Source organism: Artibeus jamaicensis, unplaced genomic scaffold, assembly GCF_021234435.1.
Source record: "Artibeus jamaicensis isolate MK-2021 breed Jamaican fruit bat unplaced genomic scaffold, CSHL_Jam_final contig_519, whole genome shotgun sequence".
Taxonomy (NCBI): Eukaryota; Metazoa; Chordata; class Mammalia; order Chiroptera; family Phyllostomidae; genus Artibeus; species Artibeus jamaicensis.
This window is the reverse complement of record NW_026521871.1, coordinates 52978342-53113252: the sequence shown is the minus strand read 5'-3', so window position 1 is coordinate 53113252 and position 134911 is coordinate 52978342. Positions and strand designations below refer to the sequence as shown.

The window sequence follows — 134911 nt, the reverse complement described above, 5'->3', positions numbered from 1 at the left end:
CCTGAGCCCCAGAGCGGGCGTGGGGGGGGGTTAGCTTTTAGGTGGGGAAATTGAGGCACAGGCTGGGAAGTCGTGCAGGAGGCTGGTCTTAGGCTGTGGCCAGTGGCCCCGAGAGCCCTTCTGCAGCTGTCTAAACTTGGAGGACCGGCCTGACTCCCACCTGTGGCATTTGCATAGCAGCACGCACCCTGCATCCTGCCCGTTCCCCGTTCTTGGCTGGCCCCCAGCCACAGCGGCCGGCTGCCTGCCGGCTGAGGCGGAGCCCTCCCAGCCCCTCGGGGCTCCCACGGGCCCAGCGGGACCTGCAGCCCTCTGCACAGATTGAACTCCCATTTGAGAGCCTTTCCTGGAGGTCCTCGCCTTGTCCCTCCAGACATGGGTTCGAATCCCTTCCCTGCTCAGAGGCTCCGTTTTCTCGGCTGTGGAATGGGGCAGCCGCCCTCCTAGAAGGCTGTTATGAAATGTTCACATCTACTGCTCCCTGGAGTGGGCTTCCTGAACTCCGGCTGCCCCTCAGGCCTCAGGCTTGTGTCCCACCACGTCCCCTGGTGAGGGTCCGACCACCCTGGATTCATGGTGGCATTGTCCAGTCTCACTGGGTCTGAGGTTGGCACTCACTCCCTTCTAAGAGGAGGGGATAGTGAGGCCCCTCAGGTGTCCTCCCAACCCCCCAGGTGGCTGGTGAAGAGCAGAGGGCTCTGCCAGGAGCCCGGGAAACCTGATGTCAGCGGGCTTCCTGGTTGGGGAGAGCTCTCGGGGCCCAGGGGACGCTCCAGGGCAGGGTGGCAGGGGCAGGGTGTCCCTCTCGCTGCTGTGTACTATGGAGGTTGGCAGGACCCCAAGACAGCAGAAGCGGGAGAGGTGCCAGTAACGTCGCCCTGTGCCAAGCTCCTTTCTCTCCTACAACCTTGACCTTGGGGCAAGTGACTGGAGTGATAAAAATAGATCTGGTATCTGATGAGGAGGGGGAGACCGGGAGGGACCAGGTCCCAGGAGGCCTCCCGACCTCAGGTGTCCCCGGTGTGACTTCAGCAGCACGGCCCTGGCTCCCTGCCCCATGGATGGAGGTGTGCACAACCCAGGTGTGGGCAGGGCCCTGTGAGGGACAGTGCCCAGCCTCCAGGGCTCTGTGAGGGTGGACATGTGCACACACGTGTTGGTACATACACTCACATGCGCATATCACACACACACGCACCTTGTCGAGATGAGCTCTCCCCTCTTGCTCATGCGGCCGGTCCTGTCCACTGGGCCCCAGCCAGGCGGGGTAGCCAAGCCAGTCTGGTCAGATCTGTGGCTTCAGGCACCTCTGTCCGGGACCAGAGGCCTCAGGTAAGGCCCACCCTGAGCTGCAGACTCAGGGCACCAGGCCTTCCTCCTCACCGCTTCCTACCAGGTGTCAGGGTTTGGGCGCTGTCAGATGCAAGGCCTCAGGGCAGGCGGGTGAGGGAGCAGGAGGGTGTCGAGGTGGACGGCAGGAGGTCCTGGGCGATGCAAGCTGGGGTGCTCGATGGAGACAGGTGGGACGGCTGAGGAGCTGAGGGCTGGGCTGGCCTCCAAGTGACCAGGAGGGTGCCTGGCCCTTCCCTCCGAGCCAGGCACTCAGGGTCTTTGGGGTCTCCTTTCAGATCGAGTTTACACCGGATCAGATTGAAGGTGAGTGGGGTCTTGACCCTCGGGGCTGCAGGGTTGGGCCTGGGGCCCCAGTCTGAGAGTCGGTCGGCAGTGTGGCCGAGTGTGGGGGCTCCCGCTGGGGGTGTCCACAGCTCCACCCTTTCCCGGCAGAGTTCAAGGAAGCCTTCATGCTGTTTGACCGCACGCCCGGTGGCGAGATGAAGATCACGTATGGACAGTGTGGGGACGTCCTGCGGGCCCTGGGCCAGAACCCCACACAGGCTGAAGTGCTCCGAGTCCTGGGGAAGCCAAAGCCGGAAGGTTGGTACATCTAACCTGAGAGCTCCCCACTAGTGCCAGTTCCCCAGGAGACCACCAGGGGGCGGTGCCATCTGCAGTGGGACAACCCAGGACCCTCCCTGCTGTGCACTGCCCTCCCGTTGCCTGGATGAGGACATTGAGGCTGGTGTCAGGGGATGCTGACGAGGTGACGAGCAGTGCTGCTTTGCTGTCCCCCCTGGCCCCGTGACGATGCACCAGGCCTCCTGGTCAGAAGGGACTGACAACAGTGCAGCCTGGCTTCGGTGGCTGGTGTGAGCGGGACCAGGGGCCCCACTGCCCCTTCTTGCCCCCTCGGTATCCCTCTGTGGGTCAGGGCCAGCTTCCCTCGCCACACTGGCCAGAGAGGGTGTGGTTCAAAATTCAAAAGGGAAGATTCCAAAGTCCCGGGGGAGGCTTCTATTGGCTCAGCAGCTCCAGACCAACCACAAGTGGCAGGAGGGCGGGGCCTATGAAAGGTGGAGGTGAGCAAGGACTGTTTTCCAAAAGGAGAAGGGAGGTGCTGGACACAGCCCTGGTTCTCCCTGAGAATGGCGGAGGCTGTGTGAGAGCCCACTTCTCGGGTGACCGTGAAGCGCCCCATGGGGGTGGAGCGCTTTGGGAACCGTGTGAAGGGGAAGGTCTGCCTGGGCCTCAGGACGCTCTCTCCACAGAGCTCAACACTAAGATGATGGACTTCAACACGTTCCTGCCCATGCTCCAGCACATTGCCAAGAGCAAGGACACGGGCACCTTCGAGGACTTCGTGGAGGGGCTGCGGGTCTTCGACAAGGAGGGCAACGGCACGGTCATGGGCGCCGAGCTCCGCCATGTCCTGGCCACACTGGGTGAGGGCGGCCTCACCTGGCCCCACTGCTCCGTGGGGGGTGGGGCATCCTGGGAGGAGCTACTCTCTCGGCCCCCCTGAGGCCCGTGTCTCATCTGAAATGGAGGGTGACACAGTCAAGGAGCCTCTGGCAGGTGACAGAAACGCAGGAGATTTAGAAACTTAGGTGGCGAACAGAGGAACTATGTCAGCGCAGCTCACAGAACGAAGTGAGAGAGGAACAGCCTGGGCCCAGGGTGGGGCAAAGCGGCGCATCCAGGGGGATCAGCTGAGTCCTGGGGTTCACTGCCTCATGGTCAAGGTCCAGGGCCCTGTCACAGAGCGGCCGAGTAGGTCACGTGCCTGCCTCTTGAGCGTCCTGACCCTCACTGTCAGGTGCCCCCTGCTCTAAGATACTTCTTTCTGCAGCAAATATTTACTGAGCACCTGCTGGGCACTCAGACCTGTGCTGGTCCGTGTGTGTGTGTGTGTGTGTGTGTGTGTGTGGCGGGGGTGGGGGGAGAAACTACAGTTGCCCTTCCAGTGGAGGTCCAGCACAGCTCGCACGCAAAAACACAGACAAGAAAGTGCCCGCCTTGCCTGGGGAGCAGTGGTCCCTCCGTAGTCCCCCCCGCCCTGGTTCCTAGCTCACCCCCACCAGCCTGTGGTGGACAGAGCAGAGGTGCGCTGCTAACTTGAAGGCCAGCATGGCACCGTTAGGACGGGGCCCAGGCTCGGAGCGGGCACCCCAGGCCCTGCCCTTCCTGGCCTGTCGCTGATGCTCCTGATCTCAGAAAGGAGGGTTATGGCCAAGGCCCTGTGGGCCACGGTGGCCGTGCCAACACGAGGCGAGGGGCTGCTGGAGAGGCGAGGCCGCTGTGTCCAGCCCTTCGCTGCTCCGGACAGTGCTGACTGGGCCTCCTGCTCGTCAGGTGAGAGGCTGACGGAAGAAGAGGTGGACAAGCTGATGGCCGGGCAAGAGGACCCCAACGGCTGCATCAACTATGAAGGTGGGCTCAGGGGGGCAGGAGGCCTTCGGGGGCGGGGCCCAGGAACCCAGGCTGGACCCGCCACTCACTCGCCCCTTCTCTCCAGCGTTCGTGAAGCACATCATGGCCAGCTGAACCTCCCCCCGCAGGTGAGACCCCGCTTCCTCCCGAGCCTGCTGCCACCTCTGCCGATTTCTGCCTTGTCCCCGCCCCGGCCTCTGTCGTACGGATCCCTCTTTCCACCTCCCCAACTTCACCCACTCCAGCGCTCAGTTGACATCCTGCTGCCTCACTTGACCCCCTGACTGTAACCTGTGACCCCTTTGCTCTTAGGGATCCCAGGGCGGCCACGCGGGGGATAGTAGGGGACGCTGACGTCAGTGGCCCGGAGCGGCGGGAAGGAGGGGGCACATCTGCAGCAGCTCCCTCCATGCACCCCCAGACCCGTCTGTGTGGCTGTCACCTCCTGCACCCCTCCCCCACGCCGCGCAGGCTGCGTCCGCCTGTGCCTGCCTCTCTGCCCCTGAGCCATGGGCCCTGTGAATAAATGCCTTCTCTCCTTCCTCCTCTCCTCGCCTCTCTTCCTCTCCTCCCTCCTCCCTCCTGCCCTTCACTTCCTCTCCTCTCCGTGGCCCTTTGGTTGACTTCTGTAGATGCTACGGGCCAGTGAGCCCTGGACAAAACCGAGGCCTCTCGGGATGCTGCTCACCTGCTGGAACCGGCCCCATCTGGTGTGCCAACCCTGTGAGCCTGGTCCCCAAGACCCTGGGGTAGGAACAGGGCTGAATGCGAAGGGGCCTGGGGGTCCCCCATGCTCTGCTTGCCCCTCTTACCCTTGAGGTGGCAGCGGGCTGTGGCCCCTAATACGGAGATGCCACCGGAGCTGGAGAGCACAGGCTGAGTGGTCTCAGCCCATGACCAGCAACCAGGGGCTCGTGACACAGGTGGGAAGAATGAGGCCCAGGGTAGAGGACAGCCTCTCTCGAATCACAGCGGGAGTGGGCGGCAGGGCAGGGGCCAGCTTTGTCCCCAGCCTGTCGGGGCTGAAGAGGCCTGAGACGCCTGCCTGACTCAGACGGGGAAACCGAGGCGCTCTGCCCGAGCTGTGGCTGTCGCCCGAGGAGAAGGCCGCGCTGGGGCAGCACCCAGGGTCTGCCGGCGAGTTCCTCAGCCCTGGGCTTCTCAGCAGAAGACAAGCGTGCAGACCCCAAGCGTGTGGCGACACTGGAGATACAGGCTGAGGAGGAACCCAGAGTCGGGAAGGGGCTGCGCGTGCACGCCGGCGTGTGTGCGTGTGCATGTGTGTGAGAGGCGGGAGGCGTTGACATGTTAGATGGCGAGGCTAGTGATGATCTGAGAAGGTTACGGTTGGGTAAAGATTTAAAGAAGTGTATGTAATATCCAGAATATGTAACGAATTTCTGCCCGGTCTGGTGTGGCTCAGCGGGGGGTGGGGGTGGGGCGTCATCCTGCCACCTGAAAGGTCGCTGGTTTGACCCCAGTCAGGACGCAGGCCTGGGTTGCGGGCTGGGTCCCTGGTCAGGGGCGTTCGAGAGGCAACTGGTCGATGTTTCTCTCCCTCACCCACGTCTCTCTCCCTCCCTTCCCTCAAACAATTCCTACAATTCAACAACAACAAAATGAACAACCCAGTGAAAAAATGGGCCAAGGGTCTGAACAGACATTCTCCACAGAAGATGCACATGTAGCCAAAAAGCACATGACCTGACGCTTAACGACCCTCATCCTTGGGGAAATGCAAATTAAAACTATCGTGCCCATTAGGATGGGTATTATCCCAAACCCAGAAAACAGCAAGTGTCGACTGTAATGCAGAGAGATTGGGCCCCTTGGGCACCGCTGCAAGATGGTGCCGCTGCTATGGAAACGGTGTGGCGCTCCTCAGAAACGAAAAACGCAGCCACCGCGTGACCCAGCAGTCCCACTTCTAAGCACACACCCAGGGGAACTGAAGGCAGGGACTGGAAGAGACACCCACACGCCCCTGCCCACGGCGGCATCGCCCGCAGCAGCCAGGGGTGGAGACAGCCCAGGTGCCCATCGCAGACGGGCAGGCCAGCACGGTGGGGGGTATGCGTGCAGTGGATGGCGTTCGGCGTGAGGGGAGGACATTGCTGACACATGCTGCGACACGGGTGAACTTCCAGGGTATTGTGCCAAGGGAACTAAGCCAGCCGCAGACGGACAAATATTCTATGTGATGCCCCTTATACGAGAGACCTGGAGTAGTCAAATTCACAGAGATGGAAAGCAGAAGAGTGGTTGTCAGGGGCTGGGGAGAGGGGGGATGGGGAGTTTTGTTAAAGAAAAGAGAAACAAAAATGAGAGGAGAGATGGGGTGTCCTGGTCTGGGCCTCCCCAGGAGCGGCGCCCCTGGGAGGCGTGGCAGCGTGGCTGGGGGGGAGGGGGAGCGTGTGGGGGAGCGGACGGCTCTGTGGGCAGTAGGGGCGCAGCCTCCCTGGGGACCTCTAGGAGATGGCAGAGTGGTCCCACCGAGGGATGCGGCGACCAGACCACTGATTCCTGACCCCCCATCGGCACAAGTGGGTGCAGGGCCCCACAAAAGCTCCATCTCTCAGCAGAGGCTCTGGGGTGCCACCCGGGGCTGCCCAGGGGACACAGAGGGTCCTGAGGTGGAAGAAGGGAGGTGACAAAGGACCTGTGGCCGGGGAAGAGCTTCGAGGTGTGTTCTCGGATGGTGGCTTATCGGCCTCTCTCTGGCTGCTGGGTGGGGAACGGGCTGGGGACACTGGCAGGGACCGTGGGCAGGCCCCGTGGAGGTGGGGGGAGTGGTCTGATTGCAGGTCGTCGTAGTGGATGGCCGCAGCAGTCTCAGCAGCAGCTCAGGCAAATTCTGAGGTTTCCCAGTTCCTTCCCGCACCTCCGTGTAGTCCACTCCGGCCCCAGGCGCAGCTGCGGTCTGCCCTCTCATGCTGCCGCCTCTGACTGGCCGGGGGGACAGGGAACAGAGGCACCTGTGGCCTCCCCGTGGCGGCTCAGCTGGAGGGGGTGTCTCCGTGTGGCCTTGCTGGACCCCGGCTGGCCTCCCTGGCCAGAGCGGTGGCAGACCCCTGCAGAGGGAGCAGGGCCTCGATTTGGTCCTAATCAGGGCAGGGAGCCACCTGATGTGGCCACTACTCTGCGTAGCCCCAGCTCCTGCTTGTCCTGTGGACCTTGCTCCTGGACCCCCAGCCCAGAACTGCCAAGCTCCCTTCCGAAAGTCTCCAGGGGCTGCAGGGGACTGAGTGGTCTCAGGCTTTTCTTTCAGGGCACGTCCTGGGCTAGGGTCCTGCGGGCAGGGCCGCCCCTGTTCTCAGCCGTCTCCAGGTCAGAGTGGGTGGGGCACAGGCACCTGGAGGGGGGCTCAGCTGCTGGGGTGAGGGTCCGCCTCCCTCGCACCCCCGCCCCAGTCGGCTGGTGGTGTGTGTGTATTTCTTTGTGTTTCTGTGTGTGTGAGTGTGCTGTGTTTGCAGCATGTCTGTGGGCGTGAGTGTCCGCATGTGCACACTTGTGCGTGCCTGTGCTCACTGGCCTGCGTGCTATCTCGCTGTGTGTCTGTGTCTGTCTGCTTGTGCGAGTGTCTGGTGTGTATGTGCTAGGGACTCTGCCGAGTCAGCGCTGGTGCCGAGCGGGCGGCACTGCCAGCCAGGCTGTGGCCTCCCCACAGTTGCGTAAACACTGGTCCCGGCCTCCCCCTCGAGCAGGGTGGTCCAGCTTGTGGCCCCGTGGGCTGGCGGAAAGCCGTGGGAGGGGTCAAGGGCTTTGCCCCCCTCAGCCTGGTCCCCTCCATACCAAAAGCGCCATGTCACGTGCCCCAGGAGTCGGTCTGGGGTCTCTCTGTGTCCCTTTTCCCCCGTCCGGCCTGAGGCCGGGTCTCTGAAGTCTCTCTGGGGTGGCAGGAGAATCCGCCCCCTGGTCCTGGACCGGCCCGAACCAGGGGGTCCGTGGGGCAGCCAGGAAACTGGGGACCAATGCCCCGGGCTCCTGGCAACCTGTCACGCCCTGTGTCCTCTCTCCGGACACCATCCACAGGGACGGCAGGTCACCACTGGGACGTGGGTCAGAGAGCACTGAGTGGGGGCCCAGACAGCCAGAAATTCAGGCCCAGGTAGAAGGAAGTCAGGCAGAGCCTTGAGGAAATCGAGAATCGGAGGAAGACCTTATGTGGTCACCGGAAGGAAAGAAATCCGACTGTGGGGCTCAAACACCCTGCTGCCGAGGGGCAGGCAGAAGGCTGACGAAGATCTTAAGAGAAATCAGGGTTAGAATGGAAGGGTCCAAGCAATGCGGTGTGTGAAATCGGAGGGGCGTGCAGGGGAGGCGGGAGGGGGCAGGGAGGAGCAGGAGAAATTGGGCCACCGTGGGACAGGCAGCCCTCCTGTTGCATAAGCGGTGCTGAGGGGGCCAGGATGGAGTGCTCTGCTGTTGGTCCTGAGGCCTGGGGCGGTGGGGAGGGTGGGAGGGAGGGGTGGGGATGAGCCTGCCTGGGTATAGGGCCAGCCACACCCCAGGGTATGCTGACCCGGGCACCCCAGACAACAGCAGGAAAACCCCAGACCTTGAACCCGCTGACCCAGCTCAGAAGTGTCTCCCTGGGGTTCTCCCGAGTCTCTTCAACAAGCCCCAGGCCTGCCCTCACCCAGCTTTGGGGGTTATTTGTTCCCGCCCTCCCAAAGCCACACAATCCTGGTTTGCCCAGATGCTGACAGAGCACAGCTGGAATGTGGAGCGCGTGTGAGTGTGAGTGTGTGCGCGTGTGAGGCCTCCAGGGCTGGCTGCCCAACGAGCCCCTCCAGTCTCAGCAGCCAGGGCCCCCTGGACAGGGCAGGACCTAGAAGGTCAGGGCTCCTCCCTAGCCTGGCTGAGGATGCTCGAGGTTCCACCGTTCTCTTCCAATCCTTGCTCCCTTCTCTGGCCCGTGCATCCAGGTACCATCCAAAGCCACCGAGGGCTTGATGAGAAGGGCTGTGTCACAGGTCTTTCCAGAGAGTAAGGGAGCTGGAGGACTCTGGAACTCCGGAGATGGGAGACAGTGTCCCTTGAAAAGCCTCAGGTTTTGGCCAACTTCCTGATTTTTATACTTTGGTTCAGCCAAACACGGTCGCTGCTTTCCCCGCCATGATTCTTGTGCCACAGGTCTGGAGGCGTCTGTTTTCTCTCGCCTCTGCCCCTCTTCCATCTCACTCCCCTCCCGGTCTCTTTCTTACCTCCCCATGGTGCTTGGAAGCCACTTAAAGGTGCTCTGGAATAACACGCCCAGCTACCAGCTAACTGGGGTAGGTAGTGAGGACCCTGTTCCAAGGGGTGTGCAAATAGGGGCGGACCAATTCCAGTAGGGAGGCTGCAGAATGGGTCCTCGCTCCGGCAGAGACTGGAAGCACATGGACGCCCCCAGGCCTGGGCCCAACCTGGGAGTGTTCACAGAGGAGAGTGAGGTCACGTTGGGCCTTTCCAGGAAGCTCCTTTGTTCTGCACCTTCTGAGGCCTGTCTTCTGAAATCATGTCCTGCCCCCCCCCTTTTTTTTTTGGCCTTGAGATTTTCCTTTTGTTTTCAAAACAATAGTGGGGGTAGCTGGTGCCTCTTGTTTTCCATGTTTTTGGCAAAATTAGACCTTACGAGTCAATTTTTAAGTTTTGAAGCAATTTCCATTTTTTCCAGTCAACATCTTCCCAAGGCCCTGGACACAGACCCTTGAATGGGGTAGACCCTTTCCAGGCCCAAGAGACATTTGAATCAACTCATCCATCCATCTGTCTGTCTGTCCGCCTGCCTGCTCACACCCCCCCCCCCCATCCAGCCATTATGTAACTGTCAGGTGCCAGCTGTGCTCCATCTGTGCTGATGGACAGAGGCCTGGCCCTGCCCATCGGGATGGTGTGGGGGGTGGCAGGGGCCATGCGGATGAGCCCCTGGGGCTGGCGGCTACAGGCGAGGTCAGCGCTGGGGGTGGGGCACACAGGTGAAGGTACCCCAGCTCCCTTTGCTGGAGTGCCTGCAACCCTGAGATTCTAAGTGTCCCCAACCCCCCCCCCCCCCCCGCCGTCTCCACCTCTGGAGCCTGCAGTGGGAGGTGGGAAGCCAGCGGCAGCGCCTCCTGGTGTTGAGGGACAGCACAGGGGGTGGGGTGGTGCTGCTCTGGCAGGAAGGCAAACCTTCAGTGGTTGTTCCTTGTCTGGGAAGAGAAGCAGAGCTCAGGGCTGAGGGATGGGAGGGGAAGCTGGGCCCATTTCGGGAGCTTCAGGGGTGCCCTCTGCGTGGCCTGGCCAGACTGGAGGGGCCTGGGCTGGAAGCCCCCAGGAGGGTTCTGCATCTCCCGGCAGAGACAGCTTCGGTCAGCTAGGAGCGGCCCCTCTCTCAGGACCCCAGGCTCTGTGCACCCATGTCCCATGGGGTGCCTTCCTTGTGCCAAGGGGGATTCCTGGGGGTAGACCTGGAGGTGTGGGCAGGCCCTGGGCCCCCAGGTTTGCTGTGGATGGTGAGGACCCTCCAGGGCCACATCATGGGACACCGCCCACCCTCCTGGGCACCAAGAGCCCAGCAATCAAGCCCCCTTACCCAGAGTGGACATGCCTGGCTGTGGGGTCAGCAGTGGCAAGATGGCCACAGGGTATCAAGTGTGACCTCCAAACTCAATTCCCAGCACTGCCAGCTTGCCTTCCCCACCTGGGCTCCTGCCTCAGTTTCCCCTGTGGTCAGAGTCCCTCCCGGAGGTGGAGGCCCTGACTCCTGCAGGCTGCTTTCTGCCCCTGCCCCTCGAAATAGGACCTGGGTCAGACCCCACAGAACTCATCAGTCCGAAGAGATCTCGCATCTACTGCGCTTCCAGCGCTTCACCAGGTGCCAGGGCCTTACAGTGACCCAACCAGGAAAATGCCTAGACCAGGTCCTGCTCCGGCCTCAGGCCAGCTCCCAGGCCTTCTGTCCTTGGGCCGTGGCCTTCATGCTCAGACCTGCCTAACTGCTCCCGAGCAAGCGAGGAGGGCTCCCACACCCCACTCCTCGGCAGTGCGGGCTGTGCCTCCTGACCCCAGACTCTGACCTCAAAGTTGGGCAGAAAGGGGCCTCAGACACCTGGGCCGACCTCTTTTCCAGGCCGAGTCTGATGAGCTGCTACTGGCTCGAAGACCCCCAGCGATGGGGAGCTCTCCCCGTGTTTTGCTGGACGGGGCGGCTCTCTGACATCGGGCAAAACTCTGTCAAGGGCCTGTCTAGTCTCCTCTCTAGTCTCCTCTCTAGTTTCCCAGATTCTAGAACTAGAGCCTTAGACCTGACCCTCCCCTTGCCTGGCCCCTCGGTGGTCTGCTGGGCAGACCTAGCCCTCCTAGTTTCTAGGTGGGCCTTGCCTTCTGTAAAACTCTGACGCAGTGAGGAACTCAAGTTGTTAGGGCCCTGAGCAGGCCAGAGGCCTGGGAACTGTCTGCACACTTGCTTCAGTGGGAGGTGGGGGTGACGGGAGACATGGGCTCCCTGTGCCTGGTAGAGGGGACCCCTGAGGTCACCTGTGTAGAAGGTGGCCCACAGGGTCAAGCAAGACAGTGTTATGTATGGGAGGGTGATAGGGGTGCACGTGAGGATCCAAGCTTGAGGGGAGGTAAGTTCGGGTGTAGCCCGTGAGAGGAGGTCCCTGCAGGGGCCCTGAGGCTGTCTCGCAGCCTCAGTTTGCCTTCTGTGCTGGGCTGCAGCCGTGGGACCCTCTGGTGTTCTGAGCCCTGGAGAGGCCCCTTCTGGATTCTGAGCGTGGGGCTCCGGGTGGTTGGGGGAGGTGACAGCTGCTTTGAAATGTGGAGAATAATAAAGCTAGGAATGTCTGAGCTCAGGGGAAAAATAGCCCCCGCGGGCCTCCCACCCAGGAGGAGTGTAATGAATTAAGTACAGGGAGGCACGTTTCATGTAGGGTGGGGGAGGCTAGAAGGCCCCTAATGAGAAACAGGGTCTCGGGCGGGGCTGCTGAGAGCTGGGGGTTTGGAGCCTCCAGACTCGACCGCTGTGGGGTGCCCTTACTCTCCAGAGGCTTCCTCTCAAGCTCCCTTTGCCTGTATGGGCAAGAGAGTGGGGTGCTGACCTCTGACCCCAGTGCTGGCCCAAAAAGGTCAGAAAGAGGAGAAGCTATGGCTGACTCGGAGGGACAGCTCCTCATTCTCACTCTTCCTCTAGCATTTGCTGAGCACCCACTGGGTGGGTGCTCCTGCTAGCGGGACGATGGGGCCAACGCTGCCCCCTGCTGGACTGATCAGACCTGCAGCTCTGGCCAACAGCCTCTTGCCAGTAAGCCCCCCAGGCCCGAGGCTGCCTGCTGCCTCCAGCCTCCACTGCCCCTCTGCCAATCCCTCCCTTCCACTCCTGTGATCCCAGCCCCAGCTCAACTGCCCTCCCCTCCCCCACTGTCTCCCTGAGGATTGGACATCTGGTCCTCGGGTCTGGGGGATCTGGCTTTTCTACTGGTCATTCCCCCCCCACCTCTTGTACCTCTCTCCCCGGTAAACTTAATGTTCCCCCAATAAGACCCCCACTCTCAGGTCTCCCCTCATGCTGTTCCCTCTTTCTTCTCTGCCTGGTGGACCCCCATCATTTACCCTAAAGACTGCTTTCTAAAAGCCCACCCCTTCCCAGAGGGGACCAGGGAACAATGGGTAAGGGGGTAGTCAAACTGTCATGAAAAGGGAGAATTCTCCGAGAGGGCGCTGGAGCGGGGTGAAGCAGGTGCGGTTGTTGCTCGGGCTCCTCAAGGGTGCTGACCCCAGCCTCTGCCGGCTTGGGGCTAGGCTCTCACTTTATTTTTAGGAAGTGTGGGCCCCAACTCGGAGCGCCTTGGCCTGTTCTCCCCCACCCACTTTAATTAAAACCATTGTTTTTCAAGCACATGTTAATTAAAAAGCAAACATGTTTTGCTAAGTAATTTGGAGGCTCTGGTTATGTAAACCAGAGTTATTCCAGTTGACAAATCCCTCACCCAGCTCGCCCCAGTACCCAGGGGGCTGAGGATCCTGGTGGTTACGGTAGGTGCACATCCCTCTGGAGTGAACACTCCCTGGAGAGGTCTAGCTGGGGCATGCGCTCCTCTGCATCTCACAGGTGGGGACACCGTGGAGACATGGAGGTCTAGATTCCTTGCAAGCTCTGCCAACATGTGCTTTGGGCCCTGGCAGTAAGAGCTGGTAAGGAAGGGCGATGGGCCCATATGCCGCACCCTGCAGGGACGATGCTTGTCTCAGAGCCACCACCCAGCTGTGGGGTGAAGGGAGGAGGGTGGGGGCATGCCATTGCGAGCCCAGCCAGGAAGACAGGTGGGTTCTGAGTGGCCAGCGTCACCTTCCTGAGGTCTCCAGTGTGGCTGCAGCTATGGTTCCCGAAGCTGGGACAGGAGGTTCCTGAGGTGAAGGTCCAAAGTGAGGACGGGCCCAATGGGTGGGGGGAGCCCTAGTGCTCAGAGGCGCCTGCTCCAGCCCCAGCTTCCTGCTTTGAGCCTGGATATGCCCGCAATGCCATGTCCCGACCCTGGCTCCTGGCTCTGGTTGTCCCGGGGTCTCTGGGGCCTTTCATGCCCTGGGCAGCACCCTCAGGGTCTATTTCAGGGATCCAGAACCTTGCAGATTCTGGGGTCAGTGATCTCCAGGCCCTCCTGCTCCCCAGCCCTGGCAAGGGTGCTGGCCTCTCACCAAGAGGTCTCCCCAGGCCTTACCACTATCTGGTGACCCGCCTGCTGGCCCCCCAGGCTCGGAGTCCCGCTAATAGGAGAGTGTCCCCTTATGTGTGCCTCCATGTGTGAATCTGTATCCAGGCATGTGTCCGTGTCTTCCTATGTGGTCTGTGTGTATCACTGTTAGCCATGACCCCGGTGTGAAGGGGTCCTTTCTTCCCTTCTAAAGGAGAAGTGCCCAAGGTCCTGAGGAAGGAGGGTATGGGTGTGCGTGTGGGGGGACAGTGACCAGGGAGCTGGGTTTGTGTATAGGGGGAGGGGGAGTGAGCCCCAAACACTGACCCCAGCACCGTGGAACATGTGGGCTGGCTCGGAGCGTTTGCCCACACACGGGGGCACAGGCTCGGGGTTAAGGCAGCCAGGAGCCCAGCCTCGTGCCACCGCCCTGGCCGTCCTCCTCTGCACTCGGCCTTCTTTTCTGTAAAATGAGAAGTATGTGCTGGGGTGTGTGCAACTTGTTACACGCAGTGTTTCCCCCACGGGGACATACACACCCTCACAAGCCACGGCACACGGTGACACGCAGCGACACATGTTGGTGGCCGGCTCCCAGGGCTCAGCCAGCCCTGGGCGATGCGCCAGTGACACACACGCTGCTGCCTCCCCGCTCACACCCACATCCCGGGAGGAGTCGCTGCTCCTGCCGCGCGCCCCCGGCCGGCCCGCGGCGGCGCTTCTGTGCTCCGTTCCCCTCGCCGCTCCGGGAAACCGCAGCGGGGCGGGCCGGGATGAGCTCACGCCGCCGCCCGCCAGGCCGCCCCGGCCTAACTCGCTCCAGATGCCGGGCGGCCCAACAGGCCGGGTCTGCGCCAGGGGATGGCACTCGGTCGCCCCCTGCGGGGCACTGCGCCTGGCCTCGGGGAGGTGGGGCGAGCGGCTCCGGAGGGACAGGGCTGGGGGCTGGGGGCCGCCGGCTGCCCACCCAGGAAGGAGGAACTTAGTCTCCTCCGGCTTTTTCTTAGGCCCCGCCCGCTGCCTTAGTGTGGTGCTGGGTGCGAGTCTCCGTGAAGGCTGCCCTGCCTGCCCCCGCGTGGCTTCCAGGCCACAGTCCGCGACCCCTCCCTGGTCGGCTCAGTTCCACGTGCTGTGTGGCCGTCCCCCACGCAGGTTGCCCTTGCCAGAACGTCTGGGTAACCCCGCCCGGTCTTTCCCGCCATCCCCGGTTCCCCCGGACGTCCTGATCCACAACCAGGTACTGCGGCTCAAGTCTCCCGCCTTCGCGGCCCTGGCCAGGCCCTGCTCACTCTTGTTCCTCTCGGAACAAACACCCTAGTTTCTACTGGGAAAGCAGCAGGGGCCTGACCACCGCCTGTTTTTAATCAGGAGCTGGTATTTCCCCGAAATCGCGGGCCCGTGGCTGACCTCACGGGGATGACGGCTGGCCCTGGGCCAGGGGGCGGAGCCGGCTCCCGAGTGAGCCCCTGCCGCCTGGCCTGGCGGAGAAGTCCGCAGGGAGGAGGGGTCTGGTCTGCAGTCCCAGCTCTGCTGCTGGCTCCTCCAGAAAGCTGTCCATCCGTCCGTCTGCTGTGTTGTGTGCCCTGGGCCCCTTCTCCCCAGCCCTGCCCCTGCCTCGTATGATTCCGGGAAACTTAGCCTCTCACCTCTCATTTCCTTGCCCGCGGGATGGTGCTGCGGTGGGATTAGAGAGGGGGCCAGTGCCGGGGAGCAGACAGACCCCAGGAACGGTGATTTCCAGAAGGCGGGAGGAGGGGGCTTTTGGGGAAGCTGAAGGGCCAGGCAGTGATCAGGCCCTGGGCTTCCTGGGGCAGGGTTCGGGAGGTAGGAGATGCAACAGGCAGGTAGGCAGATGGTGGGCACGTGCGGTGGCTGGAAGATTTTGTTCGTTAGCTCCGAAGCCTGCACTTTCCAGCTGCTGGGGGCCCCTTCTGAAAGTAACAATAACAGTGATGAATACTGATTGAGCACGGCGTGTGCCGGGCAATGCTCTAAGGACTTACAGGTATTAATGCATTCTGTCCTCATTACAGTTCCATCCATTCAGTCATCCATCCATCCATTCCTTCAACAGATATTTACTGAGTGCCTACTATGTGCCAGACATGTTCCAGATGCTGGGAATACAGCAGTGACATGACAGACAAAACCCCTGCCTGCATAAAGTTTACACGTGGAATATGCACACGAGTAGAAGACAGAGTTCGTCAGATTGTGAGAAGTGCCGCAGAGTATGGTAGAGGGGGTGAGAGGGATTGAGAGGGCGGAGTTGTGTGGCGGGACAGTTTTTGAGAGCGTGTCTCGGAGAGCCTCCATGCGGAGGTGACATTTGAGGATAGTTGGCCCACCATCTCTTAGCCGAGAATGATTTTCAGAGAAGGACATTTGCAATCAATTCCATGGTAGGAAACATTAACTTTGATGTTATGCCCCCCGAAATAATTTTATTCTTGTCCTTAGTTGACCTATGTTACCAAGAAAACAAAAACAAAAAGCAGTACTCAGTTCTTTTTTTTAAATATATTTCACGCCCTGACTGGTGTAGCTCAGTGGATTGAGCACGGGCCTGCAAATCAAAGGATCGCAGTTCTCTTCCCAGTCAGGGCACATGCCTGGGTTGCAGGCCAGTTCCCAGCAGGGGACGCACGAGAGGGAACCATACATTGATGTTTCTCTCCCTTTCTCCCCCCTTCCTCTCTAAAGAAAAATTATATTTCACATTTCATCAATAAACAAAATTGTGGACATTTGTTTTCTCTCTTATTATATATAAATACCTGCATAATAGTCTTGATTTTGTCTCTCAGGCAATGAGCTGTGTGGATATTTGGGGGCAGAGGGTCAGCCAGTGAGGTGTATCAAGAAGGCTCATGTGTCTGGGGCCCTGGGAGTCAGGAGGACAGTGATGAGAAAGGGTCACAGGAACCTGGGCACGGGGTATGACATCCTCTGCCAATTCCTAGGTATTTGCAAAAATGTGAGTGGCTATCATTAATAGAATATTTTTTCCTACTACATATTCTAATTTGTTATTGCTAAGGAATAGAAAGCTATTGATTTTGTATATTGATCTTTCCCCAGCCCTCTTAGGTTTTTTTCCTATTGTTTTATTAATTTTTCAATTGGTTCATTTGGATATGTTTTAGAAGGCAATTATATGTTTCACAAATGATGCATTTCAGATCTTCCTGCCCATGTATAACTCAGTTTCTTCCTCCCCTCTTGTCCCTCCCTCTCTCCCTTCTCTCTTTCCCCTTTCCTTCCAACCCCTCATAAAGTTTTTAAAAGAGTCTCAGTGAGAGGTGTCTCTGTTGTGTGATTTTGCTGACCTCCCTGGGTTAGGGGGCAGAAGGCTTGATCCTCCGACTGGGTCTGGATGTGGAGAGCAGGAGGGGCATACACAAAGTCCAAAAGGAGAAGTCAAATGAATGTCTGTGCTGATTGGATGATGCTCTGTGCCCAGGAAGAGAACACTGATGTCAAGCGGCTCTAAATGTAAACAAAAATAGTAGATGGCTGTCCCTTGAGAATGCATAGGTCAGGTGGCTTCAGTGCGTACGTCCACAGTCCCTGTCTCACTCCTCTGTGCTCTGCCATCCTCAGGATCAGTGACTTCAGAGGCTGATTCCCATGGCCTTTCAGGGCGCTCTGCACCAGCCCAGTGAGCCCACTTGTTTTCATTCACTGTCAGGGGATGGGAGCAAAGTCCCTGGTGGAAGGTTCTTGAGAAGAATGAGGAGGCCTCTTCTTAGGTTCCCCAAAACTTTTCCTGAAACTCACTGGCTGGCATCAGGTCACCTGCTATTCGGGACCCAGCAGTTACGACCTTAGATGGCATAATGGTGAATAGCTCTACAGTTGGGCAATGGGGTGGTTTCACCTCTCAGAGACCTGTGGGTACCCAATGGTGATGGGTAGTTACTGGGAAGGGGAATCTTTGTTGGAGCAGCAACCACCTTAAGACAGCTGTCATTTATTTGGCTTCCACATGTAGACACACAGCTATGAATATAGCAGGAACTTTCTGCTGCTATCCAAATGAGATCATACTGTGTACCTCAGTTTTTATTTTGCCTGGTTTACTTAATGGTATGCCTTCCAGAAGTCTGCAGGAAGACTTGGAAGGCTAAAATCACGGTGTCAGCAGCACCCATTCCTTCCAGAGGCCTAGAGAGGAATCTGTTTTCTTGCATTTTCTAGCTTTTGGATGTTACCTGCATTCCTTGGTTTATGGCCCCTCTTTCTCCACATTCAAAGTTAGCACTGTGGCATCTCTCTGACTACAGCCAAGAAAAGTTCTCCACTTGTAAGGATTCGTGTGATTATATTGGCCTCACCCAGATAGTTCAGGATTATATCTCCACTCAAAGTCCTTAAGGTTAATTACATCTGCAAAGTCCCTTTTACCATGTAAGGTAACATATTTACAGGTTTTGAGGATATGGACATGGGGGTACAAATATCTGTTTGAATCCCTGCTTTCAATTCTTTTGGGTACGTACCTAAGGAGTGGGATTTCTGGATCATATGGCAATTCTATGTTTAACTTCTTGAGGAATTGCCGTATTGCTTTCCACAGTGGTTGCACCATTTTAAATTCTCACCAGCAATGCACAGGGTTCCAATTTTCCTCCTCTTGACCAGTATTTGTTACTTTCTATAGTGTTGAGTTTTTGTTTGTTTTTTTTTGCCTACCATAATCGGTGTGAAGTGGTATCTTATTGTGATTTTGATTTTGTATTTCCCTAATGATTAGAAATGTTGGGCATCTTTTTATGTGTTTACTGGCCATTAGTGAATCTTCTTTGGAGAAATGTCTATTCAATTTTTTTGTCCATTAGATTTTCTTTGTTATTGTTGAGTTGTAGGAGTTCTTTATATATTATGGATATGAATCCTTCATCAGATGTAAGACTTGAAAATATTGTTTCCCATTCTGTGGGTTTTCTTTCACTCTCTGGATAATGTCCTTTATAGTACAAAAGTTATTAATTTTGGTGAAGTCCAGTTCATCTATTTTTTCTTTTTTTTTGTACTTTTGGGGTGATATCCAAGAAATCACTGCCAAATCTGATATTCTCCTTTGTTTTTTCCTAAGTTTCGTAGTTTTAGCTTTTACATTGAGGTCTTTGATCCATTTTGAGTTAATTTTTGTATGTTGTTTAAGGTAAGGGCACAACTTTATTCTTTTGCATGTGGGTATCCAGTCTTCCTGGCACACTTTGTTGAAAATACTGTTCTGCCCCCATTGAATGTTCTTGATACCCTTGTTTAAAATTATTTGACCATATATGTGAGGATTTTTTCTGGTTTCTTTATTCTATTCCATTGGTCTATATGTCTGTTATTATGCTAATATCACCATGTTTTGATTACTGTGGATTTGTAGTAAGTTCTGGAATCAGAAAGTATGAGTCCTCTAATTTTATTCTCTTTTTCAACACTATTTTGGCTATTTCAGATCCTCAAGATTACATTAGAATTTTAGAATGGTTTTTCTATTTCTGCAAAAGAAGTCAGTGAGATTTTGGTAGGGATTGCGTTGAATCTACAGATTGCTTTGATAATATTATTTTAACAAGATTAAGCCTTCTAGTCCATGAATATATGGTATTTTTCCATTTACTTAAGTCTTCTTTAATTTACTTAAGCAATGTTTTATAGTTTGTAGTATATGGGTCTTTCACCAACTTATTTAAATTTATTCCTAAGTATTTTATTTTTTTGATGCTACCGTAAATGAGATTTTTATTAATTTCCTATTTGATTGTTCACTGTTAGTGTACAGAAATGCAACAGATATTTGCATATTGACTTTGTATCTTGCAACTTTTTTGAATGTATTATCTGTAATAGGTGTTTTTGTGTGTGTGTAATCTTTAGCATTTTCTATATATAAAATCATGCTATCTGTGAACAGAGATAATTTGACTTCTTCCCTTCCAATTTGGGTGACTTTATTTCTTTTTCTTGTCTAATTGCTCTGGCTAGAACTTTCAGTAAGATGTTGCATAGAAGTGGTGAAAACAGGCATCCTTATTTTGTTCCTGCTTTTAGGGAAAAGCTTTTAGTCTTTCATTTGAGTATGGCATTCACTGTGGGTTTTTCATACATATATGGCCTTTGAGATATTGAGAAAATTTCTATTCCTAGTTCACTGATTTTTTTTTTTATCATGAAAGGGTGTTAAATTGTCAAATGCTTTCTTTCATCAATTGAGATGTGTGTGTAGATGCACACATATGTATACCATATAGATGTATGAGCATCATTATTTTTACTTCCTTGAACACATTGTATTTAAAATAGCTGTATTTGATGCGCTTGTGTAGTCTGTCCAGCACATGGGGCCCCTCAAAGACAGCTCCTGTCTCTGCTTCTTTTGCTGTGTACCAGTCCAGCTTTCCTGTTTCTTTGCATGACTCGCAAGTTTTTCATGGAAAAGCAGACATCTTAGATCGTACCATGTAGCAGGTCGGGACACCGGAAAGCTGGGTGTTCCTCGTCTCATTCCCAGATGGCTTCTCCTTACCAGCGCTGGGCCAGGTACCACACCGGAGAGGACAGGGGCGGCAGGAGGCGCCCGCCTTGGGAGCCTCCCCCCAAACTGGGAGGGCAGTTTCTCCCAGAGGAACCCGAGCCCCTCGGTACCCAGCAGGGCTCTGGCTGGACACAGTCTGGAGCGCGGATCTCAGTGAAACAGAGTGTGACATTTCCCGCTCGGGCAAGGAATCTTGCAATGCCAGGCCCCGCGGTTTCTGCCCCTTGGACAACCCCGCGGCCCCCCTGTTTGCCGCCAGGCCGCGAGGGGGCGCTCCTGGAGGGCCGAGGCTACCGGCGGTGCCATGGCGTCCTTGGGCCTCCTGGTCTGGCTTCTGCTCCTTCAGCCCCTGCTCTGGGAGGCCCGCGTGGGTGGGGAAGGGATGCAGGGCGGGACTGCGCTGCCCTCACCCTCTCCCACGCCCTCGGGGGGCGGCCGCCAGGACCCCTGGGCGAGCCCGTGGAAGCTGCCACCCGCAGGGGCTCGTGGACCCTCCGAGGCCCCCACTTCCCAAGAGGGCGCGGGAGACTTTAAGGTGGTGGAGTTCACCCCAGGTGACTCTTCGTGTTGGGAGTCACCAGGCGAGGGATGAGGCGCGGACTGGGACGCGGGGCTGCTTGGGGGCGGGGCGGGGCGGAACCAGGCTCTGCCCTCGGGGATCCGAGTGACCGCAGCCTTGCTCGTGGAGTCCAAGCGGGACACGGCTTGGCCTTGGGAGGTCAGAGGGACACACGGCCTGGGGACTCTGAAGCACGTCCCTGGAGCCTCAGAGGACGCGGCCTCCGTGGGTGTCTGAGGGAGGGGGCGCCCCGGGAGACAGGCCCTGTTTACTGAGGTCCTTCTGCCCACACTGTCTTCGCCACAGTGTGCGGCCACGTGCTCACGAAGATCGTGGGCGGCCAGGACGTGCAGGAAGGCGAGTGGCCGTGGCAGGTGAGCCTGCGGGTCAGCGGCAGGCACGTGTGCGGGGGCACCCTCATCGCGCAGCAGTGGGTGCTGACGGCCGGCCACTGCATCTTGAGGTGAGGCGCGCAGGCGGAGGCGCTGGGCCTGCCCTCCTCCGACACCCCCACCCAGGTCTGCGGCCCGGGCGAGGCTGTGCGAGGCAAACCGGAAGTGGAAGCCAAACCCAAACCGGAAGCCGAAGAAGCCCACGCCAGGAAGACGGGAGGGCTTCTGCCTTGGTGGCCTTGTGCTAGATTGGTGAACAGAGCAAAGATGTGGGCGAGCGGAGCAGCTCGGAGCGTCATTAGGAGGGGCCTGGGGAGAGGGCGGTGAGGGCGAGGCGAGGGGGCTGCGGCGCGGTGCGGGGCGGGCGGGTGGGAAGGGGGTGTTTCCTGGGGTCTCCGCTAGGGGCCTGCTCTCTCTTCCGCAGGCGACACCATTACAGCGTCAAGATGGGGGACCGGAGTGTCTTCCAGGAAATCACCAGCGTGGTGGTCCCGGTCAAAAGCATCACTGTGCACCCGCGGTACTCCACGATTGGAACCATTCACCATGATCTGGCCCTTCTCCAGCTTCACTACCCTGTGAATTTCACCGTCACCATCCACCCCATTTGCATTCCTGACGCGACTTTCAAAGTGGCAGCCGGGACCAGGTGCTGGGTGACCGGATGGGGCAGGACACAAGAATTCGGTGAGACTGGGTGGCAGCGCGCCAGCTGGGGTCGGGGGAGGCAGCCTTTTCCATGGACTGGGCAAGGAGGCCACAGGGAGGGACAGGATGGCGGAGGACCGCGGGCGGCGTGATTTCCGATCGCCTCTAGCCCAGAAATTGGGCCACTTGGAAAATGTACCTGTCCTGGGGACCAGAGTGGCTCTCAGGAGAAGAGATATCCTAGGGGGAGTTTCCTTCTGCAGATTTGTGGGGAAATGGCGCCTGGCTGCTTTGGGGGTATTTTTAGGTTCCCTGGAGACAGAGCCAGAGGCCATAGCATTCTGTGCGGGGTGGATTTCCACTGGGGGTGTGACACGCTGTCTGTTGGTCACACCTGTAACCTCACTGGAAGTACCCGTCTTGGTGGGCACCTGTTGCCCGGTCTGGGTGGAGCCGGGGAAGCTGCTGGGCCTCCTGTCTCTGGGGCAAGGCTGGATTTAGTGCCTTTGAGCCCCTTCCCCTCCCAGAGTCCAGGATCCCAGTCCCAGGCAAAGTCACTTCACTAGTGCACAGGACACCGGTCTCTATGACCCTTGATACTCAGAGTGGCAGGAGCTTGGTTGTCATTTCTCAACCAGTACGGCCTGTGCCTTTTTCTGTCTTGATCTATCCTTCCTTCTCTTGTCTTGGTTTTGGCTCTTACCTTCTCTTCTCTCCGTGTCAACGTGGGGCCTCAATTTCCTCTGGTGTCAAATGGGGACAGTGCCCACTGGTCCCGCCTTCTGCGGAGTGGAGTCTTAGGCGTTTGGGGGCTTGCTGTCCCCTGTGCAGGCCTACCCACTGCTGCATGTCTTTACTTGTAGGTGGCAAACTGGTTTCATTCACTCTCCAGAAGGTCGACCAATTCATCATCTACTATGAAAAGTGTAATGAGATGATGAAGAAGGCCACTCGAAAGACTAAGGATTTAGTACTGCCAGGGATGATCTGCGGCTACAAAGACGTAGGGAAGGATTCTTGCCAGGTGAGAGCACGGACCCTTTCTTGCCTTGGGATGGAGGCAGTTACCATGAAGCTCGCTCACTCTGTGTGGCAGGGCCTGGGCTGTTTACTCCCTCCTCCTTGCATCTCCTTACGTACGGAGATGCCTAAGGAGATGCGGGGGGAGAACTCCCCTGGTGGCTCCCCGAGCTGCCTCAGTGCCCGGGGGCCCTCCGGAGTCTGGGGAAGACGGGACAGGGAATGCTAATAACGCAGGTTCCCTTCATTGAGTTCCTCCTAGGTGGCACTTCCTGTGCTGGTGTGAGTGTTACCCACAGTACATAGCTCATGCAACCACATCACAGTCCCGCAGCGCAGACATCATCCCTACCTTACAGGTGTGGTGAGGGCTGAGGACAATAGTTCAAGGTCCCCACCCGCTGTGAGAGCCTGCAGGCCCCCGGGGCCCATAGTCTGCCCTGTGCACCAAGCTGCCCTCCTGGGGAGGGGCTGTTTGAGCTGGGTCTCAGAGAATGAGTATTTGGATTTCTGGGAGGAGGGAGGGGAAGAGCATGGACAGTGGCTCAGAGATCCAAAGGGACATGTCGCATTTAGGGAACATTTTACAGGTCTGGAGCAATGAGGTAGCAACTCTGGCCAGAGAAGGGGGTTAGAACCAGAATGTGTGTGGCCTGGAATGCTGTACCAAGTTTCTAGATGCCGTCCAGGCAGGACTGTAGGCTAGGGAAAGATGCTGAGTCCTGAGCAGGGCCCGGGTCAGTGGGGTGGGGGACAGAGGTGTGTTTAGTCATTCTTGGTGACTGCCTGACGGCCTGCCTGTGAGGATGGGGCTGAGGGGGAGGCTGTGTGTTTCTGGCTGAGCTGGTTAGTGGCGGGGCCACTGGAGTAGCTTTGGGGAAAGACAAGGGTGCCGCCTGAGCCGGGGAGCATGGTTATGGGGTGCCTGGGAGTGGAGCTCACACTGTGGAGGCAGCTGGCTCTCTGCGCTAGGACCTCTAGAGAAACGCTGGGCCAGATGAAAGGATCCGGGGGCTCTCATCAGAGGTGACAGAGTGTTTTACAACCACTGCGGTTTGGGAAATAACCAGTCATAATAGCCTTGGAGGATATTAAAGTTTTCCCATTAACTTCTCAATTCTTAGTTCTCACGTGCACAGGACCCGGGCCTGGCAGGAGTCTGGGGAAGGCCTGCCGAGCAGTGCCCCTGCCGCACCGAGCAGTGCGACCAGTATGCTCGGACCTGGGTGCCCTCCCAGTCCTGCAGTTTGTTTGTTTCTCTTTCTCCAGGGAGATTCCGGGGGCCCCCTGGTCTGTGACTATGATGACACGTGGGTCCAGATGGGGATCGTGAGCTGGGGCTTTGGCTGTGGTCGTAGGGAGGTGCCCGGAGTTTACACAGACGTTGCAGTCTATTCTAAGTGGATCGTCGGAGTGGTGAACCAGGTTACCGTTTTGTCCCCAGCGGTGCTCCTTATCATGCCCCTGTGTCTGGGGCTGCCCCTGGGCCTCCTGGTGACCCCGTGATCACCTATCACCGAGGCCCACTCCCCTCCTGTCTCTGAGGCTCCTACGAGCCCTCTCCTCCCACTCCTCAGCGCCCTCCCCTCACTTTCCTGTTGGGACCCACTGACCCTGCACAGAGCCACACAACACAGCAGAGGCGAGACTGGAGTCCTGAAAGCAAGCCTGCCTGGTGCCCAGGCCCCTGCCTCGGCCCCGCCTCCACCCTGCCTGTGCTCTGCCTGCCAGGAGGGAGGGGCGAAGCCATCCCAGCTCCAGGGCCAGCTGACCTGCCAGCTGGAGCAGGTGCTGCAAGGATGGCTCAGAGAACCGTCTACCAAGGAAGAGGCGGCATCCACGGTGGACACCTTAGACCTGACACTTGGTCAAGCCAGTTGGCTTGCTGACTGTCCAGAGAGAGTGAAGGAGGTGTCTGTCACCCTGTCCCTGCTGGGGTGTGGCTTGCACAGGACTCAGGTGTCTGGGGCGGGGGGAAGCTCCCCGCACCCCAGTGCAGATTGATCTGTGAGTGGCCAGCCTCTGCCACGCAAGCCCTCCTGGGTCATCTCTTCTCCTGGAACCCCCTTCCTCAGTGTCCTGGCGGCCACATCCAGGCTCAGCCCGAGTTGTGTTGAGGCACGAAGGAGTGCGGAGATTTCTGATGTCAGTTGAATAAATGTTTGGAGACTGGCTCATGTGTTCTGCATCTCTGCTTGTCTGGGGCGTGGGGCTCCTGAGGAGAACTTAGCTCACATTCATTGTGGGAAGATGTTTATGATGCTCTTTAAGCCCTGCAGTGAGAGGGGAGGGCCTGGCCTACCCTGATGGGTGCTCCACAGGTGGGTCTACAGGTGGGTCCCGCTGGTGCGCTGTGGCTGGCAGCATGTCTGCAGGGAGCTTTGTAGCCGAGTTTGCTGCCATTGCATCTGGGGAGAGGAGTGAGCCTGGGAGCAGGAGGAGTCAGGCAGCGCATCCAGACTGCAGCCCCCGTTTTCTGCCTGTTCCAGCAGCTCCCGTCTAGGTGTGGAGAGCCTTGAATGCCAGAGTGCCTCAACTAAGCTACGCAAAACAGGGTTGAAGCCCAGGGAGAGGATAGGTTGGGGTCACTGCCTCCATGCTGGCTTATTCCCCTCACTCCCCTTTGGCCCCAGAGGAGCTCTTTGTCATGAGGCAGAGCACCTCACTGCCCCCATTTTTTTCCTGTTCCTGCAAGTTTAAGGTGCTTTCTTTGAGGAGGGGATTCTGTGAGTTTTGGGGATGAAAAGAGGATGCATGTGAATATTTAGGTGGATGAAGAAGCGGGCTGGGGTAAAGATTGCTCATTGGCTCCCCTGGCACCTTTCCTCCCACTCTCTGGGCATGTGTTGCCCAGGAGCACGACTACTGTTGCGAGCCCCCCATATATCTAAATGTGACACTAAGTCCTGGCTGATAAAATACAAACAAACGTTGGGTATGGGTTTGGGGAGATATCCTTAGAGGGAGGAAAAGCCCTTCTTTATCACTTTCTTCTCTCCTGGCTGGAATGTGCACACGGTGATGGAGCTTGAGCAGCTATCTTGGGATGTGAGGGACACGTTTGGGGTAAGGAACAGGAATTTGGGAGAAAGTTGGCTCCCTGGAACCCATAGGGCTGCCCTTACAGCTCTTGATGCAAGAGAGAAATGGCCTCTTTTAATTAAGACACTGTCATCATTGCTCTCAGTTATGCATAGAAAAACCTCATCCTGACTGATTGAATAGGTATTCTCTGGGGTTTTATTTCCGGGTGGTTTTGAATATAAGTACTTAAAGTCATTTATTATTAAGACTCAATTCCTAAGCCCTGGCTGGCGTAGCTCAGTGGATTGAGCGTGGGCCTGCGAACCAGAGTATCGCGGTTCGATTCCCAGTCAGGGCACATGCCTGGGTTGCAGGCCAGTTCCCAGCAGGGGACACATCAGAGGCAACCATACACTGATATTTCTCTCCCACTCTTTCTCCTTCCCTTCCCCTCTCTCAAAAAATAAATAAATAAAATATTTATTATTAAGACTCAATTCCTTTTATTTCTACTTCGCTATATACCATTGCTTTCTTCTGTGTTCATTTTTTAAAAACTGAAGGTTAAAAGCTTATGTCAATGAATGACTATTATCTCTTAGTGAATTTTTATATTATTTATCAAGGTGTAATTTATATTTAGTAAAACATGCATATTGTAATGCATAATTTCACGAGTTTGAACAAATGTATCCTCCACGTTAATGTCACACAAATTACAATAGATACTATTTCCATCAATCCAGGACATTCCCATGTGTCCCTGTCTAATCACCCCTCCCAGAGGTACACACTGGTCTGATCGCTATCAGATTACATGTAATTGAATCACATGTTAATGCAATTATACAGTAATTGCTCTTTTGTGTCTGGCTTACCTTCCACTTCCACATACTGTTTTTTTTTTTAAAGATCTTATTTATGTCTTTTTAGAGGGAGGGGAAGGGAGAGAAACATCAGTATGCAAGAGATACATCAACCAGTTTCCTCTCCCAAGCCCCAAGTGGCACGCCCCCCACTGGGCACCTGGCCAGCAACCCAGGCAGGTTCCCTGACTAGGAATCTAACTGGTGACCTTTTGGTTTGCCTGCCGGCGCTCAATCCACTGAGCCACACCAGCTAGGACTGTTTTTGAGATTCATCCATGTGGTTATGTGTATCATTAGTTCATTCCTTTTAATTGCTGAATAGTAATCATTGCATGGCTTTTCCACCATTTGTTTTTGCTCCTGTTGTTGGACATTGGGCTGTTTCCAGTTTGGGGCTAATGAACATTTTAGCAGAAGACTTTTTGTGTCTATCTGCTTCCACTTCTTTCAGGAATAAACTTCGGAGAGGAACTGGTGGGTCACAGAATAGATGCATGGTTAAATATCCACCTTATGACAGGAGGCGCTGATCTCTTAGCCACTGAAGTTCCCTCGGTCTGGCATTCAGTGCAGTAGTGTGTCAGGGGTTGCATTCCAAAGAAATCACAGTTTCTTCACTGCAGACAGTGTGGTTTTGCTCCAGAACTATAGGCGACTATAATGTGACTCTACACAGGACCTAGTAGAGACACCTGACAGCATTTTCATTTTCCACTGCAAACTCTAGCTCCATAGGATTTGCTAGGTCATATACACTGAGTGACAAGGCCACTTGTTCCACCACCTAACTCCGTCTCTTAATAGGAGGAATGGCAAAGCACTGGGGCCACCTTTGTGCACGTAATCCAGGGTAACCTCGCCCCTCGAGACCTTTTATTTCATCACATCCCTTTTGCCATGTGAAGTAATATATTCACAGGTTCCAGGGATTAGAATGTGGACATCTTTGGGGGGCCGTTATTCTGTCCACTACAGGGCTGTTTCCAGATGTTGGCTACAGTAGTCCCCCCTTATCTGCAGGGAATATATTTCGGGACCCCCAGGGGATGCCAAAACCATGCACAGCACTGAATCCCGTACATGTAGTTGACCCTTGAACAGCATGGCTTTGCATGGCATGGGTCCGCTGAGAGATGGATTTTGTTCAATAAATATGTGCTGTAGAGTAAATGAATTTTCTCATAATTTTTCTTAAAAATGTTTTCTTCCCTGTAGTTTACTTTATTGGAAGAATACACTCTATAATGCATATAATATACAAAATATGCATTGGTCAACTGTTTATGTTATTGGTAAGGCCACCTGTCAGCACTAGGCTATGAGTAGCTAAGTTTTAGGCATCCAAAAGTTATATGTGGATTTTTCTTTTTCTTTTTCTTTTTAAAATTTTTCAATTTTGTGATTTATTTTGAAAGATTTTATTTACGTACTTTTATTTATTTTTTAAAGAGATTTATTTATTTATTTATATTGAGAGAGAAGAGAAGGGAGGAGAAAGACAGAGAGAGAAACCTCAGTGTGTGGTTGCCTCTCACATGCCTTCTACTGGGGACCTGGCCTGCAACCCAGGCATGTGCCCTGCCTGGGAATTGAACCTGTGACTCTTTGGTTCACACTCTGGTGCTCAGTCCACTGAGCCACAGCAGCAAGGGCTATTTATGTACTTTTAGAGAGAGAGGAAGGGAAGGGAAGGAGAAAGACAGGTAGAGAAACGTCAGTATGTGAGAGATACATCTATTGGTTGCTTCTCACACATCCCCAAGTAGGGACCTGGCCTACAACCCAGGCCCTACAACCCAGGCACATGCCCCGACTAGGAATTGAACCAGCCACACTTCTGTTCATAGCCTGGTGCTTAATCCACCAAGCCACACCAGCCAGGGCTATAGGTGGATTTTTTAACCACGAGGGGCATTGGCACCCCTAACCCCCATGTTGTTCAAGGGTAAATTGTGCTGTGTGTTCTCCTGTACATACATACCTATAATAAGTTCAATTTATAAATTCAGCACAGCAAGAAATGAACAACAACAACTAGTATTAAGAAAGAACAAGTATAACAAAACAATGTAATGAAAATTATGTGAATGCGGTCTCCAAATATCTTATAGTGTGCCTACCTTTTCACTTAAGGGAGGCACTTTACAGTTTCTCATTGGCACGTCCAAATCGCCAGTATCTATCACTACTGCGCTTTGAGGCCATAAGGGTTACTTGAACACAAGCCCTGTGATACCGAGACAGTCAGCCTGATGATGGAGGTAGCTACCTAGGGACTAGCGGGTGCGCAGGAGGATAGAGCGCGGAGGTGCAGCACGGAGGGATGACCCACATTCCTGGCAGGTCAGAGCAGGGCAGCGTGACATTTCATCACCCTGCTCAGAACGGAGGGGCCTTTAAAACTTATGAATTGTTTATTTCTGGAATTTTCCATTTAATATTTTTGGACTGCAGTTGACCAGGGGTAACTGAAACCACAGAAAGTGAAACCGTGGATAAGGGGGAACCACTGTATTATGAATTTAGCTACTATAAACATTTGAACAGTTATTTTTGTGTGTGAACATAAATCTTTATTTCTCTGGGATAAATGCCCAGGAGTGCAATTACTGGGTCGTATGGTAATTGCACATTTTATTTTTTAAGAAACCGCCAATCTGTTTTCCAGAGAGGCTGTAATATTTTACATTCCTACCACAATGTATGAATTACCCGGTATCTCCGTACCCTTGTCAGTGTGCGGCGGTGTCACTATTTTTAATTTTAGCCGGTCTGTTAGGTGTGTGGTGATACCTCATTGGGGTTTTGATGTGCATTTTGCTGATGGCTCTTTTCATGTGGGTGTTGATTTTTTTTAAGGGAGCACTATTATTTCTAACGCAGTGGTTAGTAAAGGGCAACGTTTATGTTGAGTTTAGATTTTTTATTGTAAACAAGTAGGAGAGGGACATGCTGAGAAGGGCCTAATCCAAGCGCAGCAGGGCCTTGCGGATGGATCTGTGTGAACATCAGACATCGGGGTGGCTTCCGCTCTCTGCGGCCAGGGACCTGGGCCAGGAGACGCTGAGTGCCGGGGAAGGGCCCCGTTACTGAGTCCACGCCGAGCTGGAGAGAGAGAAGACTCACCTGAGTCAAGTCCCAGGTCCTAACCCCGGATGACCTCACGGCGTTAGGGGAGAGGGGGCGGGCCCTTATTGCCCACAGGGCCCGGCTTCCCAGGCAGGGGCTGCAGCCGCCGCGAGGGGGCGCCACCAGAGGGCCGAGGTCGCCGGCGGTGCCATGGCATCCCTGGGCCTCCTGGTCTGGCTCCTGCTCCTTCAGCCCCTGCTCTGGGAGGCCCGCGCGGCTGAGGAGGGGGCGCAGGTCGGGACTGCGTTGCCCTCACGCTCTCCCACCCCCTCGGAAGGCGGCCGCCAGGACCCCGGGGTGAGCCCGTGGAAGCTGCCACCCGCAGGGGTTCAGGGACCCTCGGAGGCCCCGGAATTGCCTGTAGTTTCAGAGTCCCCCGGTTGGGTGGCGTTTACTCCGGGGGCCTCTGGTTCCCACGTGGCTGTGGCAGCTCCGCAGACATCACCCCCAGCAGCAGAAGCGGCAGGAAATCGGACCATTTCTTCAAGTGAGGTGTCTGGGCCCCGTCCGGCCACGGAGAACTGGCCAGGTCTGAGGGCCGTGGGCCCCGCCTTGGGCGGGAGGGTCTCAGGACACACGATTTTCCCCTCGAGGTTCGGACCAACCCTGCCCCTTGAGACCTGAGCGGCCAGGCCATTCTGGGACGAGTCTCAGGAAAAGCAGACCTGCTGGGGAAGGGAGGGGCCGTGGCCTTGCTGAGATTTCTGACGATTACCTGGTCCTGCTGGGGGTCATGTCAGTGGCTTTACTTTCTCCCTCCCCCCCCCCCGACCTGTTCCAGCATGCGGCCAGCGGACTATGAGGATAATCGGTGGGATGCCGGCTTCCGAGAAGAAGTGGCCCTGGCAGGTGAGCCTGCGGATCAATGACCAGCACGTGTGCGGAGGCTCCCTCATCGGCAATCGGTGGGTGCTGACGGCAGCCCACTGCGTGTTTGGGTGAGTGTTCCAGACCCCGGGCTTGGGCTCGGGTCAGGCCGTGGGCCCTGGGGCCAGTCCTGTCCTCTTCCCTGAGCTTTCTCTTTCTCATCTGAAAAGGGGGATCACAGTCCCTCCTCTTCAGGTTGGAGGTAATGCTCTGGCCCTGGGTAGGCTGGAAAGCCAAGATCCGAAGTCAGGTTCAAAGCCACTTCTTTGAAGCCAGTGTGGGCTAGCCTTCACCCAGTGGCAAGCAGGGGAGAGACAGTGCAGGGACAAAGCCGTGGGGCACAGTGCAAGGGCAGGGACTTGCAAGGGGAGTGGGCTGTGAGAGACCAGATCGGCTGGATCGGTGGTCTCAAACTTTAACAAGCCTAGAGACCCCTGCTCGTTAGAGCTCGGATTGCCTGTCCCCCTAGAATTTCTGACTCAGTAGGTCAGGAGAGGGTCCCGAGAATTTGCATTTCTGACAAGTTCCCACATGATATTAATGCTCATCTGAGGACCAAACTTGGAGAACCAATGGGGTGCAGGGAAGGGATGTGGTTCGGAGGGAGGGAAGTGGCTGATGGCTGGCATTGGAGGTAGGACCAGGCTGGGAAGGACCCAGAACATGCGGAAGGGGAAGGCAGACCCTCCAGGCTCTCTCTGCAGCCATGTGGAATACACGGTGAAGATAGGAGACACACACCTGAGGCAAACCTCCACGATGGCGGTCAAGGTCCCCGTTCGAGACATCGTTATCCACCAAGATTATACATCTTTTGGAATAATCGAAAATGACATTGCTCTGGCTCTGCTCGAGTTCCCTGTGAATTACTCCTCATACATCCAGCCCGTGTGCTTCCCCGAAAAGGCTTTCCTGGTGCAGACTGGTACGGAGTGCTGGGTGACTGGATGGGGAAAACTGCACGAAAAAGGTGAGGCTGTGAAGCAGGTCCCGCCCCGGAAGAGGCTGCCTGGTGCTCTGGGGGTCAGCGTTGGAGCTAAACGGAGACACTGGGAGGCAATTTTCTAGCAAGTGGCTAAGGCAGGGGGGTGGAGAAGATGCTGTGAGGGAGCGATTTGATGGTGTTGCAAATTTCTATTAGCATGTCAGGACCTGGGGGCTTGGGTAACGAGCAAGGGGGGCTTTAGCTCAGTGACGCTGATTTGTCTGCTAATCTGAGCTGCTTCATACGGGAAGTGCTTGGCTTGGTGTTCAGGGAGTTTTCTGTGAATGAGAAGAGGCCATTTCACTTAGCATAATGCTCTCCAGTTCCATCCATGCTGACAACTATAATTGAACAACGATAAAATAATTAAAAAAATAAAATAAAGTAAAAATAAGAAGTTTCGAGGCCAACAAAGAGAGAGAGAGAGAGAGAGAGAGAGAGAGAGCGAGCAGAGAACGCCTCAGGATGAAGTTGCAGGCCCCCCATCCCTGGGGTGAGGCTGGATTTGGTACCCTTAGGGCACTTCCTGTCTGAGAGTCTGTGATGGTGCTCCAAAGATAATTTACTGATGTATAGGACACCTGTCACTATTACTAAGAGTGACAGATCCTAGGTTTTGATTTCCCAGGCTTTTAAGGCCCTGCCTCTTCCTGTCCTGATTGCTTCTTCCTTCTCTCGTCTTATCTTGGTTTGGCTTCTTACCTCCTCCTCTCCCCATGTCAGCTCTGGGTCTCATTTCCTCCAGTGTCAAGAGGGGACAATACCCACTGCCTTAAGAGGGTGTGTGCATATGAGCACACCCTATCAGACCCAGGGCGGGTGCCGGGGGCTCCAGCACTGGCCCACCGAGCAGACCCACCCACTCCTACATCATTTTCACAGACTCCAAAGAGGACGCTCCCGAACTGCTGCAGGAGGCCCAGCAAAGCATCATTCGCTATAAGGAATGCAACGAAATATTAAAGCAGCTGTTACAAACTTCGGTGAACATACTGGAGAAAGGGGCTCTCTGTGCTTACAACGCCCTGGGAAAGGATTCCTGCCAGGTCAGTTCCTGGCCCTTGGCTGCCTCTGGATTTCGGTTGTGCCCTTGAAGATTCTTCATCCACAGGCAGTAGTGCCTGCATCACCGGCCAGCCCTCCATTCACCCTTCCTTCCAATTAAGGGGACTCGGGGGACCCATTTTCAGGAGGGAAGGGCTGATGCTGCCTGGAGGGGACAGGGCGGACGGGAGGTTCCGGCCGGAAACACCAGTGATAGAGTCAGATGCTCCGAATCCCGCCTTTGTGGTTAGCGATGTACTGAGGGAACATCATTCATCACTGTTATCGCAGAATGTGTACATTTTCTGCGTATAGTCAATATTTTCTGTGCAGTTTTTAAAAAAGGTTTTATTAATTTATTTTTTAGGGAAGGGAAGGGAGGGAGAAAGAGAGGAAAAGAAACATCACTATGTGGTTGCCTCTCTGTGTGCCCTACTGGGGACCTGGACCACAGCCCAGGCATGTGCCCTGACTGGGAATTGAACTGGCGACCCTTTGATTCCCAGGCTGGCGCTCAATCCACTGAACCACACCAGCCAGGGTTGTGTGGCTTTTTTAGTATATGTAATTTTGTTTGTTAAAAATTTTCAACTTTTTAAAACATTTTTTTCCCAACTTTTAAATCTTTCCCAGAACCCTGGGCCAGGCGGGTGCCTGGGGAAGCCCCCGCGTGCCCACCTGCCCAGTGCCGTGCAGGGCAGTCGGCCTGTTCTGATTGTTGGTTCTCTTCCATTGCTCTGTGTCTTCCTCTTTCTCCAGGGAGATTCCGGGGGCCCCCTGGTCTGTGAATTTAACGACACGTGGGTCCAGGTGGGAATCGTGAGCTGGGGCTTCGGCTGTGGTCGCAAAAACCATCCTGGAATTTACACAGAACTTAGCTTCTACAAGGACTGGGTCATTGATCAGATGAGTCGGGCTTTTGTTCTTGACTCAGCAGGACTCCTCATCCTGCCCCTGTGTCTGGGGCTGCCCCTGGGCCTCCTGGCGACCCCGTGATCACCTATCACCGAGGCCCACTCCCCTCCTGTCTCTGAGGCTCCTACGAGGCCTCTCCTCCCACTCCTCAGCGCCCTCCCCTCACTTTCCTGTTGGGACCCACTGACCCTGCACAGAGCCACACAACACAGCAGAGGCGAGACTGGAGTCCTGAAAGCAAGCCTGCCTGGTGCCCAGGCCCCTGCCTCGGCCCCGCCTCCACCCTGCCTGTGCTCTGCCTGCCAGGAGGGAGGGGCGAAGCCATCCCAGCTCCAGGGCCAGCTGACCTGCCAGCTGGAGCAGGTGCTGCAAGGATGGCTCAGAGAACCGTCTACCAAGGAAGAGGCGGCATCCACGGTGGACACCTTAGACCTGACACTTGGTCAAGCCAGTTGGCTTGCTGACTGTCCAGAGAGAGTGAAGGAGGTGTCTGTCACCCTGTCCCTGCTGGGGTGTGGCTTGCACAGGACTCAGGTGTCTGGGGCGGGGGAAAGCTCCCCGCACCCCAGTGCAGATTGATCTGTGAGTGGCCAGCCTCTGCCACGCAAGCCCTCCTGGGTCATCTCTTCTCCTGGAACCCCCTTCCTCAGTGTCCTGGTGGCCACATCCAGGCTCAGCCCGAGTTGTGTTGAGGCACGAAGGAGTGCGGAGATTTCCGATGTCATTGAATAAATGTTTGGAGACTGGCTCGTGTGTTCTGCACCCCTGCTGGTCTGGGTGTGCTGGGGTTGCATGTAACATTCCCTGTGGTGGCCGTTCCCCGTTTAGCGTAGGAACTACATAGGGTTCTTTTTAAGCCCCAGGAGTGTCCAACCCTTTGGCATCTCTGTACCACACTGGAAAAAGAAGACTTGTCTTGGGTCACACATTAGATATATTGTGACACATAATCATCACAAAAAAATCTCAATGTTTTCAGTAAATACAATTTCGTACTGGGTGCATTCACAGCCAGCCTGGGCTGCATGTTGTCCACGGGTCACGGGTTGGACACCCACGATACGAGGGAGTGGTGAGCCCCTAGCAGCTCAGATGTGAGTCCTAGGGATGGTTTCAGGCGGCTGGGCCCCACTCCCTATGTCCCTGTGGTAGTTGTCCGTGGGTCTGCAGGGGGCTTTGTAGCCTAATTTAACAGCTTCTACCGCTCAGAATAGAGGATCCAGAGAAACTGGACCTGGGATCAAGGGTAAAGCTGGGGCATGAGGAATATTCCTTCTCTTCCACTGCTCCTCCTTTCTTCTCACCCTGACACTGTTACCAAGATCAGCATTCATTTCCCCAGCGAGCAGGGCAAGAGGGTCACTGTATTGGGATGTAGTTCTTCATCCTCATTCCAGGGCCCAGGGTCCCGGAGTCTCTCTGCCTAGCTGCTGATCAACTCCCTCCAAATCATCTTTCCCCTGCTCTCCCAGGGGGTCAAGGTTTCCCCCCAGATATCTGGGGGTTTCAGAGTCCAGTCCATGTCAGCCAGCCCCGCGAGTTGTCCGAGGAAGGCTGGGCTGGAGAGACCGAGAGCTTGAATTGAACCCAGCCTCTTAGTATGCATCCAACCAGCTGCTTTAAGAAGCCACTTGAATATTCATGGTTAACAAAGCTGATTCTTGTTCCTATCACTTGGTCCGCAGGTAGCTTTGCTCTTTCTGATGGCTCCACTCAGCCCCGTGTGCATGCTTCGCCTGCATCGGCATTCCCAGGAGGGCTTGTTAAAATGCGACCACTAGTTCCAGTCATGTAGTCGTGGGTGGGACCTGGGAAGGTTCACCTCTCACGAGTTGCCAAGTGTGCTGCTGCTGCTGCTGCTGCTACTACTGCAGGGACGATGCTTTGAGAACCACTGTCCTGCGGTAACACAGGTACACAAGACCACCTCCTCTTGGCTGTCTTGGCCTGGAAGTGACACACAGCACCTGTATGTACCTCCTCTTTGTGGGAACACATGTGACCCCCTTAGATGCCAGGCTGGGGAATGTGGTCCCCAGAGCTGGACCCTTCACGCTGGACAAGAGACACAAGACAGGCATCTTCACGATCACCTCCCAACCTCTACCTCACCAGTGGATTCCAAGACGTCATCACTTTGCGGAACAACCCGTCAAAGCTTGAGGCCGGCATGTCTTTCAGTTGTACCCTCTGGTTGGTGGAAGAGGAGGAATATCGACTCCCCAAGACTCTGTCCCAATCTTAGGTCCAGCTCAAATGGTGCTTTTTCAAATACAGTGTCCCTGATCCCCTAGCCTTACTGTTCTCCTGTGCTTTCTACAGATTTCCAGATTTTCAAATCAATATAAATTGTGAAAGTCCAGTGCACCAAGGGTATAGTTAGAGTCTGGGTGCCGAGGCACCATCACGGGTCCAGGAATTTGTGTGCCTTCATTGGCTAGGTTCTGGGGCTCTGTCACCAATTTAAGGCACTTGCGGTGCTTTCATGGGGAGGGGAGCCAGGGAGGCACTCACAGATCCAGGGCTTTGAGGTCAACTTCCAGGAACCAGCGTGAGGTGGGGGTGCAGGGCAGAGTTCATGGCCCCTGCACGGCTCCAGGGCGCTGTCATATGTCGTCGTTATACGTGGTGGCCAGTCGGGCCGTCGGTCTCGCGCCGGAGGAGATCCGTAGGTGACGTGCTAGAGCCGCCATCGTGCACTAGCGGAGCCCTCACGCATCGAGGCGCCTTCGCGTCTTTGAAGTTGCCGGGTGACGCCTCCTGGGCCTCATGGCCCCTTTGCTGTCTGGGCCTGGAGGCCTGGCCTGCAGCCTCCTCCTCTTGCTGCTGCTGCTGCTGCTGCTGCCACGGCTGAAGTTGGGTGAGGCCATAACAGCTGTTTCCCTCCTTCTTCCCCAAGCCTCCGCCCCCTCCCCTCCCCAGCCCACCCCACTCTCTCCTCCTCCCACCCTTCCCCCTCCCCAACCCGCACTGGAGGCGGGGACAGGGGCTGGACCCACCCCAGAGTCGTCTCTCCTCCACCACCGCCTGGAAGATGCCAGGAATGCCAGCTCCTGCGCTCTCTGGCCTCCTCCCTCAGGCCCTGTAGCCTCCTGGGGACCCCCGGTTTTTCTCCTAGCCAGTCAGCCACTTCTTCCGCTATGAGCGTGGGCACCGGGGCTAAGACCCAACCACCTCTCACCAGCATCCTCGGGTCTCTCAGATGCTCCCCTCTATCCCCAGACTAGATTTTCTAGGCAGCAGGGCTCCCCTGCAGACCCCACTCAAGCTCGCAGTCTGGCCCGCATGGATTCATGGTGTCCAACTCCTTAAAGATCATTCCACAGTTCATCTCCTACCCAGACCCTCTGTTCCAGCCCACTGTGTCTCACCAGCGCAGCCTCATTCACCAGCGGGCGCAGGCCGCTGTCTCCCTGACCCCCTCCTGCCCCAGGGACCCCCGACTACACAACTCACTCTCACCCGTTTCTTGAGGAGTCAGAGACCAGCCTCCTGCTCAAGGTGGGCCCTCCTGCGCATGCTCCCTCCGTCAGCCTCACTTACAGACCTTGGGCCCTCCTGCGCATGCTCCCTCCATCAGCCTAGCTTACAGACCTTCATCCCTCTCATATGGTATTTGCTCTGTGTGGTCCCTGTCTCTTTCCGTCACTGCTGGAGTTCTCACCATTACAGCGTTCACTTTGTGCTTCCTCCCAGTGCCTCCCCCTTGATTCTCAGCCCATTCCTGGCAGGCGCATCGCCTCGCTGTTCCGACCTTTCTACGACTCCCTCCTAGGCGAGGTGAAGCCCATTCCAAGGGAGGTGGACTGACAACAAGAGGGAGGGAGAGGAGGAAGGGAGGGAGCTCCGCACACCAAGGGGGCCCCTACTAACGGCGAGCTCCAGCTGCTCTGGGGTCGGGCTGATACAGCTCTGGGTTCCTTCACGTGGGGGCACAGTGGGTCTCTCTCTTCCCCGGGTTCCTACTATGGGCTGGCATTGACTGGCGCAGATGCAGACACAGTGGTTTGGGGAGGGCCAAGAGAAGACAGTTTAATTTTATTTTTCCATTGCGGTCTCCATTCAGTATTATTCTGTATTCGTCTCAGATGTACAGCATAGTGGTTAGACAATCGCGTATTTTTCAGAGAGGCCCCCCCCCCCCGATGTTTCCAGCACCCACCTGGCCCCATACCTAGTTATCACGATATTATTGGCTGTATTCCCTACGCTGTACTTTACATCACTGTGACTGTTCTGTAACCACCAATCTGTACTTCTTCATCCCTTCATCTTTTTCACCAGAGAGAAACTTTAATCTTTTCTAGGAGAGGCTCAAAAAGTAACAGAAGGGACTTGCCATCATCCACCTGAGAGAGGCTCAGCCTGTCTCAGTTCTCCTCTCCCGCGGGGCGACTCCCCTGCCCCGCTGTGCCCCTCCCGGCCCCAGTGCGTGGTGCATCCCCGACGTACTGGTGCTCCCTCATGTGCTGCCCGGGTGAATTCACATGCCCTGGGCCCCGAGCTACCATCTATGCGATGCTGCCCCTCGTGTCCGGATGTGCATCCGCCTACCGGGCATCATCTGAAAGACCTGGAAACATCTCAGCTGCTTGGACTGGTTCTCTTACTCTGTTCTCTGACTCAGTGGATAGCAGCCACTCGTCTCTAAGATCGGAAATGGGGAGGGAGGTTTGGCCTGTGTGGCTCCGTTAGTTAGAGCATTGTCCTATGACCAGAAGATTGCGGGTTGGATTCCTGGTCAGGCACATACCTAGCTAGGTTGTGCGTCCAGGTGCATCTGGGAGGCAACCAATCGGTGCTTCTCTTTTGCATGGATGTTTCTCCTTCTCCCTTCCTTTCCCCCAAAAAGCCATGAAAACATGTCCTTGGGTGAGGATTAAAACAAATGGGGCAGAGGGACACCCTAGGCTCAGCCATCTCCCCAAATCCCATCTCTAGCTCTCGATGTCTGTTCTCACTGCCGCTTCCTCGTTCAGACCTCCGAGTTTCTTGCCCAGTTTCTGCAGCGCCTCCCGTGGGATCCCCCTGCCTTTGGTCTTGTCACCTTCCTGTCCATTCTCCTTGCTGCCTTCACAATACAAGCCTAACCATGTCACCTGTCCCCTGGCCACCCTTGTCTCTGACTCGGCTTTTCTGGCTTCATTTCTCGCCATCACAGGCCTTGCCCTTTATCCTGAAAGCCTCAGGCAGACACCGAGATGTTCCTTTCGTAAGGAATGCCACTGTCACATCTCATTTTTGTTGTGCCATCTCATCTCGAAGCCCTGGCACAATAACCCCTATTTCCATTACATCTTCTTTGCTCACCTGACCTCTGTGGCCTTGTCCCTGCACTGATCTCATGCTGGTGATTGTGTTGGCTTTGGTGTCCCGGGCTGGCCAGCACGTTCCTCCAGGGCACACACAACATGCATCTGTCCGATACCTCTGTCCTCACCAGCTCTGGGCTCCAGGCTGGGCCCAGAGCTGGAGATTAGAAAGTATTTGGTGAATGATGCTCTGGCTGATGTGGCTCACTGGACTGAATACCAACCTTTGAACCAAAGGGTGGCAGGTTCAATTCCCAGTCAGGGCACATGCCTGGGTTGCAGGCCATGTCCCCAGTAGGGGGTGTGCAAGAGGCAACCACACATTGATGTTTCTCTTCCTCTCTTTCCCCCTCCCATCCGCTCTCTCTAAAAATAAATAAATAAAGCCCTGGCTGGTATAACTTAGTGGATTGAGCACGAGCTGTGAACCAAAGGGTTGCCAGTTTGATTTCCAGTCAGGGTACATTCCTGAGTTGCGAGCCAGGTCCCCACTGGGGGCTACATGATAGGCAACCACACATTAATGTTTCTCTCTTTCTCCTTCCCCCTCTGTCTAAAAATAAATAAATAAATATTTTTAAAAAATAAAAATAAAAATAAATAATTTTTTAATTAAAAAAGGAAAGTATTCGGTGAATGAATAAATGAGCTAGTCAATGACAGTGCACCTCTTCACTGTCATCCTGTTGTGACCTCTCCCTTCATCTCAGTCCCCCTTTTCTCCTCCAGGTTTCGAGGAAGATGACATCAAGCCAGGTGGGTAGGGCGAGCCCCTGCTGCAGGGTCCCTCGGTTCCTGGGAGGGTACGCTCTGAAGAGGCTCCCCTGGTGGCGGTGCTCCTGGGTCTGCAGGGAGCAGGAATTTCGTGTAAAGCGTCTGCTTTCTGAACGAGAGCCCGTGGCTGCCAGGACGTGCAGACCCAACAGCGTGGGGGAGAGGGCAGCTGGGCCGCCCGTGGGATGTGGAGCCTCAGTGAACTCGGCCCAGGCTGTTCCCGTCAGGGGGTGTGACCCTTTTCTACGCAGAAACCTTTGGGCTCCAAACTGTTTCTTTGCAAAGGAGCACCTGCAGAGCCCGGCACTTCTGGGTCTTCCTGTCTTTACCCTTAGACCTCCAGGGTGCAGGGTGGGTTTGTTTTGCTTGTTCAGGGGCCTCCGTGGTCACGGGTGCTCCCTGATTTGTTGTGAACTGTTTGACTGATGGAGTCAGTCATCCCTGCTTACGTCCCTGCCCCACGGCTGTTCCCTCCCTCTGCCCTCTTTCCAGCCTTGCTCAATGCGCATCTTTCTCTTGGTGTGTTTTTGTGAAAATACGCACCGCGGTTTTGTGTGCACGTGTTTTTAGTGGACACAGATGGCATGTGCTCCGGGTCTCTTTCTGTTTCTCATGCTTTTCATTTAGCCCCGTTTAAAAAAAAACCAAACCAACAGTTTATTTGGCAATAATTTTAAGCTTACAAAACACTGAAAACACAAACAGTACAAAGAACATGTGTACACAAAACCTTTTCTCAGGGTCAGTTACGGGAACATGCGACACGGTTCTTTATCTCGATTATGTTGGTGTGTATTTTCTGAGGACTTTCTCTCAGAGAGCCACAGTGTGCTGACCAACTTCAAAAAGTGGCGTCGAGGCCACACCTCTGTTCGTTGTCCGGGCTTCAGCTTGGCCAGTCCCCGCATTCCGACCAGCGGTTTGTGGAGGTCTGTGCGTTGCTGCAGGTCTGCCAACCTTTGGTACAGTCCAGCTTTTGCACTTTTTTGCTAATGTAATAGGTTAAAACAAAAGGACTTCTTGGTTTAACTCATTGCGGATGAGTTTGAGCATGTGTTAATGTGCCATTATTGGCCTACTGAGTTTCTTCCTGTAATAAATTGCTTGGCCTTAGTTTTTCATATTGTCTGTTCTTTTTCCTTGTTGATCTTCTTGTATGTTCCTAATAAAAGTCTCGTACTGATCTGAGACGTTGCAAATATTGCCTTCTCACCTGTCATCTGTCTGCTTGCTGATGTTGCTCGTGGGGTCAGAAAGCCTTCGTTCTATGTCGCCCTAGGTTGAATGCTTTGTGGTGTGTGCCGTGAGGTTTTGTTTTAGGAGTCCTTTCCCACCCCACGTGGCGTGGGCTGCTGTGAACTCTACAGTTGGACCGTTTGTGATTAGGCCTTCCAGTGCTGGTAGAGAGGAATCCAGTTTTGTTGTTCTTATTTATTCTGGAGCAAGCTGACTTCCCAGGACCGTATACTCGGGGAGCTGGTCTCCACCCGCCGATGATGGTGGCTCCTGTCTTCACAATAAGTCCCTGTAGCCTGTGGAACAATCTCTTCCGTTCGCTATTCTCTTCCTTTGCCCATTAGTTCGTCCTGGTCAGTGTCACGCTATTTTTGCTAGTGTGGCTCTGATGGGTGCCTTAATAGCTTCTAGGATAATGGTCCCTTCTTTGATCTATTTTTTCAAAGTCTAATCTGTTCAGGAAACCTTGCTTTCTATTTAAATTTTAGAGTAAGTTTATCCAATTTCTTAACAATTCTAACTTGGAAAGTGACTTTATAGAATTAATTTGGGGAAAAATTGTCACCAGCAAAGGGGGTTTGCCCTTTTCCCCAAGATAGAAATCAAGAGCAGAGATGAAGACAGTTTGAAAGGAGGTTTATTGGAAATAAGGGGAAGGGAAGGAGGGAGGGAGCTCCATGCACCACGGGAGCCCCCACTAACAGTGAGCATGGCTCCCGAACGGCTGCTGGGGTCAGGCTGATGTGGGATGGGTTTCTTCACGCAGGCGCACAGTGGGCCTCTTTGTTCCCTAGGCTCCCAGCCAGGTTCCCCTTGTGCGCAGGCGCAGACAGACTGGCCTGGGGAGGGCCTGCAGAGAAACTAATACTATGGAGGAGAGGCTTAAAGAGTAACGGAAGAACTTCCCCATCCATTTTAAGAGAGGCTCAGCTTGTCTCAAAATTACATCTGAAATATTTAGTTGTTCTGATTAGAGCAATGGACGTCTCTGCGTTTATGCCAATCGTTTTCAGAGCCCTTTATTCGAGTTATAAACATAGCGCCGTAGAAATCTCGTGTAGTGTTGGATAAGTTAATTCCTTGGCACTTTATACATCTTTGCTATTGAAAAATGTTTCCTGCTTTTGAATATGTTTTCTGTTGGTTGTGCTGGGCTAGGGAAATATTACTGATGTTAAAAGCAAGCTGTCAAAGTATTATATATACACACACAAGAAGTGCACATGTTATAAATCACACAGCGAGCACACCCGTGTGGTCAGCAGCCGGGAGAGCGGAGCAGGAGCAGCACCCAGGGGTCCCTGGTGCCCTTCCCCCAAGGGGTCCCACTGTTCCCCACGTCCGGCATGTGAGCAGGTTCTTTCTGCCTCCTCCTCCGGGTTTCGTGATGTTCGAGGTGGCTTTGTGGCATATAACTTTTATAAAGTCGGTGACTTCTTTTCTCTCCTTAGTTTGCTAGGTAAGAGGTTTGTGTGTGTGTGTGTGTGTGTGTGTGTGTGTGTGTGTAGTTATAAATATGTTTGGAATTTTCCCAATGCCCTTTTTGGGGTGTATTGAGAAAAGCACAGGACCTTTCTGCAGAGAACCCACTGAGAGCTCCCCACTTGTGGGTCCACCTTGCACTCCTGAGACAATCTCTACGCTATCATAATGCATTATTTTATAAAAATATGATGCTGGTTAATATTTTATTTACAATACGTGCATCCATGTCCATTCATAGAGTCGTACAACTTGACTGTTGGAACTGTGTGCACACAGAGAGTGTAAGCTTGTGGGGGCCGGAAGGGGGGGCCCAGGCTGGGTTCTTTCTTGAATGGCCTGGGCAGGATCAGCCATCCAGAGCTTGTCTTCGCTCTCAGCAGAGTGGGCACCTGAGAGATGTGGCAGCCGCGGAGCCGTTCAGGAGCACGGCCTAGGAGCTTACACCAGACACAAGAAAGTGCGCTTCTCATCCTGGGGCTTCTCTGTGCCTCGCAGTTTTGAGATTCTGTGCTGATTGTGCCCGGCGTGTCTCGGGATCTCTTTTTCTTTCCTCCTTTGATGTCTCTGTCTTGGTGCATTTTGCTTCCTCCACTGTCATTTTCTGCCAAGCTCAGTGCCTTTGGCCAGGCCCCTGGCCTGAAACGCAAAGAGGTCCCAGTTCACAGCCTTGTGCAGGCTGCCCCAGGGGCACCTTGGTCTCATTCATTCTCATCCTCCTCTGTGTGGTCACTGTGTCTCCTTGGCACACTTGTCCCTGAAGCTTGTGGCAAACCCTGGTGGCCGAAGGATTTGGACGTGACCCGCCATTGGCCCTGGGAAGTGAGCCTCCGACTGGAAAGTGAGCACGTGTGTGGAGGGGCCCTCATTGGCCACGAGTGGGTGGTGACTGCAGCCCACTGCATCCAAGGGTGAGTGAGGCCCACGTCTCCAGGGCCTGGGACCCAGGGCTGGGACAGGTCCGGCCTAGCTTCCTTGTTTCCTCTGTGAGGCAACGTGGGAGTGGGGAGTGGATAGGGGTGCTTGGAACAGGGGAGGCAGGCCCAGGAGATACAGGGGCCAGGAGCTCCAAGCAAGAAAGACCGTGTCCTAAACAGGGCAACAGACACACCCAACGCTCCAACCCCTCACACGTGAAAGCACACATGTAGACCAGCACCCACACACACCACACACAGACCAGGCCACCTTGCACCAACTCGAATGATGAACGGGAGGCAGTCACACCTAAGGGACGGGGTCCTTGGCGGAGGTTGGGGCACGGGGCTGCTCGGGCCCTGCCGTTTACCAGGTGGGGCTCGGTGTCCCCTGTAGCACCAAAGAGTACTCGGTGGTTCTCGGCACCTCCCAGCTGAAGCCCTTGGGCCCCTGGAAGGCCGTCTCCATCCCCGTGAGGGACATCATCATGCACCCCAAGTACTGGGGCCGGACCTTCACCATGGGCGACGTTGCCCTTCTCCGGCTTCACGCCCCCGCCATCTTCAGCAAGTACGTGCAGCCCATCTGCCTCCCCGAGCCCACCTACAACCTGAAGGTTGGGACGCAGTGCTGGGTGACTGGCTGGAGCCAGGCCAAGCAGCGCTTCTCAGGTGAGCAGGAGGGGTGGGTGTGGTTGGTTCCTCTGGGGCCTTGCCTGAGGGATGCCCCCCACCACGGTGCCTCTCAGGAAGCTCCGGGGGCCCTGGTTCTGGGGTGGGTTAGGACCACCCCTCACGTGGGAACCATGGTCCGTGGCTGTGGGCACCTCATCCGGGCCTAGCCGTGCCCGGGCTGGGCAGGATGGTTTGCCTCACAGGAGCTCAGAGCCAGGGACCAACAAATTCACCCACTCACCCATTTGCTCACTTGAACTTCAAGCATCTGCCCCATGCTGAACCCTCGGCACTAGGAACACAGGCCCTGTGTGTTGGGAGCTCATCCCTGACTGTGGAGGGGGCATAGGCGGACAGGGAGAGTTGTGGCCAGGCGACCTTGGGCTGCAGCCGAGAGGGAGCTGGGATGCACGCTGGGCAGAGGGTCTGCCTGAGATGCCTGTGGGGACAGCGAGTTTGATTCAGGTGGCTCAGGGCACGGCCAGTGCAGCGCTCAGGCCGGACCGCAGTGATGTGTGCCGGGACCCCAGTGTGCCCACAGTGGCGTGGCAGTGGGACTGTGGCCCGCTTGGTGCAGAAGCCCAAGCTTCTCAGAGAAAGGGACCCTGAAACGCAGCCTTGGGGGCTGAGGGACTGGTCAGACCTGGTTCTCATGCAGTGGGAGGGGCCCAGGAAGGAGAGCAAGGAGGCGCGAAGGGGCCTGGCCTGGCTGAGTCTGCAGGAGAGAGGTGGCAGGACACTGGGAAAAGGCCGGGGCTGAGTGGAGTGAAGGGCTCGTTCCCACCCCACTGGGCCCCTCCACAGCCAACTCCACGCTGACCCCGGAGCTGCAGGAGGCCGAGGTGTTTATCATGGACAACAAGAGGTGTGACCAGATTTACCGCAGGAAGTCCGTCATCCCCCGTGTTATTCCCCTTGTCTTGGGGGACATGATCTGCGCCACCAATTATGGAGAAAACCTGTGCTATGTGAGTTTCGGGGAGGGCTCCTTCTGTTGGGAGCGACGCCCAGGCCGGGGGAAGTTCCCCGGCCTCCCTCCTTGTCACCATCACTGGACAGTGCTCTGCTCCCATCTTCCTTCCCATGTGACTTTGATTTTCCTAATATTCTGCAACGGGGTCCCCAACTACTGGGCTAAAGGAGGACCCCAGGTAGCAAGGTCCTGAGGAGTGAAAGAATCTTCCAAGCGGAATGGAGAGCATGGGCAGTCTGCATCCCTGGGTCCCCTGGGTCCCCTGGGTCCCAGCTGGGCCTGCAGCCTCCATCACTCCTCTATCTTTGCCTAGGGGGACTCTGGAGGCCCACTGGCTTGCGAAGTCGAGGACAGATGGATTCTGGCTGGGGTGTTGTCCTGGGAAAAGGCCTGCGCCAGAGCACAGAATCCAGGAGTATACACACGCGTCACCAAATACAGCAGGTGGATCAAGAATCACATGAGCAGCAGGGCTCCCGCAGGCCCCTGCACCTCCATTGGGCTTCTCCTCCTGCCCTGGCTGCTGCAGCCCCAAACGGGCCCCTGATCTCCCCTCCCTTCTTCCTCCTGCTCCGCCTCTGCCAAATGGGGCCAGATCAACGTCAGACCAAGGCCACGTGTCCATATTCAACAAGAGTCAAGGTGGGGACAGAGCGACCACTGGGAGACCTAATCCCAGTGGGGAGAGCTGTGGTGGATGACTAGGCCTTGGCAGGCCAGGAGAAGGGAAGTGTGACCTGGAAGGGCTCTGGCATTGGGGCCCAGAACAGCAGGGATTAAATCTGTGCAAATGTGACCTTGTTCTGTTCTCTTTTCTGGGTGGCCCTGGTGGTTGGGGGGTGGCTGGGAGGGCAGGGTCTCCTGAAATTAATTCTACCATGTGGTTCCCCAGAGCAGCAGCTGATGGTTTTGCTACATCACCAGTGCTGAGGCACAGGGGGAGGGCTTGCAGTCTCAGTTTCCCCATCTGTGAAGTGGGCATGCTGTACAGAGGCAGTTGGAAAACTCGCTGTAAGTGGATGGCCGGGAGGACCCACGTACAGTGCTCCAGACAGCTTTGACTTTTTCAATGGCATTTAAAAATACTGATTACAGCTCTGCCTGGTGTAGCTCAGTGGATTGAGTGCGGGCCTGCAAACCAAAAGATCGTGGTTCAATTCCCAGTCAGGGCACATGCCTGGGTTGCAGGCCAGTTCCCAGCAGGGAACTCACGAGAGGCAACCATGCACTGATATTTCTCTCCTTCCCTTCTTCTCTAAATATAAATAAAATCTTTTAAAAAATACTGATTACAAAACTATTACATGTTCACAGCTACATTTTTCTTTACATTCAAAAAATTATAAGCAATATCTGAATACATTCCTGTGATTTACTAAAAAAAAATCAGACATACAGGTAAAGATTTCCCCTCTTAACCCACCCCACCATAAGGCTGTTCCCTGACTAGAAGTCATCATGGGAAGCATCCTTAAATAATCTCTCTTCATGATTTTAGATAAATGATTTCACACATATGCATTATTAATAACCTACATTTAAGAAAACTAGATGCGTTGAAAACCTGTGTCAGTACCAAGAGTGGTGCATGATTTTATCTGGCTGCCTGTGTTCTGTGCCAGAGGTCAGAGGTCATTTAACCGGCACACTTTCTAGGCTGTTTCTGACTGGTCAGCACAGTGGCCATCCGGAACACTCTCCCTCTGGCACAGGGTGTGCAGGGGGGACAGTCCAAGGAAACACACATTTAGTCATTTCGGATGGACACTATCAAATTCCTCTGTCCCCAGAATGGAACCCCTTTACCTTCACACCCAATCGTATATGAGAATGAGTTTCCCCTGTTGCTAAAAGTGGATGTCATTGATCTTTAAACTCACAGCCACCCAATGGTAGAGAGTTATACCATTGCTGTTTGAGTTGGCATTTTCTTGATTGGAAAAGTGTGTTCTCACGTGTGTATTGAAAAACATGTGTACCTTTTCTCAAGTGAATCCTCTGTTCATATACTTTAAAATTTGGGTTGCTTATCTTTTCTGATGGAAGGTCTTCAGCTTTTCCGAATATTAAGCCTTTGTCAATTTTACAAATATTTTCTCCAGGGAGCCACTGGCCTTTTAGAAATACATGCAATGGATGGGTAATTTTTCCATGAAGACTTTAAAAATTATTATAGAGTCACATAAGTGTTTTCTCTCTTTATGAGTTCTGCAAAGCCTTACTTAAGATGGTCTTCTCCATCTCCAGATGACAAGAGCTATCTTCCTGTATCTCTTTTGATATTTTGATAGTTTATTTTTTATGTGTAACTCTGTAAGCCACTTGAAATTTCTGTTTACATATGGTGTCAGGTGGGGGTCTAACAATTTCCAACTGAAGGACCAACTGTGTTGACACTATTTTTTTGGAGAGGCCATCCTTCTCCTGCTTTGAATGTCTACATTTATAATAATGAAATTTTGTTATATTTATAGGTATGTTTCTTACACTTTTTCCATTTTAACATTTTATTGATTATGCTATTACAGTTGTCACATCCCCTGCCTTATTCCCCTCTGCCCTGCACACGCCCTCCCACCCACATCCCTCTGCCCTCACTTTGTTCATGTCCGTGGATCATACATATAAGTTCTTTGTCCTCCCCATTTTCCATACTATTTTTAACCTCTCCCTGTCTATTTTCTATCTACCATTTCTACTACTTATTCCCTGTACCTTTTCCCCCTTTCTTCCCTCCCACTCCCCCTCCATGTGGTCTCCATTTCTGTGATTCTGTTCCTGTTCTACTTGTTTGCTTAGTTTTTTTGTTTTGTTTTGTTTTTTAGGTTCAGTTGTTCATAGTTGTGAGTTTGTTGTCATTTTACTGTTCATATTTTTGAACATCTTCTTTTTCTTAGATAAGTTCCTTTAACATTTCATGTAATAAAGGCTTGGTGATGATGAACTCCTTGAACTTGATCTTTTCTGGGAAGCACTTTATCTGCCCTTCCGTTCTAAATGATAGCTTTGCTGGATAGAGTAATCTTGGATGTAGGTCCTCGCCTTTCATGACTTTGAATACTTCTTTTTAGCTCCTTCTTCTCTGCAAGGTTTCTTTTGAGAAATCAGTTTATAGTCTTATGGGAACTTCTTTGTAGGTAACTCTCTCCTTTCCTCATGCTGCTTTTAAGATTCTCTCCTGAAGAAACTCCCGGACTTCCGCCAAGATGGAGGCGTAGGTGGAAACACTGTGCCTTCTCGCACAACCAAGTTTAAAAACAACAAAGTTTTAGCAACAAAAATGCAGCCAAACCACAGAAAATTGAACTACATGGAAGTCTGACCACGAACCTTTCAGCCAGACCGGTAAGAGGGGCAGAGCCAGCAGCAGAGCAGGGGTCGGGCAGGAAAGATCCACCGGACTGACCGGGGCGCGCGACCCAGGCACTAAGGAAGCAGTGGGCAGATCCAGGTGTGGAGTAGCAGGCAGACCCACTGAGGGCACAAGGCAGCGGACCCACTGAGGGCTGACCGTGGTCACACATTTTTGCGCAGATAAACCTGCGAAGGAGCGAGCAGTGAGTCTGAGACAGACCGAGCAGGCCCCAGCGGCGGGAAGTGGCAGAGGGGACTGCTATTGTCTCTCTCTGACCCCGCCCCCACATACACTGTCATAAACCAGCGACCTGGGTGGCTCCGTCCTGGTGAACAACTAAGGTTCCCTTCCTCATATGTAACAGGCGAGAACAGAGCAAAACATTATGGCTCAAGAAGAACTCAAAGCCCCAGAGCCCATAACTCTAAGTGATGAAGAAATAGCAAAACTTTCAGATGCACAGTTCAAAACACTGGTGATCAGATGTTCACAGAACTGGTTAATTTTAGTTACAAATTAGAGGAACATATGAAGACTAAACTAATTGAAATGAAGGGAAATGCACAGGAAACCAATAGTAATGGAAAGGAAACTGGACCTCAAATCGAGGGAGTGGACCACAAGGAAGAAAAAAATGACTAAACAGAAAAGAATGAAGAAACAAGAATTCAAGAAAATGAGGAGAGGCTTAGGAATCTCCAGGACATCTTTAAACGTTTCAACATCCGAATTATAGGGGTACCAGAAGGGGAAGAGGAGCAGTCATGAGTGGAAAACTTATTTCAACAAATAATAAAGGAGAACTTCCCCAATCTGGCAAAAGCAATAGACTTCCAGGAAATCCAGGAAGCTCAGAGAGTCCCAAAGAAGTTGGACCCAAGAAGGAACACACCAAGGCACATCACAATTACATTAGCCAAGATTAAAATGAAGGAGAGAATCCTAGAAGCAGCAAGAGATAAGGGGACAGTCACCTACAAAGGAGTTCCCATCAGACTGTCAGCAGATTTCTCATAAGAGACCTTTCAGGCAAGAAGGGGCTGGAGAGAAGTATTCCAAGTCATGAAATCCAAAGACCTACATCCAAGATTGATCTATCCAGCACAACTTTCATTTAGAATGGAAGGGCAGTTAGAGTGCTTCTCAGATAAGATCAAATTCAAGGAGTTCATCATCACCAAGCCCTTATTATATGAAATGTTAAAGGGGCTTATCTAAGAAAAAGAAGATAAAAAAGATGAGCAGTGAAAGGACAGCAAACTCACAGTTATTAACAACCACACCTAAAACAAAAGCAAACTGAGAGGACAGCTAGATCAGGAGCAGAATCATAAAAATGAAGATCACATGGAGGGTTAGCAACAGGGGAGTGGGAGAAGGAGAAGGGGAGAGAAGGTACAGAAAATAAGTAGCATAGATGGTAGGTATAAAATAGATAGGGGGAGGGTAAGAATAGTAGGGGAAATATAGAATCTAAAGAACTTGAGACACGTGGTCATAAACTAAACGAGGGGAATGGTGGGGGAGGGGATGTGCAGGGTGGAGGGGAATGAAGGGGGAATAGAACAACTGTAATGGCATAATCAATAAAATATATTTTAAAAAAGATTCCTTATCTTTCATCTTGAGTAATGTAATTATGATGTGCCTTGGTGTGTTCCTCCTTGGGGTCCAACTTCTTTGGGACTCTCTGAGCTTCCTGGACTTCCTGGAAGTCTATTTCCTTTGACAGATTGAGGAAGTTCTCCTTTGTTATTTTTTCAAATAAATTTTCCATTTCTTGCTTTTCCTCTTCTTCTTCTGGCACCCCTATGATTTGAATGTTGAAATGTTTAAAGTTGTCCTGAAGGTTCCTAAGCCTCTCCTCATTTTTTTGAGTTCTTGTTTCTTTATTCTGTTCTAGTTAAATATTTATTTCTTCCTTCTGGTCCAAACTGTTGATCTGAGTTCCACTTTTCTTCCCATCACTGTTGGTTCCCTGTACATTTTCCTTTATTTCACTTTTCATAACCTTCACTTTTTTCTCTATTTTGTGACCATTTTCAACCAATTCTGTAGAATCCTGATTAACAGTGTTTTGAACTATGTATCTGATAGTTTGGCTATCTCTTCCTTGCTTAGTTGTATTTTTCTAGAGCTTTGATCTGTTCTTTTGTTTAGGCCTTTTTTTTTGTTTTGTTTTTTTGCTTTGGCATGCCTGTTACATATGAGGGGCAGAGCCTTAGGTGTTCACCAGGGTGGGGCAACACGAATTGCTGTGTTGTGGTGCTGTTTGTGGGGATGGGGGTCCTAGAGGGAACAATGCTGCTTGTTCAGATCTCAGCTGGCTTTCAGTCCCTTCTACCATTACTCACAAGCAAATCGGGCCCTTCTGGTGCTGATTCCCAGGTGGGTTGGTTTGTATACGTGCTAGGACCCTGTGGGTCTCTCCAACGAACTCTCCTGTGAGTCTGGGAGTTTCTCCTGCCACCTAAACCCTCACAGGTTCTTTCAGTCAGAGGTTTTGAGGCTTTATTTCCCCAACCTGGAGCCCTGGGTTGTGTGGTCTGAGGTCTCGCTCCCCAATTGTTCCTCCTGGTTTATCCACATGCATATGTGGGACCACCTGCTCCGACTTATCTGGTCCTTCAGTTGCCAACTTGCCGTGAGTCCTCTGCACACTGGCTGCCATCTCTGCCCCTCCTCCTGGTCTGGATGGATATTTCTCCTTTTACTCCTTGGTTGTCAGGCTTCCATACAGTTCGATTTTCTGGAAGTTCTTTTTTGTTGTTGTTGTTTTGAAAGTTGTTGTTGTCCTTCTTTTGGTTGTATGACGAGGTACAGTGTGGCTACCTATGCCTCCATCTTGGCTGGAAGCCCCATGGGTATGTTTTTGAAATTTCTGTTATTTGCCCACTGGTCTGTTTGTCTGTCCCTGGGTTAGTGCTTTGCTCTTTCAATCAGCTTTATGTTATGTTTTGGTAAGTGGTAGCAGAAACTCTCCTGTAAAAAAAAATGCCTAACTTTCAAAGTTTGTCTTCCATATCAACTTTAGAACCAGTTTGTTAATTCCCATTAGAAGTTCTGTTGGTGTTCAAATTGAAATTAGACGCAAAGACTAATTTGGGGATAACCATCATTTCTGCAGTGTTCAGTTCTTAACCAGGCACATGGTGCATGTCTCTGTTGGGTCAGCTCTTCCATTCATATGTGTCTGAAAAATGCTGAGTTTGTTTTTAAGTGTTTTACATATTTTGTAAAAATGTTTGTTGCGGATGACAATATCTTTTCTCATAATTTTTTTTCTAATTCTACATGTGAAATATTTAAAAACCGTTGATGGATTTAAAAAGAATAGTGATCTTGATTCTGGCCATCTTGCAAAACTCTCCTATTTAGTTCTTCACTGGACTCTCTTGATTTATTTTTTGGGTAACCAAATTACCTAAAATGGTGACTACTACATCTTGTTCCTTTTGGAGGCAAATCATTTTTTATTTTATTTGTTTTCCCATCGCCAGAGATGCCCGGCACACTGGGAAGTAGTGGCCATGACTCTGGGAGGGGCCCCTCATGTGCAGGTCCTGACTTCATTCTTTCATTTGTTCCACAGATACTCACTGGGAGTCTTCTCTGTGCCAGGCACTGTTTGGGGCCCAGGTGACTCAATAGCAAACTATTAAGATGAGCACATGGTTTTTCTTATTTATTCATGTAGTAAAATACATCACTAGATCTCAGTGGATTTCTTAGGAGAATCCGGTGCCACACTGTAGATTCAGTTTGGTGGCGTTTTGTTTAGAATTTTTGCCCCAGTGTTGGATTGGACTATAGTTTTCTGTTTTGTTCCATCCTTTGTTCAGGATTGGTGTCATTGCCATGCTAGCCTCTTAAAACATGTTGAGAAGTCTTCTAGTATCTTCCTATGGCCTAGAGCAGCGTATATAACATCAATCAGCATTATTGGTACTTTAGGTTTGGTAGGTTGTGCACATAAAACTCGCTGGACCTAGTGCCTTTTCTAAAGACCTTTGACTATTTAAAAAATATCTTCTATGGTTATTGGTCTAGTTGGGTTTTCCCACCTCTTTTTGCATTAATTTCAGTATAGAAAAATCATTTAATTTAGCTTAGATTTTAAAATCTTAAACTGATGTATAAAATTTGAACCTATGGCCCCTTTTATTATTTTTAATATTATTTATATGTGTATTCCCTCCCTTTCTTTTCTCTTTTTTATTGATTCCAGAGTGAAGGGGAAGGGAGGGAGAAAGAGAGGAAGGGAAACATCGATGCGAGAGAGAAACGTCCATCGTCTGTTTCTTACATGTGCCCTGACCAGAAATGGAACCTGCAATCCAGGCATGTGCCTTGACTGGGAATCAAGGCCGAGACCCTTTGGTTTGTGAGATGACACCCAACCGACTGAGCCACTCTGGTTAGGGCTCTTTTTTCTTAAAGACAGAATCACTGGATTTTGGTCTCTTTCACAGGTTATTTCACAAAACCATCTGGTGTGCTTTTGTTGGTCACCTTTTTGGTATCCACCCTGCCCTCATATTACCCCAGGTTCTGATGAGCAGCCCACCACCTCCGCCACGCTGCTCATGTGCTTCAGGAGGAAGCTATTGTACACCAGCTCCCAGGAGGGGTAGCACACAGGCAGCCTTCATGGAGAGGGCACGGTCCAGCGCCCCAGACACCTGACTTCAGTGGGTTATCCCACTCAGCACCAGGTGTGGCTAGAGCCAAGCCACAGGCTTCTCCCTCTGTGTGTGGAGAAGGCGGCAGAAGCAGGTGGGCTGTTGGCAAACATTTTTCAACAGGGGGACCAACTCAGAATGCAGCTGCCATCGCTGAAGAGAAGAGACAGAAAGTTAGGCTGGTTTGAGTGGAAGTTTCTCTTCCTCGGGCGCTCCTGAATGGTACAAACTAACTTCTGGTTTTAGCGATCGATCAAACCTGCTCCTGTTTGTTCATTTTATTTCGTTAAAGATCATTTAGATTTAGTAATTCCACGCTTTTACTTTTTTCTTCTTCAAGATTTTATTTATTTATCTTTAGAGGGGAAGGGAAGGAGAGAAGGAGAGAAACATCAATGTATGGTTGCCTCTTGTGAGTCCCCCGCTGGGAACTGGCCTGCAACCCAGGCACGTGCCCTGACTGGGAATCGAACTGCGATCTTTTGGTTTGCAGGGTCGCACTCAATCCACTGAGCTACACCAGCCAGGGCCAGGCTTTTACTTTTTTAAAATATATTTTAAAAAATATTTTACTTATTTATTTTTAGAGAGAGGGGAAGGGAAGGAGAAAGAGAGGGAGAGAAACATCAATGTGTGGTTGCCTCTTGTGCCCCACTACTGGGGACCTGGCCTGCAACTCAGGCATGTGCCCTGACTGGGAATCGAACCTGTAAACCCTTTGGTTCACAGTCTGGTGCTCAGTCCACTGAGCCACACCAGCCAGGGCCCAAGCTTTTACTTTGGAGAGATTTATTTTATTGTTCTTTTTCTAACTTCTTGAGTATGCTCAGTTCATTATACACTTCTCAGGTTTCTAATATTTTCACTTAGTCCCATAAAATTCCCTCTGAGTCTTACTTTGGCCATATTTCATAGGATTTGGTGTGTCCTGACCTCATTGTCTTTCATTTTTATATTTTTAATTTCATACTATATTTCTTATTTAACCCAAGAGTTAAATAGAGGGGTATTATTTAATTTCCTGATGGATAATTTGGGGGAAGAGTAGGAGCTTCTCCTTTTTCTCTATTAAAAATCATATCGCAATATGGACTTCATTATTTCTGCATTTTGGAGCTGATCGAGGTGTAATTTGTGCCTCTTACATGTGCGTTTGAAACAAGAGTGTCATGCGCTGTGAATCAGAGTCCCAGCTATAAGCTGGTTGGATCAGGCGTGTTGATTGTGTTATTCGAATCCTCTCAACACTTCCAACATTTTATGCCTGTATAATCCGCTGACTTCTGCGAGGTTTACCACAGGAATTAAAACTTTGTCTATTTCTTCTTGCAGTGATAATAATTCTTGCTTTATGTTTCAAAGCTGTGCCATTAGGAGAGCAAGGTTTATGCCTACTACACAATCTTGGGGGTGTGTATGCCCTACCAACATATACTATGCCTTTGTCCTATTTAATACATATATTTTTTCAAAGATCTGGCTCATCTTATAGTGTTCATTTCTAATTCCACTGTTCAAATGGATTAGGGTATAATTTTATATTTTGTACATTTCCTGCAGATTTTTCGTGGGTTTATTTTGTACCTTTCATAGTTTCTTGATTTGAACATTTCATTCATTTACTTTCATTTTTGATATTCAATAGTAAATACCTTTAAGGTTATGGATTTGCTTTGAACACATCCAATACTCTAATTATTGGCATTTTCTAAATCATTTATAGGGTATTTTTATTTCCTCAGATACATTGAGAAAGTTTATTTAAAATTTTTCAAATAACTTGATTTCGCTTACTCTTTTATTATTAAATCCTTGTTTCATTGCATCATGGTAAGAAATGTGGGCCAAACTAGGTCAGCTTTTAGGGAAGTCATTGTGGTTTCCTTAGAAGTCTAGCGTGTGGTTGATTTTTACAGATATTTCATTCCTCAAAGACACAGAGTGGGAGACTGTCCCACTACAAGTGAGGGTTCTCAGTTTCTCATGAATCACTGGTTGACTTTGCTTTGCATGTTTGATGTTATTTATGAGCAGAACTTCATGATGTTGCCCAGTCGTCGTAATTTTTATCTGTTTCCAGCATAAATTAAAGTTCTGTGTTTAAAGCTTTCATGCTGAATCACGTTGTTAGAGATTAACGTTGTCATTTCTATCTTTGCTTACACATACTTAATATTTTTTGTCCATATTTTTACTTTTGGCTGCTTATGTCCCTTTGTTCTAGATGGGCCTTTAATAAGTAGCAGGTGAGCAGATTTTCTTTCTACCCAAAACCTGTAAGGATCTTTTGGCTTTTAAAGTAGGGGTTTTTTTTTTTGGTATTCACCTTGGTGATAATAACGGAGATGCGTCTTTATTCAATTATCTGCCTTTAAGGTTATGGATTTGCTTTGAACACATCCAATACTCTAATTATTGCTTGTTCCTCTCAAAGTATCTCTTTCTCCCCCCTTTCCCCTGCCTCTTCCCCCTGGAGGAAATTCAATTGTAGGGATGATCATTTCCTTGATTTTCTAACACGATCCCTAAAAATAGTTTGTTTTGCCTGTTTTTGAATTTCTTACAATGTGTGCCCTTTTGTGTCTGGCTTCTTTCACCGGTAAATATGTTGATGAGATTCACTGTGTCCTCACGTGTCCATTGTCACTGCTGTTGAGGACTCTGGGCTTCCACCCTGTCCTTGGTGGCAGTTGTGTGGCTCCCGCTGGGACTCTGCCCTGCAGCACCCGGTGTCTCCCTGCGGCTGGCCCTGGCCGTGTGCGGGGCGCGCAGCCTGCAAGTGGAGCTGCAGGCCAGGGGCAGGCACGGTTTCTGCTTTCCTCATGGTTTCTGCTTTTCTCCCCAGCGCTGGCTGCAGCCCATCTCCCTGGCAGTGTGCGAACAACCTTGTTCCCCCACATTCTCACTGACACTGGCAATGGGGTGGGGCAGGTGCCAGCTGTCCCCATGGACAGTGTCAGGAGCGTGGGATCCTTGCGAGGGCACCTCAGAGGAGTGGTGGGGAGGGGTCCCAAGATGTCATTTATTCTGCTGACTCATGAAGACCCAGGCCTGCGATCTGCTTCCTTTCAGGAAGCCAGCCTCCTAGGCCCGCAACACCTGATCTCCCTCTACCCAGGAACTGTTCTCTGAAACTGCGAAACCTGAGGGAAAAAAGAAAAGTTTAGCTGCAGCTCAGTCACCACAACCGGAACTTGTCACGTGCTTCTTTGGGCCTCGGGCCCCATCCTTCCAGGGGTCTTCAGAGAAGTGGCATAAAGGAGCTTGAGCTGGGCACCAGGGGCTGTCACAGTCTCAGGATTGGGCATACGGGGATACCTTTGAGACCCGGGCTGAGCCCAGGAGGCACTGTCTCGGGCTCAGGGCCAGGCACCAGGAGCACCGTCCCAGGCAGGTGCCCCGTGGCAGCCTCACATTGCGCCCTGGCAGGGCCTCGCCACAGCCACCCAGTGTTCTTTTCAGCACCCCGATGCTGTTCCAGCTGCGTGAGCCCCCGCCCCTGGCTACCCTGAATAAACAAACCCTGAGTTCTAGAATTCTCTAGAACCCTGGAGATGCCCTGCCAGCGCCCCGCCCCCACATCCCAGTAGGAGGCCCGGGGTGGCCGAGCTCCAGCTTGCCATGGCGTGTGGGTCAGGAGATCTTCAGGACCTCCCATTGCCATTTTCTCCTGGCAGATTTGGGAATCCCGTCTTTGTGGAAGGTAGGGCTTTGGGGACATGAAACAGGAGCAGGAGGGGTCTGTGTCTGCTCCTTGTGCCTGATGGGTACGTCTTCACCGGACTTGATGGTGTGCGAAGCCTGGGGACCCAGACGGTGTCGAAGCTGTGCTAGGGTGTGGGGCGATGTGAACACAAGGGAAGAGCCTTATTAAAAACAGGGGGCCAAGCTGACACCCACAGAGCAGCCGAGCTTGTTTGCGAGGCACAGCCTGGGAGGGCCAGGGCCTGTGGTGGCCATGTGCTGTGCGGGTGACTGACGGCCCTCTGCGAGGCGCTCTTCAGCTGGCTCGTGTCCCAGCGCCCTGGGAGGTGGGCTTCAGCAACACCCCACCTTACCATCAGAAGCCAGAGGACATACGTGCCTCGTGGAGCCAGGATCCAATACCAGGTTTCAGTAGACTCTTTGGGGGTGAAAAGTTTGGGGCCCCAGGTGACAGAAGGCCTCTGGGCAACCCCACGTATTCTTGTGGGGCAGCCCTCACTCGGGTCACCTCCCTGCTTTGTGCAGCACCAGCTGCTGGTGACAGCTGCAGGGTGGCCCCTCCGCCTGCACAGTCTGCTGAGGACAGGGCTCTGAGGGTTGCTTTGCCGCCTGAGAGTCTGCACAGGGTTGGCCTGGCCCCTTCTCTGCCTTTTTCCTTAGAGCCCTGGTTCTGGGGCTGCGGTCAGACCAACGTGTCCTGTAGGGTGATGAACGGGAAGGTGGTGGATGTGGGCAAGTGGCCCTGGCAGGTGAGCATCCTCTTCCTTGGCGTGTACGTCTGCAGCGGCTCCCTCGTCCACCACCAGTGGGTCCTCACGGCCGCGCACTGCTTACAGAGGTCAGTCAGGGGCAGCCGGCCTCGGGGGCCTTGCTCTCTGGCCTGGGGGTCCTGGTGAACCTAGGGTTCTGGAAGCACCTTCCTGCTGGTGACCCACTGCCCACCTGTGGCCCTGCAGGTCCGTGGAGCCTAACCAGTACTCCGTGATGGTGGGGGTCCAGCACCTGCCAGAAAACGGCACTCAGCTCCTGCTCTCTCACATTGTGGTTCACGAGAGTTTCAAGAACTTCATGTCCAATGACATTGCCCTCCTGAAGCTCAAGGACCCCATTGCCTGGTCTCCCCTCGTCCAGCCTGTCTGCTTACCTGGCACCAAACTCACGTTCTCTAAGGGGACCTTGTGCTGGATGATCGTGTGGGGGCGCCCTGGTACACTAGGTGCGTGGAGGCGGGCGGGCACCTGCGTCTTCAGAACGCAGCCCCACCCCCCGGCTCATCTGTTCCTTCCTTCTGTCCCTCGCTTCCTCCGCCAGCACACGTGCCCCGAGCCCTGTCCTTGCTGCACGCTCCCCGACCTCTGTCGGTGGGAAGACACACACAGTGCTCTGTGTAGCAGACACACTTGACTTTTGTGGACCTCAGCTCCCACGGTTAAATCCCATGCCAAGCTGTCGCCTTGCAGGATGTAGAAAATTACCCCTAGTGATGGGTTTCCTTGTCTGCAAGGGGCAGGAGGGCCCAGTCTGGGGGGCACGGAGGCATTGGGCAGCCGAACACCGATTACCTGGAGACACCAATAATTTCTGGAGGTCCGCCACCTATTGGTGTCACTCTGGGGTCCTAGAATCTAGGAGACTTTGTGGAGGGTGGCACACGCTGGGCTCCAGGGTCCTGTCCCCTTGCCAGGCAGCCATGGAGCAGTGACCAGCCGGTCACCCTCATGGACCCTGAATTCCTGGGGCAATCTCTCCTTGACCTCATTTTTGTGCCTGGACATCACCCACTTAAGCCCCTTGAGAGATGTTTGCTTAGTCTTATTAATGACCTTGGACTTTTCCAGTCAGGCTGTGGGCTGGGCCTTTATAAATCACCACCCCGGGAAATGGCCCTGTGCCCCCCATCAGGGAATGTGGGCCACCCCAAGGTAGAGTTGGGCCAAACTGTTGAAGGATTGCCAAGGTAGGACTTCTCTCTTTTTAGTGACCCCAAAGTCCCCCTACAGCCTTCAGGAGGTGGCCGTCAGGATCATAAACAACAGAGAGTGCAACGAGCGGTACCAGTTCCTCTTCCTGAAGGACCAGAAGATGTCCGTCGGGAAGGACATGCTGTGTGCCAGCTCAGAACTAGGCATAGACTCCTGTCAGGTGTGGAGTGAGGGGCCCGGGGCCGGGAGGGGCCATGCTGTGCTTTTTACAGGGCACTGGGAGAGTGAGGGCAACTCTGCTCTCCCCAGGGCTCAGCTCCCCGGGCTGTGAACCTGGGCGAAAGCACCCTCTGCTCCTGTGCACAGTGACAGTCGCAGTGGCACTGCTCCCCTGGTCATGCGCACAGGTTGGAGCAGCAGTCAGAGCCTGGGTCTGAGCCAGTGCTGGCAGAGCCTGTTTTGTATAAATGGCCTTGTTCAGTAAACATGCTTCTGCCTCTTGCATCCACTCAGCACGGTCCACTCAGTCTTCCTGCTCTGCCTTGTTTCCTTCCCTGGTGAGGCTGGGCTCCATCTTCGGGTGTGTTGAGGAAGGAAGGCGCCCTCTTTGCTAAGTCACAGAACTAAGACTGCTTCCTGTGACGCACAAATCCACTGCGTTCTGGAACATTTGAAGTAAATCGTCTACTTCTTGAACTCAGGGCGGAAGCCGCCGATGAAATCGCACAGACCTGTCCCCCTCTGAGGGGCAGTTCCTGGGCAACGTTTCAGGCTGCCCGTGCTGACCGGACTTGTGGGTTTGCACTGTCTTAGAAGTCACGCACTTCATACAGAATTCAAACCTGTTCAGGGGAAGTTATCAACAGTCTTCAGATTCTGAGAAACGCGTTCTCCCTGGATGTGGCGTTCGTTCCTTTTCTCCTCGCACCACCCATCGTGTGCATTTTCCTTCTCTTTCTGTGTGTCTTGGTAAGACTTACAAAGTGCTCCCCCCTTGTGTTGTTTTTAAGAACAAGCTACCGGTTTCCTTTCTTAGGCCGATGACTTTTCTGCGTTCCAGTGCATGCATGTCTTCCTCTTGTCTTACAAGTTCCTTTTCAAGTGACTTGAGCTGACTGTGCAGTGATGAAGAATTGATGATGATGAATAATTTACTCTCTCGTTTGATCTTAAAAGTATTTAGACCAGGACTCCTTGTGTGTAATTCAGGCCCACATCCCATGGGCTTTGGGGTACAGTGTGTTCTTACCTTTCTATGCCCTAACTGTGGACTTTAATTTTGTTTTTGCTTTATTTTGAAAGTTAATAGTTTTTTCCTGTGAAGCAGTGGTTCACATTTCATTATTGGGTCCTGGTTTTATTGTACTTTGCTGAGAGAATGTCCATGAAAAAAGCATCCCTCTCACTCCCCGCCACCCCCATTCTCTCTCTGAGTCCTCAGGGCTCCCGCAGTCCCCCTACCCGCATCTCTCAGGGAGACGCCCCAACACTATCATCTCCTGCTTGATCTTCCCTCATCTTACAGTTTTCCCTCCCTGCAAAAGGCTCCTACTCCAATCTGTTTAATACATGTCTTTAAAGATGCTCGTATCTTTGAGAAATCCATACTGTAGGAAGCCAAGTGCGGAGAATGGATATTACATCGTTTTCGGTGGACTGGCCCCAGGACAGTGGTACATTAGGACATTCACGTAGGTCTTCTTTTGTGTTTTTTAGGTCTAGTTTTGTCATTTTTCCCTTCAGTGTCTTAGGCGCTCTCACAAGATTCTGTCCTGTAAGTCTTGGTTTGCATTATTTAAAAAAAAAAACTGTATCATCTGTGCCTCTGTCTACAGAAAGAGAACTGTTTTTCTGATTTTTCTAATTTATTACTCTCCAACAATACAGAAGAGTATAGAGAAAGTGTTTAAAAGATCATAAAGCCACCATTAGCAGAAAAAATAGCCATCACCTTTTCTTTAGTATTGCCTTTGGACTGAGCTGCACTGTGGTAAGCATTGTCCTTAGCCTTGCACCTGCTTCTTGCAAAAAAGAGTAGGGGCTGGACTGCATTTCAAATCCCTCAGTCTGCAAGCAGGACTGCAGGAAAGCAAACAGTCAAGGGCACCACCTTATATAAGGGGAGGGTACAGGTGGGGCCAGGGCGTGAAGGTCAGAGAGGACAAAGGGAGGGGCCCGCATGGTCCAGAGCTTGGGCCCCAGTGCAGCACTCCCGTGTTCCAGAGCTGGTTCGTAGCCAGCTCGCATCGTCAGGGTTCGAGTGAGCACAGCTCATGCTCAGGCTGTGGCCTGGGAAGGGGCAAGTTCCTCCAGGGGCTGCGACACGACCCTCCTGCTCCCTCCCTCATGGCGCCCTCCCACCCCACCCACAGAGTAACTCCGGCAGCTCCATGGTCTGCCAGGTGAACAAGACCTGGATTCAGGTGGGGGTGGAGAGTTGGAGCTTCAGCTGCAAGCAGCGCAGCTTCCCCGACATGTACACCAGCACCTCCCACTTCACCCAGTGGATCCAGAGGCAGATCACCGACGTGAGGTTCATCAGCAGCGCCTACTCCGCCTTGCTGAGCCCGGTCTTCCGCACTGGCTACATCCTGCTGGTCTCCTTGGGCTCCCTGTGGCTCCTGTGAGCGCTGCATCCAGGGAGCTGTTCCGGAGGCCGTTTCTTCCTCCCTCCACCTGCGGGAGAAGCGGAGACTGGCAGTGGCGGTGCGGGGACGATGGGCGCAGTGCCCGCAGGGGAGGCTCCCAGAGCCGCTGCTGCTTGTTCAGTTGTTCAATGAAGATGCTTCTGTACTTTGCTGCCACTGAAGTCATCGTCTTTCTTCTTGAGTCTGTCTGGGACACTGCAGAGATGGCCCCACTTACAGGTCTCCAGGATCCGCCCCTGGATCCAAAACTGGGTCTCTCCAGTTTCCTGCAGGAATTCCTGCGAGGGTTGGCCTCTCCCCAAGACACAAAGACCCACCTACACTTGTGGCCTCTCCGGACTGTTCATATCCCCCTAAGGGTCCACGGAACCTAACCGGTTTCTCTTCCTTCCCTGGCAGGGATGGGTGTTGACACGGGTGGGGAAGGCAAGGCATAGAGTGCACTTGAGTGAGCTGCATGAGGTGACTGCCCCCGAGCCGCCTCAGTGACCTCCATCAGGTACTGGAGAGCAAGGACAGGCTGGCCCAAGCCTGCCAGACTGAGATATCAGAGTCCTGCCGTGTGTGTGTGGAGGGAGTGTGGGGGTCCCTCAGACCCAGTGGGCCTTGGGTTCAGAGCGGGCAGCTACCCTTGCCGTGTGGGCCCCAGAGAGGTGGTGAGTGAGGTTTGCTGTCTTCTCAGAGACGGGAGTGCTGAATGGCTCACCCGGGTGTCTCCCGAGACAGCAGGCCCTGGCGAAAGTTAACCGGTCCTGGTGTGGTTGAACTTTGACCTTACCTTTTATTAGGCTAGAATTTTCCCACAGCTTGGAAACAAAGGTTCTCATAGGCTCTCTCCCGCACTGCTTTCTAACTGTGTTACCCACCTATGTCACTGAGCCATCAAATCAGTCCCCAAATTCCAACACAATTCCTTCTGCTCCCAGGAGGGCCTGATGATCACTGCCACTCTTTCTCTGGGAACGGAAGCGTCACCCGAGCCACCGTCCCTAAGTGGGTGGCTTTGTCAGGGAAGGGCCTTTGCTGAATGGAGGTTGGATGGGGGGGCAGTGCACTGCTTAAAATTATGTAATCTTTAAAAAAATTATGTATTATCGATTTATTTTTAGAGAGGGGGGAGGGAGGGAGAAAGGGAGGGAGAGAAACTTCGATGTGTGAAAGAAACATCGGTCAGTTGTCTCTTGCATGTGCCAGCACTGAACTGCAGCCCAGACATGGGCCCTGACTGGGAATCCAACTGGCCACCTTTCACTTTGCTGGATGATGCCCAACTGACTGAGCCACACCTGTCAGGGCAAAACTGTGCAGTCTTTAAAAATCTTTACTGAAAACTTTTCAATCTGCTTAATTTCAGTAGCTAGGGATTGGGCCATCTCACCAGGGGAGGGATGGAGGCATGAAACCAGCCCAGGCCAGTGGGCTGCAGGAGCCGGTGAATACAGGAACTGGCGAGGTTAGTTGAGGGGCTCCGGAAAACTATTTGGCCAAGCGGTACCAGGAAATCAGAGGGCCCCAGGCAGGACCAGAAACCAGGCAACTAGCCTGCCCTCCAGGTCTGGCAGGTATGATGGACAGTCACTAGGGGGCGCCCTTGTGGGCGGAACCCCGGAAGCTGGAGGCCGCAGCGGGGCGCAGCGTGCACCAGGACCAGGGACGTCCGGACCCACCACACACCAGGAGCCGTCGTGGGCGGCCAGTGCAGGGGCGCCATCGCAGGAGGAACTCCGGGGCAGGCGCAGTTGCTGCATCCCCGGGATGGAGCCCTGGTACAAGACATCTGCGCCCTTCCTGGCCCAGGCTGGCCTGCTGCTGCTTCTGCTGCTCAGGCCGGAGGGTGAGTCCGCCCTCCCTCTCCCCTTCCTCACTCCAGGGCCTCGCTGTCCACTTCTGACCCTCTCTGCACCCTTCCACAGGTTGCTTGGGCACAGGCGAAGCCCTGGGGGCAGGGTCTGCGGCTGTTTCCCGCGACTCTGGCGCCCCCTGTGTCCCTAGTGCCACCTGTCCCTCAGGTGGGCCTCGCCTCCCCCGGCAGGCCGCTACCACTCCCACTCTGTTGCCCACTTTGACGTTGCCGACCTTGACGTTGCCGACCTTGACCCTGCCGACCTTGACCCTGCCGACCACGGAGAACCCTGTTTCTCAAGTCATTCCACTCAGTGAGTACTGTGGACTCATTCCATCAGGGAGGGGGCTTGGAGGAGATTTCCAAACCTTTGATCCGGGGGGGACGAGTGTTGAGTGAGCATCAGGATGGGCCACGCCTCCCATCCGGTGAGACAGAAGGCACAGGAAGTGCCCCGGGCTCCCAGACACGGACTGCGGGGTTGGGGGGTCTCCAGTGTAGCTTCCAGGGAACCTTCCTGTGGGTGTCCTGGGCACACACGCCAGCGTTGTCTTGAGCAGTGGCTTTCAAACGTGTGGAACTGAGACCCGGAGGGAAGTAACTCCTTGTCCTGGAACTCAGTTCACAGGATTGAACTGCCACTCCCCGGCCTTACACACCCAACGCAGCAGTGCTCTGCCAGGATTCTCCTGGATTAGCACTTACAATCGCCGCTTGTGGCCCACCTACCCCTGTTTCACAAGCCACTGCTCCGTTTGGAACACACCTGGGAGTGGGTCTTTCGTGATGTTGGCTGTATGCATTTGCAGTTCAAAATAATTTCTGAAGAGTCTGCACCCACTGACACCCACCCCTCCAGCAGAGTGGGCTGTCTTGAGGCCAGAGTCTCCACAGCCACCCAGCCCAGCAGGCGTGTGGAGTGGGAGGAGCCTCACTGTGATTCAGGCCCGCCCTCCCTGAGGGCTGATGGGGCTCCATGTTGGCGGGGGCTTCCAGTGGTGCTCCCTGGGCTGTGCTCCCTGTGTTGTGTCTGTTCGTGCACACGGCTGGTTTTCCTGTTAGGTCATCTGCCTGTCTCTCTCTGAATCACTGGAGGGGGCTCTGGAAGAGGGAGAGGGGTCCTCCTTGACTGAAGCAGGGGGCCAGGTGGAAACACGGTGGAGTGTGTGAAGGATCTGGCCAGGACTAAGGGGCCAGTGGGAATATTCTGGGGTCCGAACGGTGGGGACAGGGAGAGGGACACCTGGGGAGCACTGAGGCCATTCTGAGGTTAGATACCCCAGTGCACATGGGGACAGATGGCACCGTTTCGTGATGACCAGTGCAAAGGAGAGGCATTGGACAGTGTCCGGCCAGAGGCTGGAGAAGTGGAGGATCGCGCTGAGGGCAGGGGAAGGGAAGGTGCCATGGCATGTGGCTGGAAGGTCCTCTGCCTCATCAAGCTCTCCTCTTCCTCCTCAGCCTGTGGTATGTCCCAGGAGCAGGACCCCACCCTCAGGGACCCAGAGGCTGTGGCTCGGCGGTGGCCGTGGATGGTCAGTGTGCGGGCCAATGGCACACACATCTGTGCAGGCACCCTGATTGCCTCCCAGTGGGTGCTGACTGTGGCCCACTGCCTGACGCCGTGAGTCGGGGCCTGGGTGGGCTGGTGGAGAGGCATTTGGAGTCATACGGGGCCCAGTCTTCCCTCCAGCTGGCCCTTCAGTGGCAGCTGCGCTCTTGGCAAAGCCCTGCAGTTCTAACCCAGCCTCACCCCAGCTCCGAGCAGGTGGGAGCTGAGTTCTACAGATCCTTTCCTGGGAGCAGGAGCTCGTCCCCCTCTCCTGGTCCCTCGGTCCTATGCAGTCTTCCAGACAGGAAATGGGGCTTGGAAGCCATCGTCTGGGCCTCCCCTCTTCTATCCAGAGAGAGAAGGGCCTAATTCTTCCATTCCGCACCCTTTGCTTCACTTACACATTCCTTCCTTCCTTCAACCAACAGCCTTTGACACTCCTTGGAAGCCAGGCCCTGGCCTGGGCACTGGGGGGCAGAGAAGGGACAGATCGCTTCTCTCAGGTTGCTGGGAAGACAGACAGGAAAAGAGATGCTCAGTGTGGGGCGGCGGGGGGGGGGAGGCACACTCACCTTCCCGTGCCATGGGAGTGGCCTGAGGGCAGCATCTCTGCCGCCATGAGGGTTGATCAGGGGCAGAAGCGGTCCAAGCCTAACAGTTGACACCAAGACTCCAGGGGAATGCTGGGAAAAGAAGCCAGAGGGCAAGGCCTGGGCTGATTGCATGGGGTCCCTGTCACTTTTGGGGCCCAGCCCGGGGCCACTAGACAGAATCCGAAGTTTGGAACTAGAGAAAGCTGGGTCCACTTCCCACCTCCCTCACTTCCTAGCTGCATAGTTTCGAGCTGGTCACTGGGCTTCTCTGAACCTTGGTTCCCCCCCCCCCCCATAAAGACAAAGGGTGGTTCTGAGCATACGACCACACTGTGCATGCAGGGCCCTGACCCACCCGCTGTGAGGAGAGGCTCTGGGCTTGCAGCTGGTGGGCGGCCTGCCTGGATCTTCCCAGAGGGCAGCAATGGGGTGGAGGCCGGGCGGGGTGCCTGGAGCTGATGGCGGACTCCCTTGGTGGTTCCCCCAGGAAAGATGTTAACTATTCAGTACGCGTGGGGAGCCCCGAGATGGACCAGGTGGCTCAGACCACCGCCGACGTCCCCGTGCGCCAGGTCATCATGAACAAACGCTTCCGGGCCCGTCGCCTGTGGTCCTGGATCGGCCAGGCCCACAACATTGCTCTCCTGCAGCTGCAGCAGGAGCTCACGTTCAGCAAGTACGTCTGGCCCATCTGCCTGCCTGAGATAGAGCATGAGGTGAAGACCCACTCCCTCTGCACTGTGACGGGCTGGGGGCTCCCTAAGGCGAACGGTGAGTCACAGCCTCCCCCCCCCACCTCGGACCCCAGGTGGTGTGGGAAAGTGCCTGGGCACCGGCTGGGGTCTGCAGGGACAGACGTGTCTGAGTGTCAGCGATACTGTTCCCACCAGCCCCCTGCCCTGCCCTTCCTTTTGGGCTCTGGTACCCGGTGTCTCCTTCCCCGGGAGGGTTTCACTGCCGAGCGCACCATGGTCATTCAGGCCTTTGGGGACAGAGACTGATCTTGGCGAACACGGGGGCCCAGGCCAAGGCTTGGACACAGGACGTCCTTGGGGCAGAAGGGGCCCAGAGGAAGCGCGTGCTGTCTGCACCGACCCGGGGTGGCCATGGCTCGAAGCAGGTCCTTCAAAGTGAGGGGTGGGGTTCTGTACCTGTGAAAAGCTCCCCAGAGGAGCCCCCCATGGCCGGCCAAGGACTGTCTGTGTCCAGAGGCTGGGAGTCACTCTGGGTGCCCCCCCCTTGGTCCTCAATCCCACGTCATCCCAATTGAGGAGCAAGGCCTGAGAAGGGGGAGTGTTGCCCCAGGTCATCTGAGGGTCCATTTCCTCACGAGCCCCAGGAACATCCACTCCCTTCTAGGTCCCCTATCCTTTCCCACCAGAAAGCTGCCCTTCCCTGTAGCTTCACGTAGCCAACTTACCTAAAAACACCCCACAGGGGTACCAGCCCAGAGGAGGGGTGTGGCCTTTGGTCTTTCCTGTCGTGGACTGTTTGGGGAATGGCTGGAAATCTCCTGTCTCCTCACTCAGGCCAGGGGCAGAGAGAGGAGGAGGGGAGGGGGGTAAGTGCGGGGAACCCAGGAAGGGGCGTCCGGCAAGCTCAGTGGGGAGAGAGGCCTGTGAGGAGGGCTTGCAGAAAAGGACGGATTGGAGGGGGGGTGGGGGAGCTTGGCAGGCATTCGGAGTGGAAGGCGAGGCAAAGCTCAGACGCCGAGGCAGGAATGGGCTCTGTGGGGAGTGAGGCCCAGCAAGGCCGAGGGTGGGCAGCCTGCCCCAAGATCTCTGTCTCCAGGGTGCTTGGGAAAAGTCGGCTGGCATGGCAGGTGGGCTGAACCTGGAGAGACCTCCAGGGCTTCTGGGTGGCAGGTAGAAGAGGCTGGGGGAGTGGCCAGGAGCAAAGGGAGGTCGGTGACAAGGCCGGTGGCAGTGGGCGGCAGTGGGGCCACCGAGCCTGAGCAGGGCTCCCGTCCCACAGGCAAATGGCCCCAGTCCCGGACCATTCAGGAAAAGGAAGTCACCATCCTGAGCAGCCAACAGTGTGATAGCTTCTACCACAAGTTCTCCAAAATCCCCTTGGTGATTCGGATCATCAATACCCAGATGTTGTGTGCGGAAGACACTGACCGGGAACACTTCTGCTATGTGAGCCCTGCACCTCCACTCGCGGACTTCCGTGGCACCTGGCCAGGACTGGGAGGAGGGGGAGGAGGGGACAAGTGGGGTGATGGAGCAGGCAGATGGGGAAGAGGAGGGGGTGGGGGAAAGAGATGGGGGTCTGGTGGGGGAGGGGGCAGTGTGATGGTGGAAGGTGGAGGAGGGTGGGTTGAAGAAGGGGGGATGGAGGACCGGCACCAGAGAGAAGGAAGATGCAGCCCTCTGCAGAGGGTCTCCTGGGCCCCTCTCAGCCCTGCGATGCTTGGGGACTGTGGGGAGATCTGGTGTGAGGGCCCGGCTGGCCCCTGAGCCGGGTCACATCTCCCTTGGGCCACTTCTAGCCTCCCTGACCCTCTTGCCCCTCCCACAGGAGATAAGCGGGGAGCCCCTGGCCTGTCCCGTGGAGAACACGTGGTACTTGGTGGGAATGGTGAGCTGGGGCCCAGGCTGCGGTAAGAAGGAGGCCCCACCCATCTACCTGCGAATCTCCGCCTACAAATACTGGATCTGGGAACGCATGAGTGGGCAGGCTCTGCTGGCCCCATCCCGGGTCCTGCTACTGGCACTGCCGCTGCCCCTCAGCCTCCTGGCCGCCCGCTGACGCGCTCGGCTGTCCCTGGGGGTCCCCCTCAGCCTCTGCACCCAGAACGCTGCAGGTGCCACTCTCCCGTCGCCACAAGGCAGGGTGGGAGCTAGATGCTCAATTAAACAGTTCTCTTCCCCACGCCGCCTCCTCCTTGGGCCTTGGAGGCCCCTCACCCCCTGGGCCCGCTCCAGAGGGAGATGACTGAACAGATGGGGCAGCTGGGGGGGCTCCAGCAGTGCAAAGTGCCGAGGCTCAGGACCCCCTCTATCCCGAGGTTGGGGGAGGCTCCTGCAGAAGGTGGAGGGAGCGTGTGTGCAGGGATGACATCGAGGTTGGGTGACACCGTCCGGGCCAAAGGTGGTGCTGCCAGAACACAGCGTGAAGCTGGGTGAGGGCGTCACTCTGCGTGGGCCAGGGAGCTGAGTGTATTCTTTCTGGAACACTCCAGTGGGAGTCGGGTTCTGCTTGACTTTAGCCTGTCTCCTGGCCAGTGGCTAGAACACACCCCGTCACTGTCTTGAAGCACCATAGTGGACCCTGACCTTCCAGTGCCACCCTCTCCCTGGAGACTGGGGCAGGTGCCCACTGGGGTCAGAAATTAATCCCACCATCAGCAGCCCTGCCTGACCATAAAGGGCTACTGGGGCCCAGGTCAGAGGTCAGAGAGCCTGGGCCTGGACACCTCAGGCCTTACCAGCTGCCCCTCTGGGCGTCTGCTGCCCAGCCACACAGGAGGGCTCTGGTCTGTAGGGACAGAATGACCTTTGCCACAACCCTTGGCCCTCTCACTGCTCCTGGTCAGGGTTCAGGTTTGACTCTTGTGTGTCCCCAGCACTGGGCTCAGGCCGTCAAAGGCCCATTGGAAGCCAAAGGGAGAAGGGGAGGGGAGGGGGAAGCCGGCTGCTCCCCCAGCCCTGAGGCCCTGCCTTGGCTGTGTCCAGCTGGCGGGAGCGGCCCCCCTCTGTCTCTTGGTCACGGTCTCTCCCTCCAGCTCGCCCTAATTCAGGCTTGGAGAAAAGTCAGGGGAGGGACTTCGGTCTGGCCTCCGGAACCTATTAGCAGTGGCTGCATCAGCCCTCACACGTGTGCTCCAGGACGGGGTGTCTTGAGGGCTCACTCCTGATCATGTGGGTATGAAAAGGCACTAAGCTTTATTTACAAACCTGTGGGGGTGCAGGGCAGCGGGGCCTTTTCCATCAGCTCCCCTGGCTCCGAAACTCCTGGTCTCTCCCTAGTCTCCAGGCCCAGGTCTGGAGGCCTCAGCTACTGCTCCCCACCCCCTGGAAGCCCCTCTGTGCACCTATCATCCCAGCAGGCCCAGTCTCCCAGGGCCCTTGTGCCTTCCCATCAGCCGTGCCATTGAGGCAGTGCTGCTGAGAATGCTTCATAGAAGAAGGAGCCGCCTCCACCCCTCGCTGCCCGCTTTGGTGACCCTGCCGGGCCCTGACCCCTTCTGAGCAGAGAACGGGTCCCCAAGCAGCCCAAGGGCCGCCCCCACCCCTGACTACTCAGATACTCCCTGGATTCCTAAGATGGGGCCCCGGTGCCAGCTTTCTTCCCTTCTCCCCCTGGCCTGCTGGCCTTGGCCTCTGTGCCTGTGACTGCACCCCCACCCGGCAGCCCCAGCCCCTCACGTTGGCCTCCCAGCAGCCTCAGCTCCATAACACAGTGTAAAGTAAGTGCATGCCATTGCCAGGAGCTTGGCTGGGCTGGGGGTGCTCCTGCTTCTGGCTACCTCTGCTCACCCCAGCAGGCCAGAAACCCCGCCAGGCTCGGGCCAGACCCCTCGGCCCAGGACTGCTATCCAGCCGAGTCTGAGAACCTCTTGCTGCCGCAGCTTCCCGGCATGCATCCAGTTCATGCGCCTTTCCTGAGGCAAACCCACCTCCCATTGCCCCTTTAGAGCCACTGCTGTTTCTGGCCAAAGGGTGGGACGGAGCCATGTCTGGGGGCAGGGGGTAAGGGGCAGGGGGAGGCTGCTCTGGACGTACAGAGGGATGGCGACCTTGGACCAGCTTTGCTGCATGGCCACAAGGATGGTGTGAAAGCAGCGGAGTCTGGGCTGGGAGGCAGGACACCTGCAGTCTCGTCCCTGCCCCTGATTGGCCATAAGGACATGGCCATGGGCCTCAGCAACTCCCTCTGAGCAGAGAGAGGATGTTCTACAGCCTCTGCGGTCCGTGGATGAGCTCGCAGTCCAAGACACCTGGACCCTGGCCAGGACGTGAGCCCCAGGCCTGCCAGCCTCAGCTGCTGTCCCCAGGAAGCTGTCGTCCTTTCTATCCTTTCTTGGCTTTGTCCTTCTCGTCCTCCTCTACCTTGATGGCCACTGTGTCCACAGTGTCCTTTTTCTTTTTCTTCTTCTTATCATCTGTGGAGCAGAGAGATGTGTGGCCGGAGTAAGTAGGCACGCCAAGGCTTGCACCATGGTCTCCCACACCCAAGCCCCCACTTCTTCCTTCTTTCATACCTCTCCCCACTGCATGACACCTCCTGGTTCTACCTGCCTCCCTCTGACCAACTCCTGTCCCCTGGTGTCCTGGCCTGCTCACCTCCAGGGACTTCTGTGAGCTCATCAAGGGGTGGCACTGTCTCCAGTTTGTCGGTGTACATCTTGGCTGCCTTTCGCTGCAGGTACCGGGCCTCGATCTCCTTCCGGGTCCGTGGCACGCGGCAGTTGAAAACACAGCACAGAGTGATAACTGGAGGGGCACAGAGGCAGCTTGGCCAGGGCTGGGCTCAGACAGCCAGGAAGGTCCCCAGACTCCTCATCCGGCTGGGGGCGCTCACCTAAGAGGCTGGGCCAGGAGGCTCCGCCTCGTGCCAAAACCCTGGTGGTCCCCAGGATTGTAAAGCTCCCTCCCGAGTGGGGCTGGCTTCGTGCACTCACAGAGCGCCCCACTCTGAGAAGGGCCTGGTGCTTGGGTGAATGCTCTGCTCTCACTGTTCTGAATTCTGAATCATTTTTGAACAGGGGTCTCACGTTTTCACTCGGCACCGGTCTGTCTGATCCTGGACCCTTGGGACAGAATTCCCGGAGAGCAGGGCAGACGGCTATGCTGTGACTCAAGCTACTGCTTCCCGGAGGCGCCCTGTGCCTCCAACCCAGGCCTGTGGGCTCTGCGTGCATCCTAGTTTGTCCCCCCAGGCCCCTAAGGGCAGAGCCAGCGTGGCCTCAGACCCCGGGGACACAGCTGCACCCTCCTCAGCTTCCCAGAGGCCCAGCCTGGGCTCCGCCTCTTGTGACTGGGGCAAGGGCTCAGACCTGCCCTGGGGCGTTCACCTCAGACAGAGCTATTCCAGAAGCGGTTTTCCTGCCGAGGGCGGCTGCACCCACGCTAGCTGGGCCAGGGCATGGAGCTGGCTGGTCCGGTGAGGGACACGGCAGGTCAGGGGAGGGCTGCCAGGACCTGGTTGGACTGAGTTTATTTTTCTGAGCCCCACGCCCCAACTCCAAGTCTGACCACCTTGACCCCAGCCTCAGGAGAGGGAATGGAGCTACTTCCTATTATAAATCAGATGAGCAGACATGACTTTCTGGCAGACTCCTGGGGACAGGAAGGCCAGGCAGGGTAAGCCGGGCATATTTTGGGGAAGGTGGGCCGGACCTACGTGGCCTGGGTTGGAGCACCGTCTGGAGGCGTCTTGTGCAACTTTGGCCACACATTATGGCCCCACTGAGTTTCACAGACTCACAACATCAAAGGAAAAAAATGAATGAATGGATGAGAAAGATGGTCTCAAAGCTTTTGCTGCTGAGGACAAGACTGGACCCCTGAATGAATGAATGAATGGATGAATGAATGAATGGATGGATGGAGTGGGCAATAGCATCCAGGGTTGCTCTGGGGAGGGGCTGCATCAGCCCCAACAGCAGGTCTGAGGAGACTCTGCTGTCTGCAGGGAGACCTGAGCAGACGGCAGGCCTTTCTGAGCCAAAGCCCTGGGTCCTGGTCTCCAGACCCTGGTGTGTGTGCCTGATGCCCAAGGCTGTTCTCCCAACCCAACCTCACTGACTCCGGCCGCCTCTCCCAGCCACCCACAGGGCACCTCCGCGGGACCAGGCAGGCTCGGGAGCTCTCCACAAGGACTGCTTCCACACCCAGCAGGCCTGGGCTTCCAGGGAGTCCCAGGGGCAGCCCCTGGAGGCCGGGGCAGGGCTCAAACTTGGCCCCTCTCTCCAGGCAGCGCCTTGGACTGAGTTCCAGGGCCAGACAGGGGCTTGGGATACAAGGCCCCAGGCTGAGGAGATCCCCAGAGGCACCCCACCCAGTCCCAGCCCTTCTTCACACAGGCCTGGGGGGGATACTCCTGTAGCAGTCACGCCTCCCAGGCCCAAGCGGACCAGGGGGCAGGAAAGCTGCCGCCTCCTTAGGAGATCAGCTGTGCCATCCCCGTTCCCTTGGGCCTTGCGTGCAGGTGACCAGTGCTGCTCTGCAGCTCAGGGGCCTTTGGGACCATCCTTACTCTTTCTACGAAATGCAGTGAGGAGCCGGGGTCAGTCTGTGTGGCTGAAGTCCCTGTGCTGCTTTGGGCTCCGGGCATCTCCACCACGTGGGGCTGAGCAGAGCCCTGGAGAGGCCGTTGTGTGTTCTGAGGCCCCACCATGCCCTTACCCCTGCTCCCCGGGTGTCCCAGAGCTGCCCCCTGCTCTCCCACCCTAGACTGCTCCTGTGGCCCAGCAGGGCCGATGCTGCCCCGCCCTGTCTGCTGGTGGGGGAAGCCCCTCCGTGGACACTGGAGCTGCGTCTGTCTGTCTGTGGGGCCCCTGCACAGCAGCCTGACTGGGCCTTGGCCTTGGCTAAGAACACAGCGCAGCCTCCCACTCAGATCCTGGTCCCACCCAGGCAAGAAGCAATGGCGGGGGTTAGGGAGGTGGACGTTCTCTCATGGGGAGGGCACTTCTGGTGCTGAGAGAAGCACATGCAAATCTGGTGTCCTGTCACCCTTCGGGTCCTACATGTGTGGGGGGCCTTGCCCTTAGGGGACCTCACCCAGGACCACTCCGCTGGGACTTAAATGCCACTTTAGCCCCAGCCTGGGGTGCCCTCTGTAACCATCCTGCAGGGGTTAGCTGAGACCCGTGCCCACACATTGCTTCTGCCCAGGGTGCTTTTCCAGCAGCCCCCCGGAAGCCCCACCCACGCTCCCCCACAGGCAGCTTGGGGACCCCTCCTCTCTGCAGTCTTTGTGGGGGCCGCTCCCCACTGCCTGTGGCCTGTAGGAAACTCCTCAGACACAGTGCCACGGTGGCCCCCCCCACCTTCAGCTGGCATCTCTCTGCCCCCTCCACCCAACTCCAGACCCTGGCCAGAGAAGGAGGGCTGAAAGCAGGGTGCCCAGACCCGGGAGAGAAGGGGGTCTCCTGCTTTTAACTGAGGTGGGTGTGAGTCATTCGGGGCAATGGTATTGGACAAGGCAGGGTCTGCAGTTTGGGAGACACATCTGCTGGGCATCTGGGGAGTCTCCAGGCTGAGCTGCGGCCAGGGTGGCCTTGCTGGGGCCCCTGGGTGTGGGCCCTTTAAGCTGGCTGAAGGGCAGGAAAAGCATCAGGAGGCCCGCTATAGGGAAAAATGACACGTCCTCGTCCTGGCTCCTGGAGTCCCCTGTAATTACGGTAATTGCCCTGTGGCTGCATCCCCGGCCGGGGAGAATACTTCAGGTCACCACCGCCTGTCAGCCCTCCACAGGGACTTTGTGTGGAGCCGGAGGTGCCAGAAGCCGCAGCAGGCCTCCTGCGGGCGCCTGGCCTGCTCACACTGCCCGGAATTGCTGCCCCGAGCGCCTGGGGGTGGTGCTGGCGGCCGGGGCGCTGAGCTCTCACTGCGTGTCGGGCGGGGCGGGGGCAGCTACTCACTGATGGACAGCACGAAGAGCGAGAAGATGCCCACCACGTGCCACAGGCGCATGTCCCAGAACACCACCGTCTCCTTGGTCAGCGGGGGCGGCTTGGGCTTGGGCGGAGCCGTGCTGGGCTGTGGATGGGGAGAGAGGGCAGTGAGCCGGGCAGAGGCCGGGGCAGGGCTGGGCTGAGAGAGACCCAGGTCTCAGCGAGGACTCAGTGCGAGCATTTCAGACTCTCCTAGAATCATGACCAATGCCCTAGACCTTGGGGAGTTCCTGATTGAAAGCAAGAGGAGGGAGCAGAGCCCCGTGGAGCTGGGACTGGGACTGCAAGGGTGCTTGGGGAAACCAAGGGGACAGAAAGGAACAGCCTGTCCCCGCCAGGTTCGAGGCCCCTTCAGGCAGCCTCTGGGTCTCTCCTCCTGCTGCAGCCAGGGCCCCCACAGGTAGGTGGGGACTCAGGACCAAGGCCAGAGACAAGGCAAGGCCTGTGCTGCCCTCTGGACTTTGCTCTCAGGTACCCTCAGTGTGGGGTGGGATGTGGAGCTGCAGTCTGGGCCTGAGACTCTGCCACCTGGCTAGGTCCCCCAGCAGGTGACCTCAACAGTTGCCTCCCCTACCAGAGTCACTGCCTCTGACCAGAAGGCTGGCAGAGTCTTTACAGGCATGACCAGATAATTTGTTCACAGTACGGCAGCGACACCTGGAGGCCAAAAGATGTAAGCACGGCGGGAGTAAATCCCGAGCAGAGCAGCGCCAGACTCCTCTTGCCTTCCCAGTGGGACACGGCCCTGCCCTGGGGTGGGGTGAAGGGGTCTGATCAAGACTGGTCCCTGATCTGTGGGACTGACAGAGATATGACCTCTGTCACCAAGGTTGGCTGAGGTGGGAATTAGTGCTTAGAAGGAGAGAGGAACCTGGGACGTCTCTGCAACAGGTGCCCTAACCTGGTTAACCAGACAAGGACACACCTAGGAGTCTCTCTGGCCTCCTGGGAGGGAAAGGCAGCCCACAGTCTGTCCTCTGGGCAGTCTGGAGGCCCGAGTACCTCCCACAAGCCAGGCACCTCACTAAATAAACACCCTTCGGCATGTGTTGGGGACACTTGGAGATGACGGGTCCCTGGTAACCCAGAGGTGCTTTGTGCCAGGGTTGGTACACGATTCCGGCTCTTTTCACTTAACCAGGGTGAACTGGGGCGGGTACGACATGTATGCAGGGTCAGGCACAGGTGTGGTGTAAGGTGCACCTGGGGGGCGGGGCACAGGGTCAGGCACCGTTTGTGGGTGTGGTCAGCATGCATTGGTAGTGTCAGGGCGGTGGCAGGGGCTTGAGTAGAGGGTGACGGGTAGCAGGCTGGCATGTCCTTGCGGCAGGCACTGCCGGAGGTCTGAACTGTGGAGCTTGGAGGTCCCGGCTTCCATCAGAGCCTCACGGCCTGAGGGGTGAAGCCTGGAGGGCTCAGGTGGCGGTGCCCGGGACCCCAGCCCTGCCCATCTTTCGGGTGCTTCCCTGGATCCCCTGGGCTCGGCCAGGCCCCGGCACAGGCTGCAGGATGATGGCAGGCAGATGGACCCCAAATGCAATTTTCCTTAATGAGCTGGGAGAAGACGCGCTCCTGGGAGCTGGGGAAGAGTCCTTGGCTGAGGACTGACTCAGCCCCCACCCATCCCCAGGCCCTCCGGCACCCAGGCCAGCTCAGTTTCTTCACCTGAGGCCTCAGGGCAGCCAGTGAAGGACCCACACACATGCCGTGGGGCTAAGCCAGCCGGACTCCCCTTACAGGGACACTGGAGCTGATATCTGACTCCAGCCCAGCCCTCCGATCACACACCCTGGTCAGCAGCAGCGCCAGGCTCAGACCAGGCTGCAGAGCTCTGTCCCCAGCCATATTCCCCAGACTCTTCAGTTCAGGGCTGTGTCCCCTGAGACCTCCAGGATAAGTCTCTGTTCTTCCCCTCCCATCCTGTCTCCTTCACCTGACACTTCAGGGCTCTCCCGAGGGCCGCCCTGCTCTCTCCGCGAGCTGCTTTCCTAAGCTCCATCCTTCATTCCTTCCTGGCCCTGCCTCTTGGCCTCACACTCCAGAATTCTGGGTCTGGTCTGCCTCTTTGACACCCCTTCCTGGCTCAGCAGCAACGGGGTACAGAGGGACCAGGGAGGCTGCAGGTGGCCCCCAGCCTGCCCCTCTCAGCCCTTCCTGGCCCCAGCCAGGCTCTCAGCCAAACACCCAGCCATCTTCCTCCCCTCTTCCTGGGCACTCTCAGAGCTCCTCCCAGTTCTTCCAACAATCTGCCCTTTTCTGATTTATTCTCTCCTGTCCAAACCAGGAACTCTCCCTTCCAGGAACTTCTGCCAGCTCCCTGTTATCATCAGGACCAAGACAGAGCCTAAGGCCGAGTCCTGCCCTGCCCGCCCCTTCCCTGTGAGGCAGAACGTTCAGCGAGCATCCAGCTCAACTTGTGATTGCTCCACAAAGGGTCTCCTGGCCCCTGTGCCCGGCCTCCAGCTTGGGACCCTCCCACCTGCTTCCCCAGGCTGTGTTTGCCCCACTGGGCAGGGGGCCCTGCAGGGTCTTCTGGGGCAGAAGCTGTCTCCTCAGCAGTCGCTAGGGTCAGGAACTAGGTCCCCCTCTCAGACTAGAGGACTATGCGCCCCTCACCCCAGGGCCCTCATCAGACCCGGGGACTAGAGGAGAGGTGCTGAGTGACCCCAACAGGCCGGCACCCCGTACCCCCCAGTCAGACAGAGAATGCTTAAGGCCAGGTCAGGGTGAGTGTCCTCTATGAGATGCATGTCCTTGGAGTCAGGAGCGGCACCCACCCATAACACCAGGGCCCTCAGATTCGCGGCCGTCTCTGCACAGCCTGCAAGGTTTCAGGCAGGTCACCTCATTAAGCCAGGTCTCCCAGGGCGAGAGGAAAGGAAAACGCAGGTCCCGGTCAGAAAGGCCCTCCACCCCGTCCTCCGCCTGGACGGTGACAGCCCCCCTGAGCCGCCCCCGCCCCCGCCAGGTCTCACCTCCACCAGTTGCCCGGCGACCCCCGCGAGGCAGACCCCCAGCGCAGCGCCGCCCAGCGCCCAGAGGGGCCCCGTGCCCGGCCGCCGCCCGGCCACCATCTTCGAGCCGCCCGCTGTTCAGTGCCGCAGGTCCGGGAGCCCAGCGATGCTTGGAGGCCCGGCGACGGTCCCCAGGCCAGCTGGCGCTCGACGGTGGCGGTGTGGTCGCAGGCTGCGAGTGAGCATCATTTATTCATCGCTGGTGTCTGGTTGCGGTGCCGCCTGCCCCCACAGAGGAGCCGGGGAAGGGCCCGCCCCCTCCGGGAGGATCAGACTCCAGACCCCCCCCCCCACCTGGACGGACGAGAGCCCACCCTGCCTTCCCCACTGGGCCTCAGTTTCTCCATCTGGGGTAAAGGGAGGGGCTGGAATCTCTTGATCTAGGAGGCCCTTCCCATTTTGACGTTCTGAATTTGAAACACTGTACAGGACCTAGGTGGAGGGGGGCATGGCAGGCATGTTGCCATGGTGACGGGAGCTCAGGGATGTCCTGGGCTTTCTGGGCTGGCTTCCTGCCCAGAGGCAGCTCTGGTCACCCTGGACACCAGAGCTGGGGTGGGTGGAGGATGGGGGGCAGGGGATAACATGGGCAGAGCTGCCAGCTGTGGGTGCCGGGGAAGGTTCCTGAAGGAGCCGGTATCTGCAGCTAGCGGGACAGGGTAGGCTCCCCCGGGGAAAGCGGGCTCTGGCTGACCCTCAGCCTCTGCCAAAGCTGAGCCCTGACCCTGACCTCACACTGAACCTGGCCCACATCTCACTGTGGTCCTGACCCCAGGGTGAGCCCTGACAACCCAGGGGTGCAGGGGAGGAGGGAGGGAGGCCCTGAGGGGCCTTGGGACCCAGAAAGGACTGTGGAGGAAGAGTGGGCAGCCTGGGTGGGGAGACTCTTCTGCTTTATCTTCCTTCCTCTCCCCTCCCTCCCTCCCTCCCCCCTTCCTCCTTTCCTTCCTTCCTTCCTCCCATTATTATTCATCCCCCCTCCCATTGATTGCTGGAGGAGCAGCTCAGGTGTTGAACCCCAGCAGGCTAGGGTGCTTTGGGCCTCGGGCCCACCCTCAGAACCGGGTGCTCTACAGATCCAGAGGCTTGTGGGGCTCTTGCTGGGAGGTGCCGTAGATGAGCCAGGACCAAGGCTGATGCAGTAGAGGGCAGAAGGCCAGCCTTCAACACGCACAGGTGTCAGGACTGGGAGACGACGGGGCAGGCAGGGAAAGGAGAGAGCCACTGGCAGAGATGCCTGGCCCAGGGGACCCCTCAAGGAGACCCTCGCCAGTGGGCGACCGCGTCTGGGGGACCTGGCGGGCTGGGCCACCCCATCCTCCCCAGGCACACAGGGATCCACCAGAGCCCAAGCCACTTGCTGCGCTCTCCGTTCGCACCCCACTTCCTCACGCCACCTGTCGTGGGCCAGGCTAGGGAAGGCCACACTGACCAGCCAGGAACATGGGCTCACCCTTAGGGTAGGGGTCAGAGGGGGCTTGGTTGGACGGGGCTGGGGTCAGTGGACCTAACCGTGGCCTCGGGCATAGCATTGCTCCTCTGCACGTCCATGTCCTCATCTGTGGGGTGATGGGGGCGAGACTGTCATCCCAGGGCTGAGGAAGGGTACGACGAGGGACCTTTATGGGGGTGCCGGCTCTCCTTGACAGGATGGCTCAGCCCAGGAGGGGCGGGGTGTCATTCTTTTCGTGAAGTTCATCTTTCCATCCAAGAAGCAGGGCAAGTCCCATGAAGAAATCTGAAAGGGAATACATCACATATGTCCCCACTGTCCTCTGAAACGGCCACTGGGGTCCCCAGTCGTCCCCACTTCTCCACAGGCTCCCGAACACAGCTGAGATCTCACTGTGCGCTGTTTACCATGTACATTTCCCCAGAGCTTTTTACCCGACCCAGGTACCCTAGCTCCACCCCCCACTGCCACCTGCACCCCAAACACACCGTCAAACCTGTCACATGGGCTTTGAAGTCACACTTACCTGCAGTCACAGGCTGTCCTGAAAGTTTTGATGCACTTTGAAGCTTTAATAACCTCAGAAGTATAAAGCTACACATTTACAAGAAACACCATTTGAAAGTTGCATTATTTAAATGTCTTTGACAAATGTCCACAAAAAATAGCTATCATCCAAAATTCACTAGATTAGCAGAGAGAAAGTTTAAGTAGTTAAACTTTAAAATTATGTTTCTTGTAAATCGGTAGCTTCATGTTATTACAACCTCTGAAGGTTTTGATGCTTCAATGCTTGGAACTAAGACTTCTGGGACACAATCCGTTTGACAGCTGGGAGTCCTCGGGGGGTGACCTCACCGCTGGGAGCTTCAACTGTCACCTGCAAAATGGGTGGCCACATCCAGATAAGACACTGCAAAGAACCCCCTGCCCCCGTTATCAGACATCTGCATTATTTCCGGTTCTCCCCGAGTGAACACCATGCTGAGAGGAGCATCCTGAAAGCTCAAGCCTTATTCATCTCTTTACTCCTCTCCCCTATTCACTCATGACAAATCGAGGCCCAGAGAGGGCTTGCGTCCTGCCTCAGGCCACTCAGGAACTGGGGCTCCCAACTTGCCCTCAGCCCCAGCTCTGCCCGCTGTCCGGCACTGTTTCTGCAGCTCATGAGATCCCTCTGCCCCTCGCACCCTGCTCCCAGTTGGGCCCATCAGGTTCGGGGTGGCGGAGCACCTGGCTTCCCTGGAAGACAGTGTCCCCTTCGTGCGTGGTAGCATGAGAGCAGGCCTGCAGAACCTTGCTTGTCCCTTGTGTGCTATTTTTAGCTCTTGAGGGTTTCCTGCAGGAACCCAGTCCTGCTTCCAGCGCCGCTGGGTTGGAAGCCATGAGTAGAGTCAGTCGGCAGCGGCAGGGGACACTGCGGAGAGTTCTCTCCTGGGGCCTGAAACCCCAGGGGTTAAGCTTTGGCTCTGAGGGAACAGGGAGGAGGAAGCAGGCATTTCCCCCCAGTCGGAGTCAGGGTGGGCTCAGCCTGGACTGGGGGTGGGGTCTGGGCAGCCTGGGCCTGTGACAAGTGGCTTGAGCCTGCTGGGACCTGGCAGTCTCTGACCTTGCTGGCCCCACGCCCGGCTCAGAATAGCTCTGGGGCTGGGCTGGGCCTGGGTGGTACCTGCGTGTGCACAGCACCAGCCAGTGTCCCAAGGCATGTGTGTGCGCAAGACTTCAAGTGCACTTGCCTATGTGTGTCTGAGGGTGAGTCTCAGCGTGCACTTCATGGAGCAGTGTGTAAGTCTGCGTCCATGTGGACGTGGTCTGCATACGTGAGCCTGTATGCAGGGCTGCCCCTGACTGTGCAGCACTGAGGCCCTGCCAGTGAGTCCCATAGTACATGGGTCTGTCTGGCACAAGTGAGTGCACACGTCACCACATTACTGCCGTGTCACACATGCAAGCAGGGGGTGTGGGGGTGGGTGGGATTGGCCATGTTGCAGGTGGCCCAGGGTAGGTGGACCCAGAGGAGCTTGTCATTTGGGCACTACCTGGGCCACTACAAATTACCTGGCCCCGAGCCAAGGATGAGCCTGGATAGAGGCTGGGCCGGACATAACCCATTTGGCAGATAATAAAACTGGGCTTGGCAATGCCCATGAGGTCACCCAGTGAGTGGGCAGTGGGTGAGCGAAGACTGGCCCCCAGTCTTCCAATTCCCTTAGCTGTGGCTAAACAGGAAGTCTGAGCTCTGGGGAGGAAGCTGCCGGGGCCGTTCCCTTCCTGCCTGAGTCCGGGCAGAACTGTCTTTCCTTGGCTACAGGTACAGATGAGGAAACTGAGGCCCAGAGAGGGGAAGGGCTGTCACAGAGACATCCAGCACAGAATGAGATCCCTCCTGCTAAGGGCCCTGCTTACCCCATTTGTCACCGGTGGTGAGAACACAGGTTCCCGGATGACCTTGCTCTCTCCCCACGTGGCCATGGATACTCTCCAGCCCTTGGCCCTTCCTCCCAAGCCCAAGAGACCCCCTTGCCTGCCCACTCTCATGTGCCGGGGGACCCACAGACCTCCCAAGCCCCTGCCCATCTGCTAAGGAACCCGTGGAACTGGCCGTGCACCCTCTCTACCAGGGTTTCTCTTCGCCTGGCAGGGATGAGACATGCCTGCCGCCACCTCAGACCTCAGCAGGGGTTGGTGGGCCACCCTTTTTTCTCTTGTACTGCCTGCCTCTGGATGGCCCTTTTTGCCTCGATGTTCTCAGTGGTGAAAAAGGCAGAGGTGGCCCCGTGTGTCTGGTCACTCCCCAGAAACTGTGAGCTACGGGAAGTGATGGGAAGCTGGCCTAGCAGCCAAAGGGGGACCTGGTCAGACAGCAGGCTCCTTTGTTACAGGCGTCAACCCCGGTCCCTCCCCTTCCCCGAGGTCCTCGGGACTAGGCTTACACCACCCTTTTCAAGGTCACAGGCCCTGGTGCAGACAACCACTGGCTTCACACTCTATCAGGCCATGTCAAGACCCAGGAGTGGGGGGAGGAGGACTTCCCCAAGGTCACAGATAAGAGTGGAGGCTGGCCATGGCCACCTGGTCCAAGGGGTGGCAGGGCAGCCTCAGTTTACCTCACTCACGGCCACAGGTTTCACAAAACCCACCCAGTGCTCCGCTTGTGCAGGTCTCTGTGACTCGGTGAGGGTCAGGGTCATGGGCTGCACCCTAGGCCAGCAGAGCATCAGAATGGGGAGGAGGCCAAGGGGGGACCCAAAAGGCCCTGCCAGGCGCGGGGGCGGGGGGGGGGCGGTTAGAAAACCGAGGCCCCTTCTGGCTCTACTCGGAGCCCTGTCCCCAGGAAGTGAGGCGAGCCTGGGCTTGAGCGGCTTGAGTGACCATGTGTTGGGGGGGGCGGAAGGGTCAAGTTCATCCCCTTCCTCTCCCTGTTCCCCACATTGGGTCCCAGGAGCCTTTGGACCCGGAAGGTCACTGGAGGGAGACTTCAAGAGAGACCTAGGACAGAAGGCGGACGGACACCACGTCCCACCTCCTCCAAGGTGAGCCCCACAGGCAGGCTGCTCCGGAAGGTGAGAGGAACTCCTGGGGGCGTGGCGAATTGAGGAGGGGGCGTGGCGAGGGCGTGGCGCGGAGGGCGTGGCGGGCGGTGGCGGCGGCGGCGGCGGCGGCGGCGGCGGCGGCGTGCGGGCGGCCGTGACGGTACAGCGGCTGGTCTCATCCCGCGCGGGTCACAGCGTCACGCAGGTAAGGGTGGCGGAGGTGCGCGCCTGTAGGCGGACCTCTGCTCCGCCCTCTCCTCTCTTTGGTGGGAATTTCGCCTCTGCGCCCCCTCGGGTCGTTGTGTCGCAGTCCCTCTATGGCTGGTCGGTCCCGGCGATGCGAGTTTGTCCTAAGGTCCCCTCCGACCCTTCGGAGTTCAAGCTTCGTCCTCCCTGCCCTGTGGTCACCCGGCTCTGTTGGGTTTAGGGGCAGCTCAGGGGCAGCCCTTTCCCTTCCCGCCTGCCCCCCCCCCCCCTCCCGGGGCCCAGCCCTGCACTGGAGCGCATCGCCTTGGGGCTTGACCTGGGCCGGGGTGCCGGGTCTCGGCCTCACCTAGCCTGAGAGACTGCCCGGAGGAGGGGACGTTGACTGGTGTTGCCTGCGGTGAGAACCGCGTGGACTCGAGCCTGGGAGTTGAACGGGAGCCCATGTTTGGGAAACTCCAGTGTCTGCGTGTGCCTGGGCAGGGAGAGGGGGGGAAGTTGTGAAGTGTGTGACCCGAGTGGGAGTGGAACAGCCTCTAGGACAAGAAGCTTGGAAGCACGGAGGGGCAGAGCAGGGGTTCTGGGGGCGAGGGGAGAGGGAGGATGGTGGGGGAGTCCAAGCCCCCTCCCTTGGTCAGCCCCTGCCTAGCTGTCTACCACTGGGCTTGCTGGTTCATCAAGGGGGCTCCAGGGTGGCCCAGGAAAAATTCTCCACACTAAGCAGAACTTCCTCACCTGTCCAGACCAGGAAATACCAGAATGGGTGCCTTGACAGGGTGTGGCTGAGGGGTCAGAGGAGCCAGGCTTCGGAGAGGGCAGGGGAGGCCCCAGTGACCTTGCCTGAGAGGGACCCACTATGGCCGGAAGCCAGAAATGTAGGGGAGAGAGCAGGCCTCACTGCTGGTTAGACTGACCCGGGACAGGCGGCTCTCACACCTGGGCATGCCTGGACTGGCCGGCTCTGTGCTTACTCCACCCCTGGGGAGTGTTAGGGCTGCCTGGGGAGGTAGGAGTCTGGGCTCTGCCAGGACTTTGCTGTGGGCCCTCAGGTGAGTTGCCCAACTTCTCGGAACTACTTAGCTCAGGTGAGCTTGGTGGGACTGGGAGCCAGAGGCCTACAGCTAGTGTTTCTGGGCTCCCTGTTCCTTTCTGGGCCTCAGTTTCCCCATATGTACATCACATGCAGCCTGCCACCAAGGAGCCTTAGACCTGGTTGGAGGGAGAGGGTGAGACAGCCATCGGAGTGGGGCTAGATGAGAGAGGGAGCAATTCCTGCTGGGTCCCTCTTCTATTAAAGGTCAGCACCTCCCCTCCTCCTCCCCTGCAGACACACACAGACTCATACATACTCCTGTGGGGCTTCACCCCTGCCTCACACCCTCCTCACCTCTAGGATGAAGCCCAAAGCTTGCTAACCTGGGAGCCACCAGTCCAGGCCCTCAGCCTCCATGGCAGCCTGCCCCCACCCACACCTCACCAGCCACGCCCAACCTCTGGCCTTTCCTCTGGTCTGTGTGACTCAGTTTCCTAGGGTTAGAGACCCGTTTAGGGCCACAGATCGGGTCTGTGAGGCTCATTCCAGGGGCCCAGGCAGCTCTGAGAGGCAAGGGAGGCTGAGGACCAGGTCCCCAAACCCAGAGCCATTCCCCTCCCCCCGTTTATCCTTTTTGGGGAGAACTGAGTATTTGAGAAGCTCTGACCTAGTAGAGGTAGGTGATTGACAGGAGGTGACTGAGGGCCAGAGAGCAGCAGGGCCCCAGATGAGAGAGGGCATGGCCGGACCGAACAGCTGGGGAGGGGGTCGGCGGCCCTGTGGGAGCTGGTGAGGTACGGGCCATAGCTGCAGGGTCGGGGAGCAGCTGCCAGCTACAGAGAGGGGGCCAGAGAGCTCCGAATCCTGAGTGTGGCGGTGGTGGGCGAAGTGGGGGGGGTGGGTTGCTGCCAGGCCCCAGGTGAGTGTGGGGGTGCTGGGGTTCGAGGCTCCCAGCAGTGAGGTGTTTACTGCAGGTTCCTGGCTCACCCTGATCTGGTCCCCAGTCCACACCTCCCATCCAGGTTGCTCCCTCCTTCCCCCACCTTTAGCCACAGCCCTCACCTCTCAGCCCAGACCCCAGCTGCCTGCTTCCCAGCTGAGGGCGGGAAGGTCACCGCCCAACGGGCCTTTCTATTCCAGCAGTTTCTGGAGATTTGGGTGAGGGTCACGTGGGCCCAGGCCGTATTTGCCGCAACGCTGACCCCTTGGCTGGGCTCTGCTGGCCTGCCTGAGCTGACCTGGAGCAACCTGCCTCCCTCCTCTAAGGATTGGGTGGGGGTTCTTGGGGCTGCTGCAGGGGCCTGCAGAGAGAAGGCTGCAGCTGGGCGTCCAGCCACTTCCTCTTCCTGCCCCTCCCCTCAGGCCTCGCCCTCCCAAAGCAGCAGGAGCAGGAAAGGTGGGGCTGGAATGCCTGGCTCGCCACCCTTGGCCACAGTTCCCAGGCCTGTCCCACTCTGCCCCAGGACCAATGTCCTGGGAGTTGTAGGCTCCTTGGGGCTGGAAGCAGAGGGATGGGGCCCCTTTCCTCCTGCCCATCACTGGCTGCCTGCACTGTCTCTTGCTCCACCCAGGTCAGCTAAGTCCAGAGCTTCAGAGCGTCAGTGCCAGGGAAGGGCAGAGCTGGGCAGATGACCTCCTTTGCCAGGTGAGGGCACCAAGGTCTGGTGAGAGGGCTGTGTGCACTTGGAGGCTGTGGCCTGGCTGTGGGGCCCAGTTTGAGCCCAGGCCCCGCACTGTCCCTCCCTCCAGTCAGGGGGCTGCATTCAGGTGGATCACCGCTCAGGTGATCCCTGCCTGCTTGGAGGATTCCTTATTCCAGGGCAGGAAGTCCAAAGGTTCGAGCCCACCTGCCTGCACCCATGTCTTGAGTAGAATCCAGCCATCAGGGTCGGGCAGGTTGGGGGGCATGGCGAGTTAGGCCCCCACACACCCTGACCTCACGCCCTCTCTTCTGTAGTTATCCCCAAGTCTGACTGGCACCACTCCCTTGCTCAGAGGTCCTCCATGGCTCCTCCGTGGGCCACTTAGGGTACTTTTGGCGGGCCACCCGCAGAGCCTGGGCCCTCTGCTCTCATGGTCCCCCACCTGCATGCCTTTCCTCCTCTCTGCCTTTTTATTTCTTGCCCATCCCTCATGGCTCTAGCAGCACCTCCCAGCCCCCCCAGACATCACCTTGCTTACGCAGCCCTATTGGGGGATGGGGAGGCTTGGGCCATGGCCTAGAGAAAGGCTGGGCTCCTTGGACAGCATGCCCTTGTTCCCCGAGACTCGGTGGAGAGAGGGCTCGGTCAGAACCCTCCAGATGCCACTCTGAGCCCTGGAGCCAGGGCAGGTAACTGAGCCCGGGAGCCAGCAGGCCAGGGGTGCTTCCCTGGTGGTTCTGAGTCCTGCCCCCTACTCCTTCAGGCTGCCTGCAGCTGGGCCCAGGTGGAAGGTGGGCAGGGGGCAGTGGCCAGTCCGGGAACTTCTCTCTGAAGTGACCCGGCTTCACTGCTCCATTCTGACATGCCCGAGAGGACGGGCCCTGAGCCTGCAGCCCGCTGCTGTCTCGCTGCAATCCGGGTGCATTCACAGGCCCTGAGGCCAGCCCCTGGCCATGTGCAGCCCTCAGGAGGCGGCCCTGCTGCGGGTGGAGGAGGTCTTCTTGGCCACTCTTGACCGAATCAACAGACAGGTCCTCGTGCCCCTGCTCGATGCTGGTGAGTCTCGGGTCTCCTAGGGGGAGGATGGAGGTGCAGGAATGGTCCCAAGGACCTGATTTTTACCTTGTTGGGCCCTTGGAGCTGCAGCTTCTGATGGCACTAGGGTCCTGGCTCCCAGTGGCTGGCTGTTCCTTTCTCTGGGGTCCCTGAGGGGCCAGGCCATGAACCCCATCCTAGTCCAGACCTAGCTGTGCCCAGGGATGAAATTCTGCATCTTCCAGGGCACAGGCCTGGATTCTCTGGCTGAGTTCTTATCTAGCTGACCCCCAGGGCAGGGCAGGAAGGCATGTGTTACCTCCAGCTTGGGTCTCACTTGTGAAGTGTCCTGGGGCAGGTGCCTCCCTTCGGGGTCAGCAGGGGGCACTCTGTCCTGCATCTGTGAGTGGCAGGGACTGCAGGGCCCCATGGACTCCACATCCTAGGTCCTAGGAAACCGAGTTGGGCCATTAATGAGCTGGGTGCCCTGAGGTCACTGGGGCTGTCCCTGTGCAGCAGGAGGTGGATAGTGCTGTATTTATGTCTCAGGGTGCTGCTCACCACCCCAGCCTGCCTGCTCAGGGGCACATGGGCTCCCAGTCTTGTCCCAGGGACCCCGGGATGCAGGACCCTGGCTGCAGCTCTGGGCTGTGGGGTGCCGCTGGCCCTAGGTTGCCGCCTGGGGCCCCGTGTGCATTCTCTGGAAGGTGGGGCAGCCCCTCGCCCCTCACAGTGTGGTTGTGGTCCTGCCCCAGAGCCCTCGGACCCCCAGGGCAAAGAGTGCCAGTGGCTCCTGCAGCAGCTGCAGAAGAGCTCCCAGCAGCTCTGGGAGGTGACGGGGAAGAGCCTGCACTCACTGCGGGAGCGGCTGCGCCACCCGGACGCCGTTGGCCTGGAGTCCGTTCTGCTGCTGTGCAGCGCGGAGCACGTCCTGCAGGTCCACGTGGAGTAAGACGGCGAGGAGGGCGGTCAGAGAGCCCCCTGGCACCGGGCTCATGTGGGCAGAGGTTTGGGCTGAGCTGGGTGTGGGGCTCACCTGTGGGAGACCCATCTGAGCTTGGCCTCTGTGGGCTTGGGCATCAGTATGGTGTCGTGTGAGACACCCCAGACCTGAGCCTTGGGGCCCTGCCGGGAAGGAAGAGTCTGTGAGTTGGAACTGCCCACTGGGTCGGGCAGGACCGTGGGCACCTGGACCCCGAGCCAGGGCTGCGGCCACTCGATGAGTGGGATCTGGGCACCCTAGGAGGGCAAGGGTGGAGTCAGGAGCGGGGTGCTGCGCCTGTAGGGTGCCCCCTGTGTTGCCCGCAGGTACATCGAGTCCTACACCAACTGCGTGGTGGTGCAGGCCTTTCAGAAGGCAGCCAAGTGGAGGAGGTGAGCGCCGGAGGGCCTCTGGGTGGGTACGTGTCCCGAAGGGCTGGGCTGGGGAGGCCCCGCCCCGGAGCCCTGTGCCGTCACAGTCCTGCCAGTGACTCATCCTGGGCTCTCCTGGCTCTAAATTCCTCTCTGATCCACACCGGAAGGGGGAGGCAAACCTGCTGAGAGCACACTCCCCAAATCCACTAGCCAGGGGTGACCCTGGGGCGGGGAAGGGGGCAGTCCTGCTTGGGGTGGATGGTTGTAGTCACTAACCCATTGAAACCCTGAGATAGTGCCACTGACTCTCTAAGAGGGCCACTCAGGCTGTGCACTGACCTGCTAGGGGAGAGGTTTGGGCTCCGGCAGGGCAGGGAGGCGATGGTGGCGGGCGCGGGGATGGAGGAGGGGGAGTGACGGTGGCGCGTGGCCCTCCCTCCACTCAGCGAGTACTGGCGGGTCCAGCGGAAGGTGCTGCGGCAGCTCCTGTGGGGCCTGAGCTCCGAGGTCTCGGTGGGCCCTGCGCTGGTCCAGGTCCTCCGCCAGCCTCTCACCCAACACGTGAAGCAGTATGTGGCCCTGCTGCTGGGCCTGGCGGACACCATCGGGGATGTGAGTGGCCGGGCGCTGCTCACCAGGCGTGTCGCCTGTGGGGAAGCCAGGGGTGGGGAGACACAGGGCTCTGGCTCAGGATGCCTGCTGTCCTCAGGGACCCTGGTTTGAGAAGGACCTAGCTAGGCTTTGGGGACCTGGCTCTATTCTGGGGGGTTTTAAGAGGCATGCATTTGCCCTTGGGTGGCCGAGGCTCTTGGCCCAGCCCTGGAGGAGCTGGCAGAGACCCAGGGAGCTGATGTGGAACCATGTACTGGGTGTGAGGGCCCAGGGTGCAGGCCTGGCTGGGGGTGGAGGGACAGTCCCAACTCCCTGGCAAGCACCCGCACGCTGGCTGCTCCCTGAAGTGGGGCTGGTGGGGAGAAAAGGTGAACTTGGATGTAGACAGTGAGCTGGGGCAGCCCTCACAGAGGAGGGGCGGCTCTGATAAGCCCCCTGCCCTGGCTGCTCTGTCCCCTGCAGCACCACCCCGCCCGGGAGCTGGTGGTGCACGCAGCCTCGCTCTTTGGGAACCTGCAGTCCTTCCTGAGGCAGGCGCTGGACCAGGCTGTGGCCACACAGGCCCTCTGGCACACGCTGAGCAGCCGGCTGACGGTGAGTTCCATCGGGCAGGGCCCTGCTGGGTTGCCTGAGCTGCTTTCGGTGCTCTCTGGGCCACAGCGTCCCCATCTGGAAGCCGGGTGGCAGCCGAACCTGGTGGCTGCGCAGTCCCTCTGTTTAGCCATCTTCACTCATTTGCTGAGCACCTCCTGGGCCCTGAGCTTGCTGTGGGCAGGAGCAGTCAGCAGAACTGGCCCTGTCTCCTGGGATGTCACCACATGGTTGCATCCCCATGTCCCTGCAGGGGGGACAGATCCTTGTGCCCTGAGAGGGTATGACAGGCTCTGGGGCCAGGGTGGAGAATCAGGAGAACAGGTTATGGCGGGGGGGCATGGACAAGAATTGCCAGAGGGAGGCGGGCATTGCAGAACCCCAGGTGAGAGCTGACAGGGGCTTGGGTGGGGCTGAGGCTTGAGGCGGGTGGGGGAAGGACACAGTGATGCTACCCTGTTGGGGTGGCTGGGAACGACCCCCCAGACCCTGGGGCCCCAATGCCGTCCATCAGTGTCCATCACTGACCTGGGGGCGTGTGTCGGGGGCAGAGGCAGGCAGTGGAGTGGCAGGCTGCATCCGGGACTGGTGCCTGAGCCCTGCCCCGCCCCCTCCCTCACCAGGATGCTCTTTGCACCCCTGCTCACCGGCTCTTGCAAGACAGCCAGGACATCCCCTTGATGGTCACCCCGCTGCGGGCAGAGCGTGTGCTGCTCTTCGATGACGTCCTCGTCCTTCTGCAGGTTGGGTGGGGCAGACCAGAGGTCTGGTGGTCACAGTGGGGGCCTGGGGTCTGGCTGAAAAAGGTGGGAAAGAGACAAGCAGGTGGGAGTGAGAACGGGCTCATGGGGGAGGTGCCAGGGTGGAAAGAGAGAGGGCCGGGTCGGGCAGCAGGTGGGTGTGATGCCGAAGGAGCCTGGGCGGTATGGCAGGGCCGCCAGGGTCCCCGCGAATGTCTTCACCTCTGGTTCTCATCTGGAAAACAGGGTAACTGAGCAGGTGCTGGACAGCTCAGTCCCCCTCCTCAGTTAGGAGAGGGACCACCGGTGGCGGGTCCTGGGTGGTCCGTGGAGGCTGAGGAGGGCTGGAGGACCCACCCAGGGCATGGGCAGGCTTCTAGAGAAGGCTCTCATGCAGTAGCAGGGCCTGGGCCCTCGGCCTACAGAAGCCAGGGAGAGCCAGGCCCAGGCTTGGGGTCGTGACATGGCAGTAACCTGCCTGTGCTTTGTCCCCTTGAACTCATACTGCCCTTGTGACAGCCACACCACTGTCTTCTGTGCTCCTTGGAAGGTCAGTCTGGAACTCTCCCGTAGACAGGGGGAGATGCCACTTGGCCCACCCAAACCTGTGTGCCCTGAAGCCTGGTTTGGGGGCTTGCTCTGACTCGGTCTGAGTCCCCTCCACTCCTGACTCCTCACTCTGTGCTCCAGGTACACCGAAGAAGTTTGTCACTTACGTGTGCTGAGCCCTTCCCCACCTCTGGACCTTTGCATGTCTCCCCATCTCTGCTGGGCCCCCTCTTTCCCTGGCCTGTGTCTGGTGTACCCTCTCCCTCAGCCCTGGGCCTGGCACCTTCTCCCCATCCTGTGGCAGCAGGGCAGGGGTCGGGTAGCCTGGGCTGGGTGGAAAATCTTCAGGGGAAGGGGCGTTCGGTCTGCCTGTCGGAGCAGGGGTGGTATTTCAGGTAGAAGGAACATCAGATGAAGGAGAGGGCGGGGCAAGTGCAAGAAGGTCTAGCGTGGAGTGGCCGTGAGGCAGTGGCGCGGAGAGGGCGGGTGGGCAGGGCAGGGCATGTCAGCTGGGCGAGCTCTGTGGCCTCAGGTGGGGGGCTCAGCAGGGAGCCTCGGTCCTCTGAGGAAGCAGGACCCCTAGGGAGGTTCCCAGCGGAGGCTGACGCCCTAGCTGTGTTTCCAGGAGAGCCCTCTGCTGGCCGTGATGGAGCAGGACTGCGGGAGGCCAACCCCGGGCTTCCCCCGGGCGGGCCGAGCAGTCTGAGGGCACCTTGCCTGGGCGAGGCCAGGCCCGAAGGGTCAGTGAGCGTCTGGACGGTTTGGGCTCTGGACGACACTTGTGCCCTGTCTTCCTTTAGGGCCACAGCGTCCACACCTTTGATCTGAAGCTGGTGTGGGTGGATCCTGAGCAGGACGGGTGAGCCACCTCTTCCAGTGACACCCCAGGCCTTTCCTCCCTCAGTCCCGTGAAACCCACCTGCACCCCAAGGCTTCGACCTGGGCCCTCCTCAGCACCCTCCTGGACAGAACTGGGGCCTACTGCTCACTTCCGTCTGTCTAGGTTCCACCTTCTCACACCCGAGGAAGAGTTCTTTTTTTCCTCCAAGAACCCCCAGGACCAGGCAAGTGTGGGTGAACTGTGAATGGGGGGCGGGCCAAGGGAGTGAGGGAAGGGGGCAAGCAGGGAGGGGAGGGCTTTAGTGTACCACTCTGGGGGCGCCACGGGGCTGCCGGGCCTCTGGGACCATGGTCGGGGAGAGCCAGGGGACCCGAGACCACACATCAGTCACGCAGAGGCAGGCCTTCCTCTCTGTGGAGCCGGCACTGGGGCCTGTGGTGGTCCCTGCCTGGGGTTCCGTCCGGCCCGCCCCCCAGGCAGGCCCTGAGACTGCCGACCAGGGGCTCAGGTCCAGATGGATGGAGGACCCTGGGGAGCAGCGTGGAGCAGGCGGCGCTTCCTCCGAGTGGGGCTGGAGGTGGGGGGTAGAGGGGGTCATCTGGAGTCACCCCAGAAGGCTTCCTGGAGGGGGCGGCAGTGACCCGCCCTGTGTTTCCCCTGTCCCGTCAGGCGGTCTGGCAGTGGAAGGTTACCCAGGCCGTGTGCCAGGCCCTCCGTGGGAAGAAGGACTTCCCGGTGCTGGGGGCAGGCCAGGAGCCCTCCGAGACCCCCACCTGCCGCTCCGCAGCGTACACCTTCCTGGCGGAGGGTCGGCTCCGCCAGGCCACCTACGAGGGCGAGTGGTGCCGGGGCAGGCCCCATGGCAAGTGAGTGACCAGGGCTCCCCCGGGGGCGGGAGGCAGGCAGGACCCGCGGTGGTCACTTGGTCAATTCTGTGTGCCCCCCAGGGTTTCTCTTGGACAGGACCTGGCCTGTGGTGGGCGTGTGCCAGATAAACTCCCATTGTTGTGACACAAGAGTGTGGGGCCAGTGCTGGTGGCCGGCCTGCAGGGCCCGCAGGCTGTTCCCAGGGGGCCGGAGAGTGGTCCTCACGTCCGCCTAGCACTGCGTGGCAGTGCCGGGGGGTTGCAGACATCCTGTCTTCACTGGTCCTCGCAAGGATGCTCGGGGGAGCCGTGCCTCCCACTCTGTAGGTGTGGAAACAGGCCCGAGACCGGCATGACTCGCCCGAGGCCTCAGGGCAGGGTGTAGGGTGAGCCTGGCCCCACAGGCAGGCGGGCTTTGGAGAACATGTGACCCCACCCGGTGCTACAGCTGGGGAGACCGTCAGGCCTAGGAATCAAAAGGGACTCACCAAGGTCACGCTCGCAAGCACGTCTAGTTCTGATATCCCAATTCCTTGCTTTCAGAAAGGGCTCAAAGATGCTTAGGAACAAGAAGAAAGATAAGACAGTGCCGTGCCAGAAGGGGAGAGGAGGGCGGCAGGAGCCCCAGTGATTAGCATTTGGCTTGGGCTCGAAGTTTAGCTCTGAGCTTCTTGTCGGTCAAGGGAAAAAGGGAACCTGGCCCTGGCTGGTGTGGCTCAAGTGGATCGAGTGCCAGCCTGCAAACCAAAGGGTCACTGGTTGGATTCCCAGTCAGGGCACATGCCTGGGCTGCAGGCCGGGTCCCCAGTTGGGGGCACAAGAGAAGCCAAAACGCATAGATGTTTCTCTCCCTCTCTTTCTCCCTCCCTTCCCATCTTTCTAAAAATAAATAAATAAAATCTTAAAAAAAAAAAAAAAAAGGGAACCTGGATGTTTCCAGAGCTCTCCCTACGGGGTGTGGTGACCGGGCCCCTCCAGGTTGCCAGGGCCATGTGTCAGGGCAGAAGACGGAGAGCCCCTTGGGGTCCCAGAGCCCAGAGAAGAGGGCTGGTGGGGCAGAGTCCAGCCTGAGGGGAGCCCCGGCCCCTGACAGTCAGAACCAGATGCTGGCAGGGGTCCCCTCGGTGTAAAGATGGGTCTGGTGGGCCTGATGCCTGTGGACCTCACCTGTGTTCCAGGGGAACCCTGAGGTGGCCGGACGGGCGGAATCACGTGGGCAGTTTCTGCCAGGGCCTGGAGCATGGGTAAGGCTGGGCCTGTGTGTGTGTGTGTGGGGTGTGGGCAGGAGAGTGGTTTTGCCCCTGCCGGTGTTCCCACCCTTCCTTCATCCTAATCCCCAAACCCGAGCAGGGACCTAGAGGCCATCTGGTCCAGCTCCTGTCTTTGTATGAAAGGGAAACCAAGGCCCTTCAGAGGGCGGGCCATGGAGGGAGTGGTCCGGGGCCAGAATGCTCACCCAGGGTGCTCGGGGGAAGGATGGAGGGGGCTGTCCCGAGAGGGGCACTTGCGAAGAAGAGCCGGGTTGAGCACCTGTGAGTCTCTCCCACCGTCTGAGAAGGCCCCTGGAGGCAGGGACACTCCTGGGTCAGCACGGGGGCCACTGCTGACTCCTCTCCTGGCCCACCCACACGACAGCTTTGGCATCTGCCTGGTGCCTCAGGCCTCTGAGGACAAGTTTGACTGTTACAAGTGCCATTGGCGGGAAGGCAGCATGTGTGGCTATGGCATCTGTGAGTAAGTGACCCTTGGCCTGGTGGCGGGTGGGCTCCGGGTGCAGGCGCGTCCCCTGGGCCCAGCTCTGGGAGGCCGGGCCAGCCGCTGGTGATCCTCCCCAGGCACAGCACTGACGAGGTGTACAAAGGCTACTTCCAGGGGGGCCTGCGGCACGGTTTTGGGGTCCTCGAGAGTGCTCCGCAGCTCCCTCAGTCCTACAAGTACACGGGCCACTGGGAGAGGGGCCAGAGGAGCGGCTATGGCGTCCAGGAGGACAGTGACAGGTGAGCACCCCACGGCCATCCCCAGGATCGGCGGAGGCAGGGCAGAGAAGACCCTCACAGAACAAACGGCCTCGAAGCACAGGCTTCCTGTAGGCGTGAGTCTATTCTGTTTGTCCCCCTCAGCCTGTTTGCTCCCCTTGGTTGTCTCTGGGCTCAGGAAGCACCTCCAGCCGCTCCTCATGCTGAGGGGAGTGTCCGACCCCCGATCTGGTCCCATCTGAGGGCCCCAGCCCTCCTGGGCTCTCTGGGCTGGCAGTGGAGGCCTTGCCAGCTCCTCTGACCTCATTCCTGCCAGGACACCCGTGCTCCCCTCCAGCCTTCCAGTCCTCTGAACGACCCCGCCTGTTTGTCGGACACTCCTGCCTCCGTGGCTTTGCACGGTGTGAATGGCACTCTCACTCCCTCTGTCCTTCCTGCCACCTCCCCCAGGAAGCCTACCAAGATGTCCTTCCCCAGGCACGCGCCCTCCCTCCTGTCTTTACCTTCCTCTTGTCTGAGTTGAGTAGTTTCAGGTGATGTCATTGATCCTTATCTGCACCCCCCACACACATGCTCACACACACACACACACACACACACACACATATGACAGCAGAGCACACAGAAGGGGCAGGGGGACAATTCTGACTCAACTCTGGCCACTCGCCCTCTTGCCCAGGGGCGAGCGCTACATCGGCATGTGGCGGGCTGACCAGCGCCATGGCCCGGGGGTCATGGTCACCCAGGCAGGAGCCTGCTACCAGGGGAACTTCCGGGCGGACAAGATGGTGGTGAGTGGGGTCACCTGCACGGGTCCCGAGCCACCCTGCCCTGCATGTGGGCTGGACCCCAGAGCCCGGCCCTCCGGGGACTCCGAAGCTGAGCTGGGCCAGCCAGGGGCGGATGAGGCGGGAAGCTGGGTGGGTTCCTAGCTGCTGGACGGAGCCAGAACCTGGGCAGCAGTCCCATTCTGCTGCCTACCTACCCTGGCCTTGGCCGAGTCCCTGCCCCTCCCAGCCTCAGCTTCCCTGTCGGCAGCTCAGGCTAACTACCGGTGGGTCTCCCACCTGTAGTCTTTACCAGTGGGAAAGGCTCAGCAAAATAGTGGGAACGAGGCGTGCGGTGTGGAGACCCAGCGGCCTGCACAGCCCCTGTGTGCAGACCCCGACTGAGGCCCAGCGCTGGTCTCAGTCTCCCAACTCCACCTCCTGGGACCTCCCCATAGCCCTGCGGGTCACGTCATTGTCCCTTGTGTATGAATGACAAATGTGAGACTCAGAGAGGTCAGACAACCTGCCCACTGTCACATTCTAGTGAGTGGCGGAGTTGAGACTCTGACCCAGGTCCCCTGAGCCGAGGCACCCGGCCCTCAGCTTCTGCCCCGCCGGCACCCTGCTGGGGCCTGTCACTGCTGTTGTGGCCTGTCTGTCTGTACTGCCCTTTGTTCTGGGAGGGGTTGAAGGAGGAAGACAAGACAAGGATGGGCATGTAAAATAGATCCAGAAATAAGTGGAACAGAGATTGGATCCTGTTTGGCTCTGAGCTTCCTGCCAGCCAGTGCAGCAAGGGCGTCTGATCTGCCTCACTGTCCCCTCCCAAAGTGTGACAGGGCAGTGGGGGTGCTTCAGCAGAAGCACAGTGCTTCCAGAGCCATAGAAGCCAAGGGAGGGCTTCTGAGCGAGGCCCCTGGTGGGGAGGGACCAGGGCCCCAGGGTGCTGTTCAGGGTAAACCCGGGACAAGGTCCCTGGGGAGCATGCTCAGTGCACAGCAGGCCAAGGACTGGCGTGCCACCTCCCACAGTCCTGGGAGGTATGACGGGGCTCAGAACCCTGTCAGACCCTGTCATGGGGATGAATCAGCGCCCACCTCTCCTCTCCTACCGCCCCCGTCCCCACGTCTCCTGACCCTTCAGAACCTACTTCTCTTCCCGGCTTCCTTCCCTAGGGCCCCGGGATCCTCCTCACTGAAGACGACTCCTTGTACGAGGGCACCTTCACCAGGGACCTGATTTTACTGGGGAAGGTGAGGGCCAACCCCACTCCCTGCCAAGGCCAGGACTGGCGTCTGTAACCTGCCCCTGGGGCCTGGGGCCCGGGGCCAAGGGTGTGGGAAGTGGGTGAGAAGGTAGGGAGGGCCTCTCCCATCTCCATGCATCCCAGGGGCCCTCCCTCTGCAGAGGTGCGATTTGACTCTGGTGGGAGTCGAGGTGGGGTGATGGGCTTGTTTTGGGCACAGTGGGTGCTGTTGGTCTCCTGGCTGTCCGACCATGGGCCCGCTAGTTGAGGCTCCACCCCCGTCCTCAGTGCCTTGGGTGGTGCCTGCAGTGACTATCTTTCCTGCCCGGCTGACCCAGCAGAAGGCAGCGGAGTCCCTGATGGGGCCTTTGGAAATGTGGGGGCTGTTTTGGTTCTGTTACGACTGGCATTCGTTGGGTGGGGACCAGGAGTGCTGGGAATGGGGCAGCCCCGTGTAACAGAGAATTGCCCCTCCCTGGGGCCAGTAGTGCCCCATGCTCTCGCCAGGCCCCTGCCTACCTCTGGGCATGCCCGCCGCAGCCCCACAGCCGTGGTTCTCCCACTCTGGGCTGCGAGTCTTTAATCTCCATTGTTGTCCCTGGCTCCTCCCTCAGAGATGGTCCCCTGGCAGATGGGCACAGCTCTTGCTGGGGGAGCTTCTGTAGGGGGTGGAGCCTGGCTCCTTCAGGGTTGGGAAGATTAAATGGGAGGAGGGAAGGCCACCCACCAGTCCTGAGTCTCTGTCACCTGGGTTGGGAAGGCACGAGACCTGCCACGATTGGATAGAAGGGCGCCTGGACAGACATCCCTGTGCCCCTCTCCCGGCTTCCAGTGCAAGGTCACCTTCCCCAACGGCTTCACCCTGGACGGCTCCTTTAGCAGTGGGGCTGGGAGTGGACTGCACATGCAGGGCCTGCTGGACACGGCTGCCCCCCCTCCCGACCCGAGCAGCACCTGCAAGAGGTGAGAGCCTTGTGGTCTGGCTGGGGTTTCCGGAGCCTGATGGCGCGTCTTTGTGTGTTTCCACCCCAAGGACTCAGGTCTCATCAGAGAGGCTTTTCCATGCCTCCTCTTGGCTCTTTGGAGAGTTCAGAGAGCCAGGGCATGCCAGAGACTCTTGGACTCGAGGGTCATGTGACAATGCCACATGCTACAAATTGGGGGAAAATATTCTAAGTAGGCTTTGCTTAGACCCTGCATTTTTCCTAGGAAGGGTATGAGACAGCTTAAAAAACAAAACAAGTAAAAATAAAATAGAAAATAAAAATGTGAGTTGAGCTTAAAAAAAAGGGAGGTGCAGATAGGCCTTATAATGGTTGTGATTGATCATTAGTCTAGTTCTGAGTTCCCTGGCAGGCAAGGTGAAGAAGGAAACTTGCTGAGTGGAAGAGGAAGACTTGGTGTTGCAGTAATGAGGGCATCTCTGTGGGTGGGGCTTCTAACGGGGCGCAGAACCTACCAGCACGTCAGACGTGGGGAAGGGTGCAGGTGACCTCCTGACCTGTGGTCCCCGAGCGCTACTGCTCCCGACAGTAGGTGCTGGGTGTGGTGGCGCACCTCGATGGGCCCAGCCCAGTGGGGTGCAGGTGGGGAAATCTGTGAGTGTGATGGGAGGGCAGTGCTCCATTGGACACACTCACAGAGCCAGACCCCCAGGCCTGCTGGCCGGGATGGGGTCAAGCTCAGCAAGGCACTAGGTCGGGTGGGAGGGACAGCAGGGTCTCAAGGCTGGGGAATTCTGGACTTCCGGGCAGTGGCCTCTCTTAGGCCAAAACCGTACTCTCTGGGCTGCGCTTCCTGCTCTCCAGGTCTTTCTGTCACCTTTCCAGGGCTCTGTGCAGCCCTTTCTTTACTCTCCGCCAAAGGGTGTATTCTCTCTGTCCCTTCCCATCCTCTCCTTTCTCTTCCTGGAGTGTCAGCGGTACCCCCACTTATACCCCCAATCCATCCACCCTTCCTGGGCCCTGACTCTGGGACATGCAGGCTATCCGCACCTCTCCTGGGGCCTAGGCAGGGTCCTGCCCCCCACGGTTCCATTTCTACCCACTGCCCCCCACTGCCTCCATCTCAGGCAACTGGGCCTGGGCTCCTTCCCTGTGGAGAGCCGCTGGCAGGGTGTCTACGGCCCCTTCCGGGACTTCGTGCTCGCCGGCTGCCCTGGGGACCTGCAGGAGGCTCTGCTAGGCTTCTGCGTGCAGAGCTCGAGGGAGCTGCGCAAGTCGCAGGAGTACCTGTGCTGTGAGAGGTGAGGCCCAGGGGTGCGTGTGCCTGTGTGCCCACAAGGACACCCAGAAGGCTTCCTGGAGGGGGTGGACCTGGGCTCAGGTGTGGCTGAGAGACGTGTGCATGCTGCCTCAGGACCCCACCGGATGACAGTGCAGGCAGAATGGAAGACATCTTGGAGGAGGTGCTGCGGTACCGTGAGCCTGCGGCCCTGCAGCAGTACCTCACGAAGGTGAGGGCCCTGGGGTGGGGCCCGTGGAGGTCCTCACTGCCCCTGTTGCTGACTGAGGGGATAGGCTGTGGGCCCCTTCTCCTCAGGGGTCCGCGAGGTTCCCAGGTATGAAGTGGGAGTAGTCTTGGGGGCCTTGTCTGAGCCCGCCAGTCTCCAGCCCCCGCCCTGAGTATCACCCCTTCGTTGCCTACACACCGGCCAGGCTCTGGGCAGCTCGCTGCACCCCCTGGGAATGTTGCTGCGGACGCTGATGCTGACCTTCCAGGCCACGTACACAGGCATCGGGGCCAACAAGCACCTACAGGGGCTGGCCCAGGAGGAGGTGAAGCAGCATGCCCGGGAGCTCTGGGCCGCCTACAGGTGGGTTTGGTGGCACGCATGAGCAGCCACTGCCCCGAGACCCCAGGGAGTGGGCTCTGCTCTTTCCCAGCATCAGCTCTCCCCGGAGCCCCGGGCAGGAATGGTGCTTCTCCCAAGCAGAGGGCGGGTTGGTCCGCGTGCAGCTGGGGAGCAGAGGGTGGGGAGATGATGGCAAGGCCCAACCTGGCCCTGGGCAGACCCCCGACCCCAGGGGAACTTTAACCCCACGGCAGGCTGAGCCTGACCCTGGACGCAGGCTGCATCTCTAGTCCCAGCCCAGCTGCGCCCTGTCAGCCGTTACACAGAGGGCCGGGGCCCCGCCTGCCCTCTGCTGCGGGGCTCTTGTCTCCCCGCCGCGCCCTGCTGCTCAGGCCCCACAGTTCAGGGGGGTGGGGCCGCCTGCCCTTGGTGGTGGGCAGCTGGGGTGCTAGTTCTGTGGGAGGTGGCAGCCACACTGTCCCTTCCTCATTGGCTTCCAGGGGTCTGCTGCAGGTTGCTTTACAGCGGAAGGGCCAGGCTCCAGAGGAGGAGGAAGACACAGAAACAAGGTGGCTGCCCCCGGCCCCACGGGGTCTGCAGGGGCCTCCCCCTCCACCCGGGGCACCTCAGCTCCCCGGACCTCCCTCAGGGAAGGGGCACCTCTGGGGAAGTTGAGGCTGGGAGTTGAGGCTGTTGGCCTGGCTTTGTCTTTTGAGCTTTTGAGGGTCAGAATGACCCTCAGCCTCTGCTCCGGGGGTGTGGGTGGGAGGGGAGCCGTGTATCGCATGTCTCTCTGGTCGGAATGTGTTTGCGCAGCCTCATCTCTGCAGTGCACAGAGGTGAGCCTGGCAGGGGCTGCCTCGGAGGTCACCCAGCAGAACTTATACTGGTCATTGCCTCTCTCCCCGAGTCCCCCGAGATCAAACCTGCATAGCTGCCTTCAGGTTCCAGGCCTAGAGATGCTGTCAGGGTGTCCAGGGCCTGGAATCCGAAGATCAGAGAGACCTTGCTGTCACTGCGTTGCAGGAAGCCTGAGGAGGGGCTTAGACATCATGGAGAACTTCCCCCCGAGCCCCAGGAAGCACAGAAAACTAGGACGCACGATCAGACTGCCCTGAAAGGGCTTCCCTGCCAGGCCCTTGCCCATTCAGCACCCTGGTTTTGCTTTCAGTCCCACCGGGATCAAAATCCTGCCCCACCTGCCATGTGGGGTCTCCAAGTCAAATGAGACAATGCGGTGGCCACAAGTATCCATCAACTGTGCTGTGACCGAGAACAGGCTTGAGACGGTTTTCTTGGGAGCAGAGGAGGCAGGCACACCACTGTGGGGCAGGGCGGGGTCGTTGGAGGGCAGCTCAAGTGTTGCTCACCACCCCCAGCCCGCCTCCCTGCGGACCCCAGCCTGTCCTGCTCGCTGTCTTTCAGGAACCTGCAGGTGCATGGACTGGTGCTGCCTCTCATACTGCCCAGCTTCTACTCGGAGCTCTTTACTCTCTACCTGCTTCTTCATGAGAGAGAGGACAGTCTCTATAGCCAGGGCATCACCAACCTGAGCCTGTTTTCTGACACCAAGCTTCTGGAGTTCTTGGATGTGCAGAAGTAAGCCTTCCCCCGACACTGACTTCACCAGGGCTCTATAGTGGAGGATAAAAACTCAGCTCAAGTTGTCTTTAGCAAACAAAAGAGGAGGGGATTAATTGACCATGTACTAATGAAGTTCTAGGGTTATGCTGGTGTCTGCACTCAGGTGTGGCTGGATCTAGGTGTTCAACTGCATGATAGAGGGAAGCAACTTTCTCTCTGTTGGTCTGTCTCTAGCTCCCCCTCATGATGACAAGCATGGTACCAGCCACTCAAGGTCTATATTGTCCCAGTTCAGCGCCCCCTGTCTCCACAGGGAGCTGGTCTCTCCTTCCCAGCAGCGCCAGCGGGACCCTGAAGTTCATCCCTGGCTTGGGTTTAAGTGCACCCTGACTGCTGGCTGTGGCCCACACTGGCCAGGCCTGCCTTGGTGTCTACCACTGGGGCTGGGCCAAGGTCATCTGTTCCTGGCTCTTGGACTGGGAGTGGAGGAGGGGAGATCCTCAGGGGGAAACTGAGACCCGTTCCAGGGGCAGGTCAGGTTTCCCTTCTGCGCTCAGTTGCCACAGTAGCATTTCTCCTCAGCGTCCCTCTGATCTGTTAATACTGTGGGTGACGTGGACACTCTGCTCCCACAGCTGGTCTTTGTCACTCAGTGATGGTGCCTCCCACCCACCCCAGCATCCCGTTTCCCCTCCCATTGTGATGACTGTTCCCTGCATTCTCCTGGTCACTAGCCTGAGATCTGGTGGCTGATGGCTTCCCAGGCGTCTTTCCTCCAGCTGCCAAATTTCCTTCATATTTTCGGGCCAGATGGAGGTCTGCCTTCTCCAGAAACCCCTCTCAGCCCCCCTTTGCCTTGGGCTCCTTGCACGCACCCTGGGGTGCCATTGCAGACTCGTTTCCTGCACTCAGCCCTTTTTGGGGGCATGGTGGCACAAGGGATTTGCTCTCTGACCTCACACCCTGTTCCTTCCTCTTGGCAAGGCTTCCTGTCTCATTTTTTAAAAATTTCAGGCACCTGTGGCCCCTCAAGGACCTCAGGCTGACAACCAATCAGGTGAGAGGGTGGGCGCTTCCCTTGCCCCAGGGAGGGGAGGCCTGAGCCCTAAGCTGGATCTCCGGATTTGCTCACGCTTCTACGTTGCACGTCAGGAGCAGCAGAGGACCGGGGAGGGGGGGTGGTGTGTGAAGGAGGAGACGCCAGGCTTCCCGAGAGCATAGCCGGTGGCCCGAGGTGACCGGGCTTGAACAAGGGCCCCACTCGTTTACTGGCTCTGCCACCGTGGGCCTGGTGTTTGGTCTCTGTGCCTCAGTTTCCTCATCTGTGAAAGAACCCCTGCTGCAGGACTAGCAGCTCTCACAGGAGGGTCGTGGCGGGGGCTGGCCCTCCCCGGGCACTGCCGCACCAGCAGCCTCAGTGGCCCCTGGGGGGCCGACAGGAAAGCAGGTTCTCAGACCCACCCCAGACCTCCTGAGGCAGAGACTTGAGGGCAGCTGGGAACTGGTATCTCACCCTGTTCTTGGGTTCCAGAGCTGTTGACATTGGCAGTCAGACCTGGGGGCACCCAGTGACCCTTGGCCGTTACGACTCTTCTGTGTTTATTTTGATTCTCCTAGCCTCCTGCCGACCATTTACCCCACTTTACAGTTGCATGAATTGAGGCTTGCAGTTCAGCTGTGACTTGCCCTGGGTCACTCCACCCTCTGGGCAGGGCTGAGCTGAGGCCACTGATGGGGACGGGGTGGGCGGTGAAGGAGGAGGACGTGACAGACCTGGGGGGACTGTGGCCTCACCTGCCTGCCCCCCCTGCCACACAGAGACACTCCCTGGTCAAGGACAAGTGCTTCCTGTCAGCGACTGAGTGTCTGCAGAAGATCATGTGAGTCTGCACCCTGGGCGGGGTGGGGCAGGGGGCAGGAGTGTTGGGGACCCCCGCTGTTGGGACTGGACCCGGGGGCACTGATGTGAGCCAGCCGCCCCGCTGCAGCACCACAGTGGACCCCCGGGAGAAGCTGGAGGTGCTGGAGAGGACGTACGGGGAGATCGAGGCCACCGTGTCTCGGCTGCTGGGCCAGGAGCACAAGCTGCCCATGGATGACCTGCTGCCCCTGCTCATCTACGTGGTGTCGCGGGCCCGGTGAGCTGCAGCGGGCCCCTCCCCACAGACACTGCCTCCCGTAGTGCAGGTGGGGACGCTGAGGCCCAGAGAGGGGGGCTCCCAGGCTCCCCCCCAGGGTCCCGTGTGTGTGAGAAGCAGAGCGGGGACCTGGCCACAGATGTCCAGCCTCCCAAGCCAGGGCTCCTTCCCTGCTGCCCGGTGCCTGGCCCCGAGGGCCCCACTCTCCTCTCACGGGGGTGCTTGTTCTCCAGCATCCAGCACCTGGGGGCCGAGATCCACCTGATCCGGGACATGATGGACCCTGTCCACACGGGGGGCCTCTACGACTTCCTGCTCACGGCCCTGGAGGTGAGGGGCAGAAATGTCCAGGCCACGGGGCAGATGCCTTCCCCGCCCCAGCCACCATTGCGGGGATGAGCTCGCTCACGTTCACAACGTGTGCGCCTCCACGGGAGGGGTCCCCACCAAGCCCTGGTCCTGCCCACGTCAGCTGGAGGACAGCCTCAGTGTCTGCCAGTTCTGGGGCTGGGGCCACAGGGCCCGAGTGTGTGCCAGCCTGCTCCTGCGCCCAGCGGGAGAGGGGAGGCCCTGTTGATTGCCTTGCAGACTGTGGTGAGAGCTTAGTTGTGGTCCAGGCCGGGCAGTGGGCTCTCCCGGGTGTCAGGCCCAAAAGCCTGTGCAGGTGGCGGGGAGTGGGCAGGGCAGTGGCATCAGCCTCGCCTCTCTCCCTCCAGTCCTGTTATGAGCACCTCCAGAGTGACGACATGCATCGACTGCCCAGCCACCGGGATTCCAGGGAGCCCTGGTAGCTCGGCTTCTCCGGGACAGACCGTGGAGTTGAGAGGGGCTGCCATGGTCCAAAGGCCGAGGCAGGATGGGCCCTCACAGGCAGCGCTCAGAGGAGATGAGTTCTCGCAGGGAGATGCTGCAGCAGACCCGACTGGGATGAGGGTGAGGGGTGGCAAGTATGGCCTCAGAGCTGGCGGTTTCCCTTCCCCTGCCACTAGACCAGTCTCAGATGACGACCTGCGATAGCTCATGGGCTGGGGGCGAGGAGCCTCTTGGCTTCCTTTTGCCGTATCCTGGTTCCCACGTGACTGGGCCTCAGTGTGGCAGTGTGTAAAATGGGCTTGACAGGGTAAAGGATCTTTCACCCATCTTGCTGGAGTCCTGGAGGTCCTTCTAGGCTGTCACTGAAATTCTCGTGTCGCTGTCAGTGTCTTTCCCCATTTCCCCATTCCTGCTCAGAGGCTCCAGGCTGCTAGTGACCCCTCTGCCTACCAGCCTTCTTCCCAGGAGCAGTCTCCTGGGGACCTGCCTCCTTCCGACCCTGCTCTGGGGTGAAGCGTGGGGAAAGGTGTGCTTACGCAGCTACCGGCCCAACCTGCCACTCGGCCTTGTACTGAGGCAAGTCGGTCACCATTTCTGGCTCCAGGTGTGCCTTTCGTAAACGAAGAATGCACCTCAGCCTGTGAGGGGAGGGCTGAGGGAGGCTCTGAGAAAGCCCAATACACCTGAGCTGAAGGCTGGATTCTCCACTGGGAGCCTCAGGGTTGGGGGTACCCAGGGGGGCACCCGTGAACCTCAGAGATGATGTGGGACAGTGGGCTAGAGACCTGGCTGCCTCCCTGCACTGCCACCGTCGGGAAGGAGGGGTGAGGCTTTCTCTAACTTATTTCCCACTATGTGGCCACCAGAACAAAGGGTCTTGGGCTCTGGTTTTGCCAAAAACCCCTGTGGCGTCCCCATCACATTACTGATAAGTGGCAGGTGGGTGCCTGCTCCCCAGCTGCCTCCAGGGACACTGCTCGCTGCCTCTCCCTGGGCCTGTGTCCACAGCAGTGGGAGACGAGGGTGGAAGCAGGTCAACTCGGGAAAGGTCGGACTGTGAAGGGCCCTGGACCCCAGGGCGGGTCTGCGTTTAAGACCGGCCAGGGCGCATCTGTGCAAGCAGAAGCCCCTCATGTGTGACCGGGACAAGCAGGGACCCACACGGAGATGGAGGCTGGGCCAGCCTTGGGCTGTAAATAGACAGGAAGTTGATGGCACAGCCGCAGGAGAGAGAAACAAGACAGCTGCCCTCTGTCTATGCCAGGGCTCAGGTTGACCTTGCCTGGGCACCGGGCCCTGCCCACAGCTGACCACGAGATGCGGGTCTGGCGTGACATCTGCACACCCTGGTCTGCAGGGCACTGAGCTCCTGCTGGAGGAAATGCCCTGTGGTGACCAGGTTACAGCCTTTGACCCAGTTGTGGTTGGTGAGGATGGTGTTCCGAAAGGAGCAGGGGCACAGGGCGGCCCCATGAAGTCCCCTGCAGGGATCGCCTCCGTCCCTCAGTCATCAAGCCTCACCAGACTGACCAGGGTGCCACCCCGGGCCATGCATGGGTGACGGTCTGGAACATAACAAACAAGGTCCCAGCTCCCTCCAGGTGAGAAGGGTTGGCTTCCTCTCCCCCAGGGGCACTGGCGGACCCCCTGCACTCGCTGGGCAGAGAGAAAGGAAGCAGGAGAAATGGGGTCTGTAGTGTCCGCAAGCGGGAGCTGGTGGCATCTTGGAGGGCCCTGGTCCTGACGAAGCCTCTGTCTATCCAGGTCGCCCCCAAGGGTGCTGGGAGCCCGTGCTGGGCAGCGCAGCCCCTTGCCCATGGCGAACGTGCTCTGAGCTGGGACCGAAGGGAGGGCCACACGGCCTCAGCGGTCGCCTCTCCCACAGGGATGGCTGCCCACTGTGGGATTGAGGGGCTGGACTGCCCCCTTGGACAAGGATGTGTTAAAGTTAGGTCAGGGTCAAGGTCAGTGTTAGGGCTTGAGTTAGGGATTAGGATTAATCCAAGGAAGCTGGTGGGGGCTCAGGGGAGGGGCGTGTAGGGGACGGTAGCCCAGCAGTCAGCTGAGAGCAGTAGCTGTGGCAGCAGGGAGAGACCCTGGGGGCTGGGGGAGAGCAGTCCGATCTAGGAAATTCCTCTTGGGTCGCCATCCTGCCTCCCAAGTCACTAGTCCTCCCCCGAAAGTCTGAGAGGACAGGGCCCAGGAGTCAGAGCGAGGGCAGTGGTCGCAGTCAGGAACAAGGCATCGTGACATTCTGAGATGACAGGCTGGGCCGGGCCTGCTGCGTGGGAGCCAAAAGACACGGACGGTGCCCGTCTCTGACTCCCGGAGTCCGAGGTGCTCCCTTCCCCCTCCAGCTGGGCGGCTCTGCTCTCACGGCCGCTGTGGGCGGCAGGACCCGGCCTGCTGCGCCGTGACTTCCCCCGGAGAAGTCCGCCATTTCCAACCCACGCCCACTGGCTGGGTTCGTCCCCAGGTGATTACGATGCGCCATTTTAGAGCATCTCGAACCTCACACTCACGATCATCGACCCGGCATCCTAACTGCCCCACCCATCAAGTGTGGGCAGGAGGTAAGAGAAGCTGCAGGTGGGACTCCCACACCAGGCACTTCTCTGCCGCCCATAGGCCCCAGGGGCCTGTCTCCTGAAGGGCTCCTTGTGTGGCCGCAGTCACGTGGGCCTTTCTCACCCCGGCCTCCTGCGCACCTTGTAATGAAAAAGTGTATTTAAATGGGTGGTGCACTTCTGGGGCATGACCACAATTTGGGTCCACTTTTTTTTCAGGTTTTTTTTAAGAGTTCATTTTATCTTTTATTTTTTAAAAGAATTTATTTCCAAAAGATTGCGGTTCAATTCCCAGTCAGGGCACATGCCTGGGTTGCAGGCCAGTTCCCAGCAGGGGATGCACAAGAAGCAACCGTACATTGATATTTCTCTCCCTCTCTCCTTCCCTTCCCTTTTAAAGATAAATAAATAAAAAAATTTAAAAATATTTTAAAAAGTTAAAAACATTGGAGGAAAAAAAAAGATTTCTTTTCAGAGAGAGGGGAAGGGAGGGAGAGAGAGGGAGAGAGACATGGATTGGTTGCCTCTCGTACACCCTCAACCAGGGGACCCAGCCTACAACCCCAGCAGGTGTCCCCACCAGAAATCCAACCATCGACCTTTCAGTTTGCAGAACACCCAACCCACTGAGCCACACTGCCAGGGCCATTTTATCTCTAACGGCACCTGTGCCTTTGGGTGCTACGCGGTGTGACGTGTCTCATGAGCCCCCACACAGCTGCCCGCTGCTGGTGCTCTTGGCCTCCAGGGTGGTGGTGTTGTCTGGGAGGTGAAGGAGTTGCGCTATGTAGCTGGGCGGTGAGGAGTTCTTGGATAGCACAGCCTGCATTCACTCTGCAAGTGGGAACTGTGTCTTGCCCAGGAAAGGTACCCGCTCTACTCAATACCCCATGCTACCCTGGGAGGGGGTTTGTAGGGTCTGTCTGCCAGGACTGGCAGGGTCAGTGCACTGGACTCTGGCCCCGGGGGTTCCCGTTGTCACTTGATGGCGGGGAAGCCAGGCGCATTAGCCAGGTGTCCTTGGCACCGTGTACTGACATAGCCTGGCTTTGATTTGTAGCTCGATGCCTCCTGAGATGACACATCTGGTGGCTGGGGTCTTACCTGGGTGGAGCGGAATTGGTTAGCCTGTTGGTCCCACTGATGTGCATAGCCAGAGTGTCCATTTCCACGGGTGGCTGTATGTGTGATGAGCAGAGGGCATGGGTGCCGTGTAGCCTGCTGCCACAGGGTTTGTCCCCAAGGGGTTGGACTCGATCATCCAGTCGTTCCATTGTCAGGTGCCAGGTGACATCAACAGCACATCTACCACCAGCTCCACGTGGTGGAAAATGCAACAGGGCGCATTCTGGGGGTGCTTTCCAGGACAAGCACCACGGTCCGCATCTGTCCACCAGGCGGGGTCCTTCCCATGCTTGGCCAGCTGCAGTGGGACCTTGGTGCACTAAGTGTACTGAAGCTCACGAGGAGCCAGGGTGCTGGCCCAGCCCCCACCTCTAGGAGAGCTGCATCTGGGGGTGACTGGCCCCCTTCCATGCAGGTGGAGTGGTCCATCTACGGCTGGTTTACTCCTTTCTTGGGCATTTCCATTTAATAATGGGCTTGCTGGGTGGGGCCCACTTTATCCACCATGGAGATGCCAGGGAGGGACAAGACCCAGGAAGCGGGTCTCCCATTGTCCATCAGTGCCCAGTTGCAAGCTGATAAGTGGCCCTCCATTGGGGTGTGCTGAGTGGTGACTGCCAGGCCATTGCCATAATCAAAACACCCGGGCGGGCGGGGGGGGAGGGCAGTGCTTTGGCCGCACTCGTGAGTGCGGCCGCCCTCCTCCCGCCCGGCTTCAGTGTGACTCCGGGCACTGGCATCTTGAAGGCTCTTCAGTACTGAAGTCGCCGTTTGCAGAACCTGTTCATCACCGAGCCCCCCACAATCTCACGGCCAGCTGAGATGCACCCCTTTCTCAGGGTTCTGGGTTGCTGCCCCACAGTGCCCATCTTCCAAGTGTGGAGTTTCAATATTTTTGGCTTCCAATTTCTTCCCTCAGTCCCAGGGGCAGGAAGCTGCTTCCTATAATTGTTTTATAAAAGTTTTGCTTTGCCTTTCCAGTCTTAAATTGCTGGGGGTCAAAGGCAGAATAATTGTCTCCCAAAGGCGTCCATGACCTAATCCCCCGGACCTGTGAACGGGTCACTTTGCGTGGCAAAAGGGACTTTGCAGATGTGATGAAGTTAGGGACCTTGCGGTGGGCAGGTTATCCCGGACTCTCTGGGTGGGTCTAGTCAGAGTGGAAGAGGATGGGAGAGGGTGACAGCGAGTCAGAGGGAGGGGGGACTGTGGAGGCCTGGCCAGAGAGGTGCCCTGTTGTTGACGTTGAAGGCCGGGGAGGGGCAAGAGCACAGGAACGTGAGGCCTCTGGAAGCTGAGAAAGACCCAGAAGTGAATTCTCCCTAAGGCTCTGGTCCCCAATTCTGATACATCCCCTCCCTGCCCCCCAATACTACCAAGCAATTCTCAGACACCATCTGGGTGTCCCACAATTTAACTCAATTCTGGGGCTGTCCACCTGGAGACAGTATCGGGTCCCACAGGTTAAGGGCTCAGTCCCACAAGACTGCCCCCTGCCCATCACACACCTGTCTCCATCCTATCAAGCCTGTAGGTGACTTGTACCTCAGGGTTGTTGTCATAGGGACCACCAGTGGATCCTGTGGCCCTCAGACAACTTCAAAGATCTCAAAACGAGGCTGCCTTTGTTTACCCAGACTATGCATGGGACCCCCGAAGGCATTTTCCCTGTAATGGGAGTCATCTGATCACAAAAAATGGTGTGAAATTTGTCCCCAATTTTAGCGGAAGTGATCAGCGACACCCCCTGGTCTCTGGACAACATTTGGAGCAGCCTCAGCTTGCTGTCCAGGGCTGTTGAGGGTGATAGAGTCTCCCAGACTTCCTCCTTGCCTGCCATGGTGGGGTCTGCAACTGCTGGGACCTTCTGCCACACCGGGATCCACCCTTTAGTCCGAGAGAAAGCCTTCTGGCTTTCTAAGGTAGAAATCCCTGATGGTTGGTTGATGGGGCTTGTTCAGCTGGTTGGATCCAGGAGCCTGGGTGGTGTGGCCAAGGTCTACACTGCAGGCTGGTTTCCTCTGCGGTTGGCTTGATGCTGTGCGAACCAGCCAAATGGCTTTGGGCACCTCTGCCGGATGGGTGGGACCAAGAATGAATTCGTCTACACTGTGTCCACAGGGTTTTCCAGAGGACGGTGCTGTCCCTCTCCTCCTCCTCAGTTTTGTCCCTCCCCTCTTCCTGTCTCAAGTGCTTTGTCTACTTGGGAGTCGTCCTCCAAGACAGCCACCGGGGCTGGGAGGATGCTGACCGTGGGGCACGGACCGCCCATTACTAAAGCCTCTCAGGGTGCCCATGGACCATTGTGTTTGTTGGGGAGAAACTGCAAGCAGAGAAGCCGCAGAGCACTGGGCTGCACTGAGCACATCGTGGGAAGGTTCTAGAAACACCACGCCCTGCGGGGTCCTTCATTTCATAGGCCGAATGGAAACATTGGGACGGACAACTATGAAATAGCAAAAGTCTCCTGGTCAGGAAGTGGCCTTGGAAAAAGGAGAAGCCTCTGAGGCTTAGCAAGTGACATCATTCTGTTTCCTGTTGACTCACTCAGGCTGGGCAGGGTCTCCGCTAGAAGGGGGTGGAAATAGCCTTGAGAGACACTCATTCAGTGTCCTGGGCCCTGCTTTCAATGGGGTATTCTTTAGGGGTTCCTCAGAAAGCAGTGTGCCTGTGATCCAGGCAAACCCTCCATTCATTCACCCAACAGATAAGTTCTGTGTCTCCTAACACATTATCAATGCTGGTCAAGGCCTTAGGGCTGTAGCGGATGCTGCTGCGGGAGCCAAGGTTTTTGCCTTCAAGTTCAGCCTCTGAGCCCCAGTCGGTCTTGGGGCCTAGGTCTTCCTGGCCCTGCCGTATCTTAGCTTCCCCGGCCCACAGCCAGTCCACAGGGCCAGAACCTTCTCCCGGCTCTCTCCCACTGCAAGCTGGCCTCCACCCCGCGGGCTGCTGCTTCTTGGTGACCCTGGACACGCTGTTCCTTCTTTAAAAAGAAAACTATTTTCTCCTTGTAGTTCAAATTAGATAATTTTATTACCTCTGTGCGAGTTTACTGGTGGTGTTCTCTGTATTCTCCAGTCTATGGTGGAGCTTAGCCAGTGTTATTTTTGTGGTTTGTTTACTTTGGTTATTATATCTTTTTAAACTTTCCATTTGGTTCTTTATAACTTTTATTTCTCTGCTGAATTTTTAAAAATATATATTTTATTGATTATGCTATTACAGTTGTCCCATTTCTTCCCCTTTACCCTGCATGTCCCTTCCCACCCTCATTCCCCACCTTAGTTCATGTCCATGGATCATACATGTAAGTTCTTTGTCTTCTACATTTCCTATACTATTCTTAACCTCCCCCTGTCTATTTTGTACCTACTATTTGTGCTTCTTATTCCATGTACCTTTTCCCCAGTCTCCCCTTTACCCCCCCCTACTGATAACCCTCCATGTGATCTCCATTTCTGTGATTGTGTTCCTGTTCTACTTGTTTGCTTAGTTTGTTTTTTGTTTTTGTTTTTTTTAGGTTCAGTTGTTGATAGTTGTGGGTTTATTGTCATTTTACTGTTCATATTTTTTTTATCATCTTCTTTTTCTTAGATAAGTTCTTTTAACATTTCATGTAGGCTCTGGCTGGTGTAGCTCAGTGGATTCAGTGCGGGTCTGTGAACTAAAGAATCACAGTTCTATTCCCAGTCAGGGCACATGCCAGTTCCCAGCAGGGGACGCATGAGAGGCAACCACACATCCACACATTGATCTTTCTCTCCCTTTCTTCTCTTTCTTCTAAAGATAAATAAATAAATCTTTAAAATAAACCATTTTATATAATAAGAGCTTGGTGATGATGAACTTCTTTAATTTGACCTTATCTGGGAAGCACGTTATCTGCCTTTCCATTCTAAATGATAGCTTTGCTGGATAGAGCAATCTTGGACGTAGGTCCTTGCCTTTCATGACTTGGAATATTTCTTTCCAGCCCCTTCTTCTCTGTAAGTTTTCTTTTGAGAAATCAGCTGATAGTCTAATGGGAACTCCTTTATAGGTAACTCTCTTTTTCTCTTGCTGCTTTTAAGATTTTCTCTTTATCTTTCATCTTGAGTAATGTAATTATGATGTGCCTTGGTGTGTTCCTCCTTGGGTCCAACTTCTTTGGAACTCTCTGAGCTTCCTGGAAGTCTATTTTCTTTGCCAGATTGAGGAAGTTCTCCTACATTATTTTTTCAAATAAGTTTTCAATTTCTTGTTCTTCCTCTTCTCTTTCTGGTATCCCTGTGAGTCAGATGTTATAACATTTAAAGTTGTTCTGGAGGTTCCTAAGCCTCTCCTCATATTTTTGAATTCTTGTTTCTTTATTCTGTTCTGGTTGAATGTTTCTTCCTTCTGCTCCAAACCATTGATTTGAGTCCCAGTTTCTTTCCTGTCACTGTTGGTTCCCTGTGCATTTTTCTTTATTTTACTTTTCATAGCCTTCACTTTTTCCTCTATTTTGTGACCATACTCAACCAATTCTGTAGCATCCTGATTACCAGTGTTATGAACTGTGCATATGATAGTTTGGCTATCTCTTCCTCACTTAGTTGTATTTTTTCTGGAGCTTTGATCTGTTCTTTCATTTGGGCCATATTTTTTTTGTCTTGGTGAGCCTGTTATGTAGTAAGGGGCAGAGCGTTAGGGATTTGCTGGGGCAGGGCCACCCACGTCCATGCATTGTGGCATTGTATGTGGGGGAGGGGTCGAGAGGGAACCATGCTGCTTGCTGGGCTCTGGGCCAGCTTTCAGTCACTTCCCCCGCCACCCACAAGCAAATTGGGCCCTTCTGGTGCTGATTCCCAGGTGGGTGGGTTTGTGTATGTTCTAGGACCCTGTGGGTCTCTCCAGTGAACTCTCCTGTGAGGCTGGGAGTTTCTCCGGCCGCCGCAACCTCCACAGGTTTTTTCAATCAGAGATTTTGAGGCTTTATTTCCCAGTGCTGGAAATAAAGCAACCTGGGTTGCTGCAGTCTTTCTCACTTCCCAGTTGTTTCTCCTGTTTTATCCACATGCAAACGTGGGACTGCCCAGTCTGCCAGCCACTGCCTTGCCCACCCAGGTCCTCCACATCCTCCAGGAGCTGCCTTGCCGTGAGTCCTCTCCACCTGGCTGCCCATCTGCACCCCTCCCACCAGTCTGGATGAATGTTTCTTCTCCTACTACTTGGTTGTCGGACTTCCATACAGTTCGATTTTCTGGCACTTCTGGTTGTTTTTTGCTTTTAAATTTGTTGTTGTTCTTTTGGTTGTGCGAGGAGGCACAGTGTGTCTACCTATGCCTCCATTTTCTTACTTTTTAAATTTGCTTAAGAAGTGCTTATGATTGCTTGTTGGAGCATTAGTATAACCGCTTGAATATCCTCGTGGATAATTCCAGCATCTTGGTCTGTTCCTTACCCTTTCTCCTTTGAGTTGGAATTGCCTTGGCTTGTGAAATTTTAGACTGCCCCTGGACATTTTGAGTATGAGGTTATGAGACTCTCCCTCCTTCTTACGTATCTATTTTAGCAGGCAGGCAATCTATTTGTGTTGAGAAGGCATGTCCTGGCTCCTGTTTGTGGGCTGTGTTGTACGTGTCCATTACCTGTCAAAGCCTTGGCTGCGCTGCTATGGGCTACCCAGAGGCCAGCGTGACACCTGGGCTGTGTTCCATGCATTGCAGCGTTTGCTGTGTTAATCCTGGTCAGTTTTATAAATGTGATGTGCCCAGGACTTGATACACAGATTTCAAGTCCCCTATTCTGCTTTGGACTGAACTGTGTCGTCCCCCCCCCCCATCTCAATTCGCAGGTCGAAACCTCAAACCCCAGTGTGATACTATTTGGAGATTGAAGCCTTGAGAGGCAATTGGGTTTAGATGAGGGCATGGGGGTGGGGCCCTTGTGGTGGGAATCATGCCTTTACAAGAAGGGACATCAGATAGCACTCACGCTCCGGAGCCATGTCAGCACATGGTGAGAAGGTGGCCATCTACAACACAGGAAGCGGAGCGTCCTGGCGTTTGGTCTTGGACTCCTGGCCCCCAGTGTTGTGAGAGGACAGCCCTCATGCTCCCCCCCTCTCCTTCCCCGCCTGGGCTGCACGAGTGCCCGAGTGTGGGCCCTCTTGCCTCTCTGGGGAGGCATCTGCAGACGCTCCCAGCGGGCCTTCCCACCTCGGTCCTCCCACCTGTTGGTGCCGACAACCCTCCAGGCCCACGGCCGTGTGGCACTCCCCTGGCCAGCACCCTACGGGATTCTGCTCTTGCTACCCCTTCTTCTCACCCCCATTCAGCTTTTCCGAAGGTATCCCCTCAAAGCTCCAGGACCCAGGAGCCCTGAATCTTACCTTTACCTGCATGGTGATTACTTGGGCTTAACCAGCCTGTCCTTACAAAGCTTTCAGAGGCTAAGGCACCCACTACCTGCTGTGGCTCCCAGCACTGAAGTCTCTTACTCTAACAACCCTGAGTTTTCTGCCAGCGTCCCTAGACTGTAGCCCCCGGAGCCAGTGCTCCTGGTTTTCCCTGCGGGATTCTGGTTATTTATAGCGCAGTGCCTGGCCCACAGTGAACCAGTAAACACACAATATTCACCTGCATTTCCTGCCTCACTCCTCCGAGTGAGATTCCAGCAGCGGTGTCTTCATGATGGCTGGCCTTCACTTCGGAGAGCCTTCCAGCCCACAAGCCGTGTCTTCTCTTCTCCCTTTATTTAATTTCTATTTTCCTTCTATACCCGACAAAAGCTCTTTCATGAAAATGGGCCCAAAGGAACCTGGCTGGAATTCGTAATTTATTAGTTGAATTGAATCCCAGACTGCACGAGGGACCCTATCAGAGGGGAGGGCTCCGAGCCCTGTGCCCCAGGTCACAGAAGTGGGAGGCCTGGGCAAACGCTCCCCCAGCGCTTCTGGCCTCCTGCTGCCGTGAAGCAGCCTTCTTGGCTCCCAGGGGATGTGGATGGAGCACCACGTGGCACATCAGGGCGTTTCAAGGACTGGAAAGCCACACTTGCTACAGTCCCGAATCTCCCCTGGCCTGTGTCTCCCGGTCACATGGCCCCTGTGTGTGGAAGGTGTGACTTCCCGCTGTCGTGCACTTTCCCCGTGGGCACCTCCCTGCTTCCTAGGCCTGGTTGGAAACTGTTGCCCCAGGCCCAGTTCCGGTTTACGCTGTTAGAATCAGCAGCCCTGCACCGGGGACCCGAGGGAGGTCTGGGGAGTGGTGGTGACCTTTCACAGTTCAGAATCTGTATGGCAGACACTGGGTCGGGGTGGCCAAATAGACTCTAGCTGAGCTGGCAGGGAGCTAACCAGCACAAGCAAGTGGTGGTTTTAAATAAAGCAATAAAACTCACTCCAGGAAGTGCAGGCAACCAAGTTTTATTAAAATGGCCCTGATCTTATTGAAGAGGTCTGGAGAAGCATGTTTTTCAATAAGCCAAAATTAATTTCATATGAAGAAAAAAATGGCATTAGATCGATTGATTTGCAAACCTTATCGTAATGAGTATTTACAGTATTTTTACTGCGGCAGGTAGATGCATTTTTCTTGTCATAAAAAGAAAACGAGAGAAAGGAGGACAGGAGACTTTCCTGGAAGAAAAGCGGTCGCCCCCTACTGTGCTTAGAAGTGAAAATACTTGGATTTCAATACTAGACATGGAGCTTCGGTATTAAACAAGCTCATCTTTAGAGACACGCAGAGAGGACTGATCTGGCCGATAATTCCATCGAGCACTGGGAAAGGGGCTGCAGGCAAACCCCCCACGGGTCGGGGAGACAGTGGCGTGAGATCCGTGTGGCGCAGCAGAGGGGCTCGGCCGTGTGTGCTGACCGGCTTCTCCCGGCGGAGTGGGCTCAGGGCTTCGTGCCCTCTGGCGTCAGTGAAGCCAGGAGCTCGCGGCCAACGTTGGCCTGCTTTTCAGTGTCATCTTGATTGTTCCGCAGCCTCAGCTTGGTTTCCAGCCTCTGCTTCCATTCCTCTCTGAGCCTGAGCATAGGAACAAAACCCACAGAAAGGGAGGGCTCACTCCTTGACTGTTGGTTCAGGGGAAGCTTCCTTCCTTTTTTCCCTTGAAGGGGTGTGTGTGTGTGTGTGTTTTCAGGTTGTAGAGGGACTGCAGAGGACTTGCAAATTAACTATGTACATATTTGAATTCTCTTGTCTGTTCAAAGTATTCTGATCTTAATCCTCTTAACTTTTCCTTGAAAGTGCAACATCTTTAACATATTGGGGGGAAAACTCTGTCAATCTAGAATTGTTTACCCAACAAGACTGTCCTTGAAAAACAGGTTTTCAGGTGTGTAAAAACAGAATTCATCACTGGCAGACTGTCACGGCGCATGTGCAAGGCTGTCCCTTCAAGCAGAAGGAAATAGTGCCCCATGGAAACGGCTCCCTGTGGAAATGGCGCCCCGTGGAAATGGGGTCCCAGTGGAATGCAAGCATCTGACGAGGCAGCTGTGGGTGCACATTAGTAACTTTCCCTTACTATTTAAATCTTTCAAAGATAACCAGTGGTTGAAAGCAAAACTATTAACTGTGACATGGGGCTTATAGCACAGGTGGAAGTCAAAATGCGCTTGTTACCATGGCACGAAGGCCAGGAGGGGGCAAATGGGGCTGCCGCGCTGGGGTTCTTACACTGCATGGGGCGCAATGCGGCCTCGAAGGCAGGTGTGGCAAGTTCAGGACGCACATCTAAATCCTAAACCAGCCGATAAAGCAGCACAAAAAGATGTCTCGAAAAAGCCAACTGAGGAGATAAAATGGAATCATAAAAATATTTCATCTGAGGGAACGCAGAAAAAGATGAGAGAAATAGAAAGCCTGACAAGATGGTAGATTTAAACCCAATCAGACCAATTGATTTCAATGATGTAAACAATCCAATTAAAGTGTAAAGATTGTCAAATGGAATTAAAAAAGCGATATCCAAATTTGGTGTAACCTTCATGCACTAGAACCAGTGACAGGAGAGATTTTCCTCCCATTTATAAAGATAAATATGTACACATTCGTGAACTATAAGTGGTGGCAGCAACATATACGTGGAAAATTTAAATAATTTCATCCTCTGAGATGCCCACCTGGCATTCTTCTGTGAAAATCAATTATGCATAAAGAAATAGACGCACAAGGATGCTCAATTTTGCTGTGAACCTGCCCTAAAAAATAGTCTCTTTCTAAAAACTAACTAATAAGAAACAGATTAGCCACGTACTTTTGCAGCGCGCTTCTTCCCAGGCGGTGCTCCTCCGACTGGCGGTAGAAAGTCTGCTTGCCGATCTCCCGCTCCCAGAAGCGCTTGAGCTCGTGACAGGTGTTCCGGCAGAAGACCTCCCGGCGCACGTACTGGTTGTTCATCCCCTGGAAGAGAAAGTGTCAGCTGAACCTCACGGAACCCCCTCCCCCAGACTCTCGAGGGTGACAATGTCGTTTACCTGAGGGACACCCTGGCCAGGTGCAGACCCTCAACAGCGGGAGGGACAATGGTCATGGGATCCAGTGATGGGAACGCAGAAGCATGGCAGGTCCCAGGCTTGAGGCAGAAACCTCTGTGCTTCCTCCCCCCACACCGAAGCATGGCGTCTCAACTCTTCATCGACAGCAGTGCATGCAGGCAGTGTGCACAGCTACTCACCCCAGTGCCCCACGTGTGGCCCTCACTGTCCCCCCACACAGGTGGGATGCCTGTGGGGTCACAGAGCTTGCCTGTGCTCCCGCAGCCATAACCCGCAGCAGGTAGACCGTAGACTTGGGAAGGTTTCCAAGCCCTTTGCTGACGGGGTCATCACAGAATACAGTCCCAGTGTCTGGAGCAAGCGACGTGCATCAGACACTGGAGAGTGTGCAGTTATTTTACGTGAAGAACCTCTGCTCAACTCCTAGACCTTGGTGGGTCTGCATGCAGGTCAGAAGCAGGGACTGGAGGGTGAGAGCTCTCTCTCACCTGGACACAGCGGGGGGAGGGGGGCAGCAGTGCCCAGGGTGGGAGCAGCACGGATAATGAGAAGTGGACAGGTTCACAGTGTATTCTAGGGGCACCAATGGGGATGAAGGTGAGGGGTGTTGGGGGAGCCTCCGGCGGCCGTACCTGTGCAAAGATGCGGGACACCAGAGCCGGGCTCACAGGGAGTGGCCTCCAGGAGTGCCGGGCAGTGTGAGTTGCTTGGGGGCCTGATCTCCAAGGGAAGGACTTGGGAAGGGGCTTCGAGACACATGGGCCTGGAGCTCAGTGCGGGGGTCTGGACCACAGCCCACTCCAGAGACTGAGGGGGCCCTGGTGCTGCTGGGAGGAGAGGGGCTTGAAGCCCATGAGGGACTCCGCCCCGTTTGTGTGCTGACCGGATGCCCCTCTGCTTGTCAATACGTCCTCCCAGCCTCAGTGTCTTGGCTTTAAAATGCCTTTGAATATTAACTTTGACCATGAAGGGGATTTCAGGGGTAACAGGGAGTAAGTCGGACACACCTGTCATAGGCACCAGAATTTCCTGGGACAGGAGGTGGGATGGGGTGGGGGCACCAGGAGAGTCACCCCACGTGGCCTGAGGGGTTCGGGGTGCTTCATTGGAGAAGGGACAGTGGGGATGAGTGGGAAGGAGCACCCAGGGTGCGGAGGCAAGCTGTGCCAAGGCTTGGTGACAGTCCCAGGGAGCAGAGAGAAGCAGTGGGTAGGGGTGCCCCGGAGTCGGGTTGGGAGAGGGGACCTTAGATTATGCAAATAGCCTGTATTTCGCTTCTAGTGATGGTGATACAGCTGTATTATACAATTGGCAAAACTTGTCAAATGGGCAAATTCTCTTACACAACAGTTGCACCTCAATAAGAGAAGCAACGTCTTCTGTGTTTGGACTAGAGCTTCCTCCAGGTTCCCAGCGCTAAGCTCCCAGGAGACCCCGGGGGCACCTCGTTGTTAGGGGTCCTCTCAGCCTGTTCCTTTGTGGGTAACACTGTTTCTGTGAGCATTTGTGTTTCGGTTTCCGGGCTCCTAAAATGAGGCCACTACTCCACCTTGCAGAAACGTGAGGAGGGAAATGTCTATCACTGCAGAGCCCTTTGGAAACCCAGGGGATTGTCCTTGGTAAATAAACAGCTTGATTCCTCTGTAGCTCCTCGGCTGGGAACGCGGCCACCAGAGTACCTGTCCACGGGGGGAACTGTGACTCCCAGCCAGTCAGCACCGCCTTGGGAAAGCGGTGACTTCCAGGACTGTCATGCACGGCACAGAATTCAGTTTTGCCTACAGAGAGCAGCAGCACGGGACCCCTTCCTGTCGGTTTGGTTAAACAAATGTGTCGGACTCTCAGCTCCTGTGAGGCATCTATGCAGCCGAGGGGGCAGCGGTGTTCAGCGAAGCCACTAAGTAAAACAAAGGCACACTTGTCAGTGGTGCGTCCTCACGCTGTGCCAACCACGTGATTTTCCAAGTCTCGGGTTACTGGGAGCATTGAAGTCAGAATGAGGAATGCAAAAGTTGTTTTTTTTTAAAAAAAGAATTTGGATTATACTGCTCATTCTTAGGAGCCGCTCATTCTAGAGTGGCTTGTTCGATGCCAGCTGGCCATGCCTGCCACTGTAATATTTCTTGTGTATCTGACACCTTTTGGGAGCCAACTCTTCTGCGATTATTTTCACAACATTTTAAAAGACTTTAGAAACATTTCAGCTTGAAATAGGCCAGACGGTTCGTCTCCGCCCACTGCTGCTCCAAACCCCGGGCAGACTGGGCGCCGACAGAGGACTCTGGACACAGACAGAAGCAGGTGCATTGAAGACCAGAATTCCAATTATTATTGAATGGAACAAAATTTTCTCTTTGTTTTACTCTGCTCTCCCCAGTTTAGACTCACAGCTGCCCACGAGTGGGAATGGGGCAGAGGGAACGCCAAGAAGTCCTCTGATTCTGGGGATAGAGGAGACTCCTCGTGCTCAGGGGAGGAGGGGAGTCACTTGCTTTTCTTTTCTCCAGCCTCTCGGGTCCCCAGGAAATTCCAAGGTGAGGGAAGCTTGGCAGCAGCAATGGAAGCGACGGACCAGCGAGCGGCAGGGCTGCAGACAGACTACCAGGGACAGCAAAACTCGCTCCAGCAGGAGGGGCTGTGTCCGGTCCTGTGGAGTGGACCCGTGCTGCCTTGTCCCTCTCTCAGTCCCCTGGGTATGCGACCCCAGGTATGAGTGCAGCTACCCCACGCGCACGGTGCGTGGCAGAACAGGTCACCAAAGCCCCAGGTTTCTGGCCGAAGGGTCGACCTAGGGGAGTTCGGGGAACTGGAAATCACTGGGGAGATCACAGAGGAGGGGGGACCTCTGGAAGGAAACTCCTCAAAAACTGCTTCCGGGTACCTCGGCTGGCTTCCGGATGGGCGTGGCTCCGATCCAGACAATGAAACTGGTAGAGAAAGAGTCTTCACAGGTACAGAGCACCTGAGCACCGTCCTCAGCCACCTACATTAATTATGATTTATGGGTCTCTCCACCCAGTGCTGGCAGAACAGAGGTTCTTTTCAAGTGCATGTGAAGGAAGCCACACAGAAATTCCCAGAACTAATAAGTGAGTTTAGCAAAGATGCGGGACATGAGATCAATACACAACATTAGTATATGCCAGCCACGAGCACGTGGAAACTGAAATTAAAAACACGCTACTGCCCTGGCCGGGTGACTCAGGTGGTTGGAGCGTTGCCCCGTGCACCCAAAAGGTGGCAGGTTCGATCCCCAGTCAGGGCACATATCTAGTTGTGGGTTCCATCTCTGGTCAGGGACCGTAGGGGAGGCAACTGATTGATGTTTCTCTTTCTCTTCCTTCCTCTCCAAAGTCAATAAACATCCTTGGGTGAGGATTAAAAAAACACCTTGCCATCTATAATAACTACCCGAATAAAATACTTAAGTATAAATCTTTTGTGCAAAATGTGCTGAAAACTTCAAAATGCTGATGAATGAAATGAACAACAACATCAACAAATGGAGAGACACGATCATGTCACTGGTTGGAAGACTCAACACAGCAGAGATATCAGTTCTCCCAAAATTTATCTGTAGATATATTAGATATATTGCAACTCTGATTAAAACCTAACTCAGATATTTTTTATAGATAAAGGCAAGCTGATTCTCAACAAATGGTGGTGTAACAACAGGATACCAACATACACACACGCAAAAAGGACCCTGACTTAAATCCTACACCTTACGCAAAAATTAACTCAAAATGGATCATTGGTCTAATTCAAACTGTAGAACTGTGAAACCTTCAGGAGAACACACAGGAGGAACTTTGGTGGCTCAGGGGTTAGGCAGAGTTCTTAGAAATGACAGCAAGAGCACCATTCATAAAAGAATAAAAGTAATGCATTGGGCTTCGTCAAAACGAAAAAATCTGCCCAGCAAAAGACACTGTTAAGGGAATGAAAGACAAGATACAAACTTAGAAAAAAATATTTGCCAATCGCATACATGAGAAAGGATTTGCATCCAGAATATATGAAGAACTCTCAAAAGTCAACAACATGAAAGCAAATGAAGAACCCAACTACCAGGTTGGCAGAGCGCTTCACACAGACACTTCACCTAGAGGATGCGAAGCCACGCGAGATGCCACTCCACTCCTATCAGAAGTACATATATGAGTGTGTGCGCACACACACACAACGTCAAGTGCCAGAGAGGCTGGCATGGAGCAGCTGGAACTTGTATGTTGCCACTGTGAATGTAACAGGGCGCAGGCATCAGAAAACAGTTTGGCAGTTTCTTGTGAATTGCACGTATGCCCACTGCAGAGCCCGGCGCCCCACTCCCAGGTGCGTGGCCTAGAGAAATGCAGAGGCCGGTACCCCTTACACAGCTCTAGCTGGTGAATGGAAACCCCTAACAGTCCTCCAGTGAGTGGAGGGGTAACCAGCTGTCAAACGGCCGCACAATGCAGTACTGTGTGTGTGGCGATAGAAAAGAACACACTACTGATGAATTCAGGGACTTGGGTGAGTCTCAAAGGCATCAAGCTGAGAGGAAGAAGCCAGTCTCAGTAGATACGTATTCTCTGCCATCCCATTCATAGGTCAGCCTCAGAAAGCTGGGCCGTAACCAGTGACTCGGGTGAGAGGTGGCGGATGGTCTGCTACAAAGGCAGAGCGTGAGGGAGCTGGGGGGCTGCGGAGCCGTCCTGTTTGCTCACTGTGGCCATGGTTACACGGAGCTGAGAGTGTGATAAACTCATAGAGCTGAGCACACACACATGGGCTGTTTTTTGAACCACATGTGCATACAAAAATAAACAAAAATAGAACAGAAATGTTTTTAGCAGTATTTTGACTTTCTTTTAAAAAGGTTTTATTTATTTATTTTTAGAGAGAGGAGAAGAGAGGGAGAGAGAGAGGGAGAGAAATATTGCCTGTCTCACGCCCCCAAGTGGGCACGAGGCCCCCAAGCCAGGCCTGTGCCCTGACCAGGAATCGAACTGGCAACCTTTTGGTTTGCTAGACACTGCCCAACCCATTGAGCCACACCCATCACGGCCATTTTTACTTTTTGCTGATTTGATGAGATTCAACCACTGAAAAGTCTATTTACTATCCCTGAAGTGTTACCAGCCCCTGCTACTGATTGCCCCTGAAACCAGCAGCACTGGAATTGTCAGGACCAAACCCGAATCAAAGTCTGCATTTTCACTAGATCCCCAGATGGTTCATGAGCATGTTCAAGTCTGCTGCTGGGGAATGACGGAGACTCACACTTGGCACATCCTCTTAAGCCTCGGTCTTCTGCACGGCGCCCTGTCGGGAGTTTCCCTATTTAAAGTTCTTCGAGGCCATCGGTTTGGGGGAGCTAGCAACTTTCCCTCAAAAATGCACCGCTTTTCTTCACAGAACCTCACCTCCTCGGAGCTGTGTTAAGTGAACACTGGCCCTGACTTCTGGCTTCCACACCAAGTGTAGCTCATTTTGAAGGCGTCGTCTGAATGTATCTAGGTGGGAAAAGCCCCACTGAGATGTCTCGGTCACTCCCAAGCAGACACAAGGTAAGGGGTTCGGAGGGGAGGATGAATTTCAGGGGCCGAGAACGGCAGGTCTGCAAGGACCGTGTCCACTTCACTCCCCCCAAGAAGTGCAAGGTGAGCTTCCTTTCCTGGCACACTCAAGTTCACACCCTTTACCTTAGAGATGAATCTGCTGCTGTCTGGATCGTGTAAAGTGGGGCGGGAACCGCAGCTCCGGGCTGGTCCTGTAAGGCAGGGTCTCAGCCCTTTATATGCAGAGTGGAGGGGTTACAAAGATGCCCCAGGCTTTCAAGGTTCCATGCACAGAATTAGGACTGGAATCACAGAGGTCTCATTCCAGGGACATGGTGGCCTCCTTCCTGGTGAAAAATAGCCCCCATGCCCTGCTCCCCTGCCCACCCCAGGGCCCGAGAGCTCTGCTCTGGCAGACCCTGCAGGGACCATGACTTGGCTGCAACCGGTTATTGTTCAGAACATGCCCTGGATTATCCGTGAGCACGACCCTGCTGTGCCTCGGGCAAAGCCGCCCTCTGCCCCTGGGGGTAAAGGAGCCTTGGATGGTGTGACAAGTCACACTTTGGAGTCATTTTACAGGATGACTTAGAGAACCCTGCTGTCCTTTGGAGCTGCTAATCCAGGTCTGGAGAGCAGGGTGGTGGAGACGTTCCACAGTCTGCCCAGTTCTCCCAGCAGGAGCGGGAAGTGGCCATGGGGACTGTGTCCTAGGGAAGGGCCTCAAACCCAGAAGGGCCTCTCAGTTGAAAGCAGCAGCCAAGCGATTCCCTTGAGCATGCTCTGCTCTGGGGTTGACCCTGGAATGGCCCTTTGGGACCATTAGCTGTTCATCGAACCCTGCTGGCCAGGACCCCTGACTATCAATGCTCAGGCCTCCCCTGTGGAAGCCTCGGGCAGTGAAGCAGGTGCAGTAGCTGGTTTTGATCGTGTGGGGTGTTTTAATAAGCCCTTTCCCGCCCTGACTGATGTTCCGTTGGCTGAGCATCATCCTGCACAGCAAAGGGTCACCAGTTCCATCCCCAGTCAGAGCAGATGCTTACGTTGCAGCAGGGTCCCAGGTTGGGGTGTGTACAGGAGGCAGCTGGTTGATGTTTCTCTCCCTCTCTTTTCCCCTCCCTTTCCCTCTGTAAAAGTAGATAAATAAAATCTTTTAAAAATTAGCCTTTTCCCTCCCAATGTGCGTGTCCTGTGAGAGCAGAGGCAGACTGTGCGGGGGAGACTGGGAGGCGGAGTCAGGGGCCGCCCCCAAAGCACCACCCGTTGGAGACGATGCCCGAGCAAGGCCGATTTATCACCCAAGTGTGTTTTCAGGTAAAAACAGCCGGTCTGCGCTGGTGTCTCTCTAGCTGATGCGATGCGCATCAGAAAGGACAGGATGAAATGGCAGTAAAAGTTTTAAAAGTACCATTTCCCTCTTTAAAAGAAATCTATAAGCGAACTGAATATTTAATAGGTGAAAGGTTATCTTGAAGGATTTTTTTTTTCACTGACACAATAAATGTTGAGAAAGCCTTGTGGTTACATGAGATTCCTCAAACTTTACTGAAGCTGTTAGCAAGTCCTTTAAGAAAAACTTATCAGGGCCCTGGCTGGCGTAGCTCAGTGGATTGAGTGCGGGCCTTCGAACCAGAGTATCATAGTTCGATTCCCAGTCAGGGCACATGCCTGGGTTGCAGGCCAGTTCCCAGCGGGAGATGCATGAGAGGCAACCACATACTGATGTTTCTTTCCCACTCTTTCTCCTTCCCTTCCCCTCTCTCAAAAAATAACTAAATAAAATATTTAAAAAAGAAAAACTTACCAGCTTAAGTTTCTTAAGTGTGGCTACCCCATCTGGGCTGGGGGGGGGGCATCCAAAAAGCCCTCCTTAATCCCCTAGCATGGAATTTCACAGACTCCATAATTTGTTACTTCGAAAGACCAACATTTATGACTTTTCCATTTTGAATGAATTTTGAATCGACAACCTTCTGAATTTCCAAAGTTTTTTTCTGTGTTTACAATTTATTGAACAGGCAGGGATGCCTCCAGGGGCTGGGGGGGGGGGGTTCTCCATCAGCTGCCTCTGCTGAGAAGGCAAGTGCTGCCCCTCAACAATGTTGGGCCTTTTAGAAGCAATTTCAAGTTCCTCGAGGCAGAAATCTGGGAGCCCACAGGCTTTTTGAGCCGATTCCAGCCTCTCACTGATGCTGGTTTTTCAACACCTGGAGTATTTACCCAGGTGGCATGGCGTTTCCTGCCTTCACGTGGATGCTCTTCTGGGAAAAGCTGATTGGTCCAGGAAAGGTCTTCCCAGGGCCGGGAGCACAGGGCCTTCCTACTAACATAAGATAATCTTCTAACAACAACTCCATTCCCTCCAAGAGCTCACCATGCTTCGCATGCACAGGACTTACGAGTTATGCATCCCATTGCTTCATAGTCAGAAGGAGTGGAAAATTCCCCTAGTCAAAAGGTAAAAGGTTTACATTGAAGCAGAGGAGACTAATTTTCTACCAGAGGGGGAGGGGAGGATAAAATTAATATTTGTGGGTGTTATATTGTGGAGCATTCTGTGTTATATTGGGGTTCTTCGCTGAGCGTCGTTGACTGGGTTTGCTGTGTGATATGAAAACTGCGGCGGAAAAAGACCAAGTGATGTGCCCTTGGTCCCAGCGCTGTGAAGGGCAGAGCCGGCACGCGGACTTCTTCAGTCTGAGCGCAAAGCAGGCAAGCGCTCCTGACGTCACGTTAGGCACGTAAAGTGTAAGTTGTGGGTATCCGTGTAAATCACGGTGAACGTGGGTGGTTTGAGCCACCTGGACTCAGGGATGTCCTCACCCCTGGCCGTTATTTTAATAAGGAAGAGGCGAGGCGTGTGCGAAGTTAAATCTTTGCTATTTACATGGAAAATAGCCCTGGCCAGCCCTTGCTAGGTGGCTCAGTTGGTTGGAGCATTGTCCCGCGCACCAAAAGGCTGTGAGTTCAGTTCCTGGTCAGGGCACATACCTGGGTTGCAGGTTCGATCCCCAGCTGGGGCACCTGCAGGAGGATACTGATCAATGTTTCTCTCTCACATCCATGTTTCTCTCTCTCCCTTCCTCTTTGTCTAAAATCAATAAATATATTGTTGGGTCCCGAGGATTAAATACACACACACACACACACACACACACACACACACACACACAGAGTTATGGCCGTGAGAAACAGAGGCGGGCAGAACCGGCCGATCTGACCCAAGTGCCTTTATCTGGTGCTTTGCTGAGAGGTGGGCCGAGTCGGGGTCGCCTGCAGCCCTGGGAGGGAGGCAAGGTGGGGTTTTTAAAAGAAAAAGTGCGAGGTTGGAGGGGGCCTAGGGGAGGGGTTAGCCTCTTGTTCTTCCGGGCGGGTGCCTCTGGGTTCCAGGATGAGTCGGGACAGCGGGTTAGGCAAAGGGCAGGCTGTTCCCAGGTACAGGAGGGTTGGTCGGCCACCGGCTGTTGTGGCTGGTGCCAGGTGTCTATTGTGTGTGGTGGGAGACAGTTTGGATTAAGTTGTGGGCTGTCAAGCGAGTTGGGACAACTGAGTCATGGGCAGTCCAGCGGGGTGGCAAATTGGCCTGACCCTTCCAATGGCCAATGTGGTCTGTTAGAAAAACAGATGCCAAGCCCTGGTTGGGTAGCTCCGTTGGTTAGAGTGTCATCCCGATGCGCCAAGGTTGTGGGTTCAGTCTCTGGTCAGGGCACATTCAAGAGGCAACCAGGGAGTATATAAACAAGTGGAACAACACGTCAATGTTTCTTTCTTCCTCCCTTTCTCTCTCCAAGATCAATAAATAAAATGTTAAAAAAAAACAGATGACCAAATAAATGGCCAAATAAAATTGGATTCTTGGGGTTTGGCCAATAGAAGGTGAGGGCTTGGAGTCTAAGAAAGTGGGGGCTACACCCCCATTGACTTCCTGTGATTCCTGGGCGTCCAGCTTCATCCGCTGGAGGACACAGGGCCAAGTGCTCAACCTGTTACGACGCGGCCAAGGCCCAGTGGAAAACAAGAAACCCTCCTGAGCGTCCATCCCCGAAGGACCGCACCACCAAGCACAGACAGTTAAATGGTGCCCATGGCCAAGTTTACAGAGGGAGGGTGACCTTCCAAAGCAACATTTGAGGACGTTCCTGTCTGCAAATATCTTAACCTCTTCACCCTTGAGGATGCTACTGCCTGGAAACTGTGGCGTCTCTTTTTCTGGTTAGTGCAATGTGGTCGGCAGAAGCACAGAGGTCTCTGGGCGAGGCCAAATCCGAGGGAAGTCCGGAAGTTGCGGCAGCAGTTTCCTGCAGGGCCGGGTTCCTTATTCTGCCATCTCTGGTGGCCTTACGTTTAGGCGAGCCCCTGTTCCTCCCCCAGGGACCCCGTGAGAGCTAAATAGGAAGCAGGTGAGCATTTTTGCTTCTCCTCTCAGGGATTCCTTCCCCAGACCTGGCTCCGTGTTCCCAGACTCCTCTTGACCCTGTGGAGAGGTCAAGTGTCATGACTGTAATTCTGCAAAGCTCAAAATTTAACAGATTTCGTTGGACACTTTTTAGTTGTCAAAGTGCTTTTGGTCACATTATGTAATTCAATGAGTCGTCCATCAGTGAGGATAATGAAAAGGGATGAGAAGTGCAGCAAATGTTGGCAGAAGACAAGTGTGGGAAGTCCCCCAGACGATACGGCTGCTCCTGTTGGGGGGCGGGCAGGGGAGGGGTCTGTGGGTGGTCGGGCCCCTGAGTGCTGGGCATGCCGGGCAGAGGCTGGGCAGGACTGGACAGACAGAACCGCTGGCCCACAGGCCCTGTTTCCCAAGCAGCCCAGGTGTCTGTCCACCTGGGACCCCACCTCACACGGAGCAGGGAACTGGGGCTTCTCGAAGAGACCTCTGCAAGTTCTGCCAGAAGCTTTTCCCAGAGGCTTCTAGTGCCTTCCTGTGGCCGGGAGCACTGAACCACTTCGTAATGCATTAAATCTGTAGGGAACGAGAAGTCTGTTCCCCTGGAGATTTCTCTCCAAGGACTTATTTAAAATCACGCTTGGGGAAAGATAAGAGTTGCAAAATTGGCAGGGCCTGGGCTCACTGCCTCTCTCCTGACCTTTGCCAGTCCTTTGTGAGCCTGATCCGAGTTCCATGACTTCGGGTAAGCCAGTCCCGCTTGGTGGGGAGGGGACGGTGGTACATGAGTGGCCCTGGATTATACCAACATTTGTACTGGAATCTTTCCTGTCATCTCTGAAGAAAAATAGCAAGGGGGCAGATTCTCCAGCAGAGCCCACGGAGGAGATTATTTGGGGCAGGCAGGTTTTTGGGGGTTTTCCAGACACTAAAATTGAGACAGCTGAGTCCAGCCATGTCTGGCCAAGCACGTCCTTACGTTTCAAGGGTACAGCTCGGGGAGGGTGGGCGGATGGGGCCCAGAGGGCGGCTCTTGGCCAGCCCCGAGGCCGGCTTCATGGAGCAGGGGTCAGGCTGAAGGGGCAGCATGATGGGGCTCCTCCCCCACCCTCCACCAGGACCCGGGTGACCGAGAACACGCATGAGCGAGAACACGTGTACCGGTTGAGGCACGTGACACGCTTGCCTGGACTGCAGCTGGTGATCTGTGAGTGACAGCACTTTCCCAGTGCTGCTGCTGGATGGCCAGGATGCTGCCGGTCCCACTTGAGGGTCCCCACCGTCTGCCGGGACGCTGTTCCCTCCTGGTGGTCAAGGTGCTGCCAGGGGCAGCCTGGGGTGGGGTTGGGGGCCTGGGTGAGCCCACAGGCTGAGTTAAGACTAAGGGCTGTGCTTCTGTCCAGTCTTGGAGACTCATCATTCTAAGTCCTCCTTTTATTCGTCCGTGAAATGAGAGGGTTCAAGGTCACCTCCCACTTGAACACGATGGCTTCCGGGAGGGTTCTTAACCTGAGGTCCGTAGATCGTCAACAGGCTCCAGGGGGTCCGTGAAGCCCTTGTCTGTACTTTCATATGCAGGTTTCTTTCCAAAGGGAGTCCACAGCTTCCCTAAGTCCTCAAAGGGCTTGGTGACAGTGACACTCAGAGAGCATGCATTGTTGGCCACTCGCTGTTCTTACTCTTTGTACGAATAACTCCCACCTGGGCTGCACACCCACCCTTGCCCTCGGGAGCGCAGAGAGCGTCGGCGGTTCGCCTGGCCTCTCGCGGCCCTCGCTCAACCACGACACTGCAGGTGGGTAAGGAGCGACTTCTGAGAGCGTCCGAAAAACCCTCTCCCTTTGGCGGAGGCGAGGCTCTGAGGGCTGGCAAGGTATTGTAAGGCTGAATTTCTCCTTTGATTGAAAGCATCAGTGTTGATTTTAGTCACTAACGATTAAATCATTCGTGCCAACTTCAGTCAGTAATAAGTAAATTGTAAGACATCAACAACGAATAAGATCATGAATAGCAAAGCTTTACTAATAGCTGTGGGGGAACTGGGGCATAAACAATAGGGCGGATCCCTGAATTTCACACAGTCCGCACTGCCCAGCAGGTGGCTGATTTGAGGGGATCCCTGGGCTTGTCCCGCGAGGTCCTGTGTAAGCCGAGCTGTTGTTATTCCACCCAAAGGTGGTTGCAGGGTTCCCAGGCCTCACAATGGCCTGTTAGTTTTTTGGTGGCAACAATGTGTTAGCCTGTGCTCTGCTGTTCCCCAAACATGGACCTATAACAATGACAAGAAAGAGAATAAAAAGGTAAGGGGACGTACAGATGAATCGCTGTTTATGAAACGTTTCTCTGTAGAACGCCAAACATGGAAAAATGATTTCATTGCAGTCGAGCTTGACACTTCTAACTTTGTGTTTGTGTGCATTTATTCTGGAGACCAAAGGGTCTTTGAGTGAAGGCTGTGCCAGGTGACTTGACTTTGGTCCTCGGGGCAGGAACTGTCCTGCATTCGAAGATGGTGGCTTTCTGGCCTGAGGCTACGAGTTGAAACTGTCTTGCACCTGGTTCCAAAACGGTCTGAGAAACGTAGAAGTCGGAGCCACCGAGACTGTGGGGCCAGTGTGTTGGCCGGCCTGGATCCGTGAGACATGATGTGCTGTGGCCGGGGGCTCGTGTCCAGGGAGGGGCAGAGGGGACATGAGCCTCGCTGTCGGAGGCCCACGCCGTGCACTGTCCTGAACTGCAGCCTGAGTGAGGCCTCATCTGGCACACAGGTGACCGGGAGCCCGAGTCACTTCCTGAACTCACACAGCCGTGCGGTGTGGCCGAGCTGTCCCGTACGCCCAGCCCCTGGGAAACCTGACTAACCCTGCTGGGCAGGGATGGCGTGCCAGCCCCTGCCACGTGCGGAGCTCAGCCCAGCAGGACCCCTGGATGCTCTCGTGCCGTCCACACAGGGGCCCTTAGACCTGGGTGTTGACATGACCCCCATTGCAGGGACAGGAAACTCGAGACAAAGGGAGCCCCTGGGTTTCCTCCGCCCTGAGCCAAACCCACAGCTTTTCAGTGGTGTCTCGTTAAGAGAATTTCCATACAAGGCCCCACAGACTGAAAATTCCAGTGCAGTCACCATGGCCAGGACCCTTGGTGACCGAATGTCTCCTTGGCTGTGCGCCTGGTTCTATATTTGTGATGCCACACGTTTTACTCGTGGCATTTGTCTACGAGAGACCAGTGTTCTGTGCAGTGAGGACAGAGCTACCGCAGCTAAGTTACCGAGCACCTGCCGCAATGCCAGGCGCCCCCACCCATTTCTTCTGGTTCTCACGCAGGCCTGAGGGCCAGCCCTCCCGCTGGCCAGCCCGCCCGTCGTCCCCTCGCAGGTGAGGGCAGCAGCTCCAGCATCACCTGCAGCCGCCCTGCTCAGGGCGCAGTGCAGGGTCCTCTGCTGCCTGGCCCAGGCCCCTCTCTGTCGCGCTGCACGGTTGTGGTGACAGCAGCTGTGGGAGACGTGGCGTGGTGACCTCGTGTGTGAGCTTCAGCCACCTGCCCGCCCCCTTCAGCTTGCCAGGTGGGGTCAGCGGCCTTGACGCTGTTTCATAACAGAGCTGAACAAACCTCTGGGAACCTGGCCGAAGAAGCAGGACAGAGATAGAGAAGCAAAGACAGAGAAACACTGAGCCTTTCAGCATAACAACAGAAGGCAGAGCTGCTCCCCTTCCCCTTTAACAGGTTGTTGGCCGCCTGCCCCGTGCTGGGCGTTTTTCTAGATACGGCAGTGAACGGGGCACGAGAGACACCAGCCCTCACGGAGCGTCCATCCTGGTGGAGGGGACAGACAACACAAGTGAGGCTGCAGCTTTCGTACGTGACCGGTGTCGGGATGCAGACAAGAGCTGTGGGGGCGTCAGCACCAGCGACCTCAGAGCATCAGAGGCTGCTGTCTCAGCGGGGTCCTCCCCGAGGGCACCCCACACACATCAAAGTGCTGGAGCCCATAGTCGGGGTTCCGGGCCCAGGGCTGTCCTCCTGGCGGCTTGAAGAGGCCAGCTGGGGCACAGAGAGGACAGCCAGCTGCCCCTCTGCTCCGTCCCGGGGCCCAGCCTGGTTGGCAGGAGCCCAGGGATGACCCTCACCTTGGAGAAGAACACCCCCAGCCAACCTGCTGGGGCTGGCGGCCGGGCAGGGGCAAACCTTATTTTCAGGCAAGAAGAACAGAAGTGACGTAGATACCCCTGCAACGCTCAGGAAAGTCACCTGTTGGTTTTTGGTCCTAACATCTATGGAGGTGGCCCCAGGGCAGAGGGGCCCAGCCTGGGTAGCCCATCTGTGTCTGGCCACACCTGACGTCCTGCTCAGGAGTGGGGCTGAGGGGCACTGCAACCTGGACAGGCTGCCCAGTTGCTGAGCTCAAGTGACCGAGCACTACTCTGTGGGTGCCACGAAAATGTTTGCAAAAACAATTGAAAACAATCATAAAGGGAAGGAAAAAAGAATACAATGCTCTTAGTAATGCAGTTGAAATGAGAACCTCATCAGCCTGCTTCCTAAAGCCGGGGAGCCAGGCTGTGCCTGCCCTGGGCCAGGGGTGTGGAGCCCACACGCTGCAGTGGGGAGAGCGGGCGGAAGGGGCCGGCAGGGCGAGAGCTGAGGGATGCTGGGAAGCGCAGTGGCCGGACCTTCCCCACACTGCCTTTCAGCACATTTATTGAGTCCTGCCCTGGCTGAGACCCCGCCGAACAGCCTGCCATGCCCTCCTCCGGCCAAAGAGCAGGCCACGCCGACGTTTGCTGTCAGCCTGTGAAAAAGGCCAAGGTTTGGACAGGCCCGCTCTTGGCAGCCCGAGAAGGGGTGTCTGGGGTTTCCTGCTCCCCTCTGTCCTCTCCAAAGGCCCCTCTTTCTCACAGCCCCTGCTCTTCCCAGCAGAGGTCTGACCTGGGAAAGGTTTTCGCCCCAAGCGCCAGGAAAGGGCTGGCTCAGCCTCCTTCGGGTCCAAGGGGCAGCTGGCCCTTCGGTGAGGGGGCAGGACCGGCCTGGCTGGTGTCTGGTCTCCAGGAGCACGTGTGAACGGGGGTGTGCAGGCGTGAATGCATGCGCACACATACTGACTGCTCTGTTTAGGGCTCTGAGCTTCCTTCTGGCTATTTTCAAACGGGTAGTTAGGACAGCCCTGTGAGAGCACCTGCCCCTGGGATCAACAGAAGCTAGGGCAAGAGCCATGTTCATTTCCAAGGGCTCTGGAAATGCTGGGTAGATGGCGGATGCTTGTCAATCAGCTCTGCCCACCCAGCGGTCTCAAGGGGAAGGAGGCTGGGACGGGGACATCTGGCAACGGGGTCAAATCTTTCCAAATCTGCGCTATTGGTGTGGTTGGTGGCTTTGGAGCCCAGTGCGCACCAGGAGGCTGTCACCCCTTTCCCTAAGAGGGGAGAGGAGGCCAGCTGGATTCAGAACCAGCTCCAAAGAGCGGCTCTGAGTGACTTTGGCCGAGAGCTTCCAAGTGCTTCCAAGGCTTGAGGGAAAGGCTGGGATGGGTCAGGAAGGCTCAGGAAGGAGGTGGCCACATCACCAGTGACTGTCCTGATGCTTCTCACTTGAGGCTTTTAGGGGCTCACGATGTTGCAGAGCAATTGAACTGACTTCCCTTGGTGGACTCCCCTCATCCTTCCCTTGCTCAGACAGGGAGGAGTCTTGCACTTGGGGTGACAGAGGCCCTTGGCCAGGCTGTGGCTGGGCTGACGGAGTCTGGTGGTACATGGTGGTTGCTGTCAGCAGCTGGGAGTGCAGACAGCCTTGAACTTGGAGGGAAGGGCCTTCTGCAAAGGATCTAACCAAGGCCACCCTTCGGGGGGAAATATTTCTAACCGATGCGTTTGTGCACCCCATGGACCTACGGCTCCTTATCGAGGGGGAAGCGCCATCTCTCAAAGATCTCCAAGTGCTATGAAAAAATCAGCATCTGACTTTTCCCAATACTGAATGATATTTGTTTTTCTTTTTATAGTACGTGGGTTTTGATGTCTGGTAAATCCAAAGTCAGTTTTGACTTTTTTGAGAATGAAAGCCCGTAATAATCAATGTCATTTTTCCCTGATTGACATGATTACATGCTGATTTATCTAGTCTATAGTCCTTGGCTGCCTTTTTTTCCTTCCCAGTTGAAAGGAAACCTGAGTGATTTGGAATCAGATGACTTCTCACCTGCCTTCGGACCCCTGGCGCTGGCATCTGCAGGGCGAATGCCCCACGGAGCTGTGGCTAGGCCATCAAGGGCTAGTTTACGCCGCATGTTCAATTTGAGGAGTCATTGTGTAGTTTAGGGGGGCTGCATTGCTTAGAAGAAAGCAGGTGGGCTTCTCCTCCACCTCCACACCCCTCTGATCAGCAGCTGGAGCTGGCAAGTCTGCAGGGAAGGGGAGACCCCTGGAGGTGCCAGACACTGCTGGGGGCGCCTGCCAGCTCTTCTTCCATCGGCTCCTCCTGAGGGGATGTGGGTGTGGTCTCAGGAAGTGCTAATTGTCTCATCCAGTAGCTGCTGCTGCGGAAGATAAGGAAAGCTCCTGCCTGCCTTCCTCACTGCTTTTCCCTTTCTGCATCTGCCCAGCAGCTCCAGGGTCCCCAGCGGTTGGGACACAGGTGCTGAGGGTCCTTACATTCCAGTGGGGAGAGGCAGATGTGGAGATAAGTCCCCGAGGGAGTGTTACAGGGTCTATGAGACCGTGGCTCCACCCCAGTGGTGGTCAGAGTGAGTGAGGGTGGGGAGGGCGAATGCAGGTCACGGAAAGATGTGCATTGTATGGCTTCACCTAGGTGAGGGCCTGGGGGCAAATTCACAGATAGAAAGTGGAATGGTGGTTGCCAGGGGCTGGGGCAGGGATGACAGGGTTCCTATTTCACCAGCAGAGTCTCCACTGGGGAAGATGAAAAGTGAATGTACTTAACACCCTGACCTTCCAACCTAACAATGGTGAGAATGGTAAGTTTTATGTTATGTGTTATTCTACAGTGAAAACAGTGAGTTGATGGAAAGAAAAACATTAAACACAGATGATGGGGCCCAGAGCGAGGTGGTCTTTGACCACCTTGGTTGAAGACCAAGCGATGGCCAAGTTTGGAGGACCCTGTCTCAGCCGTGTCCAGTGTGGTTAGAAGGCTTCTTTCAATACTCTAAAGTTTTCTTCCTTTATTTCTCTCTTACATTTTCCATTTCTGAGTAAAAAGAAATGTTTTAGAACCACTCTTTGGTAAAGAGGCGGGTAGGAAGAGAAGGAATGTGATGTGTGTTGGAAACCTCTTTTGTACCAGTGTTCTACTGTCTTTCACTTCATTCTAACAGCACTGCGGTGTGGGCTTGAGCCCTGCTTCACAGACTGGGGAACTGGCCCCTGTGCTGACCAATGGCCAGAATGACCAGACTGGCTGCCTCACCCTGGGCCACCTACCTTCTGCTATGAGCTCTTTGGGGTGTCCCCTTGCCGCCATCCGCTTAACCCCTTTTACCTCCTGTCCACTGGGCGCTGCAAAGAATCTCACTTGGTTGGAATTCTGCACCTGCAGGGCGTCGACTCGGAAAAACATGGGTGGCAGATCAATGAGCAGCTAAATGGTGGGAACAAGTCTCAAGCAGAACACACACACTAATGCCGGCAACAACACTGGGCACCGCCTGGACTGCCGACTCTTCCAGTCCCTCGGTTCCAGAAGTGAAAGCAGATGGAACATGCCCTCACCACGCAAAACCCACAAAGCACTAGTCCTGGCGCCGCCGAGAACCGCAGTTCACATTTGGGTCAGTCCACTTCCCGTCTTTACTGGGCATGTGCATATACACAACCTAGTTTATTTATTTTCTTTTTTTGGTTGCACAGCATGTTCTTTCTTACAGTCCATAAAGTGGAGTGAGAAACCAGTGCTCTTTGGACACACAAAGGAATGAAATGTCTGTCAACTGTGAGATCAAGACCCTAGAGGTCAAGCATGATTTCTGGCAAGTCAAAAAGTGAATGAACTCAAGCCTACACTGGAAGGACCATTAATCTTAAAAAAGAAAAAAGTGGAACGAGGGACTCCATGTAGAAGAGCCTTTGGCATTTGGAGAGGGGCAGAATTTTAATATCCCTTGCTTTGCTTTAGTTTCCCATTGAATGCCAATAATTCCTTTCCTTTATTGTGGAAACTCAAATACTTTTATCACTCCTAGGCTTTTCCAATCGCCCCGAACCCCAAGCCCAGGGACTGGTCCCGCCCCCAGTCGGGATCCATGGAGTAGAACTAACAGGATGAGTTATGTTCAGAAGAAATCTGAGGGCCAGTGTTCACAACACCCTTGACTTTCATGGATCTTGGAGGCAGGACTCTGCTCTTTTGGAGTCAAAGATCTCTAATACTTTGTAAGTAATTCGTCATTTTGCTGCGGGATGTTTCTGGATCGTGTCCGGTGTGAGGCTGATGTGTAGAGATGCCGAGTAAGATTAGCTTACTTCATTCTTGCCTACCTACACAACCTATTTTGTTATTTTTTTTAAAAAGTGGAGTCTTTTTTAAAAAGATTTTATTTTTAGAGAGAAGGGAAGGGAAGAAGAGGGATAGAAACATCAATGTGTGGTTGCCTCTCACGTATCCCACTGGGGACCTGGCCAGCAACCTCAACACGTGGCCTAGACTGGGAATCAAACCGGCGACCCTGATTCGCAGGCCTGTGCTTGATCCACTGGGCTATGTCAGCCAGGGCCTACACACCCTATTTTAAATGGATGTTACAGCTTCCTCCCTTAGTTTACAACTAAATACATTAGGAATGTTTTCTTTTTTACAACAGTTAAAATAACTGCCTGGTATGGAAAAAACAGCTGATTAAACACTCTGTTGGAGAAATTTAGATATTTTTTGTTCCCAAGAAGACTTTATTCTCTTTATAATGCCTTGAGAAAAAAGGGGTATCCTTGTCTTCTGCAGCTTCCTACAGAAACTCGGCCCTGGAATCACCAGTCCAGCAATCCATCTTCCCTTCCCTGGTGTTCCTGGCCACACCCCTTCCTTCCCCCAGCACCTGCATCCTGTCCATCACCTCTACTAGGGGCCCTGCCCCCTCCCACTGGCTCTCTAGATACTTTCTTTATTTACTTATTTATTTATTTATTTATTTATATATATATTTTTATTGATTATGCCATTACATTTGTTCTATTTCCCCCCCTTCATTCCCCTCCACCCTGCACAACCCTCCCCCACCATTCCCCCCTTTAGTTCATGAACACGTGTCTCAAGTTCTTTAGATTCTACATTTCCCCTACTGTTCTTACCCTCCCCCG

At 55.7% G+C, this 134911-nt stretch overlaps 9 protein-coding genes across 11 annotated transcripts in view; 7 read left to right on the top strand and 2 right to left on the bottom strand.

The window, feature by feature from the left end:
- The window catches only part of MYL3 (myosin light chain 3), a 5161-nt gene extending 851 nt beyond the window's left edge, over positions 1-4310 (top strand). For both annotated transcript variants that reach the window (XM_037130077.2, XM_053669538.1), the window contains exons 2-7: positions 1629-1656; positions 1786-1935; positions 2607-2780; positions 3691-3768; positions 3854-3896; positions 4081-4310. In XM_037130077.2, the coding sequence (XP_036985972.2) occupies positions 1629-1656; positions 1786-1935; positions 2607-2780; positions 3691-3768; positions 3854-3882 (459 nt within the window). In that variant the 3' untranslated portion in view covers positions 3883-3896; positions 4081-4310. The remainder of the gene's footprint in view (positions 1-1628; positions 1657-1785; positions 1936-2606; positions 2781-3690; positions 3769-3853; positions 3897-4080) is intronic.
- Positions 4311-13998: 9688 nt separating this feature from the next.
- Positions 13999-24740, top strand: LOC119037215 (serine protease 42-like). The gene is made up of 7 exons (XM_053669286.1): positions 13999-14330; positions 14574-14699; positions 19852-19967; positions 20828-20984; positions 21338-21600; positions 22425-22585; positions 23851-24740. Exons 1-7 carry the CDS (start codon positions 13999-14001, stop codon positions 24085-24087), a joined length of 1392 nt encoding a protein of 463 aa, XP_053525261.1. The 3' UTR covers positions 24088-24740.
- A 5013-nt stretch (positions 24741-29753) lies between these two features.
- Positions 29754-33495, top strand: LOC119037207 (serine protease 44-like). Its single transcript, XM_037129279.2, has 5 exons — positions 29754-30090; positions 30385-30541; positions 31175-31440; positions 32347-32501; positions 33259-33495. Exons 1-5 carry the CDS (start codon positions 29754-29756, stop codon positions 33493-33495), a joined length of 1152 nt encoding a protein of 383 aa, XP_036985174.2.
- Positions 33496-36032: 2537 nt separating this feature from the next.
- LOC119037772 (putative serine protease 45) lies at positions 36033-45572 on the top strand. Its single transcript, XM_037130064.2, has 6 exons — positions 36033-36274; positions 39456-39482; positions 42982-43129; positions 43533-43807; positions 44615-44778; positions 45097-45572. The coding sequence occupies exons 1-6, from the start codon at positions 36184-36186 to the stop codon at positions 45328-45330; spliced, it is 939 nt and encodes a 312-aa protein (XP_036985959.2). The 5' UTR covers positions 36033-36183; the 3' UTR covers positions 45331-45572.
- Positions 45573-56441: 10869 nt separating this feature from the next.
- Positions 56442-61074, top strand: LOC119037199 (serine protease 46-like). The gene is made up of 6 exons (XM_037129270.2): positions 56442-56523; positions 57186-57363; positions 57482-57732; positions 58428-58447; positions 58515-58667; positions 60820-61074. Exons 1-6 carry the CDS (start codon positions 56442-56444, stop codon positions 61072-61074), a joined length of 939 nt encoding a protein of 312 aa, XP_036985165.2.
- A 1776-nt stretch (positions 61075-62850) lies between these two features.
- On the top strand, positions 62851-67837 carry PRSS50 (serine protease 50). The gene is made up of 6 exons (XM_053669285.1): positions 62851-62929; positions 63009-63251; positions 64400-64562; positions 65571-65854; positions 67058-67224; positions 67607-67837. The coding sequence occupies exons 1-6, from the start codon at positions 62851-62853 to the stop codon at positions 67835-67837; spliced, it is 1167 nt and encodes a 388-aa protein (XP_053525260.1).
- A 2264-nt stretch (positions 67838-70101) lies between these two features.
- TMIE (transmembrane inner ear) lies at positions 70102-76786 on the bottom strand. The gene is made up of 4 exons (XM_053669539.1): positions 76688-76786; positions 73680-73797; positions 70367-70524; positions 70102-70182 (listed from the first exon to the last, which is right to left on the bottom strand). The coding sequence occupies exons 1-4, from the start codon at positions 76784-76786 to the stop codon at positions 70102-70104; spliced, it is 456 nt and encodes a 151-aa protein (XP_053525514.1).
- Positions 76787-81828: 5042 nt separating this feature from the next.
- ALS2CL (ALS2 C-terminal like) lies at positions 81829-104520 on the top strand. Of its 2 annotated transcripts, XM_053669493.1 has the most exons (27): positions 81829-81917; positions 84521-84594; positions 85524-85648; positions 86383-86575; positions 86936-87001; positions 87430-87595; positions 88058-88189; positions 88810-88929; positions 90276-90334; positions 90479-90539; positions 90986-91182; positions 92361-92426; positions 92818-92916; positions 93018-93179; positions 93838-93949; positions 95104-95181; positions 96007-96137; positions 97246-97419; positions 97533-97629; positions 97832-97989; positions 98469-98537; positions 99394-99567; positions 100567-100609; positions 101371-101432; positions 101541-101690; positions 101924-102020; positions 102407-104520. In XM_053669493.1, the coding sequence occupies exons 3-27, from the start codon at positions 85546-85548 to the stop codon at positions 102479-102481; spliced, it is 2844 nt and encodes a 947-aa protein (XP_053525468.1). In that variant the 5' UTR covers positions 81829-81917; positions 84521-84594; positions 85524-85545; the 3' UTR covers positions 102482-104520. The 2 variants fall into 2 exon arrangements, with proteins under 2 accessions (XP_053525468.1, XP_053525469.1); XM_053669494.1 differs by lacking the exon at positions 84521-84594 and having other exon boundaries at positions 81846-81917.
- Positions 104521-114059: 9539 nt separating this feature from the next.
- Positions 114060-115575, bottom strand: FAM240A (family with sequence similarity 240 member A). The gene is made up of 2 exons (XM_037129239.1): positions 115427-115575; positions 114060-114192 (listed from the first exon to the last, which is right to left on the bottom strand). Exons 1-2 carry the CDS (start codon positions 115567-115569, stop codon positions 114060-114062), a joined length of 276 nt encoding a protein of 91 aa, XP_036985134.1. The 5' UTR covers positions 115570-115575.
- Between the last annotated feature and the right edge of the window lie 19336 nt (positions 115576-134911).

What these genes read in the sequence shown, in the direction of transcription:
- TMIE (XM_053669539.1), bottom strand. Translation starts at nt 76,786, where the DNA reads ATGGTGGCCGGGCGGCGGCCGGGCACGGGGCCCCTCTGGGCGCTGGGC. An exon ending in TCGCCGGGCAACTGGTGGAG is followed by an intron (nt 73,798 to 76,687) that starts GTGAGACCTGGC and finishes CCCCATCCACAG; the next exon opens with CCCAGCACGGCTCCGCCCAA. An exon ending in AAGTCCCTGGAGGTGAGCAG is followed by an intron (nt 70,183 to 70,366) that starts GCCAGGACACCA and finishes GATGATAAGAAG; the next exon opens with AAGAAAAAGAAAAAGGACAC.
- LOC119037215 (XM_053669286.1), top strand. Translation starts at nt 13,999, where the DNA reads ATGTTGGTGGCCGGCTCCCAGGGCTCAGCCAGCCCTGGGCGATGCGCC. An exon ending in GGGCAGGACACAAGAATTCG is followed by an intron (nt 21,601 to 22,424) that starts GTGAGACTGGGT and finishes CTTTACTTGTAG; the next exon opens with GTGGCAAACTGGTTTCATTC. An exon ending in TAGGGAAGGATTCTTGCCAG is followed by an intron (nt 22,586 to 23,850) that starts GTGAGAGCACGG and finishes CTCTTTCTCCAG; the next exon opens with GGAGATTCCGGGGGCCCCCT.
- LOC119037207 (XM_037129279.2), top strand. Translation starts at nt 29,754, where the DNA reads ATGGCATCCCTGGGCCTCCTGGTCTGGCTCCTGCTCCTTCAGCCCCTG. An exon ending in AAATCGGACCATTTCTTCAA is followed by an intron (nt 30,091 to 30,384) that starts GTGAGGTGTCTG and finishes GACCTGTTCCAG; the next exon opens with CATGCGGCCAGCGGACTATG. An exon ending in TGGGAAAGGATTCCTGCCAG is followed by an intron (nt 32,502 to 33,258) that starts GTCAGTTCCTGG and finishes CTCTTTCTCCAG; the next exon opens with GGAGATTCCGGGGGCCCCCT.
- FAM240A (XM_037129239.1), bottom strand. Translation starts at nt 115,569, where the DNA reads ATGAACAACCAGTACGTGCGCCGGGAGGTCTTCTGCCGGAACACCTGT. An exon ending in GGAAGAAGCGCGCTGCAAAA is followed by an intron (nt 114,193 to 115,426) that starts GTACGTGGCTAA and finishes TCCTATGCTCAG; the next exon opens with GCTCAGAGAGGAATGGAAGC.
- PRSS50 (XM_053669285.1), top strand. Translation starts at nt 62,851, where the DNA reads ATGGAGCCCTGGTACAAGACATCTGCGCCCTTCCTGGCCCAGGCTGGC. An exon ending in TCTGCTGCTCAGGCCGGAGG is followed by an intron (nt 62,930 to 63,008) that starts GTGAGTCCGCCC and finishes ACCCTTCCACAG; the next exon opens with GTTGCTTGGGCACAGGCGAA. An exon ending in ACCGGGAACACTTCTGCTAT is followed by an intron (nt 67,225 to 67,606) that starts GTGAGCCCTGCA and finishes CCCCTCCCACAG; the next exon opens with GAGATAAGCGGGGAGCCCCT.
- LOC119037772 (XM_037130064.2), top strand. Translation starts at nt 36,184, where the DNA reads ATGGCCCCTTTGCTGTCTGGGCCTGGAGGCCTGGCCTGCAGCCTCCTC. An exon ending in GGAAGATGACATCAAGCCAG is followed by an intron (nt 39,483 to 42,981) that starts GTGGGTAGGGCG and finishes TTGTCCCTGAAG; the next exon opens with CTTGTGGCAAACCCTGGTGG. An exon ending in ATGGAGAAAACCTGTGCTAT is followed by an intron (nt 44,779 to 45,096) that starts GTGAGTTTCGGG and finishes ATCTTTGCCTAG; the next exon opens with GGGGACTCTGGAGGCCCACT.
- LOC119037199 (XM_037129270.2), top strand. Translation starts at nt 56,442, where the DNA reads ATGGCGTGTGGGTCAGGAGATCTTCAGGACCTCCCATTGCCATTTTCT. An exon ending in GGAATGTGGGCCACCCCAAG is followed by an intron (nt 58,448 to 58,514) that starts GTAGAGTTGGGC and finishes GTGACCCCAAAG; the next exon opens with TCCCCCTACAGCCTTCAGGA. An exon ending in TAGGCATAGACTCCTGTCAG is followed by an intron (nt 58,668 to 60,819) that starts GTGTGGAGTGAG and finishes CCCCACCCACAG; the next exon opens with AGTAACTCCGGCAGCTCCAT.
- ALS2CL (XM_053669493.1), top strand. Translation starts at nt 85,546, where the DNA reads ATGTGCAGCCCTCAGGAGGCGGCCCTGCTGCGGGTGGAGGAGGTCTTC. An exon ending in TGGCGGACACCATCGGGGAT is followed by an intron (nt 87,596 to 88,057) that starts GTGAGTGGCCGG and finishes TGTCCCCTGCAG; the next exon opens with CACCACCCCGCCCGGGAGCT. An exon ending in TACGTGGTGTCGCGGGCCCG is followed by an intron (nt 101,691 to 101,923) that starts GTGAGCTGCAGC and finishes CTTGTTCTCCAG; the next exon opens with CATCCAGCACCTGGGGGCCG.